Below are 108,812 nucleotides of genomic sequence, written 5' to 3'. Positions count from 1 at the left end.
CCAATGGGCCATCCAATCCAACTCTTGGACCATCCAATGGGCCATCCAATCCAACTCTTGGACCATCCAATGGGCCATCCAATCCAGCCCATGGACCATCCAATGGGCCATCCAATCCAACCCCCATTCAATGGGAACTCCATCTAAAGAATCCCCATCAAATAGCTGCCTATTTTTTGGAGATGTCCAGAGAATACCCCACTATACTGTATCTCCAGGGAATAGGTTCCATTGACAAACCATTCTTACCATCAAGAAGTTCCTTCTAATGTCCAATCAAAATCTACCCTCCTGTAACAACCCCATTAAAACTGGCCCTACCTTCTGGAGTAGCAGAGAACAAACTCGTACCCTCCGTTCTGTGCCAGATATTTAGAGAGTGCAACCATGTCACCCCTCCTTCGTCTCCACCAAGATGAACATCTGCAGCTCCTTCAACCTTTCCTCCTATTTTTTCTTCTCCATGTAACTTATCGTCCTTGTTGCTCCTCTCTCAACCTGCTCCAACTTGTCTACATCCTTCTTTAAATGAGGCACCTGTTCTGGTGACCCTATGAATGAACATCCTCCAAGGAACCCTCTTATGAAAAGCCCTGTTCTGGTCTTGCCAACTCAAGCCTGTAACTTTTTTGGTTGAGTAACAGTTACTTATTAACTAGCTAGTTTTTTCCCCAACAATATATACAACAATACTTATTAAAACAAACACAAACAAAAAGAAAGAAAGAAAGAAAGAAACCGTCTAATCTCTAATTGAAATTAACTAGCTAGTTTTGTGGATAGCAAGAGGCAATTGAAGAGATGTTATTGAAGGAGATGATCACTGGAGGAAGCTGGAAAATTAGACTTTTTCCAATTTCTGACTTCAGCTTATGGAGTTCTGATACAAACTTTAATAAACCCTCCTGAATCTGAGCTGCAGGTGAATCAAAAATCTCAGACGTTGGTCTCAAATAAGGTTCTTGTTCTGCTATGATCAACTGAATGCCAATCACCCATTTTGAGCAACTTTACCCAATTGTCTCCATCAAATTGATCTCCAATTGGTAAAAGCAGCAGTCCATTTTGGAAAGACATCAATGGCAGATTGTGTCTTCAATTGGGGTGATGAATCTGCTATGGGTTTCATTTTGAGAAACTATGGCCCAGAACAGACGGGCCTTTGCGGCACCCTCGTCATGTGCGAGGGTTGCCTGGTGGGTGGAGTGCCCACACACCTGGCAACCCTTGTGTGTCATGGATGCGCCGCACAGCTACAGCGCATCCACCAGACGGGGTGCATAATGGTGATGTCACAGTTGTGCTGCTTCCAGACTGGCGCCACAAAAAGGAGCTGCTTCCAGGCGCAATTTGGTTGCTGCGGTGCTCCTGCGGAGCCAGGGAGGCGCCCCTTTTTGGCGCTCTGTATCGCGCCTATGAAAGGTGGAAAACTCCAAAATATGTAAAGCACCTTAGATAGTTCCTTTAAACTTCAGATTAGAACGTGGGATGAATTCACTGCCTCCATGGCATGGAAACCACCAGATATGACTTGGAATAAGCATAAGTGGAGTTTGGCTTGGTGACCTCTGACATGTTGAGACAGGATCCTGGGAATTTGAGCAAAAGTTCTCCAGTTCTCAGAGAACTGTCTCAAGTTTTTAGGGTTCTTGCATTGAGGATTCTGTCATTTGCTTGCCCATGAAAAAAATTATGACAGGGTTATGCTACCATCTAGTGCTTGCATGGGAAATGAATACTTACATTTCCATACATAGACATCCAGGTCGACATCCAGGGCAGTTAACATTATGCTAAGTTATTCAAAAAAAACAATGCCCTTACTGGTGAACACAGCTTTAGAATTAATTTTTCGGTGAGTCCGTTATTATTATTATTATTATTATTATTATTATTATTATTATTATTATTATTATATCCATAAAATTGCATATATAAAATGAAACAAACAATATACATTAAGTACACAATAAACACCATAAACAATATACAATAAACACAATGAATACTTACTTACATTTCCATACATAGACATCCAGGTCGACATCCAGAGCAATTATTATTGTGATACATTATACTGGCGATCACAGCCTTGGAATTAATTTTTGGGTGACTTCTGATGTGGCTTGATGTTTCAGTTGCCAGCCACAAGATGGTACTAATGGGACACTGAAGCACCATTCCTTGCTCAGCTGCGCATGAGATCTGAATATGGGAAGCTCCTCTAGATCAAGCCAACCCCTTGACTCCATGCGTCTGAGCATTGCCTGCATTGACTGCCAGAGACTCTACTCAGCCGTCCCTGGGTGCAGAAATCAAAATAAGAGGTCATCTCAGGGCTATGGAAGAAAGAAATGGATGGTTATCCAAATGGTCTTAGAAGCTTTCTTTTTCAGCTTTGGGTATAATCCAATTGCGATTCCCTTTCATTAAATGTTCTGAAGTCAAATCCTTTTGACTCGTCTAAGCAAAGATGTATTCTTATTAACTCTGAGCCATCATTACTGTAATAAGTAAATGAGGCATTAATGGAAAAAAAGGCAAGGAAGCAGGGAAACAGGTTTCCAGACTCATCAGAAATGATAGCAGGCAGTAATGATGTTGTCAAAGAGTAGGAGAAACAAATGAAAGAAATGCTTGAGTGGACCTCCATAACATAGAAGCCTCGATCCTTCATCCCCCCAATGTAGCATAAATGTTCAAATGTGAACCCATGCTATACTGAACTATGTACCATCCTCACCACAGTTACTGATAAGCCCCAAAAGTCACCCAATATGTCCATTACCTTGATCCGTAGGGAGAGGCGGGATATAAAATTATTATTATTATTATTATTATTATTCCATGGTTAGCAGCATGTTGCTTAGAGAAGTGTCTGGTTAGGCCCCCAGAGCCAGATATGAAATGATGACATCAATGCTGAGTTCCCCCAGGCTGCTGTGATCATTTTACATCTGGCTATGAAGACAGTCATTCATCAAAATGGAGATTGCAGCCAAGAAATCAGAAGACTAAGGAGTTTATCACATGAAGGAGATCGGGAGTTTATCCCATGAATATCCCAGAAAAATCGTGTAATTATGTGTAACGATTTCACATGACATTGCACAAAACCCGCCATTAAAGTGGTCACAAAGAAGCATCAACGCATATCATTTTTACTTTCAGGATTTCAGAGACAATGCATTTTTGATATCACTTTATTTGCACAACTGAGTGTGATAATCATTCGTGCAATTACTTGTGATTTTTGCTTTATTTGCTTTAACCTCTCTTTAATGCCAAAATTAGCCCCAGTGTGATAAACTCCTAAAACTTGGAAGGACAACTATGAAGAAACTAGACAAGTTCTAGTGTAAAGGTGTAGTCTTTGATAGTAAAATGTCAGGATTGTCCATGCCACTCCATTTCCATTCCTAGGTATGGTTGGGAAAGTCGGACAGGGAAGAAAGCAGATAGAAAGAGCATCAGCTCCTTTGAAATGTGGTGCTGGTGGAGAGTCTTACAGATAACATGGACAGCCATAAATAAAATTGTAGTTTCATAGAATCATAGAATCATAGAGTTGGAAGAGACCACAAGGGCCATCCAGTCCAACCCCATTCTGCCATGCATCAAAGCAAAAGACTTCTCTGCAAGAGAACTCTAGATGGATCCAGACTCAAATCAAGACATTGTGGGAATCAGGGTATACAGCAGTCCCTCATAGGGCTTCATCTCTGGACCTTTTCCCATCTTGATCCCTGCTTTTCAATATCCTTCTTGAACTTTGGTGCCCAGAAATGGACACAGGATTCCAGGATTTGACGCTGGAGAAACGGAAACTGTGCTCATTCCACCTTCCCATTCCATTCCACCTTCCCATTTGGCAAGCATTCAGATATTCAAAGGTGGTCATCAGATCACCTCTCAATCTTCTCCAGGCTAACCATATGCAGTCAACTCAACTATTCTTCATAGCACTTGGTTTCCATACCACTCTCTTGGGGTCTCTTTCCCTGGCTGCATCTTGGTATATCATCTTAGAAGTCTAAGGACTGCTCCTTTCCATTCTCCTCTCCGTCAGCCCTGCCTTCCTTTTTCTTCTTCCTTTTCGTGCACCTGTGGAAGAGATGAAAGGAGTACTGCTCACTCCTCACCTGCTTCCCCAGCCAAGTCCCAGGTGTCTCCAGGTGCTCCATGAAAACTCTTAAATAAGGCCTGTCACTCAACACATTTGTCTCCATCCCTGGATTGCCAGGACTTGTTTGGAATTGGGCCTGGCACCGGGGAACATTTGCCAGTGTCATGAAGGGAAGCGAATAATGATTTATTCTGAAGCGAAGGACCCGGCTGGTTGCCAGCCAGTCGGGCATCCAAGCAAGCGTTATGAAAAGGGAGATTCTGGCAACGGCGTTCTGGCACGCTCCTCCGTCGGCCTGAAGTTAACTTGATGGTTTAAGAGACTTGCTTTGGAGGATCGACCCCACCTTGCAGAAAAACAAAACCTGGCGTGCCGCAGGCAGGGGAGCCCAAAGGGAAGCCGTTTTGTTTTTGGCAAGCGAGCCAACAACAACAACAAAAAAAATCAGAGGCAAATAAAGCAAATTTGCACGCAGCTTTCGATGCGGGGGAAAAGAATAATTCTACTTGGGGCGAAAAAGCAAGAAATCTGCACATGACATGGGAACTCCACCAAGGCTGCTAGACGTTGCCCAAGTCCTCTCCATGGATTTTGGGATTTGACAGGTCCTATCTATGCTTTTGCAGGCTTGGGATGATTTACTAACCATTATGCATTTGATTTATGCTTGGCTTTCCTTGCTGTCGCTCGGCGCACCTAACAAACTGGCATGAGCATGCGCAACTAGAATCACAAAACAGAAATAACCAAGATCCCACATTGGAGTGCCAGGAATACAACCCTCTGTGCATCTAGTTTTGTAAAGCTTCCCGAAAGAAGCTGTCAAGCCCCAGGGAGATATAATGCTCCCAGAGCCATGATCCATTCAGTTCCCAGGTCAACTCAGATTCAAGGGCCTGTCAAAATGAAATACAGTCAGACTTGGTTCCAAAGCAATGATTTGGCGATGTGAAGTGGGGTGGAGTAATAAAACCCAATGTAAAGCCAAAGTCACTTCAAATTTTTCAGTTGATTGATGCAATGTCCTTCTGAGAAAGACGAAAATGATTATAAAACAGTTGTCTGACATCCTGTTGGTGATATGCACCAGACCTTGCGCCGTTTTGGTTGCCCTCCTCTGGACACGCTCCAGCTTGGTGAATCCAAGGATTTAGCATTAGAGCTATCCAAAGTATCCAGCCTTGTCTTCGGAGTAGGTTCAGCACCTATAAAGTCTGGATGAGAACCCCAAGTGGGTTAACTCCCTCCCGCTGCTTTATCCAAGCATATTCTTAAGATAAAGAGATGAAGTTGTGATCCTCAGCTAACCAGTCATCTTGAGAATTTAAGTATGAGTAATTCAGAAATACATTCTCATAGCAACTGCGAAAAGGCAGAACTTAGCTGGGGTTTTTTTGGAGCGGAACCAGAACAAAATTCTGCTGTAATCTTATCCTCGAGTGAAACATTTCTCACTCTAACAGGCTCAAAATGGTGGCAGACGACACGTAAATTTGCTACATGATTAATTAATAAAAACCAATTCCCTCCACCATTCTTTAATAAAAACCAACTTCAGATCTCCTGATGTGCTCAAGGCAGATTTTTTCCCCCTTCTCCCATCAAGCAGACATTCGTGAAACAAGTTGGCCAAACATTCCCATTTGGGAATCTGCTTGAACTTAGAATCAAGATGGATGGAGTTATTAGGAGAGAATAGAGGCAAATGAAGACTTTAATTTCATCCAGATGTTCAGGGCCTTTTCTTGACAGATGTCAGCTCTGGAGGATGGCGACTGGGAATGCTCTGATGGAATCGATGGCTTCCATTCCTTCAGTCTTTTTCAGAACAGAATGGAAGTATCAAAGGGTGTGACTTTACATCTGAAACTCAGGAGAAAGATGCCTTTAAAAATCTGCCCAAAATAATACATGTTGCTAGTGCAAGAAACCCTGATGGGAAGAACCCTGGATTGATGAGAAGCATCACGGATTGGGATTTGTTCTGTGCAGACTCTCCGCAGGGTTTTCGTTTCTTATTTTGTACAGAGAACAGCATTTGGTGAGAATCTTGTGCCGAATAGGTCCCAAATTGTGAATAGTCTTCAAAAACTGTAGACTTTCTCAAAGCTGGAAGAAAATTGCTAAATTTACCGGTTGCCTTCCTCCAAGAAACTAATGAACAAAGAATGACATTCGTATTGTATGCTAGACTTAGGTCTAATCTGCACTGTAGAATTAATGCAATTTGACACAGCTTTAGCAACCAAATTCTGGGCTTTGCAGTTTTGGGAGATCTTGATCTTTTTCTGTCAGAGTGCTCTGGGGCCACAACAAACTACAAATCCCAGGATCCCATAGGATGGAGCCATGGTAGTTAAAGATATGTCAAACTGCATTAATTCTGCAGTGCAGTCTCAGCCTTTAAGTCACATAGCAGTAACATGAATGCAGCATTTGCTCACACAGGACAGGCAATCCTTGGATGCATCCGCACTGCAGTAATAATCCAGTTTGACACCACTTTAACTGCCGTGTCTCAATGCCATGGGATGCTGGGAACTGTAATTTTGGGGGACCTCTAGCCTTCTCTGTCTGAGAACTCTGGTGCCACAACCAACTAACATTCCCAGATTTCCATAGCATTGAGCTGTGGCAGTTAAAGTGGTGTCAACCTGGATGATTTCGACAGTGCAGACGCGACCCTTGTCTCTCCAAGAGGGATTTGCGGCTTCTCCTCTGCTTTCCTAAACAAGTCTTAGCTCAAAGATCTTCTCCTTTTGGGATGGACTGGCACAGAGGCGAAAGAGAAAGGTACTTTCTCCTCTTGTATGGAAACACTCTTTCAAACTGTCCACTTTGGCTGCCGAAATCCATGATTTGTTGCCTGTAAAAAAACCGCAATGATTAACTGTGGCTCAGCCTCCTGGCTTCATGTCTTATCATGTTTCATCTCCCAACAAAAGAACATTTAACCTCTTTAAAAGAGAGAGAGAGAGGGAAAAAAAGACGAAGAAGACTTCAAAGCCATGAGATCTTGGGTGAGCGGCCCTAAAAGAAGACAAATATTTAAGCAGGGTCTGTGCAGCATTAAACTCCCTCCACGGGCGAGGATTGATAGTCCTACCTTGGAGAGAAAGAAGAAGCCTTTGTGCCCCAGTATATTGTTTTATATACAAGTGATTCGTCTTTTTTACTTTCTCCATGCTGTCTATCCGCCAGATAGAACTGGGGTATCTCCCTCAACTCCTCGTCCCTCCAAAATCTGGCTTTCATGTGTTTCAATATAGAAGGTGCGACTTTCAGCAAGAGGGGGCAAGCTTATTGGATACGGATGCTTTTGGTGGATTTCTCAGGACTGAGCTCATCTTGGCATTTGGATCTCTGAGCCAAATTGACCCGCAGGCTAAGTCCACTGGGCCATGAAACCCAATGGGTGACTTTATTTATTATTTGGGCAAGTCACACTCTCTCGGCCTCTTTCGGCCATGGCAAACCCCTCTCTGAACAAATCTTGCCAACAAAACTCCATCCTTTTTTTTGCCCAAACCTTTCTGGCAAGTTATCCTGCAAGCGTTCCGTGCAATTCTCAGGTTGAAACATGTTGCACGTTTTCTTTTTGGCCATTATTATTGTTATTTTATTATAATAAACAATCACACAAACATCAAAAGAACAAGTCATACCTTTGTATCAGATGTTCTTCTTTTCTTTCTTCCACCATCTCCTTCCTTCATCCTTCTTCCCTCTTTAATCTTCCCTCTTCCCTTTTTCCTTCCATTCTTCTCCTCTCTCTTTTTAATAATCTTTGTTGCTGTTAAAAATAAATAAATAAAATATAATATCAGTTCTACGATACAGTCTTGTCCATCGTAAATCTTGCCATTTACATTTATTCTATTTTGCATCTGCTTATTGGATTACCCCAACACTAATATAAAAATAAAAATATGTACATTTTTAATACATCCTTACAGTCAATTCTGTCATTTCCAGTGTTTTCTTAACCTGTTATATTTTTCCACTTCTGTCGTTTACTTTTCGTATTTCTGCGAATCATCCGACTGAGTATTTGTTTTGCTATTTTCTTCCAATTCGTTGTCAATATCATTGATCTTTTATCATATATTAATATTCCAGATCTTATTCACACTCCTCCTCCTCCTCCTCTCTCTTTTATATTACTTTGTTTTGCCATTCTTTCCACTCCTCCATCTTCTCCTTCTCACCTACTCTGGACTTTTTAAAATTCACTGTTCCAAATTTTAATAATAATAATAATAATAATAATAATATTGGAGGATAATGTTAAATTTTAAATGTATAATGTATTTTACTGTTATTTTGCTTTTTTGTAACCCTCCTTGATCCGTAGGGAGAGGTGAGATATAAATATTATTATTATTATTATTATTATTATTATTATTATTATTTTATTTAATTTGGCCGTCTGGATGGTCTCCAGAAGCCCTGAGACACAGCAAAATGGCCCCTAGATGCACAACAGTTGCCCACCCTGGAATTCCCCAGAATGGATTGCGAAGCAATTCTTCCCGCAACAAGAGACAGCTTCGCAGCAGCCAAGCCAATGGGGATTGCGCTGGGCCCTCCGCTCTGTGCGCCGAGCCAAGTGGAATGTTTTTGATCATCCCTGATGACATTACTACACATTTTGGGATTGCGCTTAATTAAAAAAGATCTTTCGGCCCGACAGCAATTAAAATTGGCAGAGAGGGGAGCACCCCTCTCTTCCTCCCCGTCTCTCTCTTCCATCTTCCATCCGCACCCAGAGTTGAACAAGTAGTTGTAATAACTTCAGGCGCACATCTGCTCTTTCCACCAACTGGCACGGACTTCATGCTTTTCCTGTCTAGTGCACAGGATGTGTTCGCTGTGGGTGCCCGCTTCTGCTGCTGTTGTGCAAAACCATTCTGTGCACCAGTGTCTCGGGGGGGGGGGGGGGACATTTGCACTCATTTTTCTGTCCCAAGGAGATGCGGAAATGCATATCCAGCGCATTATGTTTTGGGTTCCCGAATCTCTCTGAGCCATTTTAACCCTTGTGTTACACACACGTGCCGTCGTTTCGGGAGCCTCCTCCATTCCCTCGAATGACACAGAGTGATCCAAATCAATTCGGAACCTTATTCACTCTGCCAAAGATGGGGACCTTTCATGGAAAAAACCCGGTATTGAATATCCTGTGTTAAGTGGGGGTTTTGGTAGCAAAAAGGAGTGCACTGAGTGCATTCAGATGTGCATTAACACCAAGGATTTAACCCGAATTCATCCTGGGATTATTTTGGTAGTGTGAATGGGGAGCCACACAATGCATGAGCTGCAATAAAACAAGATGCCTAGCCTGAAAATCCATCTTCTTGGGATCTGAAGTGCGCAGGCTAATTACAAGTTAACATGCGCCTCCGGCGTCTGCCTGGTCGTCTTGTTTGTGTAACTTTCCTCCCTTTCATCCTCTGTCAAAGATTCTAGTAAAAAAAAAAAAAAAGCAGGAGTAATTACTCAGTGCTTTCTTGGATCGCTTGGGTGGGAATCGCACAGCCGTCCAGGTGGTGTTTGACTGCAACTCCCAGCAGGCCTAGCCAACCAAACCAATGGCAGGGAATTATGGGAGGAGCAGTACAACCAGGTCCTCATCTCTATTGTAAAGGATTCCCAGTTCCCACTAGGTGAGACTTCCCTTGCTGAGGCCTCATTGAACAGGGCTGGTTTTCTAGTGCAGAATGAAAGCGGGTTGACACCACTTCAGCTGCCATGACTCTATCCTACATAATACTGGGATTTTTAGTTTGGAGAGACACCTGGGAACCACCGTAGTTCTCCAACAACCAACGGCCAAATGCCAAACCAAAGTGCAAATCCCAGGATTTCACTGTATGGAGCCATGACAGTTAAAGCAGTATTAAACTGCTTTATTTCTGCAGTGTGGAAGAGCAGTCAGTTGCCTGGAGAAAGGCCCAACTCCGATTGCAAATCTCAGCAAAATTCAGCCTTGTTGAAGCATATTCAGCACCTACTCATGCTGCCCACATGCGCACACACATCAAAAGCCATTCCTTGGGACATATTTATGGTGGGAAAAGATCCTCCACATCTGCAGGGAGGAAGGATCGCAAAATAAATACAAACAGGTGAAAAACCCCATCATCGTCCGGGGCTTTTATGAGCCGAAAGAGAATAAATAATAAAAACGCTGCTCTGAACGGCATTCGGAGTCAGTTAATTGTTTTATATAGGCCATGAAAAGAACCACCTGGGAATCAAAGCCAAGGGCACCTCTTTTATCAATGCGCCTTTTACGTTTGTGGATATTTTTTTCTTTCTTTCTCTTACTGACACTCTCTATGGGAACTTTGTGTCCTTGGTTTCTGGCATCAAAGGGATGGAAACCTCGGTCCTGTTTGCGCAAGCAACCGTTGGCTCTGTTGGCGGTGGCACACTCCCAAAAACATCCATCCGGTGAGGATGGTATCCACAGCAAATGTGTTTCATTGTGTGCAGCGTTTGCAGGTGCATCCATATTTGAATGTGCATGTGCCTTCAAGTTCCTTGTCACTTTGTGGCAAACCCATGTATTTCAGAAGGTTTTCTTAGTCAAGGAACACTCAGAGATGGTTTTTAATAAATAATAATAATAATAATAATAATAATAATAATAATAATTTATTTTTACACCATCATTCCATCTGGATCTAGGTGGCTTACAATCATGCTAATACATACAATACAAAATAAACCTCTACATCCCCTCCCTCCCTCTCCCACAACAAACAATACTGATATAATAATAATAATAATTAAAATACTATGCAATCATTAGAACCAACATTAAAACACATTAATGACCAGAGAACAAGACAACAGGATTACCTAGGGGACCAATAAAATGGTCTTTTGCCCATGTTCATGTATTTCAGAATAGCAAATGAAAGTCGTTGTAGTTATTGTGTACCTTCAGTCACATCAAGAGTATTCCTCCCTTATTTTTAATAACTGTTTTAATAATTGTTTAATAATTTAATTGTATTTTTATTGTTGACTTGGAGGGATTGGAAGGGTCTGGGACACAACAGTGATAAGTCGTTATCGTATTTTACCAATGCTTTTAAAGTTAGCCGCTTCGATCTGTTTGGAGAGGCAGGATATTATTATTATTATTATTATTATTATTATTATTATTATTATTATTATTATTATTATTATTATTATTATTCCCTATTAAATAATTGGGCTATAAGTCTGTGATAATTGTACGATAACTGTGTAGTGTGAAGGGGTCCCCCTTTTTTTGGTCTGAACACTAAAGGAGTTATCCAAGGTGCTCATATGCACCAAAATCCGGAGCAGATTCACATGCACAAACAAAGCTTATAAGTCAAACACGAGACACTTTAAAAAAAACGTATGTTACTATGGGCAATTTTTTAAAAAGAAAGAAAGATTAGCGACAGTCTCATAGATGCTAATAAATGTCAGAAATATCCCTTAATAGATACAATATCTGCGCCATACAGTGCTGAAGCCCTTTTCCCAACGTCTGGAGCATAAAACAGGGATAATATTGGCCGATATAACGCTCTGACAACCGATGGTGGCGATGCATTCTTAATGCTCCAATGAAGAAAAGGCTGCCGTTTGGGTTGGCCCACATTTTTCAGAAAAGTGATGGTTTTAAAACAAGATTCCAGCCAAAATGGCTCTTAATGGACAAGGGTTTGAGATGCATTGGATTGCGCCAGCATTCAGCTGCATATATCCCATTCGAATGGTGCCTCCCGGGTCAGTAGGGCACTCATTCCACCCCATATTTCAGGGATGAACTGCACACTATGCAATTCTGGGCATTTTGATACCCCCTTTAACTGCAATGGTGCTTTCCTACCCAATTCTGGGATCTGCAGTTTGACGGGGGTCCCAAGAGTGCCACAATTACAGACAATTACAGGTCGGCAAATCATCTTCGTAATCCAGCTACTTTTCTTCTTTCTTTCTCTCTCTTGCTTGCTACAAAATACCTGAGTGGCATTTGAGAAGGTCCATGCGCAGGCAAAGATGCAAGAGGTTGCCCAACAAGGAGGAAAGGGAAAGATGTTTGCTGGCAGACTTGAGCGAATGGCATCCAGCCAGTATATATACACACATACATATATATAATTCTCCTTTCTACCCCAAATGTTTCTTTAATGCTTTGATCTCACTCCTCTGGAATGTTTCTCAATGGGCTGGAAATTGTAGGAGTCAGATAATAATAGCCACTTAATGCTGTCTGATACACTACATAGATCTTCACATTCTAGTTAGCAGAAAACATGCGCTCAGGCTCCTGTCCGTCTTTTCCGCAGGTTGCGCTCAACCTGCAAAGCACTTCACTCTTCCCTTCCAAACTTGTGCAGTGTATTCTCCAACTCCCCCAACTTGGCAGGAGCAATCCCAATGAAACCTCTGTCGCTCCACTTTTTAAGATGCTTTTTCAGTGTCTCAGGCTGCATCCGCACTGCAGAAATAATCTGGGTTGACATCAGTTTAACTGCCATGGCTCAGTGCTATATAATTCTGGGATCTGTAGTTCTGTGAGACATTTAGCCTTCTTGATCAGAGAGCTCTGGTGTCACAACAAACTGCAATTCCTGGATTCCCTAGCACTGAGCCAGGGCAGTTAAAGCGGTGTCAACCTGGATTATTTCTCCAGTGCAGATGCAGCCTATGTTTAGCCTTGCTGCACTTAACCTGATGCCCACCTGCCAATAAAGTGGAAATTATCTCTGAATATTTGCGGGGGAAGAGCGGTTGCATTCATGCATCTCTGTTGTGGGAGAGCGGGTGAGAACCAGAGAGGTAACTTTCATGGCTCAGGTCCCAGGAGTTGCAGAGACAAAATTAATCAAGAGAAGAAGAAGAAAAAAGCTTGGACCATTTCCAACTGCAAAAGAGCCGAGTACATTTCGGTTCCCTGAGCCCCGGAGCAACTAGAGCTTTTGCGCTGATGAAGTGCACCAGCAAAGTGCAGGTGTTGGATAGACTGGGGTGCGGAGGGGAAAGACTGGGAAGGGTGCGGACAGCATTAGCAATTGTGGTCAATAAAGCCCAGAAGGCTTGAGGTGGCAATCCCCACCTGCTTTCACCCCCTTGCCAACAATTTGGGCGAAGGAGAAGCATCCCTGTGCCATTCAGTGAAAGGCATATAGCCAAGGAGTCCACTTGAAGATTTAATGCCTGGAGCAAAGCCACAGGGTTTTGAGATGTGTTCCAGCAAAGCAAAGCAGAAGTTCCCCTATGGTAGCACATGTTTTAATGGAAAAGGTCCCAGGTTCAATTCTTGGCAATTCCAGCTGAAGCTGGGGAAGATTTCTATCTGAAATCCTGGAGCATCCTTTGTCTCCTTTCTCCAACCCTTGGAATGCTTCTCTTGCTAAAACCAGAAGAATGGCCTGAAGGTTATCAGCAGTATCAATCTGAGTATAGTCTCTGAATCAAAGCTGAATGATGAGTCAACCTTTAGATCAATCCCACCGATTCAATGGGGCTGCTGTAGTTGGAACTATGAATAGCATTGCATGGCTGAAATAATGATAATAAATAATATTTTTGACCAAGTAATTTCTGACCAAGCACCATCGCAGTGTAGCCAAGATGGTGAAAATTATTAATGAAGGAAAATGCACAAGTTAGGAGAGGGCGCAACAGTTTGCTTTTGCCGGAGCAAGTTTCTGCCCTTGCCTCTCCTAGCGCCACTACTGAATTTATTGAGTGCAAACTTCTCTTGTACTTGGAGCACTTTGTACTTTGGGTTTTTTCTCTCCTCCTGTTTGGTTTGTAACATCTTGCTTGATGAAGAAGCCCATGGAGCTTTGAAAGCTTGCAACGAGTATATTGTGCATTTCGGTTGTCCAATAAAGGTATCACTGGCGGGTTTTTGTATGGATTTGTTAAACGGCCAACACAACTTGCTCGGCATGTTTTCTACTTTGAGCTCCGTTTGCAGCAAATGAAGTATGATGAGGACAAAAGGGGGGAATTGGGAGGAGGAGAGAAACTATGGGCCCAAACAGACAGGCCAAAATAAAGCTGCTTTGGGTCACTTTGGAGGTATGCTGTTTAAATGACATACACATCTTAAGAGGCAGAAGCTGCGCCAGAGCTACGCTGCAGTCCTTACTACTGGAGCATGGCTTTGGTGCAGCTTCTGGACTTTTTGGACGCATGCATAATTTAAACAGCATACCTCCATAGTGACCTGAAGCAGCTTTATTTTGGCCTGTCTGTTCGGGCCCTATATTGCCTTAATTTATCTAATAAATGAAACAACATTTTTTTTGAGGGGGGGGGGATGATTCATAGCATTGCAGGCCAACCCCTAGTATAGATAAAATCTGATGGCAAGATGGAAGAATCACAAACCATCTCCATGTGTTTTGGACTTCAGTTCCCAGAAGCCCCAACCAGCTTGGGCAACTGTCGGGAATTCTGGAAGCAGAAGTCCAGAATCTCTGGAGGGCCAAAGTTTGGCAAACACTGTTCCAAAGCATTTCTCCAATATTTCCTCGTGTGCCCAAATTCCTCCATTTGTTCCACGGGGCTCCAAATTTATTTCATTTTAGACGAGACGTTCAGCGTCGTCCCTCTCGTTGGCACCTTTCCAATCGGATCATTATTCCTCTTTTTGTTCCAGAAGTTTCTTTCGCCTCTCCCCCCATTTAGGATTCCTGATTCCAAGCGATGCTATGCAACGACCCAAGTGCTGACAGATGCCTGCAGGGAAAGGAAAGATAAAGATTATCTCCTCGGCCCCAATGGATCTTGTCCACTTATCGGCTTCTCGGCTTTAATTACTCGATGGCGAATCCGACGAGGTTGCGGCAAAAATGAAATAAGTCTCTTGGAACTGGCAACATAGTTGTGGGTTGGTTGGCTTTGTTATTGTTCGTTCTGCTGTTGCTTTTTCATAGCTTTTCCCCAACCCAAGCAAAGCCAAGAGGAAAATGCACACCCGAACACATCCAGATGTGTAGCGGAAGTGATTGTTAGAGTCATGTCAGTTTGGTTTAGGATCAGAAATGGATCTTTCCTCCCCAAATAAAAACAATCTTGCTGCTCCGCCCTCCCTGAAAGTTTCCTTCAGTTGCCAAAACTCAGGCTTCATATGTATGCTTAGTTACGTAAAACTTCAGCATGCAAACACAGAGTTGTGATCTCACTCCCACAAACTGTGCTTCAGTTCCTGCAACTTTCCATTGTGCAATGGAAAGTTGCACAAGTTGCACAAGTTGCACAAGTCCATGGGTGAGGACTTCATTCATCTTATCTGTATTATGGGGGTGTTTAAAATAAGCAGATTGCACCCCGAAATAAAAATTCTGCCCCTGAAACGGACTTTCTTTTCAGTCCCCAGATTTCTATCATTGCAGGAACTTAAAATGTCAGTTGAGCATCAAGAAATAGAGTCTAGGCATCCAAAGGAAAGGGAATGAGAACAGCGCAGCAAATAGAAGAGTTATAGAGGTGACCAGTTTTCAGTGCCAAGTGTTGCAAGCTCTATTTCAGACGAAAGAACTGGCAAAATCACCTCTGTGTATTCCTCACCTAAGACTCTTAGACAATAGCCTAATCCACACTGCAGAAATAATCCAGTTTGACACCACTTTAACTGCCCTGGCTCAATGCTAGGCAATTCTAGGAATTGTAGTATTGCGAGGCATTTAGCCTTCTCCATCAGACAGTTTTGGTGTCACAATCAATTGCAATTCTCAGGATGCCCTTGCACTGAGCCAGGGCAGTTAAAGGGATATCAAAGTGGATTATTTCTGCAATGCGGATTGGACCAATGTTTTGACTGAGAAGGCTCCTGCAAACTTGACTTTGGCCAGTAATGATAGGACCTGCTTCCATTGCCTACTCTCCAGGGCAAACCTCCACAATTGGGCACCCTCAATCTTCATTGGATCTTATATTTCCACAGTCCACACATCTGGAGTACATGAGACCCTCAAGACAAAGGTATGGCAAATACCAGGAGTCCAAGATGGGTGTTTGTACTGCAGTGAGACTTCAATCAAGTTACACCGAGTCCCCAAAGATAGATGGTTTATCACCTTCTTGTGTAGCTGAGGCCGTGCCAGTCTTGAGAATCTAATTCCGGCGTACCAAGGGATCATTTTGCCAATAAGTTCTCCAGCTGTGATTTAAGGGCTTGCCACAAAGTACCTGACAATTCGGGGAAATTGGGATTTTTATCTCATTACATTCATTGCCTGCTTCATTATGTGTTCATTACCTGTTCTTAATGGCTTTTGGGTTTAAGCTGTTGTTGCAGTTAGCAAAATTGCAGGTGGACTTTGGGCATTTTTTTTATGCAGTGTTCCAAGATGAATAGGTGCAAATGTTCCTCCAAAAACTGCAGTTGTGCTCTATATCACTGTACAAACAATATGGAGGAGAGTTGCACCAAAGTGTGCAAAATGCAAAACTCAGGGGTTCCATATCACCATACAAATAACATGGTGGAGAGTTGAACCTTATGGAGGTCTGAATGTTGCACAACCCAAATATTATGCAACTGAATAAGAAACTCAGACTGAAGTGTCATCCTTTGCTGGTTTTAATGTTGCACCATGTTTTGATGCACAGTTTTCAGGGAAGGCTGCATAGTTCTCAGAAGAAGCTGCATGGTCTCCAAAAAACCATAGTTTCCAGAAAATTGACTACTTTTCCATGGCGCTTTTTCCATGCTTCAACCACTTATGTGCAACAGCTTTTTATTCCTTCATGGATTCTTTGCCCATCTGATAATGTCATTGTGGGCAAGTGAGGGCAATTTAAATGAAAGGCCAAATGTCTCCCCATCTGTCCTCAAGAAGTGTTGAGAAAAAGCTGGGATGTGTTTGTGCAATGCCAAACGTATTTACAAAATACGAAGCCTCCGCGGACTCAATGAATCGTATTGTTCCTTCCCCAAAACAGACCAAATTTCTCCACTGCTTTGGAGAGGAGTCTTTTTAATGTCTTTGGTGCCCTCGCTTGTTCCCGAGTTTCTCTGAATTTGAGAAAAAGAGCCTTTCTGAACTCTAGAAAGAGAAATCGGAGTTATGTTTTCTCGGGGGGAAAGACTCAAGGCCTTGAAACTCTCTGCGATTCCTTTCGATGCCAAAAGCAAGATGGATATTTTTTTTAACAAGAGGCAGCACTTGTCCTTTTATAAGGCTTGAACTTCTTGGCAAAACCTGCCTTTAAAACCTTTTCCCGACAGCTCATCGCCTTTTATGAATTAATTGCAGAAGATGGTTTTTTGGTTTGGATCTCTGGGAGAGGATCCAGCCCACAATTTGCTCCAAAAGGAGACAGAAATGGAAGCGGAGGCCTTTGGGAGAGGGAAGGAGGTGAGGATGGGGAGGTTTTTTTGGGGGGAGGTATGAAATTCAAATGTTGGCTCTGAGCCTGACATCCAAATACACACACACATATATTCCATGTATTTTTTGTGCCTTTCCAGTCTCTTGCCTGTAGAAAGAGAAAGGCCAAGTTCAAAGCATCTTCTGATGTCACTTAAAAGGCCCAGTTTCAAATTGTCAGTTTATTCTTGATTTACTGGGCCGTTTGGATGGAGAGAAAAATAGAGTAGAAAAGAAAGACGGTTGTCATTGGTTTAAGGGGGCTGTTGGCAGAAGGGAGAGAAATGGGGTAGAATAACCACAGGATTAAACATTAACGCTGGCAGACTCCTTTGCCCTCTTGCCATGCTAAACAAAAGCCCGGCACCCTTGCCACTCCGAGGCTTAGCAAAATTTCATGTGTGAATCCAGCGGCCGTGTTTCTATGCGTTGGGCCCAAGATCGCTTTCAGTTGTGTCAACAGAAGCTTTGCTTCCAAGTCTTACAGAAACCCAGTTTCGCCCTGGGAAAACCACATGAAGGCATGGCTCCTCAGCCATACAGAAGGGAGGGCCTTCCTTATGATCTCCCCTCCCAGATTTTCAAATGGAAGTAATCCGAGTTAATCTTCCGCCCTGTTAAGGTTGCCGGTTCAAGAGCGACCCAGGATCTGAGGTTTTGGAGCCAAAATCTGGTCATGTCATCAAGGATTAGGCATTAATCAGGGGTAATTGCCATGTTTTGGGGGCACTTAGGTGATAACTGTGATTACTTTGTATAACTTTTCGAACTCTAGAGTGCCCTGCTTTGTCCTTGTGATGGATACCAGGGTACCATGCCACAGACTGTTCTTGCTTGATTTTTACTTTATAGCTGGAAGTGTGTTGGGATTGTTCTCCAGATCTCTCTCAGTTAACAGCGTTTCGGGTTTAAAATTAAAGACGAAAGCAATAGCGTCAGCATTGGAGGGCCTGAAAATGAGTAGCTGGCTCCGTGCAAATGTTCTGTGCTGATGGGGATTTATTCTTAATGATGGGGCATAAAGCCATTGTCAAAAATAATGGGCTGCATTTGGTAGAGACAGTATTTTCAGGTTTACCAGTGGGTCTGGGGCAGACATCACCTTTCAAAGCCCACAGTTGAATGCAAAGCTGTCTCTTGGGTAAGTTTCCAAAATTTTGGAGCCTGTGTACTTTACATGGGCTATAACATGGGGCAGATTGACTGCCCAATTGAGATGGAAAGTGGCATCTTGCTAATGGCTGTCCCATGTGCCTTTTAACCTGCAGTTCCGCATGGAAGTGAGCAAATGAAGCAGCACCATCTGTACCGCTTGCAACACAATGAGATGCCCACCTCCCTGTCTTTGGCTTTCCTGCCTTTCTGCTCTTTCCTGCCTTTGGTTTTCCATTCTGTCCAACACTAGACCCCCTCCGTCCTGCAAACCCACCCACCGAGGCAGCTTTTGAAACGCCTCAGCTAAAAATGTCCAGGGCTTGGTGTGTCTGCAAGTCCAAGTCTCTCCTCTTTATTAGTTTTTGCGGTGCAGTAATATTTCACCCAGCAAGACAGTCTGGCTGCATTTTATTGCATAGATTTTCTTTGGGGAAGGATGTTTTCTCGGCTGGAAACCAAACCTCCATGTATCTTTGGAACCCAGTTATTGGGAACTGGAAAATACACACACACACAGCATTGGTGTGTTGTTTTTTTGTTGGGACGAGGAAAAAAAATCCCACCTCCGAAATGGAAATTTGAAATGCTCCAGATGTCAAGGTAGTGTTGGAAAAATCCTATTTCCAGTCTGCATCAGTTTCATGTGGGTTCGGTCTTAACCTCATCGCATCCTGTTCCCAGAAGAATCTGCAGTTTTTTAAAATTTAAAAATACACACATGAAGACATGAATTCACATTTTGTATTATCGTCGTCGCTGTTGTTTTCTATCAACCCCAAATGTACATTTTGTATATGGTTTCCCCCAAAGGGTGGTTACTGGGTTTTAACTCCAGAGACATGCAAAAACTATGGGGGAAACAAATGTTCTCAAATCCGAACATTACTCTGTAAAGTACAGCTTAAATTCATTTGACTAAAAGTACAGATGGAACAACATTTTCTTGCCATCTCTGTATAAAATGTACAAAATTTCTAAGGAAGAATCCTTCTGTGCCAGCAAGCCAAAGTTCAAAATGTGTGCCAACTCCACTTCTGAAATCCTGAAATTATTACACGGTTCTGCTGTGTTGCTAGCATACTTCTTTCGATTGCTATCCCCTTTGACTCTGGAGAAGTTTCTCTTTTGGAATCTGTGACATGGAGGACTTCCCAAGAACTCATAAACCAGTGATTCCCAAACTCTGGTCTTCCAAGTGTTTGGGACTTCAGCTCCCAGAAGCTGAAGCCATCTTGGCCAACGGTGAAGGATTCTGGGAGCTGAAATTCAAAACACCTGGAAGACCAGAGTTTGGGGATCCCTGTCCTTTTGTTGTTATTAACTGCCCCTGGGTCGATCTCGATTCATTGCGACCCTATGGATCCTATGGATGAGACATCTTCAAGACAACATTGTCTTGCCATCTCTGTGTGAACGGTTCTGAAAACACCGAATTTCTTAGGAAGAATTCCTCTGTAGGGAAGTAGGTGAAAGCCACAGTCTGTTTTTGCCAAAAGGTAGGTGTTTGGGGAGCATGGTGACACCCCAAAAGGACGGTGACACCATGCTCCCCAAACACCTACCTTTTGGCAAAAACAGACTGTTGCTTTCCTTTTGGGGTGTCACTTGGTGCAGTCCGTACTTCCGAATCCCCCTTTTGATGCCTCTGCTCAAACAGAGTCTACTTATCTCCATCACCTCTCTTCCCCATGAGCAAAGGTCCTACAAGCAAAGAATTTGCACATTGCTCCTTTGGCACAACCCTTCCCACTCTTGAGGATGGAAAAAGTAAAGAGTAGCAATTCGTGCTGAAATGCTCCAGGTAGCATCTTCTGTGGATAGCCGCTTCGGTTCCTGTTTTCAATGGCTTTCCTTGGAATTCTCCCCTTTCTCCGAAAGGGGAAAAAGTTACCAAATGGAAGAACGGAGGAGATGCCATAGGTAGAAATGTGGTTCTGATTAACAAGATGGCTTCCTTTGTGGGTGGCAGTCTGGAACTTTCCATCCGTCCAGAACAGAAACCTTCCATTTTCCCCGATGAAAACCACAGCGGCCGATGTTGACTTAATAAGAGGGACGGCTTAATCTGTTTTGCGCTGTCCTTGTTTTTGTCAAAACCCCGAGTGTGAATTGAGATCAAAGAGGAAGAAATCACCTTCCAGACACAGACTGAGCTCTCTGATGAGAATGGACTGTTTCATTTCATTTCCTTAGGTCCTTCCCCCCCCCCCCCTTCTTCTTTAAATGTAGTGTGACTCTGGAGATTTTTGGGACTCTGGAGAAGATCCCATTAAACCCAGAGGCAAAAGCGGATGATGGTTCTGCCTGCAAGGTAACAACGCTCCTTATCATGGGGAGAATCTCTTGTTCTCGCATCCTCCCAACGTATCTGCAGGGCCAACGGTTTCCAGATGTCACTCCTGCTGCCGAATGAAGAAGGCTCTCTTTGTTTCTCTTTTAACACCGTCTTCAATTGTCTTGGCCAAGGGTGATTTCCAACAGGAACAGACAAACAATCCCCACCTCGCACACACTTTGCTTCTTCCCGTCTCACTTGGAAGCATGACTAAATCCAGCACTTTTTATTACCTGGCTCTGCAAAAACAGTGAGAGTTTCTGCACCGGTTTCCACCACGTCTTTGTATTTCAGGACTTTGTTTGGATGCAAAGATATGCATGGTTTTCCTGGGTGGAAAAGATGCTAAGGGGCAGACCAATGTTACTTTGCACAAAATGCACCCATTCAAGGGCAAGTATGCAAAGGGATCTTGGAGCACCTTTGAGACTGGGCAAAAGAAGTCATAGCAGAAGCTTTTGCAGACTTGGTCTACTTCTTCAGATTTCTCAGATTCAAGAGCTTAATATGACTAGTTTAAACAAAGGGTAGCTATGAAGGAACAAGATAAGATACTCAAGTGAAAAGATATATCAATAGATAACAAAATCGGAATCATCCAGGCCATTGTATTTCCAGATGCTAAAGCTGGATAGTGATGAAAGCTGAGAGTAAGAAAACTCATTTGAAATGTGATGCTGGAGGAGAATTCTACACACACCACAGATTGCTGAAAAGTAAAAATGAAATGCACAGATATAGGTTGGGTAACACTGGGCTGGATGTCAGTCCATGCAATAGGGATCTGGGAGCCTTTAGTGGATCAAAGGCTGAACACGAGCCAGCAATGTGTTGCGGGGGCTAGGAAAACCAATCCAATTCTAGCCTATATCAATGGAAGTGCAGTGTCTAGATCAGCGATGGCCAAACTCTGGCCCTCCAGGTGTTTTGGATTTCATCTCCCAGAAGCCCCAACCACCTTGGCCAATAGTCTGGGATTCTGGGAGCTGAAGTCCAAAACACCTGGAAGGCCAGAGTTTGGACATCACTGGTTTACATGTTTATTACACGAAGGAGATTGGGAGTTTATCCTGTGAATCTCCCAGAAAAATCGCGTAATTACGCAACATGATTTCACATGACCGCACAAAAATGGGACCACCTGACTTACTGGGCTGGGCCAGTTGCTGGGGGGGGGGGGGGAGCCCAGCTAGCTCTCCCTGGTGGTCCAGTGGCAGCATGGCCAGTATGACTGGGCAAGGCAGCGGACCCCTGATTGGTTGCAGCCCCGCCGCAGCACTTGGAGTCCATGTGTCATGTGGACTTCAACTCCCAGGAGCCCTGGGAGCGGAAGCACCGCGTCGTGGGACCCACCAGGCCACTTTGAAGCTGGGAGACTCCAACTCCCAGTCTCCTCAGCAAGGGCGGAAGTAGCTCTGATTGGTGGGCGGCGTGGGGGCTGTCGCCTGGTGATTGGCCAGAAAGCTGGGATGGTAGGACCCTCCCTGGCTTCCTGGCCACTCATTGGTTGGCAGGCCTATTTAGGCCCATGCTGTGCCGATTCACAGCGCCATTTTTCCCCAATCCAGGTCGGTGGATGTCAGATCCAGACCTCATGCTTTCAGGCCAACCCTCTTTCCACTTGTTTGCTGTATTCAATAAAGTTGTGGCCTTTTTCTTTCCAATTGGTCGTCCATTATGTTATTGGCACTCTCTCCCCCTCCTCAGCAACCCACCATTAAAGTAGTCACAAAGAAGCATTAACACATATTTTTTGCTTTTGCTGTGTGACTGTGGGCCTTTCCCAGGGTTCGGATCGTGGCCGGCCGCCGTGGATTTTGCCTTCTGAACTTGCCCGTTTCAAGCTCCCTGGACTCTGTTTTGAATCTCAGCATCCAAACCCTCTTTCGATGCAAATGGAGATGGCTAATTGAAGGAGACGCGGCCTCCGTCCATTTCATTGATTAGCGGAGGACTCTGGACTGTGTCTCTTTCATCCTTCCTGTCAATGGACAAGCCGTATTTTAACTTCTCTCCTAATTGGATTGTTTGGAAAGAGTTGTTTGCCAAGGAGCCGCAGAAAGAGGAATCCCTTTGATCACAAAGTAACTCCTTCCCCTTGGGACCTGTCTTTGCTCTGCTCTGGGTAGGAAACATGGCCTTAAAACACACACAGGCACACATACACACCCCTCATCAGATTGCAACCCACCGAGGGAGTCTTCTGCAGAGGTGAACCCAGCGCAGTAGCCACAGGGAAAGACATGCTTTCCCTCAAAGTTTCACATGCATGTATTTCTCACATGTATTTTGCAACATGGCCCCTGAATATATTTCCTGGCCTCAAACAGTGATATATTCAAGGAGTTATTTGCACTGTAAAAGTAATCCAAGATGAATCCAGGTTAAATTTTCATTGTTCACAAACATCCCCAATGCACCTGATTAAGTTTGGTGTGTGTGTGTGTGTGTGCCAAAAAGACCACTTAATTCAGGATTATCGATATCAGGTTATCCCTGAGTTTTTAAAACAGCTCCACATCATTGTTACTGTGAATAACCAATGCAAATAGACCCGAATAGACCTGGGATAAAATGCTGCATGCCAAAAAAGGGGGTCCGAATGCATTTACATCATCGGCTCCATCTTTATTCAAATGCTTGCACATGTGAGAGCAACTGAACTCACAGAGAGGCTGATCGATGTGGATCGATGCGGTTCCATGGTGTGAATAGCAAACCTGGAATGCGTGAGTGAGATGTTTCGCATCATTGTGCTAAAAAAATGATGTGTGAATATCTCCCAAGTCTTTTACTCCAAGTCTCAAGTCGAGTCTCAAGTCCTTGCAAGATACTCTTAAGTCACGTCTTGAGTCTCAAGTCTGGAAGCCAACGTTGACATGAAAAAAGGAGGTGGTGGAGGATTTCCGTACCTAGTAAAATCAAGGAGATGTGCACAAAGTTACATTTCAAAAAATTAAATCATCACAGGGAATGTATCAAGATCTGGATGGTCCTTGGGGTCTCTTCCAACTCTATGATTCTAGGTTCAGTGCCTTCAAGCTTCTGCTTGTCCACTGGAGGGTGCTGGTTACCCCTCTTTATCCAAAGCAGACTAAACTGCTGGAAAGCTACCCTTGGGTCCCTTGGCTCATCCATATTTCTTGGTCCTTGATGTGAATTATGCTACTATTTTCTATGGTTTGCATCCTGGGTTTGCATCAGTGGTATATGAAACCATGAACTGAAGTCAACAAGATCCGTTCTCAGTGGCAGCGCTTGGAGCCAGTGTGCCATACCTTTGACTCCTCCATTTGTCTACTGTCCAATTCCAACTCTGACTCCTTCATAGATGGCAAATGTATATCAATTGGCAAGGCAGCAAAATGATCACAGAAGGCATTTTATCACCACCACGTGAATCGTCAGGCTGCGTAGAGGGACAGAACGTAAAATATCGTTATATGATTGAAATTTCTAAGCACGAAAGCTTTCCTAAATTCCTGCCAAAGTAAATGTGCAACAAACTAGGCATTTCATGACTTTGACTCTACCCAGAATTGTTTCTGACGCCTGCTCAATGGCACGTGAAATCATGCGTTAAAGTCATCGATATCGGTTCAGCTAATAAAAGCAAAGGCCAGCAGATGAAAACGTGGGTAAATAGAATCAGCTTTGTTTGGACTCTGAGTGCATCTACAGTGCAGAGATAATGCAGTTTGACACCACTTTAACTATCATGGCTCCAAGGTTGACTCAGCCGTCCATCCTTTCGTCGGTCGGTAAAATGAGTCCCCAATTTGTTGGGGACAATTGGCTTACAGATTGTGAACTGCTTAGAGAGATAAGTTGTATAGAAATGTAAGTGCTATTGCTATTGCTATATCCTACAGAATCCTGGGATTTCTAGTTTTGCAAGGTCTTTAGCCTCCTCTGCCAAAGAGTGCCGCTGCCTCACCAAACTACAAATCCCAGGATTCTGTAAGATGGAGCCCTGACAGTTAAACTGGTGTCAAACTGGATTTATTTCTACAGTGCAGACGGACCCAAAGTCAACTCTGGCATCGACGAACTTTGGGAAAGTTCATAGGACTGGTGGAGATCGTGAGAAAACGTTTAGTCTACATCCCTGGAAACTGATACGTTTCTCTGCGGGAGAGGTGAGATAACAATATAATAATAATAATAATAACAACAACAACAACAACAACAACTTGAACTCCAGTTTTCTATTCCTTCCATTTTCCAGCTGCATACGTACACACAATGGTTTACTCACCAGGCTGAATTTTGCAATGTTTTCTTACTCCCCGTCCCTTCATTTATTATACCGCTTTGCCTGATGAAGAGCTCTGGAGAACTCTAAAGCTGGCATCACTTACATATCCTCTTTTGTAAACCTTTTGTGAAAGGCATCATGCATCTCTGATTCTTGTTTTTCCTTTTGGACCACATCGCTACTGAGTTCCCTACCGCTCCCTTGGAAAATGCACACAACTCTTACCTACGTTTCCTCCACAAACACAGACTCACCCTCCAATATCCTAAGCAATGAATCTTCCCCTTTCCTCAATTACACTCTTATCACTTGGGAGGCTTGGAAGCCCTAATTATATTCAAAACAGATAATTATATTAATGGGCTAATTAGCACTTTTGCTGATTGCGGCTGGAACAAAAAGGGAATGACACAAAAATGGGAATTGGTGGCTCCGGAGGGGATGGATGAGGAGAGGCAGCCAAAATGGAGGCACTGCACTTTTGCAGATGGTGCGCTTGTACCACCAGAGATGCATGATGCACAGAGTCTGGAATAAAATGCTCCTTTTTTTTGGCCTACAACTTTCAGAATCCCTCCAGCAATATGAGGGTCAACAGTCAAGCGAATGAGAAGGTCTCCTGTGGACAACATCTACATCTTGGATGGACAGCAAGGCATCCTATGGTGGTCGATGGAAACCTTTTGGTCGATCTGGAGTTCTCAAACTTTGGTCCTCCAGATGGTTTGGACTTTAAATTTCCAGATTCCATGACCTTTGGCCAAAATGGTTGGAGCTTCTGGGGGGTGAAGGCCAAAACAACAACAAGAATAACAACAACAACAATAGGATTGAATACATGGTTAAAATTATTAGTAGACCACAAGATGAACATGAGTCGACAGTGTGCTGCAGCATCTTTAAAAGCCAATATGATTCTAGGCTGCATCAGTAGGATTATAGTTTAGATTATAGTTTAGTATATCTAATCATAATAGTAGCACTTCATTCTCTTTTGGTCAGATCTGAACCAGAATATTATGTCCAGTTCTGGGCACCGCAATTCAAGAGGGATTGTGACTGAAATGGTGAAAGGCCTGGAAACCATTAGGTCTTATGAGAAATGGCTTATGGAGCTGGTATGTTTTGCCTGGAGAAGGGAAGGTTAAGAGGGGACATGATAGCCATGTTTAAATATTTGCAGGGATGTCATATTGAGGAGGGAGCAAGCTTGTTTTCTGCTGCTCCAGAAGATGAGATCCAGAGCAATGGATGCAAAGTTCAGGAAAAGAGATTCCACCTCAATATCAGGAGGAACTTCATGAAGGTAAGAGCTGTTTGACTGTAGAAGACGCTCCCTTGGCATCTGGTGGAATCTCCTTCTTTGGAGGCTTTTAAACAGATGCTGGATCTTTTTGGGATGCTTTGGTTGTGAGTCGAGGATGCTTTGGTTGAGAGTTCCTGCACGGCAGAACAGGGTCGGACTGCATGACCCTTGGGGTCTCTTCCAACTCTAGGATTCTATGAGCCTACGAACCGCCATCCTGTCGCCGAACGCCGTTTTTCTTTTTTGCGGCCTCCCATCCTTTCTCTTTTACATTTTCTTTTTTCAACTGATGCAGAAAGAAGGCAGGAGTATGCCAATGTAATAAGTCCATTGCGCTCCCAGACATGCGTGCGAGTGTGCATGCACACACTCACTCCTATTAAAACCCGGGTCTCTTTAATTAAAACCGACATTTGCAAGGGCTGATTGTGAATTGCCCGGCATGTGGCTATCATCAGGCTAATTGCTGTTTATTTACAACATGTTTCTCAGCTTTGATTTTAAAACTCTGCAGGAAAAAAGGAGGCATTTAATATATATATATATATAATTTTTTTTTTTACAAATTCCTTCCCAAGATGCAAGCGACTGCAAACCATAATTACGCTCCCCCCAAATATGGAACGGAGAAGAAGAAAAATCAGACGTGGAAATATTATTTCCCCGCATGCATGCGCTGCAAAACATCCCTCTCCTCATTGAACCTCTGAATCTTATGCTCAGATGTTGTTTGATCTTCTTTTAATTCCAGTTTGGGCTGGATGTCATAAAACCAGCAGAGACACATTTGGTTTTGATTTGCACTATCCTGCCCTATCCTGCAGGTTCAAGGCAGATGATGCATTAAATATTTTGGGGCACGTCAAGAAACAAGGCCAGGTTTTCCCTCCTTGCTCCCCTTGAAGTGGAAAATATGGACCTCCCCAGGATTTCTGTATACTTTGAGTTTACTTCCAGATGTCCTGTTTATTGATGGAACCGTAGAAGATTATTTGAGATGTAGGTGTTCAGAGGTCCCTCAACCTGAGCATAGTAGGGTTAAAAATGAGAAGGGATGTCATGATGAGGATGGAGCAAGCTTTTTTCCTGCTGCTCCAGAGACTAAGAGTAATGGCAGTTCATAGACTCATAGAACCATAGAGTTGGGGGAGACCCCAAGGGTCATCCAGTCCAACCCCCTTCTGCCATGCAGGAACTCTCACTCAAAGCATCCCCATTGACAGATGGATGAAAACTACAGGAAAAGAGGTTTCACCTCAACATTAAGGAGAAATGTTTAGCCTGGAGAAGAGGAGGTTAAGAGGAGGTTAATGATAGCCCTGTTTAAATACTTGAAGGGGTGTCATATTGAGGAGGGAGCAAGCTTGTTTTCTGCTGATCCAGAGAATAGGACCCAATGCAGCAATGGATGCAAGCTCCAGGAAAAGAGATTCCACCTCAACATTAGGAGGAACTTCTTGACAGTAAGGGCTGTTTGACAGTGGAACACACTCCCTTGGAATGTGATGGAGTCTCCTTCTTTGGAAGTCTTTAAACAGAGGCTGGAGGGCCATCGGTCAGGAGGGCTTGTGTTTTCCTGCCTGGCAGAATGAGGTTGGGCTGGATGGCCCCTTGGTGCCCCTTCCAACTGCAGAATCCTTTCAATAATCACATTTATTACATTTTAAACCACCAATGCCTTTTTAACCTATTTAGGGGGCGGCGCATGGGGTTGGAAAGGTCCTCCAGAGGCCACTGAATCTAACCCTTGGCTCAAAGAGGAGGAGGAAGAGGAGGAGGAGGAGGGATAGAAGGAGGAAGAAGAGGAGGAAGGGAAGAGAAAAAGGAGGAGGAAGAAGAGCAGCAGGAGGAGGTGGAGGTGGAGGAAGAAGAAAATAAAGAAGGAGGAGGAGGAGAAGGAAGAAGAAGAAGAAGAAGAGGAAAACTAGAAGGAGGAGGGATAGAAGAGGAAGAAGAGGAGGGAGGGAAGAGGAGGAGGAGGAAGATGATGATGATGAGGTAGAACAGAGGGAGGAAGGATAGGAGGAGGAAGAAGAGGAGGAGGAACAGAAGGAGGAAGGATAGGAGGAGGAAGAAGAGGAGGAGGAGAAGGAGGAGGAAGAAAAGGAGGAAGGAAGGATAGAAGGAGGAGGAGAAGAAGAGGAGGAGGAAGAAAGGGAGGAAGGAAAGAAGGAGGAAGGAGGGGGAGGAGGAGGAAAAGGAGGAAGGATAGAAGGAGGAAGAAGGAGGAAGAAGAAGAAAAGGAGGAAGAAGAAAAGGAGGAAGGATAGGAGGAAGAGGAGGAGGTGGAGAAGAAGAAAGGGGGGAGGAAAGAAGGAGGAGGAAGAAGAGGAGGAGGAGAGGAGGGGGCTCCCGCACCTGGCTGCCCTTCTGTCCTACTCCTCTAATAGATGCCAGTGAGGGGCGTGGCTCAGGGGCGTGGCGAGGGCGTGACTACCGCCTGTGGGGCGTGTCTAGGGCGTGGCTACATGACATGTGGGCGTGGCGAGGGCGTGGCCCAGGCTTTCGGAGCTGCTGGCGGCGCCGTCGGGGCAGCCTCGGCCTGAGCCTGCTCCTGGTCTCCTCCGGGGCAGTCGGCGGGGCTCCCGGCGGCGGATGGGATGTAGGCTCCGGGGCGAGTGCCAGGCGTCGGCGTGGGCGTGGCGGTGCCCGAGGGCGTCCCCGGCGGTGGTGCTGCTGCGGCCGGCGATGGGGGCCCTGCTGCTGGGCTCCTTCCTGCTGCTCTGCCTGGGAGGGAGCCCCGCCGTCGGGGGAGGCAGGCAGGGCCAGCCCCGGGGGGGCCTCCTGCTGCTGCTGCGGAGCCCGGCTTTGGCCGCCCCCCCGGAGCCCCTCCGGAGCCCCCTCCCCGTCGGAAGGAGAGAAGGCGAGGAGGAGGACAACGAGGAGGAGGAGGATGAAGGGGACGAAGAGGAGGGCGAGGAGGGACGGGGCCCCGAGGGAGGCAGCCCCTCCGCGGGGGCTTCGCCCGGGGTCAGCGGAGGCGTCGGGGCCAAGCGCTTCCCGCAGGCGCTGATCGTCGGGGTGAAGAAGGGCGGCACCCGGGCCCTGCTCGAGTTCCTCCGCCTCCACCCCGAAGTCCGGGCCCTCGGAGCAGAGCCCCACTTCTTCGACAGGCACTTCCCCAAAGGACTGCCCTGGTACAGGTACGGCCCCGAAGAGACCCCCAGGGAACCCCGCCACCCTCCCCTTCCCCTCTTCCTCCTCCTTCGCTCCTCCTCCTTTTCCTCCTCCTCCTCCTCCTTCTCCTTGTTCTTCATCTCCTTTTCTCCTCCTTGTTTCCCTGCTAGGAACTTCCTGACAGTAAGGGCTGTTCGACAGTGGAAGACTCTCCTTCCTCGGGGATTATAGTGGAGTCTCCTTCCTTGGAGGTCTTCAAACAGAGGCTGGATGGCTATCTGTCGGGGGTGCTTTGATTGTGATTTCCTGCATGGCAGAATGGGGTTGGACTGGATCAGGGCCCTTGGGGTCTCTTCCAGCCCAATGATTCTGTGATTTCCTCTCCTCCTTTCCCTTCTTTTGCCTTCTCTTCTCTCTCCATCTCCTTCTTTTCTTTCTCCTCCTCCTCCATCCCTCTTTCCTTCCTGGGGCCCCTCGAGGGCATTGAAAGATATGGGGAGGGGGCATGGAAAAGGGCAGTGAAGGAGCAGGGAGGGCACTGTAGGCACAGCAAGGGCTTTAAGGGACCATCGAAGAAAGGCCGAAGGCAGCGAAGGAGGGCATGGGAGGCACAGCAAGGGCTTTGAAGGAGCACTGAGGGCATCGGAGCCATACTAAGAGCACTGAAGGCACAAGGATAGGATCCAAAGAGCAGTGAGGGCATCAAAGGCATAATGGTGGCATCAAAAGGCATAGAAGGCAACTTTCTTGTCTCCTGGAGATGTTCCAACCCTTTACTCCTAGGAGGAAGGGCAAGGTGGCTGAAGGGAGCCCTCCTCCATCCCATCCACCCCTTGGAAAGGACTATTTGAGCCTCTGCCCTCCTTGCCTTCATTTTGATGCCCATCTCGAGGGATGTTCAGAGCGTGCGCCACGTTCTTCATATTTAGCATTCACACCTCCCATGTTACCTGAAGGCCCTGTGCACAACTTGCCCCATCCTCGCACCCTTGGTTCTCGTGTCGGGGAGCGCCTTTGGAGACCCCACCCAATGGGCATCTATCTCTTTGAGACATCTTTGGCGAACATCCATTTCACGCAACGCCTGGATGCAACTCTAATCTGAAATTGGAGGTTTCCTTTTCAATCCGGGGCGAAATGTAGAGTTTTAAAACCCAGTGAAATGTTCTTAGGCAAGGGATACTCAGAGGTGGTTTTGCCTGTTCCTTCCTCCGCCATTGAGCCTAGAGGACCTGATGTTCGTTGCTGGTCTCCCCTCCAAATCCCAACCATGGCTGACCCTGCTTAGCTTCCAAGGGGCCTTTAGGGCCTTTAGACCCTTCCTAGCAATGGCCAACTACACTCTTTAAATGCTTTCGGCCACTTTCGCCCCTCAGTTCCTCCTCCTTCTGGTCCTTCCCTTCATATTCTCAATTTGGCCCTCAATTTACTGGGTCCGTCCCAAAGGGGTTTTTCACTTTTGATCACGAAAGTGGATTTATGGGGTACAGACTCCCCTTGACCCCATAACCTTGCTTTAAAAAATCCGCCATTATCCTTCTCAGGGTTGTTGCTTTCCCCCCCAGAAATTATATCCAAAGTGGGAAATTGCACCAAATATTCAGTGCCAAGAGCCATCCATCTGGAATCGCAACGTCCTTCGTATATCGATATCGTAGGGTCACAAAAATCCCCCGCATTGAATGGATTTATCCAAGAGACATTTGCAACCCTGGTTTTGAATTGGAAACTCTTGGGACTGGTTTGGTCATTTCTAGTTTTCGAAGCATAAACGCTGGTTGAGAAGGGATAGGCGTTTGTCCCTGGTTGAGTCAAATGGGACACAGTAACACCGGGGCTCATTTCAGCATTAGATTAAAGCGCGTTTAAAGCAACCCGCAAACCAAGCGGAAATGGTGATGGTACGCCATTGCGCAAATAGAGCGATGTCGGAAATGCATTGTCGCCGAAATCCCGCAAGTAAAAAAGAGGCGCGTTGATGCTTCTTTGCGGCCACTTTAATGGCGGGTTTTGCGCGACGCCGTCTGAAATCGTTGCGTGGAATTGCGCGAATTGTTCAGAATATTCAGGGGATCAATTCCTGGTCTTTGTGTGATAAACTCCACGGTTTCTACAGACCCGGCTTGAACTTTGGTGCGTTTGGTAGAAGGGAGAAGTAAAGAAATAACCCAACTGTTTCTTAATCATGCGATTCCTGCCCAAGTTCTGTTGCTGCTTTAGGAACGAAAGTTCGGCGCATAAACCGGCCGCCAGAAAGGAACCTAATATAGGCAAACTGTTTTTGGTCATTTGATAATTTGGTCACGTAGATCAATTTTGGATTTGCAATTCCGTCCGGATTTGAAATGCCTTTTAAATTAAAAGCATGCCTTGTCTGTTTTAATCTGGATAGCCTTTCTATTTTCCATATTGTGAACCAGATTTATTGCATGGGTTGAAAATATATTTCCAAATGTTTAGTACTCTCCGCTATTTCTTTCCAAAGCCTGTAAGTCCTTCCATCAGCCATAGATGCAAACCGCCAAAGGTTGGATGCCCCATTTGTGCGCCGGACGATAGGTGCTTTCCTTCTCCGTCTCCTCCTTTTCCTGCCCTTCTGTTCCTTTATGAATCTTTCCATTATGGGGCAAACTATGAAAGACGCCCCGACTTTCAAAGTGGAAGCTCTGCTTTTCGTTTGAAGTCAGTGGCCAGCCCTTCGCTTTTGTGGACTTCAAAGGGGATCTAGATTTCCCAAAGACAAGGGGACAGAAGTCGACCGGCTATTGAGGAAAAGGGGCTTTTTTTTCCTCCTTTTCTTTTAAAAAACGTCCCCAAAGCGATTCATTGTGGTTTGGTTGTCACAAAGTCATCTGGAAAGGAGATCTCAAACTTTTGAAAGAGTTGCTTTTGTCGCATTCTTTGGGCTCCGACTCAACATTGAAATGCCTTTTGGGCAGAAGGTCTCCAAAACTTCCAAGTCAGTATCCGAAGAACAGCAAAGATCTCATCCATTCCATTTATTTTCTCTATCTGTTCTCTCTTCTCCATGTTTGAATTGTAAAGTATTCTGTCTTTTCTGTTGGTGGCGGCGATGTTGCAAATCACAGTTTGCGTTGAATGGGAATGGAACAAGTGCTAACTTTTAAAACATCTCCCAGATCCAAATATTTGATTCATGGGTGTCTGAGACAGGGACACCTTTGCTTTCTCAGGGTTCAATGTACACAAACTTTGTTTCGTGCCCCAAAATTATTAAAAAATAGTGTATAAAATTACCTTCATGTGTATAAGTTGTATATGACACATAAATTAATTTTGTCTTTCGACTTGGGTCCCATCTCCAAGATATTGCATTATGTACATATATGCAAATACAAATTCGAACCACCACACACACACACACACACATATCTGAAATCCAAAACCCTTCTGGCCCCAAGCATTTTGGATAAGGGAAACTGAGTCTGGATATAGGAGTCTCTCTGCGGAGGTTAACATGCCATTGTAAGCATGCTTCTTTGGAAGCCAAGTCTCTTAAATTCAGGGGGTTTACTTCCTAGCAAACATAGATAGGATGTTAGACAAGACATCTGGAGGGTCCGACGCCAGAGATGTGCTGGACCGGATCCTCTCTTTCACCTTAAAACATCTGAGAAATGATCTTCTCTTCCCCCTTCTTCCTCTCGGTCGTGGCAACCATAAATGTGACATCATCCGTATCTTATCAAATAACATAAATAAATATGCATATGTTTCAGGGAGGCTTATAGGGTTACTATCATTTGTGGTTGCATATGTTTCAAGGTGTTGCCAGTGGTTTCCTGTGTACGTATGTGTCTTTATATATATATGTGTGTGTGTGTGTGTGTGTGTGTGTACATACACTTGTCCCTCCATATTCGCTAGGGTTAGGGGCACAAGACCCCCATAAATAACAAAAACACCATGTTATCACCTCCCTAGGAATCTCTAGGTCCTCCATTGCAACTCTGTGGTCAACGTCCGACAGACACTGACCATAGAACTGCGCTGGAGGAGCTACAAAGTAGAGTGTCCTCTCTAGGAATCTCTAGGTCTTTCAGTGCGACCTTTAGTTAAAGTCGACCATAGAGTTGCACTGGAGGACCTAGATGTTCCTAGAGAGAACGTATTAATTGAATCAGTAAATAATCAGATCTGCAAATATCAAAGCCGCAAATATGGAGGGATGAGCGTATATGGTTTTTTTTCTTTCTCTCTCTTGTTAATAACCTCCCTTTTCCAATTAGTCATTTCCAAAGAAGCATCTTTAGAAGTAGGGCCACAATCTCGAAAGAACGATTCTTGCATCCAGAGAGTATCAATTGAGTAGATGCATCGAATGACTGACACTGACTTACGTGTTGACTTACTAAATTCTTATTGATCCCGTGGGTCTAGTCTCATTGGGAACATTGATTGGATTTAGGCCGGAATGGACAAGGATAAATATCTGATCGGAGCCCCTTACATGATCGCATTGTGATCAGAGGGCATTGATCCAGGGGATATTAATGCCCTTATAATACAAATGAACTCTTTCGGTGGTCCAGGTTTGAGCCGTCAGCTACTGTTCATCTGCTTGATATTAAGCCTTCATCTTATGACCAAATGGATCAATGTCTGGAGCTGATTTATCTCGGCTTAGAAGTCAGCGGATGTATCCGGTAGATTATCTTCGGGGCGGCAGAGGAGGAAACATGGAGGGACAAAATGCCAAAAATTAAAAACAGCTACCTTGTTCATTTCTGAAAAGGGTCCCATCACTACCCATTGGGTCTCTTCTGGGACGGATCAAAGGGCCAATGGAAAGTAATACTGGAAACAGAAGAATAGTTAACCAAGAGAAAAGGTGTCTTGTTTGGAAGATAGTGAATGTCTGGGAGAGTTAGGTTTTGTTTTGTTTTTTGCATTTGGTGGCTTGTGAAATTGTGAAAAGGCAACATTTTTGCAGACAGTGCAGTGCACCTGAGTCTGGAATACATTGTTTTCTGTCCAAAAATGTTTCGGCACAAAACAAAAGCACTTTGGTTGTGCAAATGGATTTTTCGCTCACATGTAGAAAGTCTCAGCGTGCAAATAGCCACTGAAAAATACAGAAGAGAAACCTCTTATACTGTATAATCATAGAATCGTAGAGTTGGAAGAGACCACAAGGGCCATCCAGTCCAACCCCATTCTGCCATGCAGGAAATCCAAATCCAAGCATCCCCAACAGATGACCATCCAGCCTCTGCTTAAAGACCTCTAAGGAAGGAGACTCCACCACTCTTTCTGAGGGAATATGTTCCACTGCTGAACAGCCCTTACTGTCAGGAAGTTCTTCCTAATGTTGGGGTGGAATCTCTTTTACTGCAGCTTGCATCCATTGCTCCATTGGGTCCTATTCTCTGGAGCAGCAGAAAACAAGCTTGCTCCCTCCTCAATATGACATCCCTTCAAATAATACATGAGTATATACAGTTAAGACACAGTACTTACATTGACCCATGGATAAGTCGACTCAGGTTTTTGGGGTCAATTTTTTTGACCTAAATTTCTAGACTTATACATAAGCCTAGAAACTTAGGTCACAAAATTGACCCCCAAAACCTGACTCGACTTATCCATGAGTAAATGTAAGTACTGTGTCTTAACTCTTATTTAAAAGAAGGAACCATCTCCTGGTGAAAAGCAAGAGTATAATCTGTCCTGGAAGCACTGAACCCCCTCTATTTTCTCATTCATCCAGCCTTTAGTATTCGCACAAATAGTTATGTCTACTGGAAATTTGTAAGTTCTTTGACTTTGCTTTGTTTTGCTTCATCCTTTAGAGCCTTTGCTCCTTGCCCCTAAGTTTTACTCTCAACTTATCCAGGGGTCATATCAAAATCCATAATTTTGGCCCTAAAACCTGCCCCCAACTTATACATGAGGTCGACTTATAGGCGAGTATATGCAGTAATCCTACTTTTTGAAAGTACCGTATATACTCGCCTATAAGTTGACCTCATATATAAGTCGAGGGCATAATTATGGATTTTGATATGACTCATGGATAAGTCGAGCGCAAAATGTAGGGGCATATAATGAAGGATGTAAAGGACGAAGCAAAAGAAAACAATGCCAGAGAACTTACAAAATTCCAGCAGACATAACTATTTGTGTGAAAACTAAAGGCTGGATAGATAAGAGAGTAGAAGGGGGTCAGTGCTTCCAGGTTAAACTCTGAAATAAGTGAAATAAGGAACAATTTGCACCTCTATTGACCAGATTTTCACGTTCGTTCAAAAGCGAATCCCATGGCTTTGAATTTGTTTTTTTACCAAGTGTGCCAGTGAACTTCAAAGTTTGGTCCCGACGGCAACGACTTTTTATCAGGATCAAGTATTTCTCCAATAAGTCTAAGTTTCTCTTTGGATCCTTAGCATCTTACAGGGAGATGGATAGGTTTATTTCATGGCTTTTTTGGGGAGATGAGGAGGCTATCTTAAAAAAGATAGGAGTTTAATAACATTTGCTAGAATTGCATTCTTAGAATTAGCGGCTATGATGGAAAACTTGAGCAAGTTGGTTTTGGAAGCCGGCGAACATACATCTTCTGCAATGGAAAATTAATGTTTGAAAATATCATTGCTGTGCATTCTGTTGCTACCAAGACGGTTGGTAGAACATGTTGTGTTATCAGTGTTGACACGTTCGAGATAACAGAAACAGCAATACGAAGACGATTTCTGATCTCGTGTCTCAGAGTTGTATGTTCCCTGCAGCGCTTCAGGAACAAGGGGAAGAGGGATGATTTTCCTTTTCTTGTTTAAAAAAGGCAGCATTAGGTAAATGTAATGGGCTTGGCTTTTGGGGAGCGTAACATTTAATTAAAACCACATTCTTTCGGCTGCAAAAAGGCAGGTGCTTGCCGCTTTGCCAAAACTAAATACTTTTGAGGCTGCGTGTCTGGGGACGGGCCCAACGCCAACCTAGCGGAGTTTGCTCCTGAGTAAATATGCATAAAATCCAACCGCTTTGTGGTGGAAGAAAGAGTTATGCGTGTGCTACAAGTTGTAACGTTTTGAACTATTTTCTGTTCTGTTGAATTTTGTAATCTCTTTCTTTGGCACAGAGAGAGAGAGAGAGAGAGAGAGAGAGATGGATGCGTTTCTTAATTTGGGTGCATTTCAGATTGCCTCCGATCGCAGGTGTTGCGGCTGTTCAGAAGTGGGGTGTGTGTGTTTCTATTTCGGAGCGGAGAGAGAACAAAAGTTTTGGAGGCTCTCGCTCCTGGGGATCTTTCAAAGTCGTGTCAACATTTCTGAAATATTTGACTAAGCCAAGAAAACCCGGCCGGTGCCAGAAGCTTTTAATTGCCAACATGTTCAAACCCCGAGGCACCTGCAGAACGCTTCACCTTTAAGTCCCTTCTTCTTTCCTTTTCTGCACGGAGGAGAATATTTGTCCCACAAGTTCTCGCTTTGCAATCCAACCCTCTTTGCATTTTCCCATGCATGCAACCTTAATCCTAAAATGGAGGCCTCCGGTCGATGTTTCGAGGGAGATGATATACTGCAGATAGCCTTGCCGTATTCCTCTAAGTGAGAGGCATTTCGCTCGGGGGAAATGCTACTTTCCCCCACCGACCCAAGTTTTTGTGGAGCGTTCCTCCTGCCCCACCTCTTCTGGATCTTGCAGTTTTTTGGTTGAGAACAAAAGAAATTGTCAGTTAGAAAAGCAGGGAGTAATCCCCCGGTTGCTAAACCTTTTAACTCCTTAAAGTGGAGGGTGGTTGCGGGTCAGAAGGAGGATAAATCTAGCCTTTCTTTTCCAGGATCATGAATAACTTAATGGGCAGAAAAAAAGGAGAATGGTGAACTTGGATCAAAACTCCATCTAAAATAGTGTGATGCAGTGGTTTGAGCGTCGGACTCTGGGAGCGAGTTCAAATCTCCACTCAGCCATCAAAAACTAGTGGTTCACCTTGGACAAGCTACACTATCTCAGCCTCGGAGGAAAGCCATGGCAAACCTCCTCTGAAGAAACTCTTCAAGAAAACCCTATAATAGATTTGCCTTAAGGTTTCCATAAATCAGAAACAACAGCGACACCAACAACAAAATATTAGGATTATATTATAATCTTGGTACCTAAACTGAAACAGGGATGGGGTTAGGAAAGGTATAACCACTCCTATAGCAGGATCCAGTATTGGATGCTCTTTTAAAGAGGTTTTGTTTTCTAGAACAACAACAAGAACAACAAACCAGCCACTTTTTTGTATGATGCATTGTTGGAAACTTGCTGATAAAGTTATGGATGTAATTCTTCACTAATTTTCCTTATGAAGGAAGCTAATTTTACTCATTTTCTCCTCGCTGCAAGTTAGCCTAGAAACACTGTTTGCAGTTTGATTTACTCTGGCTCTCCAAATCAATGCCAGTGTTTTGTGCAGAAAAGAGCATTTTCTAAGGAAGAAACCACATTTTGCAACCAAGAGCACCCATGTGCAAATTTCATGTCGGAAAAGTCCCAAACGGCGGAGATTCTTGTTGGCCCAAGATTCGTCTCATTCGGGTTTCCTAACACTTGAGAAACACGTTTTTGGACCTTTTAAAAAACTATTTCCCAACATTCTTCCCAAACTAATCTTGCATTGCAGTGGCTTTGCCACATTCTCAAAATTATACTGGAAAATCGTTGATACGGGGGAAATTGTATTCTGTTCATGTGTGTCTGTCTTTGGTTTATGCCCCTTCCAAGTTTTCTTGCGATTCCTCCCATATTTTTGGTTGCACACAAACACCCAAAATCTGTTAAAGAGAATGGAGTCGCTGCCGTTTCTTGGCTTGTGAAAGGGGTGAAACCATGCGCGACGGGCTTCAAAGTACATTGCTAGCTGAAAGAATGAAGAATAAAGCAAGGGGTGGAGATCCCAAATTTCAAACCCCTGGTCTGGTGCTTCCCTTGTGCTGGAAATGACATTGCATAGCTTTCTGTTTGCCATTTGCAACTGGTTTCTGGACGAAAAATGGCATTTGGAGGGTGGGAAGTTGGAAATTGGGGTGGGTGGGTGAGAAATCTGTATTTGCAAGTGGTGTTTTTTGGCATTTCGGGCCATTGGAGGTTGGATCTAAAAATGAAAATATTGCAGGGTTTTGGCAAGTATTGGGGAAGTAGCAGAAAGCTTGGAGTGGGGTCTTTAAAGTGGGGTTCAAGGGCTGTATGTGGCCAAGGGGACTCATTTCCCCATTGCCCAAATCCCATTGCTAATCCCAACTAGAGTAGATCCATTGAATCAAGGGCCTTGATTTACCATTGGGCAGCTGATTCAATGGGTCAACTCTAGTTGGTTCTGCCCATAGGACTCTGGCCTAACTGGTTTATTCTGGCTTTATTTATTTATTTGAAATGAGAATTGCATTGGCCTTTTGGGCTGCAGCCAACACAGTCGACTCATGTTTCACTTGTGATCTACTAAGATCCCTAGATCCTTTTCGGATGTACTGCTTTGGTGCCAGGTGCAACCCATCCTATATTTTTGGCCTGCATCTTCCAGTCATCCCCAACCAGCACAGTAACTGGTCATACTGGTTGAGAGACTATGAGAGTTATAGAAATATAAATATCGCTTGTGCAGAATAGACCCATGCTGGCCATCTTGAAGGGGGGGAGTATGGGAGACATAGTGCCGAAAGGGTAACTTTCTCCAACTTGGGCCTGTCTGCCACTCCTTTGGAGAACAAAAACAACCGTTGCAACACCTTTTATGAATGGGATGTTTTGGAAGAGCGAGGATGCCATCAGGGAATCTCTTTTACTCCAAGCGTCTGTTTGGTAACCGAAGTGGGCAAAGGATTGTGGGTCCATGATGGCAAGCCAAAAACTCATTGACTTGATCTTGCCTTCTTTTAGCAGAGGGTAAAAACTATATAGTGCCAGGGCATGAAGGCATGGCATTGGCCCAGAGCATTGGCTCTTATAGATTTCAAGTACCGATAACTTCCCCCTGAAACATAATCAACATTACTAGGAAAGCCAAAGCAGGTTGTATAAGTGTAGTTGTCTGAATGCTGCCAGGGCATTCCTTCTCTCATGTTCTTTCTTCAATTAATTACAATATCTATATTCCATCTTATATCACAAGATCTCAGGATGGTGTGATAAACAGATTTACTCCCTCATTACAACACCTCCACTTTTACACATCTCTTGTTACAACATCTCTTTCGGTGACGGCTCTCTTTCCGGTAAATCTTTGTAACTTTCATGCATTAGGGGCACTTTAGTTGAGTATTCTGATGGCATTGGGGCCAGACTAGATGCTCTTTGGGGGACCTTCCAACTCTTACATTTCTTTGAAACATCTTCCGCTTTTCATTCACCTGGAAAAGGAGCGGATTGATTGCCAATAAGATATCAATGGGAATTGGCAATGGAGGAATGAATTTATCACTCATTTATAACACCATTGCTTTACAAGAAGTGATGGAAAGAAGAGGAGGAGGAAAATGAAATCTGGTCCTCTTGGCTGTGAATTGTCCCAGTCTTCGAAAGAAAATACTTCTTTTGGCGTATGTCTCTGCCTTCCAAACACACAAACGACACACAAACACACAATCAGAGTTTTGCTGAGTCTTGCTGGCTTTGCAAATGGAAAAGTTGTTATTTCAGCACTGGTTCCATGTTGTTGTGTTGTGTGTTGTGTGTGTTTGCTCTTTAGAGGAATAATAAATGCATTTGCTCAGAGGAGGGAGCCATCTCTGTAATGGAAGTCAGTCAAAGGAGTCATGAATGTTTATCAGAGGGGCATTAGAAAAGCTTATTGTCGTTGTGCATCTTCAACAGGTTTCTGACTTATAGTGACCCGAAGGCGAACCTATCATTGGGTTTTCTGGGGCTGAGAGAGTGTCACTCATCCATGGATTTTTGTGGCCGAGGACAAGGATTTGAACCCTGGTCTCCAGAGTTGTAGCCCAATGCTCAAACCACTATACCACACTGGAAAGAAGGGATTGATGTTAATATGTGGAACTCACTGTCACAGGATGCAATGATAGTGGCCAACCTCATTTCTCCAATGCATTAATTGAAAAGTGAGTCTGGCTGCCATCTTGGTAAGAAAATATCTCCTTCATTTCAGTTAAAAACAGGAGGCAAAAGATGGGAGAAGGAAAGCTGGAAGGCCTGAGTCCATGGGGAGAGGCATTGCATTGTCTGACATAAATTATTGGTGCGTTTCATGTTGCTACATAATCTCATTTCACTCCCCTTTGGAGAGGATTTCCAAATACTTCTGCAATCTATTTATCTGTGTCTGGGATCTGTATTTCCATAGTCGGGCTTTTTAATAGGAACTGTTATCCAAATAACTCTGGAGCTGTGGGGTGTACCAAAATAACTCTCATGCCAATGCGGATTTAGTAATAGTGGGCACACACCCGCGTGCCAGGTTTCGGTGTGAACATTTGAATGCTGGTGTCAAAAGTGATAAACATTCTCCAAATGATTACTTTCTTTCCGCTGCATCTGTGGGTGAGATTGACCTGTTGCCGTGATCCATCGCCCTTATTTCCATACTTTAAATCTGGGAATGGGGTCAGACCAAGGATGGGGAAAGGGTTTCTTTGGGGCTTCATATTTGTGCCACCTGTTTCCCAGGAGCCAGCTTCACTCATCTTTTTTTAATGGGAGGCAATTTGGGGTCCAGAAATAACTGAAAATGGCTCAAAGCTGCAAAAACCCTAGCAAGTTAGCTTTCTCTGATGAAGACAAAAGCAAAAATCCTGTCCCTTGGCTCCCTCTTCTTTATTTTTCCTCTGTAGCAGCTAAAGTTGTGGTCCAGAAAATATATCCAGGTGTAACCATGTTGGCCATAACAGCAAAATATAATAACATCCAAAATCCACAAAACAGCGATACCTTTATTGGCCCAACATAAACGCATGTTGCAAGCTTTCCAAAGCTCCGCTGTCTTCTTTATCAGGCAAAGATGAAAACCAAAGAGGAGAAAGTGGGAAATGATAGTGTTTTGGAGGTTTTGGGGGGCTATATGGCCATGTTCTGGAAAAGTCTATATATCTGATTCTCTTCCATGCCAGAATTCTCTGAAGATGCCAGCCACAGATGCTGGCGAAACATCAGGAATAAACTCTTCTAGAACACGGCCATATAGCCCCCAAAACCCACAGAAAACTATGGATGCCAGCCATGAAAGCCTTCGACTTCACAAAAAAGTAATCATTCGAGGCAGGAACAATGCAGTTTGACACCACTTTCACTGCCATGGCTCAATGCTATGGAATTCTGGGAACTGCAGTTTTGGGAGGCATCTCTGACAGAGAGCTTGGGTTTGCCATAAAACTACAGTTCTCCAAATTCCATAGCCATTATGCCATGGTAGTTAAAGTGGTGTCCGCCTGGGTTATTTCTGCAGTGCGGATGCAATGCAGCCTCAGAGTCGCAGGCCTACATTTTTGTCGTCGTCACAGAAGCGAGCAGCAATGTTTTATGTAAAAATTATTTGCGTGTACCAAAAACCTCCAGGGACAACGCTGACCCCTTCCCTCGCTTTCCTCCCAAATAGCTTCAGAGGGTTTTTTACGAGAGCAAATTGATTACAAGCAGAAGAGAATTACGTTAATATACTCGCTTGTCACTTGGGCTGTATTTGTAATCTCCTCTCATTAATCTGCAGAGAATACAGAGGTGACCTTGTTAAGTATCCTTGCAGATGGGGGAAGTCTGACCTGGCCGCTCATGATTTACTACCAGGAGACCCATCAATGCCCTCTCTGTGCGCACCCTGCATTCCAGCCCCAGCGCAAGAGAGCATCTGCAAAGGGAAGAACCAGCCGGGTCTTGACTTGCCCCACTGGCTGCTCGGTTTGCAATTCCGCACTTGCCACAGTTTGCAAATGTTTTCTTAGATGAGCCCGGAATCCCTTTGTAAGAAAAGGCCTTGGCAAGTGATGGATTTGCTTGACATTTGGCCTCTGGGCAGGGATGCAAAGACTACTTGGACGTCCTTGAGGAGCAACAGATTGAGGGAACATATTCAGCCGCAGCTGTGTTGGCCATGTGGCAAAATAAAATAAAACCCACAAAGGAGGCTCCACGGCCAAGAAATTGAATGCCCTTTATCGGCCACACAAAATGCATTGTGTGGTCTTTTGGAGTCTCCACCGGCTTCTTCACCAGGAATAAGAGGTTTAAGAAAATGAAACAGGAAAAGAAAAGTGATGGCGGAAGAGTTACAGGTCCAATAACAATACCACCCAAAGTCCACAAAACAGTGATATCATAATGGGCCAACCAAAATGGTTGCAAGCTTTCAGAACTCCACTGGCACTCACCTTCTTGACCATGGAGCCTCGGAAGACCTTAAAGGCAGACGTGGGGACTGTGCAGACCAGCCATTAAGGCTGGCCTGGGGGCAGAGTCAGGGCATGGCGTCCATACGACGCACATCCCAACTCTGCCCCCATGGCAGCATGACACTGTGTGCTGCTTCAAATGATGCACGGTGTCACAGCACTCCTCTGGCGCTGCATTTACACAATGCAGTGCCAAAGGGGCACCTTTAAGTTGTGGTACTCCGGCTATCATGCCTTTCCAGGGTGCAAAAAGGAGCCACTTTTTGCAGTTCCTTTTTGCACCCTGGAAAGGCCAGATTGGGGCCACAGCATGTGGCAAATTGAGGCAAATATATGAGGCAAATTGAGCCTTGAGATCATCATCAGGAGAGGCCCTTTTCTCAATCCCACTACCATTGCAAACACAGTTGGTGGGGACAAGATAGAGGGCCTTCTTGGTGGCTGCCCCTGGACTCTGGAGCTTCCTTCCATGAGAACAGCGGCCTAACTGGGAGAGCGGGCAACCATTGGCCACATGGCCCAGACAGCTCTGCCATGCTCAGGATCTGCTTCCCAAGGTTGCCACCTCGCCCTGCTCTAAATGCCAGTCCTGGCCTGGCCTTTCGCATTTAATGTGCCCCATAATTCCGAGTGACAAGTTGTCTTGGACAATGTCCTAACAGAGGAAGCATCAATAGCACTGGGCTTGAAAGCCTTCTGTCCCTCCAATAACCATTCCTTAAGGAACCAGGCCAGCTGGGGATATGACGAGAGCTCAATAAACGACATTGATCTGAACATCGAGTGAGGCATGTGCCTGGGCATGTCAGTGCGCCAACCTGCTCATTACTTAGCCTTGTCAATAGAGCTTGGCTCAGATGAGAGCATTGGCCGCCAATGGAGTCCCATGCCAATAGAGCGGTGGGTTGTCGCTCATCGGGAAATGGCACACTCAAGTCTTGCACGTTTGTCAATAGCCAAGCAAGGCTTTGGAGGCTTCTAGCGACGCATGAGAAACTGGGACACAAGCCAGTGGTTTGAAACAAGAAAAGAGATTCCAAGCTCTATTGACAAGGAAATAATTTATTGACGGCAAGAGCTGTTTTTGGGTGGGATGGATTCACTTGGAGGGTGGCAGACTCCTCTCCTTTAGAGGTCTTTAAACCTCTGTCTTTAAACAGAGGTTGAGTGGCTATCTTTCAGGAGTGCTTCCATTGTATATTTGTGCATATCTTAGACTGTATGATCCTTAGGGGTCCCTTCCAACTCTTCAGTTATATAATTCTGAGTTTGCATCTGGACTGCAGAATTAGTGCAGTTTGACATCGCTTCACCTGCAGTTTCAGGAGATATTTAGCCTTCTCTGTCAGAGAGCTCTGGTGCCACAGCAAACTACAAATCCCAAGACTCAGAAGTATTGAGCCATGGCAGTTAAAGCGGTGTCAAACTGCATTAATTCTGTAGTGTATATGCAACTTAAGTGACAGCACTTCCATACAGAGATAAGCATATACCTGCCTGCCAGAATTGAAATGCCATGGATGCTTTTTTGGGGGAGATTATTGATGCCACCTCCATGTGTGGCATATCTAGCCCTAAGTCCTCCTGTGTGTGCCTATTTCTAGTTATTTTCAAAAGTTCATCTTTGGAGGGGATCCAAAGCAGCCAGCCCTTGGCAAACCTCTTCTGAAGAAATCCATCAAAGAAAACCCTAAAATAAGGTCGCCATCAGTCTGACACAAACTGAAGGTGCGTACCAATAGGGCAGCACAAGCATTCTGCGTGTCGCGGCATGTGATGAGTTTAGCATGGATGCTGCTACACAGCGAGTGTGAATGGTTTCGTGCTGAGCAAAGGGAGAGGACAAAATTTGGCACCTGGGCAAGTTGCTGGGCCGATCAAAGGCAAGTCATTTTCGGCACCTTGGCCTTATGTAAGCCAGTCCCCAGAGGGCATGGGACTTGAATCCAACTCCAAAGAGAGCAGCTGCTCTCTTCTTGGGAAAATCTCAGACATGATCCAACAAGAGCCCTTACTCTTGGCATGACAGTCCCATCATGCATCGGAGTTGTGTAAGAGCAAAACGTGGTTGGATTTTCCCACTGGACCACCTTCTAAAGCTCTGGCCTCTGGAATTTAAGACAGTCTTGTTCTCTTGCTGTCTATTAAACTCAGAAATGCAATTCAGAAATGCCACCGAACTCAGGGACAAGAGGGGAACGCAAGGAATACTCAGAAGTAAGTTTGCCATTGCCTTCCTCTGAAATGGACCTGGTATTCCCAGGTGGTCTTCCCTCCAAGTACTGTCTGGTCCTGGTACTCCTTAGATTGCAAGATCAAATGTATATTCCAAGAATAAAAAAGGTGAAGATGGGTGTACCTGATCCCATTCCATATTCACACATTTTCTCTTATTCTGCATCTCTAAGGGGCTGTACAAACAGCCCATTCAGGGGCAGCTCTGTGCCATCCCTGGAAGTGCTGGGTTGGGGACGCAGCTACTGCCTTATCAACCCTAGGAGGGGCACCATAAGGGACGTAGTGCGGCCTTATGATGCCCCTTGTACGCAGTGCTGTTTGGACGCTGTGCATGATGGACGTCATCATGGCACGCACCGTCTGAATGGGCACATGCAAGATGGAACCCAGGCGGCGGACTAGAGTTTCTGAGCGTGTAAGCCCTAGTCTGCGTACAGGCTGGCATAAAGTGCTGGTCTGTACATCCCCTAACTCTCTGGCCTCAGGATGACACACCTGAAGCGCATTAGCTTACTCCAAAGATGCGGGAAGGTCTCACCATTCTTTTTATCCCACACTCTGAGTGCAAAGGAAGTTATTTTCCAGAATCTCCCAGCGGGAAGGTCTCTTGCCCTTGTGATCTCAGAGCAATGGCAGAGAAGGAGACTGCAGGAGACGCATGTTAATCTTCTGATCGGTCATTCTGATCCGGGGAGGAGCGCTGATGATTTATGGTTTGCTTCAAAGGTCAAGGGAAAGATAAAGGGCGGGAGAGAATCGTAACATCTGTATTTCAGGCTCTTTCGGGGAAGGAGCTGACTGACGCCTGCCTCTTTCAGACCCCTACAGGTAGAGTACTCTGCCAGGAGATGGTTCTTCCATCCCTCCATCTCCTTGGCATCTGGTAACGCTTGTCCGGATACTTAAGAGAGACCGATGGGGCGTCATTAAATGTAACTCATACCTTGGACCTGTTGGGAGACTTCCTCAAATCGCAGGAGCTAAAAGAGAAAAGCATGCATTCTCACATGTACAAACCGAAACCAACTCTGCATGAGTTGCAGACAATCTCTGCTATAAGAGGAGGTGTGACCAGAATAGACATTTCAGCATTGGCCCATATCCCTAAGATCAAAGTTGTTATGATATTGTTTATATTGTTGTAACATTTTGGATGATCTTATTTAGTTAATGTACTTTAATTTTAAAAAACAACAACAATGAAATAAAAAATAGCAAATTATTTTGGAATAAAAGTACCATATTTTCCAGCGTTTAAGATGACTGGGTGTATAAGACGACCCCCAACTTTTTGTGTGAAAATATAGAGTTTGGCATAAACTCGCTGTATAAGACCACCCCTCTTCCAAATCCAAGGAGGGAGCAGGCCAGTGGTGGTCGCACCAGCCGTTCCCTCGCGACCTCTGCGGAGGCCTCAGCCTCCTCAGAGGCCAGGAAGGAGGGAGCAGGCCGGCGGCGATCGCCGCAATCACGGTGGCCCTGTGCTCCTTCTCGGCCTCCTCAGAGGCTGGGAAGGAGGGAGGAAGCTGCAGCGCGGAGCTGCTGGCTCCCCAGGCCTCTGGAGGCCTGACAAGCTGGCAGCGCCGAGAGCGCACACGCTGGCTTCTAAGGGACCTCCGAAGGCCCCTTCAAAGCCAGCGCGAGGCCGCCAGTCTCCCAGGCCTCCGGAGGCCTGAGAGGCCAGCGGCTCCGAGAGCCCACGTACCCGGCTGCGTGGCTGCCGGGCTCAACCCGGCGTACAAGACGACCCCCGACTTTTGACCGAATAAAATTGGTCTTGTACACCGGAAAATACGGTAATCCAGTGCAAGTTGTTTTGAATGTGTACCACATTCTTTCAGATTTATGGAATCATAAGAGAGAAGCACAGAGGCATTTAGTCCAACTCTCTGCCATGCAAGAATACAGAACTAAAATGCTCCCAAGAGTTGGTCCTCCAACTTCTGTTGAATGACCTCCAAAAAAAGAGAACCCAGCATCCTGTGAGGAGTCTGTTGGACTTTTGAACAGCTCTTACTATTCTTCCTAATGTTCGGGTGGAATCTCTTTTCTTGTACAGTGGTACCCCGGGATACGAATGCGCCGCGTTACGAAATTTCCGGGTTACAAAAAAAATCCATTAAAAAAAACTGTTCCGGGTTACGAAGGTTATTTCGGGTTATGAAAAAAATTTTGGTGCTTTTCGGCGCTTTTTCGCACCAAACCGCGGCTTTCGCCATTAGCGCCTATGGGGCTTCGGCTTGCGAATGCTTTTCGGGTTACGAATGGCACCGCGGAACGAATTAATTTCATAACCCGGGGGAGCCCTGTACTTCGAATACGTTGATCGGTGTCCTAGTCTGCGGAGCAGAAAAAACAAACCTTTCCATGGTCGTCCTTCATCATTTTACTGTAGTTCGCATCCATTGCTCCAAGTCTTGGTCTCTGCAGCAAACTTGCTCCATCCTCAATATGACATCCCTTCAGATATTTAAACAGGGCTATCATGTCACCCCTTAACCTTCTTGCTTATTGTTATGTGACTTCAAATCGACTCCGATTTATGGCAATCCTATCATAGGGTATTCTTACCAGGCTTCCTTTAGAAATTTCCCATTGCTTTCCTTTGAGGCTGAGAAAATGGGACTTGCTTAAGGTCACCCAGTGAGTTTTCTTGCCCGAATTTTCCTGGTCATCCAACCTTATTCGAAGCTTCAGAAGTCTATTTAAAATTTAAAATAGCTTTCCAGAGTTTGGGTTAGGGAAGGACAAGAGGGAAAAAGTAAACGTTTCCACCCCAAACCAAAGCTTCTGCCTTGAGTTATGGGGAAAGTTTGGACAAGAAAATCCCAAACTTGCCACGAGACCATTTTATTTCAGGGCAGAACGTAAAACCAAAAAATTTGATTCCTCCACAGTCTGGAAACCTACAGAGACACGGTTGGATTTCACAAGCCAAGCGGGAACCAGGGTGGGCTGATAACTGGGCCAGGCGAAACCATCGGAGATGAAGAATGAGTTGCTCTCCCGTGAACTTTTATCCATGCTTAAGAGCCGAAGCAGATTTATATTTCTTTTCCATGGACATCCCATGGAGCGTTGCGATAGTCGAAGTCTGAGAAAGTGAGTCTGTTCTTGGGAAATCTGCAAGCGCAGGAAGGGAGCGCAGCCATTGCAAAGTCTTTAAATGCTTCTCCAAACCCAAGCGGGGAATGTTCAGCTTCCTTTGCAGTCCTTTCCTGGAGGCTTGTTCAGGCAGGACTGGACCTCCTGTCGGCTAAAAATAAGAATATTTTGCATTAATGTACTTCTTCACAAGGCCGAAACTTTAAAGTATTGCTTTGCGTTGGTGGTAATTAGGTATGTAGAGAACATACTTTGCAAATCGTCTTGCCCTCCACCAGATAGGATAGCGCAACATGTCAAGGCAACTCATTGAGAAAACTGCTCAGCTGCTGTGAAAATTTTCCCATGATCAGGACCTTTTTTGCCGACATTTGTTTGCAGAAAAAATAATATTTTGCTCAGGAAGCTCAGTTTTGCACACTGTTCTGTGCAAAAGGAAAGTTTTGTGCAAATGATGTTTACTGCCCTCAACTTTTAGGGTCAAAATGAAAATCTAGGGAGACTCCTTATTGATGTCAAAAAGCCCTTTTTGACACAACACAATTCTAGTACTATGATTCCAATGTGCAAAGGGATCTGGTAACGCCTTTGAAACTAATGGAGTGAAAGAATTCAAAGTTATAGCCATGTTAGTCTGTAGAATCCGTATGCAGAGAGATCTTGTAGCTCCTTTGAGACTAACTCAAAGAAAGAAGTTGGCAGCATGAGCTTTTGTAGACTTCAATCTACTTCCTCAGATGCATTTGGGGTGAAAGGCGTTGTTGCTAGCACAAGATTTCATAGGCTTGGTCTACTTCCTTAGGTGCATTCGGAGACATTCGCTCCATGCACCTATGGAAGCAGACTAAGATTATGAAAGCTTAAACTACAACATCTTTCACTCAGTCTCAAAAGATACTACAAGATCCCTTTTGCATATTGATATTCCAGACTAACATGGTTAAGGAGCTTATTGCTTGAGATAGATCCTACACAGAAACTTGATTTAAAGTGGAAAAAACCCTACAAAAGTGGGTTGATTTTCACATGATGTTTGGGGTTAACAGAAAAGTGGGTAGTTTTTTCAGACAACATTGGCGTCAAAACCCGTTCCTTTTTAACTTCGGGAACTTCCTGAAAGTGAAAAGGAGTGTGTTTTGTCGACTTTGCATTTGGATTAATGCCGTATTATTTCTCATTGACGCCAATGCCAATGGGAATTTTGTCGGCCCTCCTTCCTTCCTTCCCAAATGCTGTGTCCTTTGGATGGATGGATGGATGGATGGATATATATTGTGCAAGGTTTGGCCTGGACACGTAATTGCTATTCAAAACTTGACCATCTTCTCCATACATCTTCATTCAAGGAGATGAGTTTCTGGGGAACTGGGGGCATTTTTCGGTGTTTTTGTGGGTAACAAACGCAAACCCTTTCCACTGAGACATTTTCAGGAGCTGTTTCTGATTAATTTCTTTTGCTCTGGACAGTTTCCGCCCATCTGCTCCCATTCTCTGAGGAGAAAGGAGAGATGTGGGTTATGTTTCTTGCCTTTCTTCCGCCCTCCTTCGCTCTGGGATAACATTTTCTAGGTTTACAGCAGGGATAAAATAATCTTGCAAAGAGAGTGAAAATGATTCCAGTGTATAATAAGTCCTGCTGACCCCGAAATATCCGATGGCGAAGAGGGAATGGAAGGGAATACTTTCGATGGCCGCTTGATGAAGCTGTCAAGGCTGACAGAGAGAGATGAACGTTGTGGCTAGGGCTGTTTTTTCCCCTAGAAACCTTTTAAAACAGTCTTTTTGTTTGTAAAAGAAAATCCTGACTAGCTATAAAAGCAGAAACCCGGAAGGGAAGAGGGAAAAGATGAGTGTCTCTTGGAGCGTCTTGAGAAATGCGGGGGACCTCTGCAAAGCCGCAGGTGGGAAGAGATCAGTCGTTTGGAGCAACCGAAAGGCCACACAAGTGCGTCGATTGGAAGATTCTCCTTTCATCAGGGCTTGCAACCAGTTGCAAATAACTAGTTACCAGTAATGAGTTCTTCCGCCAACATTGAAAGCAACAATTCCCAAACTCTGGTCGTCCAGGTGTTTTGGACTTCAGCTCCCAGAAGCCTCAGCCATCTTGGCCAATGGTCTGGGATTCTGGGAGCCAAAGCCCAAATCACTTGGAAAGCTAGTGTTTTGGAATCACTAAAGTATAACTAGGATAGCTTGGTTGTGTAACTCCTTTTGTGGTATAAATAGCATTTTTCCTCTCCTGCGCAGAGAGGCGTGTGGTTTCATAACAGTGAAGGAGAAATATCACTGGTTGGTGCTAGAAACCCATTCAATCAGTTGAGCGGTGTATCGACATGTAGGTAAATTCCCATTGGTTTTGTACACTCCAACTATCCTAATTTTGCAAATAATTCCTAAATTTGACAATTAATCCTCTGTCCTATCACTTTTTCGGGGGCATTTAGAAACATCTGTTTCTCCCTCTTCCTCCTTCTTTGTCCTCAGCTTACTTCAGTTGCTGCAAGCTAACTTCAAAATGCAAAAGTAGCTTGCATGCCATTAATTCAGTAAAGACAGAAGCCTTCCCAGTTGGCTCAGGCAAAAGCAAACTGCTGCAGCATCTCCTAACTTGCATGCTCTTCCTCATTAATAACTTTCGCCGTTTTGCCCGCATTGTGATGTTGCTTGGCTCCTTGTCGCCCAGTTTTAATCTGTGGGGTGTCGGAGGGCAAAGTGATTCAACACATCCGTTCTAGTTAGGAGGAAAGCAAAACTCGCTCTAATATGAACTGCCAACAAGTCACAAGGTCAAATGTATAGGAAGCTTTCTCAGAAAGCCTTTGCAGTTACTTTGCAATCACTTTGCAATGCCCTTCGATTGCTCAACTGGGTTTGAACTGCTTTCTATTAAGTCCGAGAGGGAAGGAAAAAGGATGGTTTCATATTTTTTCTGGAACCCGCTGCCCAGACAAGCTGTTCCCAGGGCCTGACAGGGCCTATCCTTTTATTTTTCTTCCTTTCTTTCTTCTTTCCTCCCTGTAAAACGGTTCAGGCCTGCTTGAACTCATTTCCTTCGGCCGTGCCGATTGGCAAAGCCAAGGGGAAATGGTAGGATTTCGAACTCTTGGCTCCAGAGCCTGAAGGTCTAATGTCTTCTTAATGGCCATTTTCCTCGAAACTGTCTGTGGCAGCCAAGCCTTTTGGGGTCAGGAGGGGACTGCTAGGTGGGCAGATATCCATCTTTGGAGAAGGAGAAGGTTGTCAGTTCAGGATTGCCCCAGATCCTGGGTTTTTAAAAGTTAAAAATAAATAATAATATAAGATAAAATAAAAAGCACGCTGGGTAGGGCACAAGGCAGGGAGGCTAGGAAGATTTTCATACCTGGCATAAACCTTGGACCTTGGAATAGTTACTCTTTGGGGATAGAGGCATCTGAGATGCCTTCAGCTGACATGCCCCATATTAACTGTACGGGGGGATTCTGGTGGCTGTAGTCCAAAGAAAGTACCCTTCCCGATACTCAAGGGAGTCCCAAATTAAATGTTTGCTGTGATGACAACTGTCAACATGGTGAATTCTTTCTGGATTTTTAGTCCAAAGGGCGCATCTGCATTGTAGAAATAATGCCATTTGGCACCTCTTTAACTGCAATGGCTCCATCCTAAAAAAATTCTGGGATTTGTACTTTGGTGAGGCACTAGCGCTCTTTGGCAGAGAAGGCTAAACACCTTCGAGAACCATGAATCCCAGGATTCCATAGGATGGCATTAAAGTCTTGTGAAACTGTATTATTTCTAGAATTTAAATGCACCCCAAGCTGCTGTTTCTTATCCTCTAAATCAATGGGGCATAAAGATAGCACTTTTAACGTCAATGATAAAACCTGGAGTGGAGTAGTTGCCCCAATGGACTGGGTTGTTTCCTGGCATGGTGAAGGCATGTGGGCCATTAGCCCTGGCAAAACCCCAGACTCTGTTGGACACACTGTTGCTTTTTATTTACAAGGGATGTCTCCCTAGGCAGACCCCAGACATGCCCAGCTGCCAGCCAGGCAAAGACAGCAGTCCATTCCAACCCAGCCTCGTGACACATCTGCTGCCTGCAGGCCGACTCGCAAGTCTGTGGGTGTGTTGTGGTTGTTGCTGCCTTGGGGAGCAACAGATATGTACATACACACACACACACACACACACACACACACACACACGACTGGATATTTCCATGCAGCTCTCTTTTGAAGAAGAAGAACTGAACACAGTCCAAAAGGGATGGTTCAGAAACAGAACCATAAAATCATAGACTTGGAACGGACTCCAAGAATCATCTATTCCAATACTGTGGTGCCAAATGCAGGAATCCACATCTAAATCTGCTATTATAAAACACTTATTTTTATCCCTAGGGACAAAGGGGAGTTTGTTTACTTGGCATTTGGACACAAAGCAACTCACTTTGCACCTTCCCAAACTAAGGTGTGAGTTGGGATGGAATTATTCTTCCATTTTCACAGTTCTCTCTGTGGTTCTCCACTTAACGTGGGCATGTTTAGGGCCATTTCAACAGGATTGTCTGTCTGTCCGTCTGTCTGTCTGTCTGTCTGTCTGTCTGTCTGTCTGTCATTCTCTTATGAGTCCTAAGGTGTGTTGCCTCTGTCTCAAAAAGTGATGGAGAGCAATAGACTGACCAATAACACAAGTTATTGGTTAAAGTCGCAGTGAATAACAGCTACAATTTAGTTTTCAAACATCGTAATGAGAAATGGGAATGAGCACAGGTTGAGTCTTCCTTATCCTAAATGCTTGGGAGCAGATGTGTTACGGATTTTAGATTTTACAGGGTTTGGAGGAATCTTAGCATATACATTATGAAATACCTTGGAGATGAGACCCAAGTCTAAACATGAAATTCATTTATGTTTTGTATACACCCAATGCACATAGCCTAACGGCACCTTTTTGCACAATACATTAAATTGTTTTTGTACATAAAACCAAGTTTGTGTACGCTGAACCGCCAGAAAGCAAAAGTGCTGCTCTCTCAGCACGATTTTGCATTTTTAAATATTTCGGATTTTGGGTAAGGAAGACTTGACTAGTAATTGGTAAAGAAGCTATTTTTTGATGATGTGTCCAGATCTCTGGGTTGCAGGTCTTTCATTCGCCTGTGAATGACAGCATGTGAAATGTCCCAAAAGGAGTGCCATGAATTTAAAAACTTTGTGTGGTCTTGTACAGACTTCTTGCCATGCCAGTCTGGTGTTTCCAGTCGCTGGGCATGGATGCCCACGCCACAAAAATGTGTGCTCATTCTTTCTTTTTTTGGAGAGATCTGCTCTAATTTCAAATCCTTATTTTGGCTCCTGCCATTGCACCAATGGAAGGGGCCAAAGCGAGGACTTCCCTGCCGCTTTCCCTTGGCTCAGCACTCCGTCTGGAGGTATGTTGCTCCTGGCCTGGCTCTCCTGAGCCCATCCCAGAAACTATAACCCAAAGCAGGGGCAAAACCACAAACGGCATCCTGAAATCACCAACTATAATTTCCTTGGTGTGTGCGCCTGTTTGTGCGCGCTTTTCCCTTCTGCCAGACAGGCAGACAGAGCAAGCCAAACAGATGGAAACATTTTGCTGCTGATAAATTTAGGAAAGGGAACGATGTTCTGGAGGGGCTGCGGAGGGGAAAGTCACCCATTTATCTCTCCAGGGAGCAGGAGACATCAGTCCGAGGAAAACAAACAAACCCTGGCTTCCTGGAGTTACTTAGATCACCATTTTCGTATACTGTACATTCATCCACTCTGGGATCTTTTAATTTTCTTTAATACACTGGTGGAGTTCCTAGAAATGCAATGAATTTTATTTTGTTCCAAATGAAAACCTCTCTCCATGATTAGTTGTAGTGCAAAGCTTTGCTCACAGGGTGCAAATCGACTCTCCCATAGTTACAATGTCTTTGCTCTGTATTGCCTTTCTGCTTGGCACCGCACAATTGACAGTGTACCCATCATTGTGCTTGCTTCTTGTGTCATTGTGCAATGAGGAAAGCACAACAGTTGTTTTGGCATGGCATTGGAGACGCTGGTGATTAGTTATACACCTATGTAGAGTTGTTGTTGTTTGTTGTTGTGTGCCTTTTCTGACTTACGGCAACCCGAAGGCAATCCTGTCACGGGGTTTTCTTGGCAAGATTTGTTCAGAAGGGATTTGCCTTTGCCTTCCTCAGAGGCTGAGAGAGTGTGTCTTGCCCAAGGTCTCCCAATGGGTTTCCATAACCCAATGAGAATTTGAATCCTGCTCTCCAGAGTCATAGTCCAATGCTCAAACCACTACTCCATGCCAGCTCTTCTTATGTAGAGTCGAGTCATTTTATCAATTGTGAGTAAAGCTTCTTTGCTCAGCATGTGTTAAAACTGGTTGGAATAAAAACTCAAGAGCTGCCTTGTATTCCTGATAATGTTGTGGGCTATGCCAAGTTCTGTGAAAGTTCCTATTTTCTCTCTCCAGCCTTCTGCATTTGTGTCTTGTCTTACTCTTTTTTAAGTCCTGCCCAATACGCTCGGGCCAAACTCCACCAAACTCTTCTGCTCCACTCATGCAACCCCAGGTTATATATTCCTGTCTCCAGCTCTTGGGCGTAAACTAATGAATTTTCCAGATTGCTTAAGGAGCAGAATGCGGGTAGCAGAGAAAAGGTTAAACTGTTAGTAAACTCAGTTATGAAAGTGAATTAATAACCAGGAATGCTGGCGCTGGGGGGAGTTGTTTTGACAAATCAGCCTCAAATAGCTTAGGTTGATTCAGAGCTGAGCCAAGAGTCTTGAGCTACAGGACCAGAAGCCAAGCCAAGCCCATAAGAAAGGTGGCAGCTGCTGTCAAGCCATGTTCTGGACTACACAGGAAATACTTATGCCCTTTCCTGTTTGGGAGAGCCAATCAAGGCGCAGCCTGGTTGGGCAGAACCACTGTCACACCATGGAGCTCTCCACACCCATGGAGATGCTCCAGTTGTATCTCCATAGGGTTTATGGTAGTCCAAAGAAGGAACTTCCCCTAGATCTGCCATAGGGGATGTTGCCTTCTAATGAATTAGACCTTCTGTGATCAGTCTAGCTCTATACAATTAGCTCTCCAGGGTTTCCGGCAGGACGCTTTCCTAGCCCTGGAGATCTTTGGTGGTCCATCCCGGTGGTCTCTCATCCAGGACTAACCAGGCCCAACCTGGCTCAGCTTCCAAAATGAAATGGGATCAGGTGTGTTCTAGGTAGTTGAGTGGTTCTACAAGTCCAGAACCCAGCCCTGGGAATGAGAGTCCAAAACCACACAAGGCGGGTTTGATGATCTGGCATGTTTGATGGTCTCCGGATGGACCATAATGATGCCAAGTAGAGAAATCAAGCCTTGTCCATCTTACCAAGAAGAGCCTAGGATGGGATCACCATAAGTGGAAGTTGACTTGAACGCATGTAATAATAGCAACAAAGTCATTCCCAGGAATAGCAAAGATGTTCTCCTCTGTGTGTCCAAAGGGGGTCTTTCAACATAGGTTCAGAGCATCAGAGATGGCTCATATTCTGGCAAGCGGCTTTGAATTAGTGTCCCCAGCTGAAGATCACCTCCCAGGTGGGTTGTGGCCTTTACTAGCTGACCTGCCCCCTGTTTAAAATTCCTTAAACAACCCATGCAGCACAAAAGCTTTGATTTCCTCCACGTGGTTGCATGCAATGGAACAGATGTTGCTTTTGCCGGTCCCTAGCGTATCGGTTGCAGTCAAAAGCCTTGCTTTCGCAAGGGGCTGACAGATAGCTCTTGGGTGTTTTTTGAGTCCTAATGTACACTGTTTGCCTGATTGCTTTGGGAACTTTGTCATAAGCCCTGCCAGAGGAAGACTGACAGATTCTCTCTCTTCCACCATCTCTCCAATTCTAGGAAGGGGAAGGGTGCAACTTACCTTCTTACTTGCAAATTCAGACCCAGGCCACTGGATACTCATGCTAAAGTATTTGGCATTTTCAAAAGGATGAGTGGGAGGCATAATAAATGGCAACCCTCCCAAATAGTTCCTTTAATTAGTCATGCTCTGGGAAGTGAGGGAGCGCAAGGGCGCAAGGCAGTTTTCCCATGGCTGGCAGCAGCGGAAGTCATCCATGTTGACAGTTAAATTTGCATGCAACAAATTATCCCGGCAGCTCAATTAATTATCCCGATTGGACTGGAGCCACTGCATTTCGTCTGACACTTTTTTGTCATGTTGGCTCCAACTCCATGAGAAAGTGAGCAGTGGTGGACCTTGGGTTCGGAAGGGAAAACTTGTCCAGTTTGAGGTTCGGGAACGGAGGCCTAATGAAGTGAAGACAGCACTTTAGGAAACAATGCAGTGTCAGTCCAGAGGTCAGCAACGTTCCTGATGAGCAATCTGGCACTGAAGAAAACATATACACTTGGCATTTATGTAAATGTTTGAAATGTTTACAGTGGGATCTATAACTATGGATGCAGATGGGACAGACAGTGAGTTTGGCAGACTTTGCTCCCCAGTAAAACTGCCTTGGAGGCAATGGGGGACCAGCACACGGCAGTTTGGTGGCTATCGTTTTCCTTTGCGCAAAGGGCCCATGACCCATCCGAAATGGCGGAAAGGGACCTGTTTTTTTTTTAATGGTGTGCAACAGAGGCTGACCGCGGCCAAGTCTTTAAAAAGGGGGAACTGACCCTTTCATTCTCGAATACATCATCTCCTCTCCACTGCTCTCTCATCTACAAGCTGCTTGGAGGCCGCTCTTCATAGCCATTGATGGAAAGGGTCACGGGGCGATCACAGCCCTCGATTGACCCAGGTCACAGGCATGACACCTGTCACCAGGCTGTCCCCCCCTTTTTTTCCGTTCCTCCTTTACTCCAACCCTCCACCATGCAGCGCCAACCCGGACTTGTGAATCAAAGGGACTCCAGGGAGTGGATATCAATAAAAGGGTCTCTAATTGCTGCTTTTCCAGACATAGTTCATGCTGCGGCGTGGATGAGTTTGCAGCGCTCTTATTCCTTTTTGCTTCTGCCTTCCCCACCCCTTCCCTAAAGTTCTCCATCTCTCCAAATTTCTTAAGGAAAGCTTAGGAAGAGGGTCATTATTAAAAGAGGGTCATTATTGTCTTTTATTAAAAGGCCCGGCATGAAGGGATGACAGTGAGCCGTGGGTGATCAACCTGCTTTGAAAGGGATGTCTTTGTAGTTGAAAAGAATCTGTGGCTTCTTGCGAAAATTGTGATTTTTAAAAACATTTAACCAGCGTAAATCCTAGCCTCTCACTCCATGTCGCTCATATGTGTGCATTAGAGATCTAAATCTTGGTTTATTTTGTTCTTGCACTCAAAAGAACATCAATGTACATTTTCAATTTTTATTTTCGCATGGCAGCTCAGTGCTCTTTTCTATGAAAAATTTTGTTTGCACAATAGAAACCCTTTTGCTTTGCTCACGACCAACTCTTTAATGCAAAAGAACAAGTGGCTTTGTCCCAAGTGCACTGTTTTCTGCGCACAGATGTTGGTTTTGGGCAAAAAACAGAGGTTTAATGAAAGTAAGTTTTGATGTGAATGAAATTTTCATGAAAAGCCACAAATCTTGCAGCAGCTGGCCATTTTTTCTTAGCAGGATCCTTCAATGGCTCAAGAACCCTTTCAGTTGAGGATGAGAAGTGACAATGGCAATCCTGGGGTCTATAGTTTGGTGATTACGATTTAGTATTCTCAACCATAGAGCTATAGTAGTGCCTTGTTGTTGTGATTGCATGCCTTGAAGTCATTTCCGACACATGGTGACCCTAAAGTGAACCTACCATGGGGTTTTCTTGGCCAGTTTCTTCAGTGCTATCTTCAGGCTGAGAGAGTGTGACTTGCCAAAGGTCACCCAATGGGTTTACATGGAGGACCTGGGATTTGCAGAATCATAGTCCAATGCTCAAACCACAAACCAAACTACAAATACTAGGATTCCCCAGGATGCAGTGAAAGTGGAATAATAGCACTAAAATTATGTCGGTGGAACAGATTTTTTTTTTAAAAAAAAATATCCAGTGTTTGCAATCAAATTCAATTATATTTTCAGTTCTTTTTTTTTAAGCCTTGTGTTTGGAGTCTGGGCAAACTTTGGACACTTCCCTCCTTCTTGGCCTTTTTGCAAAGCAAGGAACAGGTCTCTCACTTTGTGCCAAATGAAGTGATGCTCCTATTAATTTAATCCCTGGGCATCGTCATCATTCCCTCTCCTCATTTGGGGCGTGTTATGGACAAGCGAAGAGGGAGAGGTTTGCTTGCGAGAAATCCTCCCAGACCCCTGTCTCTTGAATAATAAACATTAATCATCCCTCGACCAACAGCTGATGTCTTGGGGCTCCTGCTGACAAAGAGTTAATTCTGGAGACCTCCTGTTGCTATGCTTTTGTTAGCGGTAGAAATGGAGAGACCTCTGCTCTCTTTTCTTAAGCGAGGCTGACCACCTCCGAGTGCCCTCTGAACAGATGTTTCTCCCACTATTTTTGTCAAATATTTATTTTACTATTCCTATTAATGGGGGGCCCAGAACCTCCCTCGAGTCCCGGAGGAGCCTTTCCTCCACTCAAACCACTGTGCCACACTGGCGCTTGTGTAACGGTTATACTTGTGGAAATCTGCTTGGGCAAGTGTGAATGCAAAGATTACACCATAGCCATAGATATATAGCTTGAGTCTCCTTGAGTCCCTGGAAACATCCGAAGCAATAATTCACTTTTTTCAATGGGTTGATGCCTTCTGCACTGTTCTATGAACTCATGCATCTTGCAAATTAAAATGAGTCGAATGTAGAATCATTGACTCTTTTCATTGCAAGGGCCATAAAGGCCATCTAATCTAATGCCTAAACATGCAAAAATTCACAATTTGAGCACTCCTGAAAAATGTCCAACCGACTTCTGTTTAAAGACCTCCAAAGAAAGGGAGTCCATTCCCTCTGCCAAGGCAACCTATTCCATTGTCAAACAGTTCTTATCGTAAAGATGTTCCTGCTAATACAGGTAAAACCATGCAAAGGATCAAAGTTAACGCAGAATTAAACTATCAACAATAAACAATTGAAAGCGTTGAGTTAAAAATAATAGAAAGCAGTGCAAAAAAAGTACAATTCCCTTTCCGTTAACATAAATCAGTCCAAACTGCATGGACCTCGTTCTGCTGCTAAGGAGCCTTCTGCCATCTTTTCTCTCCAGCTGGAGATATAGGTCAATTTCTGGATATAATCCCCCAAATGGCCTTTGGGGGGTAATGATCTCATGGCTTCGAATCTGAGTTTGGGGCCTTCAGAAGAAAACTGTTCTAATTCCTCCCCCAGGAGCTTCTTATCGACGTATTGGCCATTCTGGAAGCTGTGAGTGTGAATTGTGCTGCACTTTGGCACTCTTCTCTTTTGCACGTTCGGAGATTAAAAAGAGAATTGTACAGAAGCTTTAGCTAGCGGCCCTGTGGCATTTGGAAAGCCAAAGCAAATCAATAAGTTCGATTGGATGGTGTTAATTGTCCCCCCTCCCTGGTTTTTTTCCCCCCCAAAGAATTAGACTCCTTATGGAAGATTTTGTGTGGATGAATTTGGTGAGGGATTTTTCTCCATTAGCAACATGGCTTAGCACAAAGAAACCTCTGGAAGAGTTGGATTTTTAAGCAAAATCTGATGGGGATTGGTTCCTAGAAATTGTGTGCAGATTTGCAGTTTTGAATGAAGCATTTCCACAAGCCCTAGTTGTCAGACAGGCTCATCTTCCTTGCTTCATGATGTTGGGTGGCCCCTTCAATTCGCCCAAGCACCTATGCACCCATGCGCCTGTTGCATCAGCCATTCCAAAACTGCAGCCTCTTTTTATTGTAAATTAATAGCAAAGTTGCCAAATCGAGCGTTTTTCATCCAGAAGCAACTCTGGCTTGAAATCATGTTGGCTTTGAGCCAGTGGCTGGAGCGTTCCCCTTCTCCAAATCCTTCCAGATCTCTAAAGCAAATAGCTTCAAGAGGAAACAAAATCCCTCCCTGCTCCCTGCAAAAAACCCAGCCACTTTTCCAGCTTGCGACCCCAGCTCCTGTTCCCGGAGCGTTTGCAGTTGTGATTAGCCGCTTCCAGGTTATGACCTCTTGGGCGATCATTGACTTGTGTGTGCTGCCGCTGCTGCTGTTCCAACTGTTTTAACTTCATTCACTTCAATTAGCGGTGAAGCGGCTCAGGCAAAACTCTGCTCCTTTGGAGGTCCCCAGACAGATGTCCTATACATGCACACCCATACATGCGTTTGTTGTTAACTTTCTTCCAGTCGTCCCCGACTCATGGCGACCCTGTGGTTGAGACATCTCCAAGACCCCCTGTCCTCTAGTGCGCTGCTCAGGTCTTGCAAATTCGTACCCATGACCTTCTTAATAGAGTCCATCCATCTAGCATGCGGTCTTCCTCTCTTTCTACTTTCCTCCATCTTTCCTAGCATCATTGTCTTTTCTAGTGAGCCTTCTCTTCTCATGATGTGGCCAAAATACAATAACCTCAGTTTCATCATCTTGGCTTCCAGGGATTGTTCAGGCTTGAACTGTTCAAAGACCTATTTGTTTTTCTTTTTGGCCGTCCATGATATATATCCTCAGCATTCTTCTCCATCACCACATCTCAAATAAATTGAGTTCCTTCCTATCCACTTTCTTCACTGTCCAGCTGATGGGAAATACTATGGTTTGGATGATTCTGTCATGCTCAGCCTGGCGGATGACTTGGAGGACACAGAGGATGAGCCAGGGCCTCTGGGACCTGAGCCTGCAATTGGGGAGCCTGAGGCAGGTCCTAGCAGAGTCTGGGGCCTCTCCAGAGGTTCAGCAGCCAAGTCTGCCTGTGGAAGAGGATCAGGGACATGTGGCTGCCTTCAGGGAGCGTCAAGCTGAAAAGGCGGGCCTTTAAAGGTTGCGGAGGCTTTATCAGAAACAAGCTGCTAACCAGTCACACCTGAATGCCTGCTGCCTGCCTATTTAGGCAGCTGGAGTATGTGTGTTTAGTTACTAGTGATCGTCTGACCTTCTTGAGAAAAGACTCTGGCTCCTGAACCCTTGCTTCTTGGATTGTTGACCCATATTGGTTATCTGGAACCCTTGGCCTTGGACTGCCTTATCGACCTTCCTATCTGATACTCCTGGACCTTGGACATCTTGACAACTGTTTTGGAAATACCTCTTGTGTTACTGCATTTAGACTCAAAGACTTTGTTACTTAGCTCTGGCTCTACCAGTCGAGGGTTTCTTTCTTTGGGAACTGAGCTGGCCTTATCCATTTGGCCACTTTCCTGGACAGATTCTACCATTAGTGCTCAGTTTTGTATCTTTACTCTTTAGCCCACAGAGAGCCAGCATGGTGTAGTGGTTTGAGCACTGGACTATGACTCTGGAGACCAGGGTTCGATTCCTAGCTCGGCTTTGGAAACCCCCTGGATGATCTTAGACAAGTCCCTGTCTCTCAGCCTCAGAAGAAACATGCCAGGAAATCCCCATGGTAGGTTTTCCTTAGGGTCACCATAAGTTGGAAGGCACATGATGCCACTGATCCCATCCTGTGTTATCCTGGGATTTGCAGTTTAGGGGAAGGTACTTAGAATTCTGAACTGGAGATGCATGGAACTGTGTTGAGCAATATCTGAGAAACATCTAACTTTTCTATTATATTTTGAGCATGTAGAACCAGAGGAACTCATATTCGGTCTTCCTTCACTAGTTTAGTGGCGTCTGGGCCTTTCTATTCCCAAGCAGGTGGGGAGTGTTCCTGGTTCCCGTATCCAGCAACCACCACTCTCTAAAGCCATTAATGCTCATTTAAGCATTTCCCACCCACACATGCCCATTAGCATGCCCACCTTAATTAACTATTAGCTAAGCATAAGGCTAGGAATTATGCTAACACTTAGCACTGTTTAATAGCTTTTCGTCTGACTCTGTTTTGTTGTGGGGGTTTTTCTGTTAAATTAAGTTCAGATTTAACCTGATAATGGAAAATATTCTGCACTGTTCCAAATTACTTGTGTGCATAGATTTGTTGCCTATCAACTTGAGGTGACCCCACAGAATTTCAGAGGGTTGTCTTAGGGCTAGGAATCCTCAGAGGTGGTTTTGCCAGTTCCTTCCTCTGAAACATTGCCTCCAGCACCTGGGATTCCTTGGTGGTCTCCCATTCAAGTTTCATCCACATCTTCCAGAAGTTGAGCATAGAATTGCATGAGAGGACCTGCAAATGCCTCGAGAAGTGTACCTTTGAAGAATCTCTATGTCCTCCAACACAACTCTGTGGTCACCATCTGCCAGAGGTTGACCATAGAATTGCACCAGAGGACTTGCAGATACCTACAGAGGTGTTCCCTCTAGGAATTTCTAGGTCCTTCAGTGCAACCTCTGGACCTCTGGACACTGGCCATAGAGTTCCACTGGAGGATCTAGAGATTCCTAGGGAAAACATATTGATCAAACATGTGACTAATCAAATCCGCATATGTCAAAGCCAGAAATGTGGACAGTCGACCATACTGCTGTTCAGCTTGTCTTTTCTACTTCCAGTCTGGAAATGGGAGGTGTGGCAAAGCTACATCCGCTGGCCTCGGGGGTGTTCCTGCCTCCTTGTAACAAACCCTAATTAGGTATAAAGGGCAGAGGATGGGGTTGGCAGAGGGGTGGGCGAGGGGGTATTAATAAATGATTCCCCTTGTCACTAATTGTCACTTCTCAGAATCGGGAGAAGTGGGGGGCTGACTTTTGTCCTGGGAGGAAAGGGGGTATCATAGCCTCCCGTTGGCCTCCATTAGTAAGTATGGAACTTGGGCTCTTAAAAGCAATTAGCTGCCAAGCCAAGTTTGATTGGAAACCTGCTGGCCTCTTTTGCAGGTTGGAATCGTTGGCGGAATAACCAAAGGGCCAGACAAGGGGCTTAAGACTTGAGAGACCCCCAGGGCCTTGCATTATCCAAGCTGCTTTGAAGCAAGTCGGGAGGGGAAAGCCTAGCACACATCGGGTCAAGCGGCTGAGAGAGAAGCACCAGTAAAAAAATCAAAGGGGGAGAGTTTTTGTTGCTTGAACCACTCCACGGTTGTAGCAGTTGTGGTTGTGCCTTCAAGTCGTTTCCGACTTATGGCTACCCTAAGGCGACCCTTTCATGGGGTTTCTTTGGTAAGGTTTATCCAGAGGAGGCTTGCCATTGCCTTGTCTGGGTAGATTACATCATTTCATCTCAGTGGGTAGATTTGGGAGGAGAGCGGAGGCAAAGGAGGCCTGTTTGTCTTCTGTAATTGCGTCTGCTCCTGGAGAGCCATTAGAGGTCATTATGAACAGACCTTGCACCACGTTGGCCGTAATGAGGGCGCCTGATGGGAAATCGATCCCGCCTCGTAATGAACCTGGACCTCTAAGCCTCTCCAAAATCCAGTCCACTGATATCTCTTAAGCGAATAAATTAGTGAAGTCGAAGGCTGTTGTGGCCGGCATTCATAGTTTTTTTATGGGTTTTTCGGTCTCTGTGGCCATGTTCTAGAAGAGTTGATTCCTGACATTTTGCCAGCAGCTGTGGCTGAAGATGCCAAAGCCACAGATGCTGGTGAAACGTCAGGAATAAACTCTTCTAGAACATGGCCACAGAGACCGAAAAACCCACAAAAGCTACCAATAAATTAAGCTCCTTCCCATCTCGATTCCAGCTCCTCCAGCCCTGTTGCATTAGGTAGACATTGGGCATTGCTTTGTGTCCAAACCATGGTGCCCAACTTATGGGGAAAATGGTTTTAATCAGACCTCAGTACCATTAGGGTATGAATGGCCAACTGCATGGGGACTGTTTTCTAGGGTTAATCCACATTGTAGAAGCAATCCAGTTTGCCACCGCTTTAAGTGCTGTAGCTCCATCCTGCAGAATCCTGGGATTTCAAGTTTTGCAAGGTCTTGAGACTTCCCTACCCAACTGTGCTGGTGCCTCACCAAACTACAAATCCTATGGTTCTGCAGAATGGAGCCACAGCAGTTAAAGTAGTGTCAAACCACATTGTTTCTACAGTGTGCATGTAGAACTATACTTGCAGTAGAGAAACATCTGCAAGAGGGGTTTGCAGTATTCCCATCAGTAGGATAATGATGATGATTATTATACTGTATTTGTATCCTGAGCTTTTCCCGAAACTGGGACCCAAAGCAGCTCACAGTGTTAAAAGTACCATACACTTAAAAACATACAAAAGCGCTACATTAAAATAAAATAAAATTATAAGCCAACTAGGAGTTAACAGATGGTTTAATTCAAAGAAAAGGAGCAAAACTTTCATGTAGCCCATGCAAATAATATATTAGGATCAGGTACAACTGTATATCTCCACGTTTGTTTATTTATGCTGTTTGAAAAGTCATTTCCGCTGGTCATCAGATGCCCAAGAACTTTAATGTTTCATAGGTCTTTGCATTCTTTGGCTCAATCTGCACGCACAAAAAAGACTCTTCTTTCCTCTCAGGCGATCTCTCTTTTTTGTCTTGAAATGTAACTCCGCAGAAATCTAACTTTGCTCCATTATTACGATTCTTCTCACTCCTACCTGCAGGCAACGCTTAGCATTCGAAAGACATTCTCTTAAGGTCAATACTAATTAATGGCAAATTTAATTAAAGTTTCCAGTGCGTTCGCTTAAAGTGGTTTCTAATGGGTATCTCTCTGGCTTGGCACTCTCTCCCCCATTCCCCAAACTCAAGCTAGAAGGGGGTTATCATTGATGAACAGCAGTCATTTTATGACAGAGGGATCAGAGAGAATGAAAATGTGGCAAAAGTGGAATTATTTGAGGAGTCACCGGAAGAGTGGATGGGGAAATTGAGGCATTGCCTTGGTTTGGTCTTGCAAAGAGAGGATGCAGGATGTGAAACGTCACTGGTTTCCTTTCCGGAAGCGAAAGCAAATAATTTCAAAGGTTTCTATGTTCCACGCTGGGCGAGAGATTATGAGGATTTCTGCACATTTTTGAGAATCACATTAATTTTTCAGATTTTGGATTTTGCAAAAAAAAAAAAAAAATGCCAATATTTTATGTCCGTTACGTAGTTATTGTCACTGTGTGCCTTCAAGTCGTTTCCAATTTATGCTGAACCTATCATTGGGTTTTCTTGGCAAGTTTCTTCAGAGAAGATTTGCGGTTGCTATCCTCTGAGGCTGAGAGAGTGTGCTTTGCCCAGGGTCTCCCAGTGAGTTTCATGACTAAGTGGGCATTCAAATATATATACAGTGCGCCCGCATTATACGCGGCTTTGAGTGTATGGGCTCAAGCCGTGCGGGGTGCAAGGAAAAGTGCGTCCCATTCAGATGAATGGGGTGAACACCCGTGGCACGTGCGCGCCACTGCACCGCCGTGCGCACGAGCCCCATTCACTTGAATAGGGCTCAAACATAGGTGGAATTTGCCTTATGCAAGGGGGTCTGGAATGGATCCCTCACGTAAGGTGAGGTTCCACTGTGTATGTGTGTGTGTATGTATATGACAGAGCCGGCATGGTGTAGTGATTTGAGTGTTGGACTATGGCCCTATACAGACTGGCAGAAAGCTCCAGCATCCTCACACTGGGTGCCCTAACTCTACCCCCATGGCGCCATTTTGGCGTCTGCCGGTCCACACAGCATGCACCATCATGATGCACCTCCAGCACTGCATCAACATAATGCAGCACTGAAGGGCCATCATAAAGCAGCGCCGCCACAGCTATGGTGCCCCTTGGAGGGTGCAAAAAAGAGCTGCTTTTTGTGGCTCCTTTTTGCACTCTCCAGAGGCCAAATTGCAGCCACGGAGACAGGTTGCTGCAGCCCCGATCCAGCTAGGAAAGGGGCAGCTGCATGCTACCCCTTATGCGCAATGAGCCCCTATGACTCTGGAGACGAGAGTTCTATTCCTGCTCAGCCATGGAAACCCATGGAAACACACTCTCAGCCCCAGAAAACCCTGTGATAGGTTTACCTTAGGGTTGCCATAAGTAAGAAACAGCTGGAAGAAACAAAACAACAACAACACACAAACAAGGAAAGAGAGAAAGAGACAATTTCCCAGAAAATGCTTCTGCCTTCTAACTGCGTCTTAAGGCTTTCCATCCCAAGTTTATCTAAAATGAGGAAGTGATGGTATATAAAATAAATCTGACGTAAGGCGTTTTATTATTGGTTTGGGGAAAGAATGCTGGGCAGCATTTTAAATTCCTACATTTCGGACTGGAATGATTGCTGCTGTGTGTTTTTCAGATCGGCTGCAGGATTTAATGCGGTCCTTTCTAGTATCTCAAATGGCATCACAACTCAGCCCCTGCCCCCCCCCCATAATGAACATTTTATTGCAAGTTAAGCGGAATGATTGATTTAGTCCCTAAGCTTGTATTTGCTGAGCAAGACGCGTAAAAGGTTAGGAACACACGGAAAGAATTATTTTTCTGTACTTAAAAAGGAAAAAGGAAGCAGCAAGAAACACAGGAAGGCATTTGGAAAGGCCATAAATTCTTCAATAAGTCAGCGCACAGTAGCTCTCTAGGACAGAACCAATGAAATACAGTGAGCTCTAACAACAACAATGACACAATTTTACCACTGTTCTATGGTATTATCATTATTATTATTATTATTATTATTATTATTATTATTATTATTATTATTATTTCCATTGTACCACTGTTCCATAAGAGAGCCAGTTTAGTGTAATGGTTTCAACATCGTACTACGATTCCGGAATCCAAGGTTCGAATCCTGCCTCCTCCTGTAAACTCACTGGATGACCTCGGACAAGTCGCACTTTCGAGTAACAACTTGCCAAGAAACCCCCGTGATATGGTCGCCGTAAGTCAGAAACTACTCGAAGGCACACAACAACGACAACAAACCATTGTTACATAGGTGGGCATGGGTGCCATTTTTCATCCCAGTCGAAGCCTCCAAAAACTTATCAAATCTACCCCATGTAGGCCACTTTGCCAAATGATGAAGACAAACAAGTCTTCTTTTGTGGTGTTATTTCTTTCTGGCTGCTCCTGTATGGAGTCAATGGGTCGGTCTAGGTGGGCCATTTTGTTGATGCAATCCTTTACTTCTTCTGCCATTGGGCAACTGTGCAAAGATTGCAACTGGGAAGCTGCCAGAGGTTTGGCTGGGAAAGGGCATCACTGCCTGGCTAGAATGCCACACAGTGTCTCCATCTACGACATGCCCATCTCCAGGCTTTGAACATCAAAGAGGTTTGCGCACTGTACAGACCAACATAATGAGATGGATTGGCACCAGATCAAACTCTTGCCCCAACCCTTGCCAGTCAGTCAATGGAGTTAGTCAATGCAATTCAATGCAGTCAAGGCAAGTTTTAGCCACCCACCCACCAAAAAAAGCAACGCCTCCAGGCTTTCTGCAAACTCTGCCTACCGGATCTCAGAAGAAAGGGTCGAATAAGGAATATGCAGAGTTATAACTCACCTTAGTTTCATAACACTTTGTGCTATCTGCAGTATCTAGACTGACCTTTGCCGGTCTTTTTAGTAGCAAGAATTGATTAAACAGTTAACGCTGAGCGTGATTTCTCCATCCGTCATGAAGACAAGGTGCTCTGTGGCCGTGAAAAATGCCTGATCTTGAACAGCAACACTTACCATCACACCTTGTTAAACAGAGAACGAAAGTCCTTCGACGCTCAGTAAATATTTATGGGCACCACAATGAAGTGATGACTGGAGAGGTTCATTTGCTGAGAGGGGAGGCTGGATGCGCTCCAATGCAAGCGAACATCTCTGTATTTAACCTCATGCGCTGGGATATATATTTTGAAAACATTTGCACTGAATGACTGGCAGAGTGTTTTATGACCCCGATGTAGGGTTGCCACATTCCGGTCCTTCAAATCCAGGCATGTAATTTGTATATGATGCAAATTATTATCATTAAGCTTATTATTAAATTGCATTCTGATTATACAAAGTCAAAACAATAATCATTGCCATCCAGGATGGGTATTTTTAGCCCCTTCAGTCTGGGATTTTCTGGGTTTTCTGGGACAAACGGCAACCCTACCCAGATGGGAATTCCAATGGAGTGAGGCTTGGTAAAGGACTAGTAGTAGGGTTTCATGTAGACGTCTTCAGTTTCCTGAATGGACTAAAAAAATTAATGGGGACCACTCTGCAGACAACTAGAAATATGTGATTCCTTTTCAGCATTATGGTTTGCTAGAAAATGGGAGTACCAGTTGAGTATCCCTTATCCGGAATTCCAAAATCCAAAACATTTTGTGGTTTTGAGTACCTGCACTTTAACTCAAAAAGTTTTGGATTTTGGAGTATTTTGGATTTTGGGATTCTGGATAAGGGACCTGTATTGTAAGGAGCCAGCATGGCATCATGGTTTGAGCGTTGGGCTGTGAATTTGGAGACCAGGGTTCGATTCCTCATTCAGCCATGAAACCCACTGAGTGACTTTTGGCTGAACAAAGTCACACTCTCTCAGCTTCGGGGGAAGGCAATGGCAAACCTCCTCTGAACAAATCTTGCCCAGAAAACATCATGAAAGGTTTGTCTTAGGGTTGCTGTAAATCCGAAACAACGTGAAGGCACACAACAAGAACATCAACAAGAAAGTGCAGTTGGAGGAGACCTTCATGGGTTGAGTGACAAAATAAAGCTTTGGCTGCTTTTGTTTGTTACTCTTTTGAAGAGCAGTGCTGCGTTCCTCTGAGATTATTCACTCTAGTGATTGATTGATTGATTGATTGATTGATTGATTGAGTTCTCCTTCTCTCCTGAAACTGGGACTCAAGGCAACTTGGGTTCAAAGAAACACACAAAGGATGGGCGTTTGTGAGTGACATATGCATGCATAAGACACACTATGTATGCAGGGTGGAGTATTTGCCAACAGAGATATTCTTCTGTCAGCTAGCTGTATCTGGATTACACAACAGCATCCAGTCATTGATGTGAATTACACAACATTGCTCTCTTGCCTAGGAGTTGCGTAGCGCAACTTGCAGATATTTATTCCAAGCGAAGCGGATGTTGTACTGCAGCCAAGGAGTGATTTTATCAAAGCCCACTTAAGGAAGCTGTAATAGTAAAAACAAAAAACCGAGTTCAAAGCCATGTTTAAATCACATCGGTAAAATAAAAATAACAGTACAACATTTTGAGTTCGAAGCCATTTTGGCAGGAACCGATCGGTAATCCAAAGCCTTCCTGTATAATAATAATTTTAAAAGTGCTTGGTCTACTAGACTTCTCCAAAGCTTGGAAAGGTAATTTCTTAAGGAATACCTTGTTTTCAAGCCTTCAAATTTAATTTATTGACCCCCCCCCCCAAAAAAAACCCCAGCTTGGTGCCTTTCTTACAGGAGTAGGTGTCTTCCTGGGCTACTTTTAGTGAAAATTTGGTAACGGGTAGAAATAACAGGGAAAGGCTCAGGATAGACACTACAAAAAAGGAGGACAAGTCGACACCTCAGCAAACATTTTATTGAAAACAAATAAGGTGGACATGTAAAATGGAGGCTGCAGCTTCACTGCAGAATTAATGCAGTTTGACACCACTTTAATGGAGTCCTGGGATTTGTAGCTTGTTGTGGCACCAGAGTTCTGCGGCAGAGAAGGCTAAATATTTCACAAAACCACACATCCCAGAATGCATTAAGCCCTGGCAATTAAAGTGGTGTCAAACTGCATTAATTCTGCAGTGTAGATGCAAATGCAGCCTTGCATAAGCAAAGACAAACATCCAGAACTTCCTAGAGACCCCTTGAAGGCTTCTTCCAAATTGCATCCAGGGATGACATTTTCTTTCATCAACCTCCAGTTTCCTTCTGATTTCCATTTTAGCGGCCAAACTTATAGAACTATATCTGTAATAGCTATAAATCTGTATCTTGTGGTTGTTATTGTGTGTCTTCAAGTTGTTTCCAACTCATAGCGGCCCTAAGGCGAACCTATAATGGGGTTTTCTTGGCAAGGTTAGTTGGCATATGGTTTTTGTAATCCAAAAAGGTAACTTTCCCAACCTTTGCTGTCCTCCAGGAGGGGAGACCACAGAGCCATACTCCCAAACAGGAAAACCTGTTTTTTCTGATGGGTTTCATGTAATTCACCCCCAGCTCCTTCCTAATTGCTGACATCTGAAAGTCATTACAATAATTGACGCAAAACTGGAGCGTTTTGGCATTTCTCCTGAATGTCTCACTGGGATGAGTTCATGACTCTGGACCACCCCCTTGGAAATGTCCAATGACCAAAGTCCATATCTGATGGGGAGAAAGTACATGGCACATTAATCCCTGGCATGTGGAAAAGGACAGAAGCACGGCTGGATTTGTCAAAGGGCCTGGCTCTTTGCAAAGTTGGAGGGTAAGCAAAAGTAACAGGACAAACTGGGGGCAACCATGTATGGACCAAACAAGAGATGCCTTTCATTTCTGTCAATGTGCCGTGCTGTAAATCACAGTCAATTAGCAAAAGCCATCAATATTGCCAACAACTGCCTATCCTAAGCTTTTAGACTTGGACAGGGCATGTCATAATCTTCCGTTCTGCTTTCCAAATGAGTCCTGGTTTTGAGTCTTGGCTCGGATGCACCTCTCTGTTATGCAGCAAAGTGTTATCTTTGCAGCTCCCATGAGTATTATTAACTTCAAGGATGTGGCTGGGCTCCAGAGAGCTTGTTTTCAAGTTTATCGAGAACATCCAGCTTGGCGTCTTGCCTTGCAGAGATAAATGTGGGCTTTGTTTGTTGGTTCTTTTTCCTCGGAAAGGAGCCCTAGATGGCACGCCAGAGGCAAACACAGAACAGTTTTGCCTCCGCTCCTCCTAATGATAACCCAAGGTAACAGTTTTATAGCTCCTCCACAGATGCAAGAAACATGATCTTGTGGGATCTTGTGTGAAGACAGAGGCCAACTCTCTCTCTCTCTCTGTGTATCCATACTGTACACTTATAGCATTATTTGATACCACTTTAAGGTCCAGGCTTTGGAATCCTAGGATTTGTAGTTTCACGAGGGACTCAGAATTCTCTGCTAGAAATCTCTAGTGCTTTCCCCACCAAACATCAAATCCCAGGATTCCAGAAAAGTGGCGTCAAATGGGCATGATAAAGACGTTTTTACACCACCAGGCTTTCACATGACATGGCTGCTGTCTTGTTTTCATTTGAAAAGTGTTTTAAACTTTAAATTTCTGACCTGCGTCCTTTTCGTTTCTGCAGAAATCTGATGCCGAGGACCTTGGAAGGCCAGATTACCATGGAGAAAACGCCCAGCTACTTTGTGACCAAGGAAGCCCCCAGGCGCATCTACAACATGTCCAGGGACACCAAGTTGATTGTGGTGGTGCGCAACCCGGTGACGCGGGCCATTTCAGACTACACACAGACCCTTTCCAAGACGCCCACCCTCCCCAGCTTCCAGGCATTGGCCTTCAAGAACCTCAGCACCGGACTCATCGACACAACCTGGAGTGCCGTGAGGATTGGCATTTACGCCAAGCATTTAGACAACTGGCTGCGGTATTTCCCCTTGTCCAAATTCCTCTTTGTCAGCGGGGAGCGGCTGGTGAGCGACCCGGCCGGGGAGATGGGCCGCGTCCAAGACTTCTTGGGTCTTGAGCGGGTGGTGACAGACAAACACTTCTACTTCAACGAGACCAAGGGTTTCCCGTGCTTGAAGAAGCCCGAAGGGAGCAGCCGGCCCCGGTGTTTGGGGAAATCCAAGGGGCGGCCGCACCCCAAAATTGACCAACAAGTCATCCGGCGGCTGCAGGAGTTCTACAGACCTTTCAACATGAAGTTCTATCAAATGACAGGGCAGGATTTTGGGTGGGATTGACGGAGAGACGTCTTTGCACAAAAGTGGGGACATTGACCATGCTCCAAGGTGAGGTGTGGGGAGTCCGTTGGCCCATTTAGCAGCCCCACAAGCCAGATCCTGCTCCCCTAGACCCAGTATGAGCTGGAGTGCCTGCAATTCCAGGGCGGGGACTTCTGGATCTGGGATGTATCGGCTCCTTTCTAATTTATATCCCCTCTTGCCAGGAAGAGAGAGATGCACTCTTCGCTGAGGAGAGAGAAAAGTATTTAAGATATGTCCATTGTTGTTGTTTTTAAAGTCAGTGACAGCAAAAGGAGAGTAACTATGGGGAGCTCTGGTGCAACGAATTTTCTTCCAAATAAACCTGGCTAATATTGATTGGGCATCAAAGTTTTTGAGTGTGAGTGTCTTATGTATGAATGTGTTAGAGGGGGAAAGAGAGAGAGAGATGATGATGGTGATGATGATGATGGTGGTGGTGGTGATGGAAGCAATTCAGTATGTTCCTCTGCAAATACCAAGAGCCTGGGAAAGTTATCTTTCTTAGATTGCAAAAAAAAGTGCCCAGCCAGCATAGCCAGTGCTCATGATAGCAATTGTAGTGCAAAAAAAGTAACTTTCCTAGGCTCTGCATGGTCCCATTCTCTGTGACCCAGCAGCAATGAGACTCAGAAAGAAGGTGGGCATGACTTAAACACAGAACAGTGACTAAATGCAAATCTATCTATCTATATATATACACATATGTATTTGCTAATGCAAATCCATATATATACAGTATATATATACACATATGTATTTATGGGTTCTTCCTGAGTTTCTGCGAGACCTTCTAGCAGCTAATAAAAAGCTCCTCTGAACCTCCTCCAAATGTTTACAATTGTTTCTCTTTTTAAAAGTCGGGCACTTTCCCATCTCCGGCATGCAAGATCTTGGGTCGGGAGGGATGTATCTAGGAGGAAAATGGAAACACAATACTTTGCCGTATCTGATAAAACGGAGGGGGACAAATCATTCCCTTGAGGGAAACCCGGAGAGGTTGTGCTTGTTGAAGTTCCTGTAACAAGAGGCTTATCAACTCTTTGTTTCCGCGGCCTCTTCATGGGGCAGTAATTTTGTTCAGGTGATGCTCAAGGGCTCTTAAGCCGCCTCTGAAGCCCGGATCCATTCAGGGGCCTCTTCAGATGGCTTGTTAATCTGTTTACTGAAAAAACAAAGAGCGCAATGACATGGATCAAATGGATGTCTGACTCAAGCCTCTCCAGCTCGCCTGGTTTCCTGTCCTAAAAGGGAGGCTTGAATGATTTGTGTGCACTCTCACATGCACATGCACTGTGCAATGCTTTTGTGTTGCTGGAATTGTTGCCTTCTGAGATCAGTGGTGAGAGGAAGCTGTTCACAGATGGGAACGGATGGGAATTTAGGTTCAGCTCCTCTCCATCAGTGTTTTTGACATCCGTAGGGTGGTCAATGTGCTCTGGGTGTTGTTGGCGTGATATATTTATGTCCCACCTTGTTCCCGGTTTCAGACTAAATGCAGCTAAAAACACAGTTAAAAATTAATTGTTGTTGTTGTGTGCCTTCAAGTCGTTTCCAACTCGTGCCAACCTGAAGGCGAACCCATCATGGGGTTTACTTGGCAAGATTTGTTCAGAGGGGTTTTTTCATTGGCTTCCCCTGAGGCTGAGAGAGTGTGACTTGCCCAACGTCACCCAATGGGTTTCTGTGGCCATGCAAGGAATCGAACCCTGGTCATAGTTCAACGCTCAGACCACTACACCAAGTGATAATCAAACCTTGGTCTCCACTGAAGAAGTGGATCGATATCCATGAAAGCGTATGCTGAAATAAAAATGTCCTCCACTTGGAGCATGACTAAGAAGCATGGATTTATATTTATATGAGCGTTTTTAGCTTTTATTTTGGAATGTCCTACATTTTTCTTGAATGCCCTACATTTTGCTGTCTCGTCTCCTCTTTTGCTGTTACGACATCTGGTCACTCTGTCTGGGAAGGAAGGACAGGGCCTCGCATGGCTCCTTTTTTGAAGGCCCCAAGACTTTCTTCAAAGGGGAAAGGCTCCACCAGTGATCCCCAAATTTTGGTTCTCTACGTGTTTTGGATTTCTAGCCCCAGAAGCCCCAACCAGCTTTCCCAACAGTCAGGAATTCTGGAAGCTGAAGCCTAAAATTTTGGATGACCAAAGTTTGGGAACTACCAGCCCTTTTGTGTGCACCAGCAACCCTTGGAGAACTCTGGACTGCTAGAATGGGTTGGAGAAATTACAGGTTTGACTCAGTATCAGTCCCTACATTGTCCATCCCTATAAAACCAATGTCCAACTTTGTCCATCCCTCCAAAACCAGCATCCTATATTGTCCATCCCTACAAAACTAATGTTCTACATTATCCATCCCTACAAAACCAATGTCCAACGTTGTCCATCGCTACAAAACCACTGTCCAACATTGTCCATCTCTACAAAACCAGTGTCCTATATTGTCCATCCCAACAAAACCAGGGGATCAGAATAGTTGGGGGGCAGAAGGATTGGCCTCTTTGTTGAGGACCCCCATCCCCGATGGAAGCAGCCTACCAAATGGGCCACCAGGAGACAGGGTTAGGTGCCGGCGCCAAGCTAGGGAATCGAGTGCGAAGAGGGGGAGAACCCTGTTGTCACTTTGGCCGGCTTTCCCCCACATGATAGACTGTGCCCTGCTTGTTTAGGTTTTGTTTCCAGCCGTGTGACATTCGACCAAATTATTCTCCGCCGAGGGCTTTAGAAGATTCCCAAGAGTCCCTGAATGCCGGGAAGTTCCGATGGCGATCCTCTTTTTCAGCTGACTACCTTCATTCACAGGCCTGGTGCCATTGATATGCAAAGCGACTCCGGGGCTCTCAGCTCTGAAAGCTGGTTTGTGTCTCTGCTTTGTGAAACACAAAATATAGTGGGGGGAGGCATTGGTATAGAGAAGGTCTTCCCCTTTCTCTCCACCCCTTTTTCCTCCAAAGAAAAGCCTGGCCCTCCAAAGGGGACACAATGCCATATAGAGTGGGGCTTTTCAACCAGCTGAAGCGACCCCCAAAAAGGCATTGAAAAGGGAGCTTTGGCTTGCAAACTCATTAAGGCTTCTCAATGGTTTTTTTTTTTTCTTTCCTTGGCCAAGGCTTGGCCTCGGAGGCCGGCCGCCCGGATTAAGACTTCTGGAGTGTTACATGAGCCCCCTGCTTCAACTAATTGCTGCCCCACAGCTCCGAGGGTCAAGTCTTTTTGCATTCATGGCATTGAAGAGGTGCCACTTGCAGGGCTGACCAGGTGAAGCCTCTACTTCATTAGGTGGAGACAATAAAAACAAGCCCATGGAAGGGAGGGGAAGGCAAGTGTCGGGGGAAGATGGTCACTGGGGAAAGGAAAATGGCTAGTGCTTTCCATAGGAATTCCTGCTGGCATTCAGAGGGAGACACACGCACGCTCCCAGCGACTGCTGGGAGATCTAGGGAGGCGCAAAATGGAGCATGTCACATCTGAAGCATTGCGGGGTTTGAATGGTAGGCAACCTCTCCATTGCAGAAAAACCCAACGAGCCATTCGGTCATAGACCACCCTTTTAGAAGGAGAGCATTTTTATCAGGGTGGCATCATACCTTCCAACATTTCACAGACGAAAGGCAGGGCATGCGTGGGCAAGCATGGCCAAGGTGGCAAAAGTTATGGATGAGGAAGAACAGGCAATCGAGGACATGCTGCGGCGGTTTGCTTTTGCCTGCTGGTATTCAGAGGGAGACACACGCACGCTCCCAGCGACTGCCCACTGGGAAGGGAAAGAATGACCCATCCTCTCCACTACCACCAGCACTACTAACCTGAGTGAATTCATTGCAAACCATTTCTTCACTTTCAGTTTGCAGCAACTGGAGTCATCAGAGGGCAATGTGGGAAAGAGGGAGGAGGCAGGAGAACCTGGGACATTTTAAAAGCAGCTGCGAAAGTGGAACAACGGAGGCTTAATTGTGACTATCCCTGGGACACTAACTGCACAGATGGAAGAAAGAAAGAAGAACCATAATCAGTGTGTCATTAAGGGGGTACGTGGGTGCGGACTGCGCCAGGTGACCCCTTAAGAGGAGTGACACCTTTGCACTGCAAACATCTGCCTTTGGGCAGACATGGGATGTGGCCTTCACCTGCATCCCTTTAAAATGCCAAAGAGATGGTGAAGTGTTTCATACCAGCGCAAACGCAGTTTCCGTTCATAGGAAATTTCTACTCCCCAAACAATTTAGGGACGCTGGAGTCAAGGGGATGGTTCCCTGACTTTTAGTAAGCGCATCAGGCTTTCAGAAACATGAATGTTTTACCGGCGTTTTACCAGCGCTTACCTGATATGAACATCTTCGGTGTGAGCGGGGTGAGGCTTAGTGAGAAGAGAAAGAAGAGCCCTCAGGTTTAAAATGTTATTATTATTATTATTATTATTATTATTATTATTATTATTATTATTTTAGTATTTAGTATTATTTTTTGATATTAAGTTTTCTCAAATTCTTTAGAAACATCACATTTTGCCAAATGTTTACTTCAACCAGATGAAACTAAGTATATGTATATGTAAACGCATTTAGGCTGTGCATATGATATACTTTTAATTACGCTAGCTGTTTATGTCTCAACTATTACCATTACATTCAGTAATATGGAGGAATTAATGAGTAATATGATTAATGAGTAACTTCGGTACAAAAAAGCATTACTAAGGATTCTGTATGATGTGGTCTGGGAGGAGTCGATGGGGTGTTTGTTACCACACTGGGGGACACCAAACCTAGTGATGCCACTGACCATAACGCAAAGTAATCATACTTTTATTATTTGGGGAAGTAACTAATTAAAAATGTTACTAGCCCCAAACAACTCATTTCTTCTAAGTGTTGCGCAGAAGCAACTCTTGCAATGTATGCGTGTTTGTGTGCAGCATGTGGTACTGCTGCAGTTTCTTCATGGAGGGAAATTGTGGCCAAACCATGTCATTCCACATCTGGCGTTTCTGAAGCTTCCCAGGAGCTGAGATGGTGGGAGATGAATTCCCCCCAGATGTTACGATGGCCTGAATCCTATTGACAATCCCAAACAAAATAGACCCATTGAAACAATGGGATTGGTACAAACACGGACTCATCATCCAGCAACTGATTTCGTGGCTGTACTTAGTTGGGCCTGATCGATAGGATTCAGGACCCTGTGATGTTTTATTGCATGAGATGTGCAACCATGCAGAGAACAGATGCTATTTTCCTACCCTGTGCCCATCCACTGGCATGTTTTGGGGCACCTGAAATGACACACCACTTCCAGATACCATTTTGGCTGAGTTTTGGCTGATTTTTACCATTTCTTTTGTGTTTGGAGAAGTTTTTTGGGGGGGTTGGGGTGCCTTTGGAGGTCAGCGGAAGAAAACTGCTGAGCTTTGGGCACATTTTGGGGCATCAAAAATCACCTGAAAATCAGCCTGAGTTCTAGGTCCTTTGAGGGTTTTCTGGAGGCACTTAGGAGTCCCAAGGGCCACTTCATCCATTCCTATTTTATTGGCCAAGTAAATGATGTTTGTGAAGTCAATGGCTTTCATGACTGGCAACACGTTTCGCCAGCATCTGTGGCTGGCATCTTCAGAGGATGCTGGCAAAATATTTTGTGAAGTCGAAGTCTTTCATGGCCAGCATTCACAGTTTTTTTTTGGGGGGGGGGGGGTTTGGGTGCTATATTTTGGGCTATGCATCTCTGGCATCTTCATAATATTCTCTGAAGATGCCAGCCAGAGATGCTGGCGAAACGTCAGGAATAAACTCATCTAGAACATGGCCACATAGTCCAAAAAATCCACACACACAAAAAAAAAACCCCTATAAATGATGTTTCCTCATATAACATTTAAATGCCTATGACTGTTTCCAGCTTGATCCTACGGAGGTGTCATGGAAATTGTCCCAGGGCCAGCAATGTGCTCATTGTGAAGAAATCCACAATGAGGAAGGGCCACACCTCCTCCACAACTTCCCCAGCCTCTTTCCCCAAAGCCGCTGGGCTTTTCTGCCGGGGTTCTCACTCTTTCAGCATTTGGAGAGGTAAAAGTGTCAGCCAGGTCCCCCCATTCTGGCAGGGTCAGCGAGTGATCGGGCGACCTTGTCACTCACCCATGGCCAGCCCCATCTCCCCGGCTTTCTTGTCGGTGACCCCTTCAAATGTTTGGACAGAGGGCAGCGTTTGCTGTCAGCAGAGATTAACTTGTGTGGGGAGAAAGTTACCCCCATTGGTAGGACCACTTGGTATGTGCAAAGGCGTTGCATTTGGTTGTACACTACTTGACTTCTTTCTGCTAAATCCATTCCCATTCTCCATTTGGGAAGCAGCATCCACTGCAATAGGAAAAATAAAAAGATTGAAATCTCATTGTTTTTCTGCGCCTTCAAGTCAGCTCCAACTTATCGCAATCCAATGGGTAGGTTTATTTAGAGGTGGCTTGCCATTGCCTTCCTCAAAAGCTGAGATTGTGTGGCTCGCCCAGGGTCACCCAGTGAGTTGCTCTAGGCAAGTGGCGATTCGAACCCTGGCCTTCCAAAGTCCTAGGAGTTTATCACACATGAGGAGTTTCTCTTAATTTCAAATGAAAAGAAAGTGGGGCCAGAACGCATTCACTTAAAGTCGGTAGCGAAATTACGTGAATGCTCATTGCATTCGAACTGGCTTCCCATTGCCCAAAAACAGCATGCCATTGCCCAAATTTGCGTGTGGCAGTCTATCACGCAATAACATGAAACCCCGTGATTGCGTTTGGACTGACTTCCCATTGCCTGACTTTGTGTGTGGCGGTCTATCACGCAATAACGTTAAACCTCATGATTGCATTCAGATTGCCATTGAATTATACTTCCAATCTCCCTTGTCTGATAAATTCCCAAGTCTAACACTCAAACTACTACACTGCACTGCCTCTTGATTGTTATGTGACTTCAAGTAAACACTGACCTATGGCGAACCTATCTGAAGGTTTTCTTGGCCAGTGAGAGAGTGCGACTTACCCAAAGTCACCTTAGTTTCCTGGTGTCCTAATCATTGGGTCAATTGGCTCTAAATAAAGAAGATTTTCTTGGTAAGGTTTGCTCTGCGGGGGTTTGCCATTGCCTTCGCCTTTGGCTGAGAGAGTGTATAATTAGCCCACAGTGACCCATTGGGTTGCCATGGGTGAACATGGATCCAGTGCTGGTCTCCCAGAGCCCTAGTCCAACTTAAATTTTGGCCTAGGACTCTGGGAGACCAGTGCTGAATTCATGTTCAGCCGTGGCAACCCACTGGGTCACTGTGGGCTAGTCCCAAGGGCTACTTTGCCCATTCCAAACCATGTCACCTTGCTAGTTGTCTTGAGCATTACAGCATCTTCTAAAGACACCCAACTACTTGTACAATGGCACAAGTAAGACACCAATAGGATTCTAGACTATGAGAACAACCTTAATATTCCTGGTGTATGTTTTTCTTAGCCTTCAAGTTCAGAGACTCTCCTGACAATCTCAGTTCCCATGAATGAATGAACAAATGATTACTGCAAAGGTTGGCATAATGATGGCACCCAAAGGAATCCCATCATCCCCACAGATGGAGGAAAAGAGGAATGCTTTCATTCATGGGCTGAAGCTTGTTCTCTCCCACCAAAAATTATTCAAGGAACTTAACAAGACCTTGGGCCAAAGAAAACCAGAAGAGAGCACCAGCCATTTCCCGTCTACTGGTTTGAATTGCGGCAAAGTCTTCCAACACAGAATAAACTTGTGCCATATAAAAGAAAAGGAGGAGGGAGGGGATGCCCAAGCCTTGGGAGAAGGGTGAGGGGAGGGTTGAGATAACCATAGCCACATGTCCCTGAGTTGTTTCCAAGCCCTGTCAAGTTGAAATATGCGAAGTGAGTCCGTGTAACCACTATCATATGGTACCATCTTCAGTTGAACCTATAAAGGAAGGGCTGAGCTGGCGGAGGGAAACCCGACAGCCTCTTTTAATGCTCAAATACGTCCAGGCACTTGGGGTTTAATGTCGGTCTAATTGTTCCAGAGACAGAGGGCACCGGCATTGATGGGGGTGAGATGGAAACCCATCTCTCAGATGGAGCCAAAGTCATGTTTTGCTAATTTGGCTTCTCCATCCCTGCCTTCCATCCTCTGTGCCCATGATTGGAGATGATTTTCCCAGCAAACAATGGCGGCTAATTTATTCCTCTGCCGTTGATCCGCCGGCCATCTGCTGTCACAATCTGAAATTTGACAGAGGCCACAGAGATGGGGAGTAGGAGGGAGGCATTGGATGGGTTCAGTACTGGTTGAAGACACAGATCTCCACATTATTGTGCCAACCTCCCCTTCTGGATCAGGGAGACATTCAAAGGAGCCCTTCTGTGGTTTTCCGTCGTTTTACAAGAGAGAAGGAGGCCTGCAGTGTCTTTGTGGAAAATATGTTTATTGACCACCGTCATGCTCTTTTGCTTCAGGAGCCTGGTCTCTTCCTTCAAAAGCTCAGTGCAGGGCACACTGCAAAAGTGATCGTGGCATAGGAGGAAACAAGAGACCATGCATCCCAAATAACACACTGCTAGCAATGGACTTCTTTTTTGAAGGGCGGAAAGTATAGATACATTGGCCTCAGTTCAATTGCTAGTCTCAAATGGATGCAATGGTGCCCAAGCTCTGGCCTTCCAGGTCTTTTGGACTTCAGCTCCCAGAATCCCAGACCACTGGCCAAGATGGCTGAGGCTTCTGGGAACTGAAGTCCAAAACATCTGGAAGACGAGAGTTCAGGAATAAATGGAGGAAGGTTTAAAGGAGGCAAAGTCCATATGCTACATGGTGGTCAAAAACTATTATTTCTCATAAAGCTCAACACTTTTCAGCCCGAATCCCATGCCTTAGCTTCCAGAATTATTTTCAGATCTGTTCACTATAGAAGTGGACCTTTGAATACTAGAAGGAAATTTCTGAGAATTGCCCCCTGAAGAAGGCCAAACACATTGGTCTTTTTAGGAAAGAAATGCTTTTGACCATCGTATAGCATGCGGGACTTCTTTCATTCTTCCACTGTGAATACTGTGCTTTATTCTTCTCCTTGTTGTTGTTCCCCAAAGCAGCCTTCCTTCTGAGCTGTGCTTTCCAGATATGTTGGACTGCAACTCCCATCACACCTCACCCAATGGACTGCTGGGCTGGGGGTGATGGGAGATGTAGTCCAACATGCCGGGAGTCCACCAGGTTGCAAGGGGGGGGGGAGAGACTGACCTTTAGGCTTGTGAACCCAACCCAATTCAACCCAGCCCAACCCTTGCTCTCAAAAGGAACTGCACTTACAAAGTAAAAAAAAAAAATCTGTGATGGCAGGAGGTAAGGGACTCATTTGTCTCCCTCTTTTCTCTGCCCTGGATCATGGAAAATTCTGGAGGACCGCAAAAACCTCAAGGCTTCAGTGCTCTGTGCTCCCCCCCCCCCCCCCCCGACATACTGGGGACAGATGGCGAAGAGCAAGAAAAAGAGCTCGGAACGAAAGGGAGGGATTTTGCAAGGATGTTCTGGTTAAGAGGGTAAAAGAGAGAAAGAGTGGGATGGATGGAGGGGGGGAAGAAGAGAAGGTCTTTAATTAAGGACCTTGGAATCCATTCCCAGCTGGTTAGCATTGCTGGCCCATCTTGGAATGGTTTAAGAGTAATGCTCTGCTGCAGCGATTCCCCTGCTCTTTCATCATGCTCTTGCGCTCTTAAAAACTCACACAAACACACACACACAGAGACAGACACACTTCTTTCTGCCCCGGGGTAATGGAGGAGGCCTGCCCCCCCCCCCAAACCCTTGTGAGATCTGGTTTGTATCTCCGTTTGCAATGTCATTTGCAAACCCTTCTCTGCTAGGGACAGGACCTCAATGCAAGACTTTGTCATTTTTTCTTTTGGAGAGATGAAGTTTTCACCAAAAAGTGTGCAGGAATCGTCAGAAAGATTGCACAAAACTCTTGACAACCATGTCCAGAGTGGAGAGGAAAATATTCATTCCTGCATTCAAGAATGAAATAAGCCATTATTGACGTTCTCCGTTTAGAGCAGTGATGTCCAAACTCTGGCCCTCCAGGTGTTTTGGACTTCAGCTCCCGGAATCCCAGATGATTAGCCAAGATGGCTGAGGCTTCTGGGAGCTGAAGTACAAAACACCTGGAGGGACAGAGTTTGGACATTGCTGGTTTAGAGGAATACAGCAGTTTCCTCCCAGTTTCAAATTTGGAAAAGTTATTTTCTCAGACTACAAGACCCAGAAGCCTCCAACCACCATGGCCACCCCTCAGCAAGGAGGTTTCTGACATTGCTGTTGCTTTATCATGGAAACCCACACACCTACAAGTGAAAATGTTCAACATTAATGTCCACAACCGCACCAGAACGAGCTGAAAATGATGCCCCAATTCAACCGCCTGCCAAAGGGGCAGCATTTTGAGGTTGGCACACAAGAAAGTTAGCAAAGGCTTTGGCCTTCTAAAACAAGTCTTCATACAATGTGAAGTCGAAGGCTTTCATGGCCAGCATCCATAGTTTTTTGTGGGTTTTTTGGGGTATGTGGCCCTGTTCTAGAAGAGTGTATTCCTGACGTTTCACCAGCATCTGTGGCTGGCATCTTCAGAAATGCATTCCCTGAAGATGCCAGCCACAGATGCAGGTGAAACGTCAGGAATACACTCTTCTAGAACAGGGCCACAAAGTCCCCCAAACCCACAAAAAACGAATTCTTCATACAATTTTGTGTTTTTTACAAAACCCATTGGGAATCACCAAGGCTGAGAGAAGGAAGCTTGAAATCTGGAAAGTATGTGTATATGTGTGTGTGTTCAGCTTGGGAGAGTGATGAAAATTACTTTCACATTGGGGGTTAAATACCATCAAAATACATGCGCTTCGAAGTATTAAAAGCAACTGGATGATCCGTCATCGTGGGAGAATTGCAGCTCTCAAGACTTTGTCCTTCTCGCATCTCTCTCTCTTACACACATTGACACATACACACACACAGCCTTGAAGTACAAAGCCCAGATATTGGTCTGGATCAAATATGCAACTCCAAATGAGCTCGGAGAAGGAGGAGAGCATTTCTCAGAGATTAAAAGCAACACGTTTTCCAAATTGCTACCAGACACTTAAGAGATCAATGCCTTTGCGCTTTGCCAGCCAGAAGGGAAACATCCTTCATGCTACCAAACTGGGACGGGTGGGTTTTGTGGATGGCAGCAATGGTCTCTGAACTGCTGTGACATCCCGATTAATAATAATAATAATAATAATAATAATTTTTATTTATATGCCACCTCTCTCACATGTTTATTGGTAAGAAGCAGCATGCTGGCATATGCTGCTTTGTTGCACCCAGTTGGTCCCCCCTTGTTAGCGGAGATGGTTGAAGGCTTGAATCCTTTTGGTGACTTAACACTGGTATGAGTTCCAGTTTTAGTAAAGTAAAGACTTTTCCAGGCATGAGGTATTCCTTGCAATGCTTTTACTCTGGCAGTACAATTCCAATATACTGGCCAGTGAATAGGAGCAGAGAAGTTGCACATGTGGCCACAAGGCATCCTCTTGGATGTCCATCTAGGATCCATCCACTGAAGATGGGTCAATAGATATATAGTGTCTAGATCAAGGGAAGTAATAGTGCTTCTCCATTCTGCTTTGGTCAGGCCTCACCTGGAATAATCTTGGGTCCACAATTCAAAAGGGATATTGAAAAGCTGGAGCGTGTCTGAGGGAGGGCAACCAAAACGGTGAAGGGTCTGGAAACCATGCCCTATGAGGAGAGACTTAGATAACTGCTGGGGATGTTTGGAGAAGAAATGGTTAAAAGGTGATAAGATAGCCCTGCTTAAATATTTGAAGGCGTGTCATATTGAGGATGGAGCAAACTTGTTTTCTGCTGCTCCAGAGATTGGGACACAATGAAATGGATGCAAACTACAGGAACAAGAATGACCCAAGAAAGTGACTCACAGGAGGCCATCCGGGTTCCTCTGCTGAACTCCAGATCCTGTTCGGGTTCTGCTGCAACGTTTGTCGTTCAGGTTCAAAGCAAGACAGAAAAATATATCCACCGGTTAGACAGGCTCTGAAACTTGCTCTGCTCCGGTTCCCAGCAAGGAGCCGTTAAAGAGTCTCATTTGTTATAAGTAAGGACCAAATCACTACTTGGAAGAATGCATGAAACAACAAAGAAAGAATAATTGCGATGCTGGAAGGGAGGCCTCCAGCTTGTTTTCAGTTTGTGCCTCTTCATGAAAAACTTGTTTGTACTCTCAGCCTTGGAAGTAAGCAGCTCTTTTTGTGCCCACCATTGACATTTCTCATTGCTCAGGTAGTGGGAAGAGGGCATATGTGCAGAATTAATGCGGTTTGACACCGCTTTAACCATCCTATGGAATCCTGGGATTTGTTGTTTGCTGTGGCGCCAGAGCTCTCCGACAAAGAAGGCAAAATAGCGGATGAAACGACAAATCCTAGGACTCTGTAGCATTCAGCCATGGCATTTGAAATGGTGTCAAACTGCATTAATTCTGCTGTCCGGATGCAAACTCAGAATCATCAAACTGAAGAGTTGGAAGGGACCCTAAGGACCATGTAGTCCAAGGTATTTGAAATGGTGTCAAACTGCATTAATTCTGCAGTCTGGATGCAAACTCAGAATTATAGAATTGAAGAGTTGGACCATGTAGTCCAGTGATGGCGAACCCATGGCACACATGCCAAAGGGGGCACTCAGAGCCCTCTTTGTAGCCACGTGCGCTGTATCCCCAGCATGGAGTTCGCCACAGTTTGTTACTAGAAAGCCAGAGGTACACGGCACTTTGCGATAAATAAGTGGGTTTTGGGTTGCAGTTTGGGCACTCGGTCTCTAAAAGGTTCACCATCACTGTCCATGGTATTTGAAGTGGTGTCAAACTGCATTAATTCTGAAGTGCAGATCAGCTCTTAAAGGGAATCCCGTCTCCTTTCTGGGGAAATTGCAGATGCTCTTAGAAGTCTGCTCCTCTTTCCTTGGCCCTTGCAAAGGTGGGCTGTTAATCATTTTTAATGCTCCCTTTTGGATGGACACTAGGGAGGCTGTAAAAGTTTATTACGCAGAGGAGGTCACCTGAAAATGATCGGGATCCTTAGGAAGGCCATGAAAAGTGGGGGGGGGGGGAGGTTGATTCTTCCCTTCACTTCAATTGGGAAGCTTATAAAAGCAATGCCATTTCCTGGAGGGACTCACTTACTCTGCAGGGTTTGTGGGTTTTACCTTTTTTTCTCCTTCAGACCCTCCATTCCTAGTAATTTCCCCCAAGTAATGGGACTCACGGCGACTGACATCTTATTAAAACAGTACCAGCAAACTAGTGGTTTGAGTGCTGGACTATGACTCTGGAGACCAGGGTTCGAATCCTGGCTTGGCCATGGAAACCCATTGGGTGACATAGGCATGTCACACTCTCTCAGCCTCAGGAGAGGGCAACGACAAACCGCCTCCAAAGAAACTTGCCAAGAAAACCCCATGACAGTTTCGTCTTAGGGTTGCCGTTAAGTCAGAAACAACTTGAAGGCGCACAATGAAAACAAAAAAAAACTTGTACTGATTGAAAAGCAGTGTGATACTGAACATTTTCCAACTGGTACAGCCTTGGGCAAGTCACACTCTCTCAACCTCAGGAGAAAGGATTTACAGTGCTATATACATAACGCGTAATAATAATAATAATAATAATAATAATAATAATAATGCAATGGCAAGCCCCCTATGAAGAAACTTGCAAAGAAAACCCCATGATAGTTTCCTCTTAGGGTCACCATAAATCAGAAACAACTTGAAAGCACACAACAACAATAAAGGTACCACTGTGTTGTGGATTTTGGATGTTATTGTACTCCGCCTTACCAGTGTCAGTGTCACATTTGCCATTTGTGAGTCCATTGTGCAACATAACTGTGTTGTGTGCCTTCAAGCATGACTCTGGATATGTACATTTGTATGTGTCCAACCATATAAAGCTACAGCGCCAGAAGGGAGGGAGAGAATCGATAAACTGATTGACCGGACGGTGTTTTAATCTTGCTTCCAAGTGTACCGTCCCCGCCATCAAACCGCTCTACTCTCCCCCTTCCTTGGGATTGACACAATGACATTTGCCACCGAGGCGAGAGCCGTCTAATGCGTACATGGCTTAGTAATGCTGAACAAGAGAGACGCAAAAGGGAGGGAAGGGGCAGAGATCAATAGCTGGCGATAAATGCCGGTAATAAAATATTGATGAGCAGGCAGTTTCAAATGGCAGCAGGGCACTGCATCAAAGATAGACTCATTCATTTATTATTGTATCGGAAAAGGCAATCTTGGATGGACCAGGGTGCGCCAAAGGTGTGCCATGGGATTCATGCAATTCCAGGGGCTTTTATGTGGCTCGCTGTGCCAAAGACCCTTTCCCCCAAAACTTGTTTTAATACAGTGGTCCCTCCACATTTGCAAGGGTTAGGGGCACAGGACCCCCGCAAAAGTGAGAAAACCACAAGTTAACAAAAACACTGTTTTTTTAACCTGAGACAACACCTCTCTAGAAATCTCTAGGACTTAATGGTTCTCAACCCTTGGCTCTCTAGATTTTTTGAGACTTCAACTCCCAGAATTCCTGAACAATGAGCATACTGACCGGGACTTCTGGGAACTGAAGTCCAAAACATCTGGAGGCCCAAGGGTTGAGAATCACTGCATCCTCTGGTGCAACTCTATGGTTATCATCTGCCAGACGTTGACCATGGAATCATGCTGGAGGACCTACAAAAATGCCTAGGGAAGTGTTTTGTTTAGGAACGTCTAGGTTCTCTATGGTCTATGGACTCTATGGTCAACTTCCGGCAGAGTTGCGCAGGAGGACCTAGAGATGCCTAGATATTAATCAGAATTGCAAATAATCAGATCTGCAAAAGGTAAAAGTGGTGGGCCAACAGTATCTATACAAAAATGCACACCTCGTCATCAATTCATTACTAATATGGAAGCACCAATAGACATAGAAGCAATATACTCAATATTCATATTGGCAATGTTATTACTGGTCTTTCCTAATGAATAATTGTCTCTCCTTGGTTGCAGCGCAAAAGAAGAGAATGGATTTCAAATCAAGGTAAATGAAAAAGAAGGATGTATATCATCTTGAAATGCATCGTTCCAAAACGTAATCAATACCACCCCATTTTGTTGCAGAATTACTTTCATGCATCCAATTTTTCTCATATACAGTATGTTAAGTTCACCATAATTGTTTTCGTTTCTTTCTCGGGATGTAAATCTTTGCTTGTTTCAGGCAAGTACAAATAATTTCCAAAGTTTTCTCCCAGTTGAGAGTTTCTCTGTGCGTTTGCAATGACTTTTTCACACACAGCAATTTTTTCAGCTAAAACATAGATTTGCACACAAAAAGAGCAACAGCGCTTGTTTCGTGCAAATAAAAGGTAACTTTTTTGTGTGTCCAGAAAATGGTATATTTTATGCAAAGAAAGAAGGAAAGAAAGAAAATTTCTTGCTTTCTTGGGAGTGCCTTCCTAGCGGCTGCTTTCCTGGCAGTGGAATACAATAGTTTGTATGATTCTAACTTTTGTGCTCAGTTGTATATCATTGAATTTTAGAATCTTTTCTATTTCTTTCATAAACACACTCCCCATTCTTAACCTTCTTCTGATTTCTTGGCTGCAGTTCCCATTGCTATCAATGTTTGATCCTGGGTATGAGAACTCTTTAACACTTCTATTTCCGCATTGTCTGGTTTGAATTTGTCCAGATTGTGCACTGACATTATTTTTGTTTCCGGGACAGACCAGCAGGAAGTGCGGTCCTCGAGCCAAGTCTAGGGTTCTGGAGCACACAGCAACCGCACGCTCTGGAACCCTAGGACAGTGATGGTGAACCTTTTCGAGGCCGAGTGCCCAAACTGCAACCTCAAACCCACTTATTTATTGCAAAGTGCCATGTCCCTCTAGCTTTCTAGTAACAAACTCTGTGCTGGGACGATGGCACATGTGCCCACAGAGAGGGCTCTGAGTGCCACTTCTGGCACACATGCCATAGGTTCGCCATCACTGCCCTAGGACATGCGGGCGCTGCCGTCATGGCGGCCTCCCATCCACACGTGGGCTGCCATCATGATGTAAGTGACATGCAGCTTATAGACGTTGCTGCACATCGTTTACATCACCAATGCACCAATGGTGCCTTTAAAAGAACCCGAGTTCTTTTTACTGCGGAGGGACACCATGCGGTTTGGTTGCTGCAGCATCCCTACGGAAGAAAAATGGATGCTTCCAGCCCACCCTTTCAGGGCAGTATGTACGTTTATGTTCACCAGCTGGCTTGCCTTTTCACTTTCTTCCTTGATCTTCCTTAGTAGTTGATCCAGGTGTGGTGACATGTCAGCCATGTTTAAATATGTGAAAGAATGTCATATTGAAGAAGGAGGCAAGCTTGTTCTCTGCTGCTCCAGAGACTAGGATATGGAGCAATGCATTCAAGCTACAAGAAAAGAGATTCCACTGAAACACTAGGAAGAACTTCCGGATGGCAAGAGATGTTTGACAGTCTCCTTCTTTGGAGGCTTTTAAGCAGAGGCTGGATTGCCATCTGTCAGGAGGGCTTCGATTGTGTATTCCTGCATGGCAGAAAGGAGTTGGATTGGATGGCCTCCAAGTCTGTGGTTGTATCATTCTCTTCCATCCATTGAAATGAATGGGAACTCAGAGACAGCACTATTGATTTCAGTGGCAAGTGACCGAGGAAAGGTTCCAAACAGATTGAGATCATTTTGTGCATCGGTGTGTGTGTGTCATTCCCTTTGCAACACCCCACCAGCCCCCATGCTCTCTGTACATTGGTGCATTTCAAGCAAATAAAACGGAATCACCATTTGGCTAGCGGATGTTCCCTTATTTAAAACATGCCTCTCCGATGTCCTACGATGCCTTTTAAAGTATTCTGGCAAAGCTGAGTTTGGCTTTGAAGATGCAAATTGCAAAATATCACAGCCCCCTATCTGCCTTCCCCATATCCCCCCCTTTGCCCCCCACAAAACCCATCCCAAATGTGCTTCCTGTTTAAAAAGGGACGGCTGTATTTATTTATTTCGGGACAGGGGAGATCTGTTTAAAATTCCCCTTTGCAAGAGTCCCTTTGCATTGCGCATCCATTTGTCCTCCTGCTTCCCTTCCCGGTTCACTGACACACAGCCTTGACATCAGCCCTGGACATCTGTTTTCTCTGATCAAGGAAGGCCTGCTGGACCTCTCCTTCCTCTGTCCTCTCCTGCTCTTTTGCACCCTTAAAAGACAGCAACAAGGCTGATGGAGACCCTTTTTGTCTTTCCAGGGAGTATTTTATATATGGAAATGGCACCAGATGCTACGGAGGGGGGGGGGGGAAGGCCCCCATTGTGGCTCTTTAAACGCAGCATTCTTTTTCATCTTTTTAAAAGCTACGTACGACTCCTTTGGTGTACAAAAATGTTGTCTTCCATTGTTCTTGGCCTAATTATTGTTGCATGGTCCAATTATTGCTTCGGGGGTCAGGGGCCTTGCCTGTCCAAAAAAGAATTGGATCCTCTTGGTTTGCCCCCCAAATAGAGGGGGCCCACTGAATAAATGGCTGAATGGTGATACAACACACTGGTGTGTTTGTGTGTGTGTCTATAGGTCTGTACAGAGCGGCACTTTATGCCGGCATGTACACACGGTGAGGGCTGAGCGTCCGCACGCTCTGAGCCCTCACTGAGCCACCTGGGCGCCATCTTGGTGCGCGCCCATCCACACGGTGTGCACCATGATGACATCCCTTGGGTGCAGTGCCCAAATGGCGCAGCACAGAAAAGACATCATCGTGGCACACCGGCATGCCTATGGCGTCCCTTCCAGAATGCAAAAAGAATCTGGGTTCAATTGACTTCTTTTTGCTCCTTCCAGAGGCCACGGCGTGTGGTTGCTGTGGCCTCCATCCAGGGCACAAAGGGCGGCATTGAGCCACCCATATGTACAGTCCCTGTGTGTGTGTGTGTGTGTGTGTGTGTGTGTGTGTGTGTGTGTGTAATGGTCATCATGATGGACCAGTATTCTGCATCATGTACTCAGCTGTTATTGTTATTGTTATTGTTGTGTACTTTCAAAGTCATTTCCAACTCATGGCAACCCTATCATGGGTTTTTCTTGGCAATATACTACTACTACTACTAATAATAATAATAATAGTAGTAGTAGTAGTAATATCTTGCTCTTTGGGGTCATATGTGGCCCTGGGACTACTTGATTCCCACCTTGCTCTAGTCTTCTCCAAATTAATCAGGCTTACACTAAAACCCCTCTAGAGTTTCACTCCAAATTCATTTCAGTGTCCACCTTTGGGAGAAATGCTAGTTTTGTGTGGTCCTCCAGTTGTTGGACTGCAACTCCTAGCAGCCCTAGCTAATGGGGGAAAATGTTAGGAATGGCAGTCGACCGCCATCTGGCCACACAATTCCCACTCCATACTAGGCTGGCTGCCCCATTTGCAAGGTCTATACCTTCTCTGAAATGACTTAGGGTGGATCTACACTGCAGTTCTGATACGACTTTAAGTGTTTGTAGCTCCATACTATGGAATCCTGAGATTTGTTGTTTTGCAAGACCTTTAGCCTTCTCTTCCAAAAAGCATCGGTGCCTCACCAAACTACTAATCTCAAGTTCCTGTAGGATGGAGCCGTGACAGTTAAAGTGGCGTCGAACTGCATTATTTCTGCAGCGTAGATGCACCCTCCATGCTCCTTGTCGCTGAGCGTCAACCTACTTGCGGCATTTTCTTGCAGGAGGGTTAATTCCTCCGAGGCGTAAATGAAGATCCACCAGACTATGAGAAGCATCAGCAATGTGATAGATGGTCTTCTCCTTTGCTGGCAAGATTTATGAACGCAATGAAACAAAGGAAAGTACGCCATGTATCAAAGTCGCAAGGACATGCAGAGCAGCCCTATGAATAACACAAAGAGTTTTGTTTCTGGAGCGTTGAACAAGCCACAAATTTTCCTTGCAGGAAGCTGTCTGCAAAAATGGTGAAGTGGTTACTACAACTCTGTTGGGTGGAAAGTTTCACTGATGTCCTGCATAACCTAAGTTAGTTATGAATGTAAGGCTGCGTCTGCACTGCAGAATCAATGCTGTTTGGCACCGCTTTAAACTGCTGCAGCTCCATGATATGGCATTCTATAATTTGTACTTTAGCGAGATATTTAGCCTTCCCTATCTTTGGTGCCACAGCAAACTACAAATTCCATAGGATGGAGCTATGGCAGTTAAAGTGGTGCCAAACTGCATTAAACCTGCAGGACAGATTAGACTAGAGTTTGTTCATCCTCCATTATATAGTTTGTATTTTTCTCTCTCTCTCTCTTCCCTGCATGAAGAGCCCAAGTTATGGAGCCTCTCACCAAATAATATGATATTGCCTTTAGTTGAGCCAGCATGGCATAGCGGTTTGAGAGTCGGACTACGTCTCTGGAGACCCAGGTTTGATTCCCAGCTCTGCCATAAAACTCACTGGATGATCTTGGACAACTTCTCAGCCTCAGGAGAAGTCAATGGCAAACCTCCTCTGACCAAATCTTCCCATGAAAAACCCATGATAAATTCAACTTAGGGTAGTCATAAGTCAGAGCCGAAGGCACACAATACTCATATCTATAAGTAAACTTACTTCATATGTTTTTACTACGGAGGACTAAGCCTGATCAATCCAACCAGAGAGGTGGGATATAAATAAATTATTATTATTATTATTATTATTATTATTATTATTATTATTATTAACCTATTGGTTCCAATGGTTCCCAAACCTTGTTCCTCCAGGAGCCCCAAACCAGCTTGGCCAACAGTCAGGAAATCTGGGAGTTGACGTCCAAAACATCAGGAGGACCAAAGTCTGGGAACCTTTGTGTTAGACCTTGTGTGGACATGCGCATAGGACTGGTTGTTGCTCACCTTCTGCTCAGGAGATCCACCACTGTTTCTCTCATTCCCCTCAATAACATTGTAATGAATGAGACTGAGGTTGACTTCCTTGTTTATTCTTGGCTGCAATGTGCTGCCGCAGTAGAATATGAACCAGGGAACGTATTAATAGCCTTTTGTGTCATAACTGTTATCTATAGTACAGAGCCTGGGTACGAAGCATAACAAGTAGCAACTTTTGTTGGTTAAATAGAATGTAATCTCACTTTGCACTCAGTACCTTCAATGAAAGCAGCCCTGTCGAGATTCTGATAATGATGCCAATTTATTATTTTTGTTCCCGATCCATTAATTAATGGAGATAGCTTGCAGATAAGATTCATTGCCTAAGGCACATCTTTAGATCCTGGTTTAGCAAAGATGTTTTGCCCCAGGCAGAGCGATATAGAAGGAGAGGAACAGGAAAGCTGGAGGGATATTGAATTAAGGAGACGAGAAATTGTTGCTTGCTGTTGTTGTGTACTTTCAAGTCGTTTCGTGGCACAATTTGTGGGTTCGCCATGGCTTTCCTCTGAGGCTGAGAGAGTGTGACTTGTCCAGTAGGTTTCCATGGCTCAGTGGCGGTACTTGGTTAAAGCAAGGCAACACCAAAGTGGAATCACATCGCAAAGTTGTAGCATCTTTCTCTCGAATGAGCCTTTGCTTCCCTTTCTCTCTCTCTATATATATATATATGATTACAGAGTACATTAACATGTTGACAGTATGTTTTAAAACAAAAGCGTCTCTTAAACCCGGCTCTTCCTTTTATGCAAACCACATCTATAAAAAGTGCATTAAAAATTGGCCGGATCGCCACGATCTCACTTAAACCGCCTCCGATTTAAACAGGGACAATTTGGAGCCTTCCGCTAAGGAAGACCAGGACTATTTTATGAATGCCCATGGCATTAATGTCCTGGAAAGAGACAGGCCAGGCCTGTGAAAACCTTTTTCTCCCCCCAAAAAACTCCATCTTTAGAGGAGTGACAAAAGCTCTCCTGTTATTTTGCATGGAAAATCAGAAAAACCCAGAGCATCTGGAATGATAGGGAAGACTCTGAAATGGACTCCGAAATGGAGCTGAACCATTGGACCAATGGTTGAGTCAACACATAGGTATATTCAACTTATTCTGCGCAAAACTCACAAGTGGTATTTTTGGGCAGGGAACAGAGTTTTCTGTGCATTAAATCAGATGTTTTTGCACAGAAAGTGCTGCTTCCTGCGCATAAAAATGCTGCAGTTGGGGACTTATTCTGCGACATATCTCCATAAGTCAGAAATGACTTGAAGACACAAAACAACAACGATGACAGAGAATCTGGGTTCCTTCCATGTGCTTTTTAAGGGGATGCTAAAAGCCATGCTTCTGAGTGCACATGTCCATGGATGCACATGCTTCATTCCCAGCCAGAAATCTTTATATTTTGTGGTTGCTTCACCGACCCAACTCAGAATACCATTCTCTCCAAAGGGCTGCATGCATTTCCCCATCCAGCCTTTTCTACTTTCATAGCTTTGCTCCTGAAAGGAGTTATCTTTATTTTCCCTTTCTACGCTCCTCTCAGTCTATTTCTTCATTGCTGCCATTGATCAATTCATCTATTGGTCTTTCTTCATATTCTTCCTTTCTGGCTTGTCCATTCTTCTTTTCAGGGTTTTAGCATTGGTTTCCATTCTATGGAGTTTATCACATGGGATGGATCCCATGCGGAAACTAGATTTAAACTGGAAAAAGCCCACAAATGCGGGTTGTTTTTCAGACGACGTTAGCGTTAATGAGAATTAATGCAACATTAACCCAAATGGAAACTAGGCAAAACCCGCTCCTTTTTACTTTTGGATGCAAAGGCAGGTTTGGTCTTGTATTGTATTGTATGGTTTTGTATTGTATTGTATGGTTTTTAAGATGTTGTAACCCACCTTGATTCCTTGAGAAAAGGAGGGCTATAAACAAATCTTATTATTATTATGAGTAAATAAAAGAAAAGCGTCCAAATAAAATGAAACTATTCATATAGATCGAACAGCAATGGAAAAGGAGGAACAAAATGTTCTGGCTGACCAAACTTGATGGGAAGTTACCATAAGCAACTATGAATGATGTAAAATGCAAATGGTTCTTGCATCTTTGTGTTTGCGGATGGATTTATTGATGTGTATGACGCAGTGTGTTGTTTTTATGTCAATTAAATACTTTTGGAACAAGGAAAGAAAGAAATGAGTGTGGAGGGAAGACAGAAAAGACTCAACAAAGCTGACCAACCAACCCATGACAGACCAAAATCTCAGGAAATGGGATCCTTCACCAGTTCCTCTCCGATGCAAGGTATTTTTTTAGCAACAAATGATGAAATTCCCTGCTTTTCTGAGTCAGGAAGGGTGTCTTTTCCCTCTCCTTTGCCTGACTTTCACCCACGCATTGTGGACTAAACGGTCCCCTGATCAAAGCGGCTGAATATTGGGCACAAAGTAATGAATGCCCATCCATCCTGATCCGAAAAGGGGGCCCGCCGCACCCCAGCCGAGGAAGGCCTTTTCTTCCCAAGAGTTTTTTCCCAGCTTGAAACTCCACTGTCTGTCAACTCCAATGATACGGCCGGCCCTTGTTCGGCTTCTTTGCGCCGGATTGCTTTCTTTTATCTCCACATCGGGAACCAGCGATGGCAGGGGGAAGCATGCAATTCAGTAGAAAGAGCAACAAAATGAATACACACACACACACACACACACACACTAACATTATTACAGAAAGCAGAGGAAAGTTGGGGTGTAGCGGCAGGGGAGAGAAATGAGACTTTTGCAAAAAGGCAAATGCCAAAATCCAATAAGCAGAAGTTTCCGAAGCACACAAAAAGGAATTTTTGTTCATAAAGCTGCACAATAAAAAGACGCACAATGGAGTCAGACATCTGTCCCTGGGTTCAGATTTTGGGGCATGATTTTCGTGACTTCAGGTATAGCATACCATTGTTGAAAGCCATGATCTTAACCATCAAGCCTCTATGAACATTTTTTAGGATTGTACAGTGGGCTAGTGCTGTGAGTAGATGGCTACTGAACAAGAATAATTACTCTGGATGTCCATAGCAAGGAGGGAGAACGTCATTCAAAGATCATGCCCTGAATGTGCTTACAGAAGCCCCTAATGCTGGCTTTTGTGTCTAAACCTTTTCAACTATTATGTGGACTTCCGGTTATCCAACCCTCTGGTTATCCAAATAAACTAGAAACCCCAGAACGCAAGGCCAATGGTCGCATGGGATTTGCACTCCAAAAACATCCGGAGGGATGCATGGCTCTCCCACTCGCTGCAATATAAAAGATAGGAATGGAGTGCCTAGTGGCCTTTGTAAAGGCGAAAAAGTGATTAAAATGAAAGTTTTTAAAAGCTATTCTTTCAGAACCGCGGCAAAAAAAAGGCCAAAATCTGCTTTTTGCAAGACCAGTAAGAAACAGCTGGATGTCACTTGTTTCCATCCAGAAAATATTTCTTCTTTCCCACCATGACATTTGGATTTTAAACTGCAAAGAGCAACACTTTATACGCTGAGGTTTTTTTGGTCATATTTGGAAAGGCTCGTTCAGTCTTTAATTTCTACCGGAACCAAATATCTCCAATTGAGAAGAAGAAAAAGAAGGAAAGAAAGGGCATGGGGGGGGGGGATATTTGCAATTGCTTTTTGCCTCTGTGTAGTTTTCATCCGGATCAAATGTTTTCTTCTTAAAAGCCAGAGGCCAGCTGCTTCTCAAAGGGCCAGCATCCTTCCGGCTCCAGATTTATTGCAGAGAGCAATCATTGCCGGCCATCCATTGCTGAGCATGCCAACATCTCTCTGCCCATGGAGTAGCTGAGCACTTTGCTAGAACATTGAGGTGACACCTGGAAACTTGGCAACCTTACACAACTTAACGCACATTAAGATGCATCTTCTTGTTGTTGACTGCCCTTGAGTCGATCTCAACCCATGGTGACCCTGTGCATGAGACATCTCCAAGGCCTCCTGTCCTTTGCTGGCCATAGAATCATAGAGTTGGAAGAGACCACAAGGGCCATCCAGTCCAACCCTCTGCCATGCAGGAAATCCAAATCAAAGCATCCCCAACAGATGGCCATCTAGCCTCTGCTTAAAGACCTCCAAGGAAGGAGACTCCACTACACTCCGAGGGAGTTTGTTCCACTGTCGAACAGCCCTTACTGTCAGGAAGTTCCTCCTAATGTTCAGGTGGAATCTCTTTTCCTGCAGCTTGCATCCATTGCTCCGGGTCCTAGTCTCTGGAGCAGCAGAAAACAAGCTTGCTCCCTCCTCAATATGACATCCCTTCAAATATTTGAACAGGGCTATCATATCACCTCTTAACCTTCTCTTCTCCAGGCTAAACATCCCCAGATCCCTGAGTCGTTCCTCATAGGGCAAGGTTTCCAGACCTTTCACCATTTTAGTCGTCCTCCTTTGGACACGCTCCAGTTTCTCAATGTCCTTTTTGAATTGTGGTGCCCAGAACTGGACACAATATTCCAGGTGGGGCCTGACCAGAGCAGAATAGAGTGGCACTATAACTTCCCTTGATCTAGACACTATACTTCTATTGATGCAGCCTAAAATCGCATTGGCCTTGTTAGCTGCCGCATTACACTGTTGACTCATGTTCAACTTATGGTCTACTTGGACTCCTAGATCCCTTTCACACGTAGTTTCATTCAGCCAGGTGTCCTCCATCCTATATCTGTGCTTTTTGTTTTTCCGCCCTAAGTGCAGTACCTTACATTTCTCCATGTTGAATTTCATTTTGTTAGCTATGGCCCAGTTTTCTAGTCTGTTCAGCTCATTTTGAATCTTGATCCTGTCCTCTGGTCAGTGGAGGTCCTGCAAATTCATACCCATGACCTCCTTGATAGAGTCCAATAGTAAATTATGGCTGACAATAAGGTTCAATAAGCCTATACAATAGTTAATGCCCTAAGACAGTGATGTCCAAACTCTGGCCCTCCAGGTGTTTTGGACTTCAGCTCCCAGAATTGGCCAAGGTGGCTGAGGCTTCTGGGTGCTGAAGTCCAAAACAACTGGAGGGCCAGAATTTGGACATCACTGCTCTAAGGCTAAACACATTTACCCTAAACAGACATTTTCCAGTTGGGAAGGTGATCTGGGGAGAATGCATCCTTTGATTTCAACCTTTGGATTTGATTTAATCCTTGGGAAAAGTGATATATTTGATAACAAAGGCCCAGTACAGACCACTGGTTTGTGGCAGCCTGGGGCCAATTCTAGGGTTCTGGAGCGTGCAGCATCTGCATGCTCTGGAACTCTAGCACATATGGACGACACCACCTTTATGCAGAGCATGTGCGTGATGCAAGCACAGCGCCGTGTCCACACCTCCAGGCGCCGCACTTCCATCATGGTCGGGTCACAGTGCGCCAATGGCACACTTATGGCTGATGACGGTGTCCGCGCACGCCAAGAAGAACCTGGTTTTTCTGGGTTCTTTTTGGTCTGGAGGGATGCTGCACCGTTTGGCTACTGCGGCGTCCCTCCGGAGGAAAACTAGGGTGCTCTGGAGAGCCCCAAAATCAACATTAATCTTGCTCCCCCCCCCATAGGACCCATTTAATGACACCTAGTGCCTAGGTTTCCTGAACCTTTATGTTCAGGTTTCCCTTTACTTTAGGTTCAAAAATAGGGGAAAAATCAATAGTGTTTCACTTCTTGTGAGTGTGCAAAAAAAACAAAAACCCCAACAACTCCTGATCAGTAATTTTATGACCTGAAGGTCATGGCTTTTGAAAGCGGAGGTCTGCGCTGATGAATCCGCCGTGTTCGACTCTCTGGTACAAGATCTTTCATTGTCTTCAATCAAAGCCCTGGAAATGAATACCACCTGTACGCCCATATAGTTACAACGTCAATAAAGTCCATTATAATTATACACCGCTTGATGAGAAACGACACGTCAAAGGGGGCAACAAGCTTGTTTTGGGCTCGGTTCAAGGGAAGGGGGTCTCTGCTTGGCAATCGGGTATCGTCTCTTTAGGTCCGATTTGGCTTGGTTAAACATGGAAAGACCTCCGATGTGGAATGACAGTTGCTCATCTCCCATCTATTACCCATGCAAAAACCTATTTATTCTCATTTCCATTCCATCAGATATAAAACACTGGCAAAACCAGCACCCATTTCTACAGAAGAGTCTGCCGGACTGGAATGATCTCCATTTAGGATAAACCTTTTTGCCTTTTCATCAGACTGTGCTGCAAAAGCAAGAATCGAGCTCCTTGCCATTGAGTCCAACCAGCCACTCTTTGTATTCAGAAAGAACAGAAGGGAAGAAGAAAGGAAAAGAAAAAAGAGAGAACAGATCAAATTGCCAGTGTATGAAATGTTTCCGGCTATGGATTTTCCCCCGCCCCTATTATCTTCCTCTTGGTTTGAAGGTAAGCATATGGCTTTCATTGCCTTTCGCTGATAGATAGCAAAGGAGATCAAATTAAAGAGGGGGAGAAAAAGCCTCATCCAAAAGGAGAAAATGCACACTGTTGAAGAATAGTGGTGCATTTTACAGGCTGCATTCACAAGCAGCAGGTGAGCAGCAACCAGTCCCATAGCACCACCACTACCGCCATTTTGTTTTTGCTAGTCGTTTCTGACTTTCAGTGACCCTAAGGCAAACGTATCACGGGGTTTTCTTGGCAAGCTTTGTTCAGAGGAGGGTTTGTCACTGACATCCCCCGAGGCTGAGAGAGTGTGACTTCTTGCCCAAAGTCACTCAGTGTGATTACATGGCCCAGCCAGGATTCGAACCCTGACTCCCAGAGCCATAGTCCAACACTCAAACTACTCTGGCTAAAATTATTTTATGTATTTTATTTAAATAAATAAATATAAATACATTATATGGCCAAGCCCTGGGTCCCCTATTGGGATACAGGCAGAATATACATTGAATGAAATGGTCCATAGAGATGCTACTATGAAATGCTGCTGGCCCTTTAAGAAGTCAGGGGTGGGAGGGGGGCAAGGAATACGAGTACAGTATGATCCTGAAACTTTGCTCAGCCGCCGAGCTTGCGCATCAGGAGCATTGAGGTTTGCCCACTCAAGGTAGGCAGAGGGGCGTGGTTTCCGCAGCCGCCGCGCCTGCGCAGTGTGAGCCTTGGCGTTTGCCCATTCAAAATAGGGAGGAGGCGTGGCTGCCACATCCGCCGCGCCTGCGCAGTAGCAGTGTTGGCTTTTTATGAGGCGAGGAAGGTGTGTCGAGTTCTGAGGAGAATTTTTAATGCTTTTAGTCTTTAAAAACCAGTGTTTTAAAGCTTTATATCCTCCTCTGAAAGGAGTGACTGGCAGAGATGTGTACAAACAAAGAGCTTCTTATATAAGAATATATTAAACATAAATGAAATAAAACAAACAAGTATATGAATCCTGCCCTCCCTCAGATCCAAATCTTCATTTATGAGGGAACACAAATGTCCCCCCAAAAGGGAAACGTGGACTCCCTTTTTGTCGCAGTGTTTCAACGTCAAAATACATTAACAGGCAATACAGGTTTATTTATGATATAAATTACACAAACACACAGAAGCACAAACGTGTATGTAGATAGATAAATAGATACTTAAAAGATCCATATGGGTCGATTTAACCAGTTTTGTTTTTGTTAGTGTAAGAGCCAGGTTCAACATTTCCAAGTGGCAGTTTGTGTAATCTATATAATCTATAATATGTGTGTCGTGTGTCCTATACTATATATATCTATATATATAGATATATCTTCTAGTTTTACTAATTAAAAGCCGTTTAACAGTATCTAGTGATATAAAATCCCCACTATATATATATATGTGTGTGTGTGTATTACTAATTGCACTCCTATATTCTACTAATATACTAACTCCACATATGTTGTTTTTGTGTATATACACGTATTATCTATCATCTATCTTCTAATCGTTCAGTTTTGCTAATAATAATAAATAATAATATTTAATAATTAATAATATTATAAATAAATATAAATTTCAAAACAAAGCAGCTTCAACAGTATCCCAGTGGACGTGTGGATGTGTGGGTGTGTGTGTGTGTGTATGTATTATATATATATATATATATATATATATATATAAAAACTGCCACCATTTATTATACTAATACATACGTTGTTGCCTAAGTTGGAAGCAGCTTCAACAGTATCACGTGGCAGCTATAACTAATAATAATACTAAGACTAATAATATAATAATAATAATATCATAATCCCACTATTTTTATATATACATGTGTATAATAACTGCCATATATATGTGTGTGGGTATGTATTATATACAAACCCCAAACCCCATATATATCTATATATATATATATATCTATATATATATTGGATCGTCCAAATTCTGCTAATTTGAAGTAGCTTCAACAGGATCCCGCCTATTCCTTGTGATTGGGCAAGATATAAATAAATCATTATTATTATTATCCAAGTTGCAGTTATATATATAAAATAATTCTCACTAATATATGTATACACACACATACGTATATACACACTATATATATATATATATATGGTTCCTCCAGTTTGTTTTGCTAATTTAAAAGCAGCTTCAAAAATTGGGACTCAAAGCAGCTTGCCATTGAAAGGAAGCATGCATTTAGAAACATACAAAAGTGGCCATTGAACTGACTTTAGTTGCCAGGATAGAACTGTCTTTGCCCTATCAATTTATTATTATTATTATTATTATTATTATTATTATTATTATTATTAATCATAGCATCATAGAATCATAGAGTTGGAAGAGACTGCAAGGGCCATCCAGTCCAACCCGATTCTGCCATGCAGGAAATCTAAATCAAAGCATCCCCGACAGATGGCCATCCAGCCTCTGTTTAAAGACCTCCAAGGAAGGAGACTCCATCACCCTCCAATGCAGCAGTATCTTCCTCCATCACAAAACCCTTTATGTCAAGAAGTTTCCCTTAATGTTGAGCTGCAATCTCTTTTTACCTGGACCTTGCATCCATTGCTCTGGGTCATAGTCTCTGGAGCAGCAGAAAACAAGCTTGCTCCCTCCTCAATATGGCATCCCTTCAAGTATTTAAACAGGGCTATCATATCACCTCTTAACCTTCTTTTCTCCAGGCTAAACATACCCAGCTCCCTAAGTCCTTCCTCATAGGCCTTCATGGTTTCCAGACCCTTCACCATTTTAGTCACCCTCCTTTGGACACATGGCTCCAGTTTCTCCACATCCTTTTTAAATTGTGGTGCCCAGAACTGGACACAATATTCCAGGTGGGGCCTGACTAAAGCAGAATAGAGTGGCACTATTACTTCTCTTGATGTAAATAAACACTAGACTTCTATTGATGCAACCTAAAATCGCATTGGCCTTGTTAGCTGCCGCATCACACTGTTGACTCATGTTCAGCTTGTGGTCTACTTGGACTCCTAGATCCCTTTCACACATATTACTCATTCAGCCAGGTGTCCCCCATAATCCTATATCTGTTCATTTCATTTTTCTGCCCTAAGTCCAGTACCTTACATTTCTCCGTGTTGAAATTCATTTTGTTAGCTTTGGCCCAGCTTTCTAGTCTATTCAGGTCATTTTGAATCTTGATCCTGTCCTCTGGGGTATTAGCTATTTCTCCTAATTTGGTATCATCTGCAAATTTGATAAGTATGCTCCCAATTCTGTCATCCAGGTCACTGATAAAGATGTTGAATATTACACTTTATTTATATAGCGCGAATGGCCACAACTTCATGCAAGGCATCCTGGTAATTGTAGCTTTGGGAAGGCTACGAAACCTCTCTAACATAATTTTTCTTTTTCCAGTTGAATAATAATAATATAATAATAATAATATGCCGAGGAGAGAATGCAAAATTCCATTAAAACCCGCTACAAAGCTCTTGTTGGTGTCGGTGTCACTGTTTTGGTTTATCATCTCAAAAGCCCTTGCAAGAAGAAGCCAGTTCTTTCCTTCCAAATCTCATTATTATATGCAGCCAGAGATGGAGGGGAAAGTTGTAGTGATTCCACGTCATTTAATGTTAAGAGTTCACATGCAACACTTTGCAACTATAATGGCCTTTTAACTGCCTCTTTGCAGGAATCAGATTCAGTCTTAAAAACAACAACGGCTAATCCATTTTCAATGGGCGATGAATTATTTAACACTGTATTTGGGAGGATGAATTGATAAGATGTCTGGGAGGCATAACTGGGGAGTATCTTGCCTCACTAGACAGCTGGAAGCTTCCACGTTTTCCTTCCAAGTTAGAAATGTTAAATATGAGAGTAAAATACCTTAACAATTAAAGAATTTTATAGGGTTAAAAGGAAAATAGACTAAAAGGAAAGACTTTGACAGTCTTGAACCAAAGGAGGTGTTTGCTCCTATGTATGTTTTATTTAAACACAATGTCAAAGTTGTGTTTGCTATGTGTTATCTCTCCAGACAGGGAAGCTAGCTTCGTGAATATTGATAGCCATTCATGTGTTGTTGTTTTTCCAGATAGAAGACACCTATGCGGATAGTCTGATGAATGAAAAGTAAAGAAAACAAGCAAAAAGAAGAGTCTTCATATCAGTCAATGTGTAGAAATATAGAAACAGGTTGCAAGGATATTCCTTACAAAACGCTTCCAGGTTTGTTGTTGCTGCTGCTGTTATTTTCCACCTTTTCCCTAGGTGTATCTCCACTATAGAAATACATGTATCCTTCCATATTTGCGGCTTTGATATTTGCGGATTTGAGTGGTCACAAATTTGATTAATATGTTGTCTCTAGGACCATCTAGGTCCTCCAGCACAACTCCATGGTCAACTTTAACTGAAAGTTTGCACCGAAAGAGCTAGAGATTCCTAGAGAGAATACTCTACTAGGCCTTTGTAGCTCCTCCAATGCAACTCCGTGGTCAACTTTATTCAAAGGTTACACTGAAAGACCTAGAGATTCCTAGAGAGAACACTCTACTAGGCCTTTGTAGCTCTCCAGAGCAGTTCTATGGTCAGTGTCTGTTGGACGTTGACCACAGAGTTGCCCTGGAGGACCTAGAGATTCCTAGAGAGAATACTCTACTAGGCCTTTGTAGCTCCTCCAGCGCATTTCTATGGTCAGTGTCTGTCAGACGTTGACCACAGAGTTGCAATGGAGGACCTAGAGATTCCTAGAGAGGTGTCCTCTCTGGTAGAAACATGGTGTTTTTGTTATTTGTGGTTTTCCATATTCACGGGAGTCTTGTGCCCCTAATCCTAGGGAATATGGAGGGACAAGTGTAGTCCAAGAGAAACAGCTTGCAAGAACATTCATTACAAAAAGCTTCCAGGTTTGTTGTTATTGCTGCTACTCTTATTTTCCACCTTTTCCCTAGGTCTAGGTGTATCTACACTATAGAAATAATGCCATTCATCACCGCTTTAACTGCCATGGCTCCATCCTACAGAATCCTGGGATTTATAGTTTTGTGAGGCACCAGCATTCTTTGGCAGCGAAGGATAAAGACCTGGCGATGCTACAAATCCCAAGATTTCCTGCAGCAAGGGAGCTATGTGCTCCATGTCGCAATCCGCAGTCATCACTGGCTCAATTGTGATTCCTTTGCCAATGCACAAGGCTTGAGATTTGTAGCATCTCACAGTAAATACATTTTTTTTGCTTTACGTTCCGGTTTTAGAAATGAATGTTTTATCTTGTACCAGAAAGAAATCTGAGGACATGCAACACTCTGGGACTTGTTGATAATGCAGAGCTTTTTAAAGAGTCCCAACACTCAGTTATTCCTTTACAAAGTGTTTTGCTTTGCCAAAATTGGTTCCTGACATTCATTTCAGAAAGGGCCACCGACAGTTCCTTAATCCTTTTTTTTACCTTGTAAGAAGTAGCAAACCTCACTAGAATAAACATTAAGGAAGAGGCTGTGTAGGTGTTACTACTGATAGTGGGGAGGAAACAGTCAAATTCCTCCCTCTAGAAATGCATCCTCAGTGTCTGTATTAGAAATATACAGAATGCAAAATGCCTCTTTTGGGGGAAGATCATAATATATGAGACACAGTTGTTAAATCTATGTTGCCCTGTCTTTGACCATCTCCATGTTTTATTTTTCAGGAGCTGGTTCTGGGAATCTGGGTCTCTTCAAGCCACTCTGTGGCTGCATCTGCACTGCAGAATTAATGCAGTTTGATACTTATTTATCTGCCCTGGCTCAGTGCTATAGGTTTCTGGAATTTGTAGTTTTGTGATATATTTAAGCTTCTCTTTCAGGGAATTCTGGTGCCACAACAAATCCCAGGATTCCATAGGATGGCAGTCAAAGCGGTGTCAAACTGCATTAATTTTGCAGTGGAGATGCAGCGTGAATACTTAAGTTAGGATAGAAGGGAAGACCATAATGTGGCTTAACTTCCCCTTATCTGTTTCCTTGTTCTATCTATCCTTCTCTTTCTTTCTTGCATTTTATACCCCACTCTTCAGAAATGCTCTCAGAGCAGCTTACCAATTCTTAATATCGTGGAGGAAAGTTCTGATAGATAAGCTTGGTCTAAATCGGATACAATAAATGTTCTTCGTAGAAGAATGTCTACAAAGGAATGGGTTTTTCTTTTAAAATGTGGGCATGTAATAATATCCATTTCTCGTATTAATGTTCATTTCAGAATCCTTGATCTGTATGTTATCATTGCAGTGAAGATCTCCTCCGGAAACAAGCGTGATGCATTATATCTTTGTTAATTAAAACAACTTCTGTGTGGCTTGACTCAGTCATTTGTTTTGCTTTTGCTTTTGCTTTTGGAAAAAGGTCTAACATACTTTTTGTTCGCTTTCAGGTAGAAAGAATGGCCTATTCCATCTCCGCGCAACATTTTGTCGCCATTTCAGATCTGCACCCAAATCTCGCTCGTCCTGTAGGTCTTGGTGACATAAGTCCTTTTTGTTCTCCCGTGAAACTGTATATCACTATATTGTATTACTGCAAAATTATGTAATTGGTTTGCCTTTACATTCTCGCAGCATTGACATAATGATTAGGCGGACAAAGTATGTTAGCTTCTCTTTGTGTCTCCTTGGAAAGTGAAAACCGATGCTTCTGTTGACCACAGAGTGGGGATACCCCAACCATCAATGTTGACTGGACAATTCATTGACTTGAAGTATCAGAGGCTTCTTTGTGCTTCCTTTAAATAGATGTTGAGTTGATAATTTCCACAGAGTCTGTATTCTGCCTTCACAATGCATTGGGGATGTATTCTTTTGGGCTGCAGACACCAGATTGGAAGCTGGGAGCTCCTCTCACATGGGCAGCCCCATTCATGCAAAGCTTTCTTTGGCTCCCCTTGATGGTTTTAAAAGAAATGATAATTAAGGGGAGCAGAATATCCATCCCTGACTGTTATTTCACAACTATTAAGTCCTTGTTATTCCGACAGATGGGGTAGCGAGTGACCGTCAGAGGGCCTAGATATTGTGAGGTCGGTGCTTATGTGTAATACATATCTACACAAGGGTGTATGTGCAATACATATCATCCATTTCTAGACTTATACATGAGTACAGTATTTCTGCAATGCAGGTTCCATGTTTAGAGCAGGAGGTATTAATTGCGTAAATGTGAATTTTCTAAAAATACCAAAGCCTCATTTCATGGGACAAAATGTTGGCTGGTAATGATTCTAACTTCTGAGGGTGGCACTGGATCTCTTTCTACACTGTCATTGTGTGGCAGAGCATAAACCAGGATTATCAGACACAAACAGTTAGGAACCTTTGACTTAAGGGTGCATTCACTCTTCATTATTACAGCAGTTTGATCCCACTTTAACTAACAACCCCATCCAATGGAATCCTACTGTTTAGCAAGGGACTTCGAATTCTCCCTACAGCACCCATCCCCAAACTACAAACCTCAGCATCCCATAGGATGAAGCCATGGCAGTTGAAGTGGGATCATAGTTCTATAACTCTGCAGTGTGGATACACTCTTAGACCTCACAGTGCATTCCATCTCCTTGAACAGAGACAGTAATTACATCATGAAGCAAAAAATTGGAATTATAAGCTATATGGAAGTGTGGGTATGCTATTATTGTAGTTCTACTTTTCTCCCTTCATTTTAGATATGGCAAAATGATTGCTTACAGACAGGACTTGGATAGGTGTACTTGTGTGAACTGTGCAATCCAAATCCTATATACATTTGTTCAAAAGTTAGTCTTATTATTATGAGAGCTGGTGGGATGGAGTGGTTTGAGTGTTGGATTAGGACTCTGGGAGACCAGGATCCGAATCCCCACTCAACCATGGAAACCCAGTGGGTGATCCTGGACAAGTCACACTCTCTCAGCCTAAGAAGAAGGCAATGGCAAACCACTTTGGAATAAATCTGGCCAAGAAAACCATGAGTCAGAGCATCATTATATTCTGTAGGGTTCACTCTTGAATAAAGGGATTGTAGCCTAATTATTGTTAAGTACAGAGAACATTTGGCCTGAAATTCAAATATTATATAGCTAATAAAATAATAATGGGAACAAGACAATATGTTTGGGCACATCTCCCAGGGCTTTCACTGTTCTCCTTAATGCAAGTGGGATGTGTGCTATCAAATCATGAACTCCTTTGTCAATTTAACATAAAAGAAGGGCTGCAATTTCCTCCCCTATCAAAAGTTAGAGGCCATAGATTTCTTCAAGGCATGTTTCTTTGGTACGGAATTGGAAACACATGAACATTTCCAACATTTCTCTTGTGGGACGGGTTCATTTGGCCAGAGGGTTTTTATTCATTTCACAGCACTGCAAGATGAAGCATTAGAAAGATGAAGCATTAGAAAACGGACTGACCCAGAACGTAGTTTATGGTAGTTCAACTTGGTAAACAAATCTTGCTTTAATTTGGAAGGGAAATATGGTTTATTTAATGCCAAGACATGCATTTTGAAGGAACGTCGCAGGTAGGTGTGCGCGTTTAAAGTAAACAACTCCTTCCAGTAAATGAAACTCTACTGTATTACAGTATTACCACAATGGAATAATACATAATTGAGCTACTTTATCACTGTTCTAACTAGTGGTATAAATGCCAAGGCTCTGAAAGAGCTCAACGGTGGAAAGAAAAAATAACAAAGGTTTAGGAAAATGTCAGCACAAAGTATGGCAAACGGACACAGAGGTTTCTGTTTTCTCCTTTGAATAATAGGCCACAATTGCAAACTTACGTGTTTGGAAACCATTCTCTTAATATTAAGGCTTTTTATAAGAGGTTTAGGAAGAGATCTCACGCTTTTCATTCTGGAATTACGTAATTTCGCTTGGTCGGGATCTAAATGAAATAATATTGTACCGATAAAGTTTGGGAAGACTTTGAAACAAATACTGTTGTTAAGTAGAGTCTCGGGGCATAAAACGACATTTTTGATTCTGGGAACCAGCTCTCAGTTATCGGTAGATTTATGCACAGGATATGTTGCCATCTAATTCAATTACAGGGACTTTAGGAAGCAAAACATTTCGAATGCGGACTAATAGGCTGCACTTTAAAGAAAGAAAGCTTTTGGAGACTTGAGGAAATGATATTTCATTACACACATGCTCTGCGTGAACTCATCCGGATAAATGCAGAAAGAGTTTCCTTGCCCCATCTAGCGACTGAAAGGGACACAGGAGTCTAAGAGCCTGTTTTTCAACAGGCTTGGCATTCGTTCTGTTTGTGAGAAAAGTGCAAAAAGAAAGATAAATGGTAAAGATAAAATACTTGCCGCATGGAAAATCTTTTAAAAAATCACACCATCCCCTTTAAATAGTTCAGGATTTTATTCCCTCTCCAGTCTGAAATGTCCTCATTGCACTCCTTATTGTACACGTTCTTCTAATACAAGTAGCAAGAAAAGCTAGATATTTTTCCAGGTATGTTTTCTTAACAAACAGATGTTGATATTTTTTGGTATGATTTCTCATCTTTTGCTATAGAGAGGGCCCTATTTACACTGTTTATGTAGTAATGCTTCTGTAGGATAAGTGAGCCGAACTAGCAACAGTCAAGTATGCTTTTTATTAGGGAAGGAATACAAGCGAGTCTATGAAATCAAATCCATCCTGTACATCTGCATTTGATGTATTTATTCTGTAATCTCTTTTTTTCCCAGAGTATAATTGGCGTGGTGATTGGAAAAACAGATGCCAAAGGCTTCCCAGACAGAAAAAGTAAGTTCTTTTTAAGGGATTACATCTCTGCTTCTCAGGCTCTATCTTCTCCAGTGGTTTCTCTGATAGAGAAGTATGCGCACAATCTTTTGAGAATCTGCACAAACTATAAAATGTCATTGGAGCCTACGTAGCTATAAGGTGGGCATAACAATATGTTACAGGGGCATATCACCCCGAAAGTGTCTTCATCCTTTGCTGGTGTCTGTCTTCCCATTTTTGAGGGAAGAAGCCACTACAATACTAGTCATTCCCTTACTGTTTCTGATGAAAGAAGCATAACTTCATTCTGGTGAGAGAAGCATAATCA

General features: G+C 44.3%; 2 protein-coding genes across 5 annotated transcripts in view; both read left to right on the top strand.

Moving 5' to 3' along the window:
• Positions 1–29,038: 29,038 nt before the first annotated feature.
• Positions 29,039–72,587, top strand: HS3ST6 (heparan sulfate-glucosamine 3-sulfotransferase 6). Its single transcript, XM_042438688.1, has 2 exons — positions 29,039–29,705; positions 71,602–72,587. The coding sequence occupies exons 1-2, from the start codon at positions 29,158–29,160 to the stop codon at positions 72,218–72,220; spliced, it is 1,167 nt and encodes a 388-aa protein (XP_042294622.1). The 5' UTR covers positions 29,039–29,157; the 3' UTR covers positions 72,221–72,587.
• Positions 72,588–99,454: 26,867 nt separating this feature from the next.
• The window catches only part of MEIOB (meiosis specific with OB-fold), a 19,421-nt gene continuing 10,063 nt past the window's right edge, over positions 99,455–108,812 (top strand). The window contains exons 1-4 of one of the 4 annotated variants that reach the window (XM_042437635.1): positions 99,455–99,542; positions 102,816–102,949; positions 105,131–105,208; positions 108,445–108,502. In XM_042437635.1, coding sequence (XP_042293569.1) covers positions 105,140–105,208; positions 108,445–108,502 — 127 coding nt within the window. In that variant the 5' untranslated portion in view covers positions 99,455–99,542; positions 102,816–102,949; positions 105,131–105,139. Of the gene's footprint in view, positions 99,543–102,815; positions 102,950–105,130; positions 105,209–108,444; positions 108,503–108,812 lie in introns of those variants that run through there. The other 3 variants (XM_042437633.1, XM_042437632.1, XM_042437634.1) reach the window with 3 other exon arrangements.

The sequence above is a fragment of the Sceloporus undulatus genome, chromosome 8 (genome assembly GCF_019175285.1).
Source record: "Sceloporus undulatus isolate JIND9_A2432 ecotype Alabama chromosome 8, SceUnd_v1.1, whole genome shotgun sequence".
Taxonomy (NCBI): domain Eukaryota; kingdom Metazoa; phylum Chordata; class Lepidosauria; order Squamata; family Phrynosomatidae; genus Sceloporus; species Sceloporus undulatus.
Note: the sequence above shows the minus strand (reverse complement) of the source record. Positions and strands in the feature narration are given on the sequence as shown.

Bases quoted from the DNA above. Each gene is read 5' to 3' on its own strand.
- HS3ST6 (XM_042438688.1), top strand. From the start codon at position 29,158: ATGGGATGTAGGCTCCGGGGCGAGTGCCAGGCGTCGGCGTGGGCGTGG. The intron at 29,706-71,601 runs GTACGGCCCCGA...TCGTTTCTGCAG, and splicing joins AAAGGACTGCCCTGGTACAG to AAATCTGATGCCGAGGACCT.